Below are 144,179 nucleotides of genomic sequence, written 5' to 3'. Positions count from 1 at the left end.
AGCTGAAAGATAGGCCAATTCAGTATGGTAACATTTACTATCGTTAGATCTTTGAATGGAATAAAAAAAAGAATTAAATGGCAAGAAAGATAAAATTACCCAGTATGTTCACCACTTCAAGGGCCCGTAAAAAAATAAAATCACTAAAAAAATGTTTTTCGTTTGGCTTTTAGAAACTTGCTCTATCTATCAGGAAGCTACCCTGAAAATTTCATTTTATTATTCAGAAGGCTTCAATCGAAAAATTTTAATCTAAATGTGGTAAGTGCAAAAATTGAATTAACATGATGATCATTAAAACCAATAAATAGGTGTTTAATTACCAGAAATTTTTAAAATAACCCCGCTGTTGCTCAATGCAAGTGCGACATCACCGTAAAAAGTTGTCTTTTAAAAGTCTGAATGCCCTTTTATCATTTTTAATGGTTTCTTCTGCTACTATGAATTTCCGGGTTATTTCGTCCAAATTATGGCATTCTCTCAAGTAGCCGAGGTCTTTTTAATATTCCCATTGAAACAAATCAACGGGGTTTAGGTCGAGGGACCGTGGAGGCCAGGCTTTAAGGCAGGCGTCACCGGCGCATGCGCAGGCTGCAACGACCAATCCATCTTTCAGGGTATCTTTGCCCTTTAGCCTGGCCTGCACGGTCCCCGGACATAAACCCTATTGATTTTTTTCCGTGGGGATACTACAAAGACGAGAGACTGCCACAATTTGGACGAAATAACCCGGAAATTCATAGTAGCAGAAGAAACCATTAAAAATGATAAAAGGGCATTCAGACATTTAAAAGACAACTTTTTATGGTGATGTCGCACTTGCATTGAGCAACAGCGGGGTTATTTTAAAAATTTCTGGTAATTAAACACTTATTTATTGGTTTTAATGATCATCATGTTAATTCAATTTTTGCACTTACCACATTTAGATTAAAATTTTTCGATTGAAGCCTTCTGAATAATAAAATGAAATTTTCAGGGTAGCTTCCTGATAGATAGAGCAGGTTTTTAAAAGCCAAACGAAAAACATTTTTTATGTGATTTTATTTTTTTACGGGTCCTTGAAGTGGTGAACATACTGGGTAATTTTATCTTTCTTGCCATTTAATTCTTTTTTTTTATTCCATTCAAAGATCTAACGATAGTAAATGTTACCATACTGAATTGGCCTATCTTTCAGCTTATCACACAAAAAAAATCAAGCATCTTCCGCAATCATTGACGTCAGCATGAGTGAAAATATCATCGTACTCGGCGATAGGTGAAAAAATGAAAAAAATGTCATAACTCCGAAAATACGAAAAATCGCATAACATACATGGGGGTGATTCGGATAGCCCTCTAGGTCCTCTACCTCTCAGCTTACGTTCATCACTACTTTTTGGTACACCCTGTATATTATATCATTAGACACTGTATATATTCATTTTAAACTATGTTGTTCCTACTTTCAACAGTTTCTTGCTATTTCTATAATAGACTAGCAGTCCGCCCCGCCTTCGCCCGTGGTACATATAATAAAAAAAGAATTATCGAAATCGGTTCAGCCGTTCTCGAGTTATGCGCTTACAAACACATTTTGCGATTCATTTTTATATTATAGACTAGCGGTCCGCCCCGGCTTCGCCCGTGCTACATATGAAAAATAGATGTTGGCCGATTCTCAGACTTACCCGATATGCACAGAAAATTTCATGAGAATCGGTCCACCCGTTTCGGAGGAGTATGCAGACTAACATTGTGACACGAGAATTTTATATATAAGAGATTATCTTGTAAATTTTATTTACTTTTGACTTTTAAATCAATACATAATATTATAAAGCTGAAGAGTTTGTTTGAACGCACTAATCTCAGGAACTACTGGTCCGATTTGTAAATTTCTTTCGGTGTTAGATAGCCCATTTATCGAGGAAAGCCATAGACTATATATCATCACGCTAAGACCAACAGGAGTGGAGCAATGCTGGTAAAACCGCGGAGCACAGCTAAAATGATAAAATGGTCTAGCCGTAAAAAAAAAAAAATTTTTACAGCATTTTGATTGCTATAAAACTAAAATTTTAATTTAAGTTTAAAAGCTCTGTTTTTAAGGTGCAATTTTTTTTCATATTCTTCAGTACAATCGTAATGGAATCAGCTCATGTTATGCAAGCAAAACCTGGGTGTAAAACTAGTACATCTAAGTACATTTGATTTCATATATCCGTCCAAAAACCTGCTCATCATACTAAATTTTTAATGTAAACAAATATATTCCAAATTTTCAATTCTATTCCCTTGTAATACGATTGCTTTTACAATGTTTGTAAAGAAATAATTTAAACAGTTCTAACACTTGGACATTTTATGGGCCATTTTACAAGTTTTTGTGGTGAATTAACGGAATAGGTACTTGAAAATGGCTAAGCGTGTGTTGGGAATAGATTACTTAGGTTCTGTATATATTTGTATGAACTGAAATAAATTGTTTAGACACTCAGTTTGTATTTACAAGCTTTTGTGGTGAATTAACGGAATACTTGAAAATGGCTAATTAGTGTTGGGTATTTATTACTCGGGTTCTGTATACTTTGAAATAAATCATTTAAACACGCAATTTGTATTGGTATTACAGTAACTAGTAGATACCTATATTTAATTTACCGTTAATATACCTAAGTATTAAGTAGTAATTAAACATTGCAATTATGTGTTTGGTATGCAGCATACTGTTAATTATAGTTGTTACTTGTTTTATAAATAAATTGAATACAGTTAATTTTACATGTCTGTGCAGTTAATAGTTGTTCCTTGCTTAACAATTTTGATGCTCTTTTTCTTTGTTGCATGCTCTATTATTCAACTGCATTAGAAGAGAAATATTATTTAGGAAATTATGTTTGTTTATCGATATATTTTCGTTTGAGCGGTGTCGTTAGATTCATTTTTATTGTAAGTAATAATGGTTAAAAAAATATAAAATCTATACTAATATTATAAAGCTGAAGAGTTTGTTTGTATGAACGCGCTAATCTCGGGATCTACTGGTACGATTTGAAAAATTATTTCAGTGTTAGATAGCCCATTTATCGGGGAAGGCTATAGGCTGTATTATATCATCTCACTCAGGTCAACAGGAGCGGAGCCCTGCGGGTAAAAACGCGGAGCACAGCTAGTAATAAATAAAATTTTGAACTTCATAAAGTTTTGTCGGTCCGTTAATATTTTCACACAGTTTTAGTATTTTCTTTCATTTACTTATGTAAACAAAAGTGAAACGAAATTGTTTCATCACTTCGATCATAAGATGACGCTCTACTAAATTACTTTTATACTTCGCTCACGGAACCCCAAAATTCAGCGATACGGCTTTTATTAACCGGGTTTATTGTTAATAAATTTTCTTATTATTGCCCCCAAAAAGTTGTAGGTAAACAAGGTGACAATTTCGTCAGCAATACGGTTCGTTTTATGAAGATATGATTAAAGGTCTAAGTGATATTTGAAAAGTATATTTTGTGAGTACGCCAGAAGTGCTGAACTGATTTTAATGGATTTTAGAATAAAGTAGATTAGAAAATGAGACTTTTAACAAATCTCTGTGTGTCGTAAAATAATTATTATAGGCTCTATAATGTAATAATTAACTATGTGTTCAGTGTTTTTATAGGTATGAAATTTTGTAAATATTTTTGGTTGGTACCTACTCATAAACGTCAAAACAGCTCAAAATGCAGCACATATCAAAATATCTGATAGAGCAGGCTCCAAGGAGATGTTCGTTTGCATAAATAGCGGACCTAAATCTGACTTCTGATATATATTGTATAGATCCCAGACATCCTATAGACAGATGTTGCCAACCAGTTTTGTGGTCCCCTTCCCCGCACCCCGGTTATTAAATATGGCATACAAAGAAAAAAATAAACATATCCAAAACATGCCGCATGGGGTATCAAATGAAAGAGCTTATTGAGTAGATCACGAATATATAGCATACTATAACATTTCTTACACTTTCTCAAAGATTTTTTAGAAAATTTACGAAAATGGTCCATTTTTGAGTTAACTTTAAACCACTATAGATTGAAAACTCATGAATATATTTTTTAAATTATTATTTTAAATAATTAACAATAGTCCATTGTTTACGATTCAATAGTTCGTACAGTGAAATAGTTGCATGGGGGATTGGGGGGATCATCCAAAGATGGCGAGTATATTTTCAAGTTTATGCCAAATCTAATCACACAGAGGCTGATTCAAGAATTTTCTGCCATATTTTTCATTCAGTCAAACACAAAGACAGTGCAGAGATAATTATTCTAAGCCCTGACACCGATATTTTTGTATTAGGCCTTTATTTCTGGCATAAACTTGAAAATATACTCGCCATCTTTGAATGCTCCCCCCACTCCCCCATGCAACTATTTCACTGTACGAACTATTGAATCGTAAACAATGGACTATTGTTAATTATTTAGAATAATAATTTAAAAAATATATTCATGAGTTTTCAATCTTTAGTGGTTTAAAGTTAATTCAAAAATGGAGCATTTTCGTAAATTTTCTAAAAAATCTTAGAGAAAGTGTAAGAAATGTTATAGTATGCTATATATTCGTGATCTACTCAATAAGCTCTTTCATTTGATACCCCACGCGGCATGTTTTGGAAATGTTTATTTTTTTCTTTGTATGCCATATTTAATTACCGGGGTGCGGGGAGGGGGACCACAAAACTGGTTGGCAACATCTGTCTATAGGATGTCTGGGATCTATACAATATATATCAGAAGTCAGATTTAGGTCCGCTATTTATGCAAACGAACATCTCCTTGGAGCCCGCTCTATGAATGAATTCACAAATATAGATAATACTCATCCATACTAATCTAATATTATAAAGGTGAAGAGTTTGTTTGTTTGATTGAACGCGCTAATCTCAGGAACTACAGTTCCGATTTGAAAAATTCTTTCGGTGTTAGATAGCCCATTTATCGAGGAAGGAAGGCTATGGCATTCTCTCAAGTAGCCGAGGTCTTTTTAATATTCCCATTGAAACAAATCAACGGGGTTTAGGTCGAGGGACCGTGGAGGCCAGGCTTTAAGGCAGGCGTCACCGGCGCATGCGCAGGCTGCAACGACCAATCCATCTTTCAGGGTATCTTTGCCCTTTAGCCTGGCCTGCACGGTCCCCGGACATAAACCCTATTGATTTTTTTCCGTGGGGATACTACAAAGACGAGAGACTGCCACAATTTGGACGAAATAACCCGGAAATTCATAGTAGCAGAAGAAACCATTAAAAATGATAAAAGGGCATTCAGACATTTAAAAGACAACTTTTTATGGTGATGTCGCACTTGCATTGAGCAACAGCGGGGTTATTTTAAAAATTTCTGGTAATTAAACACTTATTTATTGGTTTTAATGATCATCATGTTAATTCAATTTTTGCACTTACCACATTTAGATTAAAATTTTTCGATTGAAGCCTTCTGAATAATAAAATGAAATTTTCAGGGTAGCTTCCTGATAGATAGAGCAGGTTTTTAAAAGCCAAACGAAAAACATTTTTTATGTGATTTTATTTTTTTACGGGTCCTTGAAGTGGTGAACATACTGGGTAATTTTATCTTTCTTGCCATTTAATTCTTTTTTTTTATTCCATTCAAAGATCTAACGATAGTAAATGTTACCATACTGAATTGGCCTATCTTTCAGCTTATCACACAAAAAAAATCAAGCATCTTCCGCAATCATTGACGTCAGCATGAGTGAAAATATCATCGTACTCGGCGATAGGTGAAAAATTGAAAAAAAACGTCATAACTCCGAAAATACGAAAAATCGCATAACATACATGGGGGTGATTCGGATAGCCCTCTAGGTCCTCTACCTCTCAGCTTCCGTTCATCACTACTTTTTGGTACACCCTGTATAACCCACATATAACCTCTTACCCCCTACCTATATCATACATTTTTAACTTTTAACATAGCCAAATCGTTTCATTTTTAATTTATTATGTTTTAAAATAAAGGACAATTCTCACATAGCGCCGAATTTCACTGGACATGAACACTCACCATAAAACTAAATATTATGAGATTCTTATGAATGACGGTTTCATCATCATTATCAGTTAAAAAATCCATACTAATATTATAAATGCGAAAGTAACTCTGTCTGTCTGTCTGTTACTCAATCACGCCTAAACTACTGAACCAATTTACATGAAATTTGGTATGGAGATATTTTGATACCCGAGAAAGGACATAGGCTACCTTTTATTGCGAAATATGTACCACGGGCGAAGCCGGGGCGGACCTCTAGTAAAATATAAGTAGCCAAATATTGTTATCCATCTTTCGAGAAAAAAGCATTTTTGAAGTGAAACTTCTTTAGGCGCGTTGAAAGTAAAATTTCAATGTCTTGGCAATACCGTCACGTCATGGAGTAAGGCGACGATTTTTGTATCTTTGAATCTCGCCAAAGTAGTTTCACTTCTGACACATGTGCTCGGAACACACGTTTTTTTCAATCGGTCTTATAGTTTACCATTTAAAAACAAGAAATCAAAATTGTAATACTTGTCTTTTAAACAAATTAAAATAAATGCCAAGTGTGTTCCCTGCCTTATACGATAAAATATTGACGCTTCCTACTTCCAAATCGACATAACATATATGTAACATCACTTAACCTCATTTACGATAGATTATTATCGATATCTGGCGCATCACTAGCACATTACGGCGGTTATTGTCGATAAAGAATTAGTGCCAAATGTTACAGAAATCGTTGCCAAGACTATTTTTTTATAAAGAAAAAAATATAGGAAATAATTGTGGAGATGAAAATCAGATTCATTCTGTTCTGTAGTATAGAGGTTAGTAATTATGTATGCATCATGAGGTGTAGGTTAGATTTATTTTTCGTATTTAGTTTATGTTATTTATTGTATTGACAAAATAATATAAATTCTTTTTTCTTAAATGTGCGGAATTTTCATGAATCGTTTGCCGCTGTATGTCGCCATGTGTGTTCAGATCTTTCAAACTACGCAGCGGATTTTGATGCGGTTTTTTTAACAGATAGAGTGCAGTGGTAGCAGAGGAAAGTTTTAATATATAAAATAGATATTTGTAAAGTTAAAGATAACAGGTACAAAGCCGCAGACAGTAATCTAGTTAGAAATATGCCATTTTATATATTTTTGGTATTAACAAAATAAATTCATTTTTAAAAGAAAATGAACGTTTACAAGACGTATATATATAACTAGAGGTCCGCCCCGGCTTCGCCCGTGGTACATATTTCGCAATAAAAGGTAGCCTATGTCCTTTCTCGGGTATCAAAATATATCCATACCAAATTTCATGCAAATTGGTTCAGTAGTCTATGCGTGATTGAGTAACAGACAGACAGACAGAGTTACTTTCGCCTTTATAATATTAGTATGGATTAAAATATTCGATATTAACCTACCAAAATTAATTGTCAAAAATTCAAAGCACAGATTATACAATAATAAAGAAAACGAGAAGACAATTCAAATTTGATCGGATTACAAATGATGGACCAATTCGCGTATTTGATTTTGTATTTGTAAAGCCGAAGTCATTATTGAAAAATTAAATGCTTCGTTACTTTTTGTAATACTAGTCGCATTTCCCGGTTTCTCCCGGATTTACTTTTAAGTATTTCACTTCTTTATAACAGTGTGTAGAATTTTTCCCGCGGCTTCAACCGCGTTTGATTAAAATTACCAAATTAGGTAGGTATAATAATTATACTAAAACCTGCATCGAGATCTACGTGATCAGAATGAAAATCGGGGTAGTAGTTTTCGAGTTAATCGCGAACAGACAGACAGATATGGCGGACTTTGTTTTATAAAATGGACAAAATTATAATAATCTTAATCAAATTTAATTTATTTAAGTAAGGTAAAGTATGAGAAATTAAAATAATCTATGTTTTTCTAAAAATACGGTCTTAATCTTAATAAAAGTGAGGCCAAATAGCTTTATCGCGTGTTATTTTATCCCTATTTTAGTGTGCTTAAATAGCTAAACAATATAATATAGGATTGTAGAAAACAAGCAGCATTATTTGCGTAACTTATATTATTATATAATCCACAGATAAAATAATAATTTAAACAATCAGAGCAGATAAAGACTGACATCTTCATTTTGAATTCTATTTCTACGTTATATTGTATCCAGTTTACTTGTCACAGATATACAATTACTGGAAGTGAATTAATTAATATAAGTAATCTATAGTTTATATAATAACTAGCTTTCCGCCCGCGGCTTCACCCGCTTTGTCTAAAACCTAATATGTAAATTATAAAACCTTTCTGTAGAATCACTCTATAAAAAACCGCATCAAATCTGTTGCGTAGTTTTAAAGCTTTAAGCATACTAGAGTCATAGAGACGGAGAAAGCGACTTTGTTTTATACTATGTAGTGATAACTAATTAATAATCTATACAAGTTTTACATGCTAAGTTAAAATATTCTGTGCGTTTGTCTCTCTAAACTCAAGAATGGCTGGACCGATTTGGTAAATTTTCGCGGTCTCGCGGTTTTACCCGCTCACAAACCCATGAAAAAGTTTATTTCCCTGTTTCAACCCTTTAGGGATTGATTAAAAAGAAAAATAATCTTTTTTACTCTTGGTTTTGAATTATATTTTTTTTAATTTTCATTTAATCGTTTCTCCGAAGGTGTAACAGAGACTTACCTACGCATTTATTATACTAGCAAATTTTTCAATACTATAGATGTAAAATCATAAATTTTAATAAAAACTAGTGCCGTATCTAGTGCGATATATCTGTGTTTTCCTTATTTATGATATTATGTTAATTCCGTTTGTTATACAAATGTATTTCTCCGCAAAAACCTCTTATTTACTTTGATTTAATATTTCGCGGTATTGATGTATGAAAACAAGGCTTAATTGATGTTCTATTTATCGACTTTAAAAAAGAGGGAATAAACGATTTGTTTATTCGTTTAATTACAATGTTGTTCTATAGGTTTTTACGATTTCTATGCTTACCTATGTGAAAAAAATAAGTATCAACAATTTGAAAAAAAATGGCTTAAAGAATTTTAATACTTTTTCAATGTACCTACAGCGTATTGTACAATCGAAATAATATATGTATTTAAAATACCTATTCGTATATGATAAATACCAATTAACATAATAACCGCCATTTATCCTAGCCTCGTAACGCCCAGATACCTATTAAAAGGCATGCAGCTCGATAGTGGTACCGGCCCAAGCTGTTATCCAACTTTATGACATAAACGCCCACGGTACCTTTTTAAAGGTATCTGACAGTATCTGATTTGAAAACGCCGTAACATTTTAAATTACGCGCCAAATCTAATTACTGTTTTTTATCCGGCTACTGGAAAGTATGTTTTTGTCTATGGTTAAGCAATAGTGCCAATAGAAAAATAAAATATATGTAATTTCCGGCGAAAAGTCTGGCCATCTTGACTGACTAGAGGACGTGGTAAGTTCAATCCATGATTATTGATGCAATCTTAGGTTTTTAACTGAGAGTATCTTACTCTGCTTGTTGACAAATAAGTAAATATTATAATTACATTTAGATTTACGCGAAAATAAAGAATATGCGTGTAAAATAACCTCGTAAAATCTGGATACCTTTTAGAAGGTATAAGAGTATTAACATATTATTGGATTTTAAAAGGTATAAGGGAATAAACCACTAATCAATTTGATTTGCCTTTGAAACTTATGATTTAGACCGTTTTCTCCTTCATAATATAAAGTAAATTATTTAGTCTGTTACAGTATATTTTAGTACCTATCCTTTTCAGGTAACCCAATGAGAGATGAGCAAATCGAAGAAGCTTTAGAAGTATTAAATCAGTCAGATATAGAAGAGTATGAACTATTTGGAGATGAGGATTACAACATATAAACCAAAACCAAGAAAGCTCTTCCAGTTCTGAAGAATCTGAAAATAATATTTTTTTATTAAAAACCAACTCTTATTTGCGAAATTATTTAAAATTTCTATAGAAATATATCAATTTACCTACTATCTTTCTGATTTTAAAAGGTATATGGGTTGCTATTTGTATAGTGTTTTTGGGTCCAATTTAGAAACTTGCTAATTTTTGCTTCTGTCATCTGTTGGAAGTGGATTTCTTCTGATAGAAATCCTAAAACACGTGATAAACTAGCCTTTAAAAATAATAAGTACAGAAAATAATGATCATATTGTTCAAAAATTGATATTTTTTTCTCAGATTGTTAGTGTGAGATATCTTTTTGGTCATTAAAATTTTGGAAGACATGTATTAATCCAAATATTTATGTTCATTGTTTTTTGTAATATAAAATAAACCCTATATTGTCTACCGCTAATCAATAATTTAAAAAATACGAATTTTGCGAAATCGGGTTTTGTAATACATTAAAGCCCATATGCCTAAATAAAGAATAACGAATTTGGGGTTATTTAGTGTCTCAAAACCTTCCACTGACATACATTTACATGCAGAAAAAATCCCACGCTCATACGGAAATAATAAGGCACTTTTTTTAGATTTCATCACCTCCGGGTCCGCACCATGTGAACCTTTTAAAAGGTACTTGGGCTGCAAGCCAATGTTTGGTAAAAATAGCCTGGGCGTTACGAGGCTAGATCCTAGACCACCTGCCAATTTCATCCGCATCGCTTCATCCGTTTTCACACACCCGAGTGACAAACACACAAAAACTAACCAACATCACAGTGCGTTCACCCACGCCGGGTACCCATCAATCATTCCATTATCACGCACTACGCTTACCGTTGTATACATTATAATTATATTAGAGAGATTAGCATATGTGTGGGATGTAGAGGGATTGAGTAGTTTTGATACTTGGTAAGTTAGCTTTTTATTCATAAAAGTATAAGGTCATAGAATAGATAATAGTAGCTAAACGCTACAGAACGGACACTCCGCCTCCCGCCAAAATTAAACACTTACCTCACCCCGCACGATCGCTATAAATAGCAAGGACGATATGAACGAGAGATTAGATATTGTGCTGTTTACGGATGTATTTCATCAGAAAAACGCGATTTTTTTACGCTAGTCACAAATATGCCAACCATAAAGCGTCAACACACATATTTGCAGTCTCTACAGTGTGACTGTCAAAACGATAATTTTGTATGGAGTGTCCAGGGTGTGATAAGGTATATGTTATAGGTTCTGCATGTATTGAGCATTTTTATTCTGATCTATCTACCGTTCTACTATTAGTTAGTTCCGGGTGTTTCTAGGCACTAGAAAAGTATGCTATTGAATAGTTCCATGCATAATATATTTTTGGTTTGTACATAATATACAGATCGAATCGAATGGCCTCTTGTAGCATCATAGAATGAAGGATTTAAAGTATGTGTGTGCAGTGCATTGAGATAATATTAATATGGAGACGACACCGCCTACATCACTTATGTTCCACTCAACATACGTCATGTGACGTATGTTGAGCGGTATTTTTTAATGGTTTTAAAGTGAAACGCATCAAACATGCCTTCGTGTGTGTTACGATATTGCACAAATAATACAAATAATACGGAAAAGTGCAAAGGAATAACTTTCATCGTTAAGTACCTAACTAAATAATAATTTTTAAAACTTAGTTAGAGCAAAAAAATGGCGCACAGATTTTGTTCGTGGTGTCTCCTCCATACGTAGTAATATTATCTCAATGGTGCAGTGTCACACAAAAACAGCTTGGTTATTTTTCAACAACTTTAGTATGTATACAGATTTGTGAAAAGCATTTGGTAGAAGGGGAAGAGATAAATAAAAAACATGTACTTCAAAATACATCTTTATTTTTTACACATAACAAGCTCGTAGCCTTGTTTCGCCCATGTTACTGCCTGAAGATGAGTAAACTAAAAAAATTGTAACAAATGAAATCAGTGGAATAGTTTTTGAGTTACTTCAGAACAAGCAAACAGTTAAATTAATTATTTGTTTTTTTATTTTACTATTTAACAACATATCCAACAGTAAAAGAAGAAACTTTAAAATCTATACATATCAAAACTGTACATTGAATTTGTCATGTACCTATGACGTATGCCCGCGCTAATCTCAAAATGTACTGCATGGATTTACTTCAAATTTGATCCATAGATAGACCTGAAAAAGGGCATAGAATATCGTTTTATTCCGGAAATCCTACGGGACGGGAACTATGTGTCTCTATTTGACTATTTCTATACTAGAAAGCTAGTATATAAATAACTAGCTTTCCGCCCGCGGCTTCGCCCGCGTTTTCAGAGAAAAACCCGTTCCCGTAGGATTTCCGGGATAAAACCTATCCTATGTCCTTTCTCGGGTATCAAAATATAAAATATATCTATACCAAATTTCATGCAAATTGGTTCAATAGTTCAGGCGTGATGAATGGCTGAATGAGTAACAGACAGACAGACAGAGTTACTTTCGCATTTATAATATTAATTAGTATGGATAAAATATCAAGTACATTCCATTCGCGCTATACCCGAAATCAATAATATGACAGCCGGCGGGTAGATGACCAATAAATATGAGTTACGAATAGAAAAATGTATGCATTTATATACTTACTAACTTACCGACTTACTGGGGAAATGTATGTTTTAGATTTCGAAATTTTACCGACGTCAAATAAATGATGAAGTTATTATAATACTTAAACCACTTTTTTGGTGCACCTTTTATAAAACTTAAAAAAAAAAACAAGGATTAAATCGTTTCTGTGAGAATATCGTCTATCATTGTAGGTATATAGTCAAATTTAAAATTAAATATTTGTTTCTATTTTATTATTTACTAGCTGCGCTCTACGGTTTCACCCGCGTGGCTCTGCTCCTGTTGGTCTTAGCGTGATGATATATAGAAAGAATTTGTCAAATCGGACCAGTAGTTCCTGAGATTAGCGCGTTTAATCAAACAAACAAACAAACTCTTCAGCTTTATAATATTAGTATAGATATACTCGTGTTCCTTCCTTCTAAATAAATCTTTTTATTTATATAGGGCCCCAATAATTATTTCCGGTCGTGTTGTCATCATCAAATTCTAATTCTTGTGTAAGTGAAATAGGTAGTATGTTTTAATGAAAACAAATAACAAAATGGTTGTTAATCATCTCAATAGATGGCGCGCGGTGTGTCCCTTCAGACACATAAAACTGAAAGAATAGAATAAATTCGATTGCTCTGGCGGGTCACGAGTGGCTGAGTTGGTCAGGCATCCGCCCCGGAATGGCGCGAAAGGATGCGGGTTCGAGTCCCGCCTCGTGATCGAATTTTTTCTATTCTTTATAAATTTATATTAACAAATAACAATTAAACTAAAATTTCATCATTTTTATGTTGACTCTATAATACATAATTATATTCTTATACGGTACACCCTATAAGGCACAAAAAGAAAAACCAAACTTGATAATAATTCTTATCCGAATACAACAGGGTTCTTTCAATTCCATAACTTAGCCAAAGACTGATGGGTTCGCTTATCTCGGTAAAGTTAATCAATATTAACATTGATATACAGGATGTCCCATCGTTGGTATACTAAGCTCAAAGGAGGTTATAGTTTTGCAATTTTGCATACGCTGAGTACGTAAAAAATACTTAAAAAATTTCAGACGCATTTTTTTTTCAAATAAAAAAAGCTACCCGCCTAACTTTGCCACCCGCACGTGATCTATCTTTTATGTTTTCATAGACAAAATGCTCACATTAGAGAAGCGTTATAATATGCCGGCTGCCGAAGTTAGAGAAGAAAACATAGATTTTAAGGAAAAATTTAGGAAAAATTTTTTACCGTACTATCTAATTATGTTGTTTAAGTATTTTTTACGTGATCAGTGTATGCAAAACTACAAATCCCTTCGCGCTTAGTATACCAATAGTGGGACACCCTGTATAACGAGGTACTGTATGTTTGAATATAAACTCTATAGTGAACAATTTTTGAATATATTTAGTCAAATTGTGTAGGAAATACTAGATATTTGTATGTTACGAATTTACAAAAGATCGTTTTATGTGTACGTTAGAAAGTAATAAAACGATTTTGGTAAAATTTGACAGTGTTGTAATTGATATAAGTAACACATAAGCTCATCCATCCACGTTTTCTCGTGGTTTTGCCCGCAAGTATCTATTTATCCTAATAGTATTTTCTTTACACCTCCTCTAAATATATACTTTAACACTTTAATTTCTATAACTTTCGATTTATTGAAAACTATTTACACCTACCTACATGTTTAATTCTATCTTCCAGTATTAGAAGTCAAACAAAACCGCACGTGAAACTAGTGCTCAAATATATTATAAATAATGAATAGAATCGTGCGTCACTCAGCGCCTAAATTGTGTGAGCAAAGTGAGCCCTCATTGTAGATAATGAGACGACCCGTTTACTTGTTACACGGATGTAGAGTACTGGATGTGGCTTTATTATTTTCTTTTATTAAAGATAAGGAATTTAGTTGAACGACTTTTATTAACAACTTTTATTTAACAATCTATTAAAAAATACAATTTATTCACTGATATAACCGATGACCATGATGTTTTGATTTTCGAACTTATTATTATTTATTTATACATTTCTAATTTGTCTGTGCCTTATATATAATAAGCAATTGAAGATAGACATAAATTAGTGTCGCGTAATAACATGAAATTGAATAGAATTCAGTTTTTCATCACTATAGTTTACTGTACCTATACCACCGTATATTATGTAGTATGTATCTACTATGTACTACTACGAGGCTTGGTTAAAAAATAAAACGCTATTTTATCGTAGTTAGAATATGTTAAGCCCGGATAAAATGAGACCAAATATCTAACAGTAATTATAATTTATGCACCATCTAGTTCTATACATCATCGTAAAAGCCGCTTTCAGTACGTTTTTACTTAGCAAGTGAAGGTATCTGGGCTTTTTAAAATTTCATCAACCTTTATCGATGTACGTGTATTACGAATTTAGATACTGTTATGACATGCCTTTTTTCCTAATTATATTGTTTGTATACTACGCTTGTTATGGATGGTGGAATAATCTTAATATATATAAATCTCGTGTCACAATGTTTGTCCTCAATGGACTACTAAACCACTTAACCGATTATAATAAAATTCGCACACCATGTGCAGTTCGATCCAACTTGAGAGATAGGATAGTTTAAACATGTAGGTACCACGGGCGAAGCCGGGGCGGACCGCTAGTTGGAATTATATGTATGTATTATGGTGTCTAGTTTTAATCCATACTAATATTATAAATGCGAAAGTAACTCTGTCTGTCTGTCTGTTACTAATTAACGCATTAACTACTGAACCAATTTGCATGAAATTTGGTATAGAGATATTTTGATACCCGAGAAAGGACATAGGATAGGTTTTATCCCGGAAATCCTACGGGAACGGGTTTTTCTTTGAAAACGCGGGCGAAGCCGCGGGCGGAAAGCTTGTGTTTTTATATATAGTGTTATAATAAAGAGGTAGAGTTGCTAAGTTTTTAGTAGTTTGTTGTAGAACAACTATGAACTATGGAGTTTCTTGCCGGTTCTTCTTCATAGATACTTCTTTCCGAATCGGTGGTTAATGTTAAAAATATATTAAGACGATTCAAAAGTGCTTCTACAAGAAATCTAGTTGCATAAAATGTTTGAGTTTTTATGTTTGTAAATGGTAATCTTCAGAAGGAGTTATCCGATCATGAAAATTTTTTAACTAAAAGAAAGCTACACTATTCAGGAGATAAATAGACTAATTTTATTGTTGTATTTTGGTATAGCAAAAGAACCTTGTGTAATAAGGTACGAAAACACGTTTTTTTATGTTTGAGACTGTATGTATGTATTTTTAGATATAAACTACGATAACATGGCGCGCCCCTCCAAATTACTGTTTCAATGTGTGTAGTGACATCCTTACGAAGGAGTTTGTATGTAGTTGTACGTATTCGTCTTTAGTAGGTACTTTACGTCCAGATTTGTTGGTCAACTAATCATAAGTTGCCGAGCGCCCAAGAGAACGCACGTGTCGTTTTCATAGAATACGTCAGTGCAGCGCCATTACTAATAATAATGAGCGATTAGAGCGTGACTAGTCGAGCAACAAATCCGTGGATTGTTGCTCGACTAGTCACGCTCGATGTTTGACGGCCGTCTCATTACGCACACATGCGTTGTGAATCTTGGTGGTGCATTGTAAATACTTTCACAAATACTTTCAAACGTTTTGAATTTTGGAGGGGCGCGCCATGTTATCGTAGTTTATCTCTACTACGGTTTTATTTTTGGCTCATCCAACAGTGTAGACCTTGATGGATAATTCTTTGAAAGGTGTTGATAGATCCGTCTTAACTATGCGTTCGACACAGGGATGGTGTTAAAAAGATAAAAAAATAAAAATGGCGGAGTGTTTACCACATTTGTCTTTACTTTTTTTTTCAAATAATTTGTGAAAGTGATTTTAATCAACACATTTATCTCGAATCTTTTTCCATATAATTTATGTTTATAAGTAAACTAGCTAACCGCCCGCGGCTTCGCCCGCTTTGTCTAATACCTAATAAATTATATACTAAAAACTTCCTCTTGAATCACTCTATCTATTAAAAAAAACCGCATCAAAATCCGTTGCGTAGTTTTAAAGATTTAAGCATACAAAGGGACATAGGGACAGAGAAAGCGACTTTGTTTTATACTATGTAGTGAAGTACAGGTTAATTATAACAAAAAAAAACAATTAGGGTTATTATTTCACACGTCTTTTATAGAACGTCATAATTGTTGTTTATCCAAAATAAACAAAGTCTAGTATGTTTGAAAATCTATTGTTTTCAAAGCCATTAGGCATTGTGAAGGCTCTGGAGGTGTCCAAAAGCTACCGAGAGTAAACAACAGGCGTCAAACCGATCTTATAGAGTATAGTGAGTATAGAGTGTACAGTAGAGTTAAGAATGTATAGAGAACGCATAGAAATAATGTATGTTTTAGTCCATTCCTTTATTCTCATCATCAAAACTTAATTCTGTTAAATCTTTTTCCTCTTTAATCATTTTAAAGCGAGAAATTCATTTACAGAGGCCACTGCAATACAATATTTTTAATATTTAATACAAAATATAATTATTAGTTATAAACTTGATTTCTTCTTCTGTTTGAGTTCTTTTTTACATTTTATATTATCGTTAAATCGAAAATATACCTTTTTATATAAAAGCCCTAGTCTAGACATTCCTAACTCTATATCTTAAAAGGTAAATGTGTTTACTCTACCCCGGTGGTCGCTAAGGGCATAATATTTACATTTTTGGACCTCGCCGGCACGATGAAAGTTCCGGGTTCGATGCCTATGTACAAGAAATTTAATATAGCAGAGAAAAGAGTTTGTACTTTCTATACTAATACTAGTTGTCCCGCTAAACGTTCTGCCTTACTCTTATTATTACGGTTGAATAAATTACGACAAAATAGCAGAAATTTTTTTGCTGAAGTATCATTACCTATTTTTTGCGATTCCAGATTCTTCTCTTATATATAAAAATGAATCGCAAAATGTGTTGGTAAGCGCATAACTCGAGAACGGCTGAACCGATTTCGATAATTCTTTTTTTATTATATTCCTTGAAGTACGAGGATGGTTCTTATGTAGAGAAAACGTAAACATGTACCACGGGCGAAGCCGGGGCGGACCGCTAGTGTCTAATAATAATTTATATGGATAGTATTTTAAGTATATACATACATTTTTTTTTCTCTGTTCCCGGGTGAAGCCAGGATAAACAGCTAGTTCAATATATGTTTATTTGTTAATAAATAGTTTAGCAGGAAGATCGTTCAGAACAAAAATAAAGAAGCGGTCAAGCGTAAGTCGGCAAAATTAAAGATGGCGCCGCCAGTAATGTATAGGGCAGTGTGCGTGATTTCTCAGAGCCCTAATAAGGCGCTAGGGCTTCGCCCCGATCGGTAAGTACCTGTCAAAACACATGTACATGGTAATATGATAATCGGTTATACAGCATGTTCACTTTTCTTATGATGAGACAAAAAATTCAATTTTTTTTTTTACAGTAGTTTTTTTTTTATTTACTAAATCTGTCTTGAAGGTAGTCTGTAGAGTTGGGAAAATATAAGAAAATGTCAGTCAGTTAAAGCTTTGCACGTAGATTTCAGCTGGTGAAATAATTTTGAGAATCGATTTAGTAGTTTCGGAACTTATTTTGGTACAAACAGGCAAAATCTTTATAGACTTCAACCTGCGGCTTTACTCGTGGTAATATTCGGATAAACAAGTCTTTGTTGCTGATGTTATATGTATGATGAAATACACAATACATAATAGAGTATAGACTATTTTAAAAATATTATAGGTACCTATAAAAAAACATTTCGAATTCTAAGAATGTATTGTAGAGCAAGAATTATATTTAGATAATTATAAAACACATATAGTACATATATTGTTAAAAGCTGGGAAAGAACAAATAAAAGTCAATTTTGTTGTTTATTTCGTTTTATTTAAATTAAATTTTCCTTATAATTTTTTTGTGTAATAAATAATAACTTATAAAACACCATGTATAAGACGCACTTCGTGTCCTGTGGGCTGTGCCAAACGTGTTGATGACGCATAACATGGAGATGGCTTGTTTATTAACTCAGACTCTAACTCAAACTCAAACTCAACTTGTTTAAAAAACACGTGATAATGAGTATGGGAATATTTTTTGTTGTATATATACTGGACCGATTTTGATGAAATTTGGCACAGATAATCTTTAGACCCTGAGAAAGAACATAGGCTACCTTTTATTAATATGTACCACGGGCGAAGTCAGGGCGGACCGCTATATGCAATAAAATAAATGCAAATTAAAGATTTTAGTCAATTAAATGTAATAAAGTTCGTAGCATAGTAATATAGTATAGCTTCGTAAGCAAATCTTTTAGTTATATTGCATAAATACAATACATAAATCAAATATGTTTTTACATGTTCCGAAAGTCGAAAGAAATCAGAAAAAAATGAATATTCTACCTTCGAATGTTATAGACTCTATAATATAGAGCCACATCAGGTTTTTTGCATCATTATTACATATTTTGAACTAGCTGTAGACTAGGCCGCCTCCTTGGTACAGTTGTTGACGCGTGAGCGTAGAACCGAGGGGTCCTGGGTTCGATTCCCGGTGGAGACGAAGAAAAAAAAATATGTCTCGGTCTGGCAGGACACAGAAGGCTGATCACCTACTTATCCCTAAAGAAAATCGATCAGTGAAACAGATGTATGAATAATGCATCTGCCCCTTACCCCACTACGGGGACACGGGACTTCACTTTTGTAGACCAGGAGGAATTTCAAACAGATCCAATAGAAGAAACTACTTAACTTTTCAAAACCTCTTCTTAAAATATGTCTAGTTAAAGCAGAGCTTAGTGAAAACTCCTGAATAAACTTTTTTTTTATGTAAAAATATATTTTAAAAATAATAAAAGCCATTTCCTTACTTTACAAGCACCAAGATCGCGTGTTAACCAAGTTATGGCTTCTTAAACTTGGAGATGTCTTAACCATCGTTTATTAGAAACGGGTAAAAACCTATTTCTATTCAAGTTTTTTTATAAAGTCTTACGTTTTTTTTTGGAAAATCTTGCATAGATACCCACGCTTGGTATAGTGACCTGATCTGGGTTCGATTCCCAGTGGAGACAAAAAATTGTCTCGGTCTGGCAGGACACAGAAGGCTGATCACCTACTTGTCCCTAAAGAACCGAGCTGAAACAGATGTATATACATATGTATTAAAATGTTCTAATTGTATGTATGTTTATCCGATTTCACATACCTCTGGACCTTATAAGATAATGTAATTCGAACAAAACATCAAGCATTTAGTATTCAGACATTAAAAGGGCTAAGATTCAAATATAAGGTTAAAAATATCACAAGGCCGCTCGTCTAGAAATTTCGATCAATAACTAGTATCTAGAAATATCGCACTGAAGGATAAAAGGGTTCTTAAAACAAATAGACAAAAATGTATTGTCTAGGTATAACATAGACTCTATATAATATTGTGTTAGATATAAATTAAAACTCACATATTTTCTTTATGCTCACTTCTAAACGCCATTTTTGGTTTTAGTCAGCAGTTTTAGTAACTTTTTTACCTACCTACGCTAAGTTTTGTAAAATAGACTTGGCAAACAGGCAAAGTTTTTTTTGTTTTACAAAAAATAATATAGGGAAGTACATATTATTAACTGTTACCATGACAACCATTATATAATAACAAACTCCTTCTTATTTTTTTTAAGATGTTAAAGATAAATTTAACACCTCAACCACAGCTAAAAAGGATAGGTATGCAATCTAAAAATTCAAGAAACATTACGTGGAAAATATTATGCTGCGAGCATTTTTAAACATATTTCTTATTGCTGTCATGATCAATTTATTCCACAAGTTTAACAATATTTATACATCTTGCAACACTTTATTAAAATCCTCAATCATTATTTAAAAATCAATGACAACATACCCCCATATCTTGTTTAATTAAATTAATCAATTAAAATCTAAAGTACTGATAATCTTTATAAAAACCCCAATTAAATTGGAAGATTTTAATCGCAATTTTTAATAATCAATTCCTTTTTCGCGATAATTTATCAAGTAGCGATTACATCAATGTTTCTAAACGTTGTGATGCAAAACAAAATGGCGGGTGAAACATTCAAAATGGCCGCCCAAGAATCCCGCGTAGAGTAAGCGCCGTATAGAGAATGCGATTTTATCTTTTGATATAAGCGACGGCACTTCGCCTTAAGTTTATTATGTTATAATAAAGCGTCGTTTTAAATTAATTTATGTTCTTGTAATTGTTTAAGTAAACCCGTGCGTAACTTAAAAGGGAGTTTGCGCAGCCAATTATAATAATTTAGTGTCCTAGCTGATTTTTTCTTTCATAAATATTGTTGAGTCGATGACTCAAATGTGTGGGTGGTTGATGCATAAGATATTAATTTTAAAGTATTTTTAAGTATAAATTACCATCATTTCGTAGCCTAATTAAAATTCTTAAATTGATTTTTTTTAAGTACATAATAATTATTAAATGATATCCACAACATTCAAACTACGCACAAATATATTGTGTGATTAGCCTTTTTTGAACTCCGATCTCTACATATTTTTAATCTACATTTCAAACGTTTAATTGGCGCCAAATTCGACAGCGCGTACATTAACAATGTCAAAATCTTTTTCCTGAGCGCACTTTACAAAAAAAAAACTATGCGAGATAAAAACCTACCTGGGACAAATTTCTTTAACATTTCTGAACGGATGCTGTGACAACAATATTTTACGGCCATTTTAATTTTACATTCGCTCGTCTTGCGTTTTATTCTTAAAAATTAAGGTGCATTTTCGTTCGCGCCAAAATCGTTTGTAAGTTTGACAGCTCACAGTGTTAACATTGCAAAAAATTATGTTTTTATTTTGCGTTTAATTGCAAGGAATTGTTCTTTACGTGTTTTTATTCGGGGTGAATTTAATTTTCGAATTATGTATACAGGGTTTTCGACTGTATTACAATAGAAATAGAGATTTTATTTGTGTATTCGTTAGCGTCGAAAATTGGTAATAGCTTTTTGTTTATTTAACAGTATAATTGTTGAGTTTTAGTGTTTATTTATTGGTGTTGCTAATTATTTGACGTTGTTTGGCCGATTTTATAACGTAAGTAAAATTTAATGAGGGAATATTCGGTTTGTTTAAGATTTTTGTTGAGTTAACTGTGATGCGAATTTTATGGACGTTGTTACGACTGAATAAGTCGTATTTATTAGTGTTTAATTTATTTAATAGTCTACCAGATCGTTAATGGTTAACGATTGATTGTGATAAATATAAGACAACGTAATTTCGTTTTTATTGCACAATTTTCTGATTATACACATCTAAAGATAACATTTAGACACGTTCATTGTTAAATCTCATTTTTTCATAAAATACAGATGAATTAGAATTAGAATATTTAACGTTCAGTATTCATTTTGAAGTTGGTTTTTGGGAATTATGTAAATAAAACTCCATGAATTCCATCAATTTCAATACTTATGTAATATTAGCTAGCGATCCGCCCCAGTTTAGTACTTCAAGGAACATAATAAAAAAAGAATTAACGAAATCGGTTCAGCTGTTCTCGAGATTTGCGCTTACCAACACATTTAGCGATTAATTTTTATATTATACTAGCGGTCCGCCCCTGCTTCGCCCGTGGTACATATTTACGTTTTCTCTACGTAAGAACCATCCTCGTACTTCAAGGAATATAATAAAAAAATAATTAACGAAATCGGTTCAGCCGTTCTCAAGTTGCGCTTACCAACACATTTTGGGATTCATTTTTATATTATAGACTAGCTGCACTTCGCGGTTTCACCCGCGTGGCTCCGCTCCTGTTGGTCTTAGCGAGATGATAATATCAAAGTATTACCATTATTTCCTACAGTAAGGAATCGCCTTTGATGTCGCGCGATGCCGCCGCCAGCGTAGGTAATGACGCTACCACACGAAAATACGCTAGGGTTGCAAAAAATGGGAAATAAAACAATTGTGATTATTAATATTATGATGAAATCTTTATTTATATGTACATTCAAAATAATTGCGATTATTAAATCTGATGTAATTATTTGTTCATAAATATATAATTACAGATATTGCACTGCTAAATATTATTTACGTGGACACTTTATTTTTGGATGTTCTTAATTGTATATTATAACTAGGGATGTAACGATACATGATTTTGCCGATACGATACCGATACCGATATTTGTAGTAATGTATCGGCGATACCGATACCGATACCGATATCGATGGCTTGGTAGAAAAATAAATAGTGAATTATGCATAAAAAGTTACCAACATTTAACAGAGACAACTGTTAATCGTATTCTTTTAAATAAAAATGCCAAAATCAAAAAACAACAAAACCATTTATTTTAGTATTATTATTTTACGAAGTCAGTTAAACTTTAAGTAATACACATACAATCAGTACCTAATAAAAGTTTACTATAATTGGTAGAGTTTTTTCAGAAAACAAAGTGCGCACGCGCGGGCGGCCTCCCGCATCGTTCATTGGGCGCGGATTTTTGAATTATTTGATATCAAAAAAATTGGTTGTTTGTAAAGTAGGTTTACGATCGAGATGTTTACGTGATAACATAATGCAGTGGCAGCGCTCGAGATGAAACGGGAGATCGGTCCGTCTCTCTCTCGTTATACCTGCGATCGCGCTCGTGAGGTTTTGGTGTGACACAAGTTTATGAACATGTCACCCGACTAAAACGATTTTAAAAACGTTATCACGTTAAAAATTAAAAAAATTCAAAATTATTTATTCCTTTCCTTTACATAAACAAATTTGTGATTGGAACACTCCTAGTAAGCAAATAAAATGCTTGTGTCAGGAGGTTCCGCTCTTCCTTAACACTATTACAGAAACAAAAATAAAACAATATGAATGAATACAATGCAAAAACATAAAAGAAAAGAAAGAATTTAATAAAAAAATATCGGTATCGGTTGATTTATTATCGGCGATACCGATATATCGGCTTGCCGATATATCGGCCGATATATCGGTATCGGTATCGGTATCGTTACATCCCTAATTATAACATTTAACTAAGTAATGCATTCGCATTGGGATGTACAATCTGATTAGAAAATAATGAGTACAACATATATACATAGATTTGATTTTAATTCAACAGATACAATTAATACAATCTTTCTGAAATATTGTTTCCTTCTGGGATTTCAATGTAGATTTACATCCGTAAACCGAACAGTTTGTGCGCGCCATAATAGAATATGTAAGTACCTATGTATAATAAAATTATTACACAAAAAATACGACTGCGTCATCCTTTCGCGCTAGGTAAAGCAAACTAAGCGTGTTTGCTTTACGCGGCCCGCGTCGCCCGACCCCCGCCAGTTCCCCTCCGTTTCTCTGCACAAGTACATTCGTCGCACTACTGTAGGAAATAATGGTAATACTGTGATAATATTATATAGCCTTCCTCGATAAATGGACTATATCTAACACCGAAATAATTTTTCAAATCGGACCAGTAGTTTTCGAGATTAGCGCGTTCAAACAAACAAACTCTTCAGCTTTATAATATTATATAGATTATAATATTATAATAATTACGTATTCCTCTAATATTTCAGCAATAAGGTCAACGACCCGTGATACATTCGATCGAATATTTTCTAAAACGCAATTTCTAAGTAAAATGACGGCCGCGTGCCGCGCTGTCTGCCGCAGCTTCCGTTCATCTATTTTAGTACTAAACATCTGACATAATGACAAATATAATATACATACTAGCTTTCCGCCCGCGGCTTCGTCCGCGTTATCAAAGAAAAACACACTTAGTTCCCGTTCTCGTGGGATTTCCGGGATAAAACCTATCCTATGTGTTAATCCAGGTTACCCTCTATAGGTGTGCTAAATTTCATTGTAATTGGTTCATTAGTTTTTGCGTGAGAGAGTAACAAACATACACACACACATCCATCCTCACAAACTTCAACATTTATAATATTTAATAGTTATTATTATTATTTATTATTATTTATTTAATAGTTTAATAAGCGTGTGTTTTAGTTTTTGTAAACTGCATTATTATTTTTCAAAGAACGACAAAAAACAGTCCTTTCAATAATTTCCTGGAACTAAGATGTAATTAAATTATCATTTAAACGAAATATTAAAATGTATTTTGATGTAACTAATGCATCGCAGACGCAGCTTTATTGCACACGTTATAAATATAATAATAAGGGCCTGTTCACACGGAACATGCGAAATGAAAAAGTGATTACATTAAATAAAGTAAAAGAAAACAGTGCGCAATATTTTTAGGGTTCCGTAGCCAAAATGGCAAAAACGGAACCCTTATAGTTTCGTCATGTCCGTCTGTCCGTCTGTCCGTCTGTCCGTCTGTCACAGCCGATTTACTCGGAAACTATAAGTACTACAGTGATGAAATTTGATGGGAATATGTGTTGTATGAACCGCTACAAAAATATGACACTAAATAGTAAAAAAAAGAATTGGGGGTGGGGCCCCCCATACATGTAACTGAGGGATGAAATTTTTTTTTTCGATGTACATACCCGTGTGGGGTATCAATGGAAAGGTCTTTTAAAATGATATAAAGTTTTCTAAAAAACATTTTTCTTAAAGTGAACGGTTTTTGAGATATCAGCTCTCAAAGTCGTAAAAAGTATGTCCCCCCCCCTCTATTTTTATAACTACGGGGTATAAAATTCTAAAAAAAATAGAGGTGATGCATGCTAATTAACTCTTTCAACGATTTTTGGTTTGATCAAAGTATCTCTTATAGTTTTTGAGATAGGTTGATTTAACTGTAATTTATTATATTTGCTGCTACGGAACCCTTTGTGCGCGAGCCCGACTCGCACTTGGCCGGTTTTTTTAAGTATACAATCACTACATAGTATAAAACAAAGTCGCTTTCCCTGTCCCTATGTCCCTATGTCCCTTTGTACGCTTAAATCTTTGAAACTACGCAACGGATTTTGATGCGGTTTTTTTTAATAGATAGAGTGATTCAAGAGGAAGGTTTATATGTATAAAAACATCCATTAAATAGTGGAGAAGTACTGTTATTTTTGAGGTTTCTAATGTGATGTCGTAAAAAATCACATCTTTTCCGCTTACATTGCAAACGCAGGCTGAACCCTACGAGTTTTATCAAAATAATATACTAAGTATTATACACATTGAAAAGGTCTACAGAAAAGTCCGCGATGGTATATGTCTATCTCTTATGGATAACCCACAATAACTTTTTTTTGTCATTTACTTTTTACGACAAATAATGGCTAATTTTCGATGCGATTTTAACCAATACAGCATTAATCCTTAACCAATTAAATACCTTGAATACATTGTTCATTTAATATAGATCTATATGGCCCTTTACACCGTATGATTTAAGTGAATATTTTCGAAGATATTACAGATTTAAAAATTGCGGGACGTAGCGTTTGCGGCGGCACCGGCCGGCCGCCCGGCTATCTATTTTATACCCGTGTGATTTTATATACAACGTTCACAGTTTTTCTGTAGTGTATTTAGTATCAGCATTGCACCCGTGCGAAGCCGGGGCGGGTCGCTAGTATAGTATATTTATGAAATGAAATCTGCATCTATTTTATTAACTACTTCCATCAACACATTCCCAAAATTATTTCAGTACCTATATTCATAAGATTTTATAGATATCTAGATTCTTTTTCGTATGCATGGTTTCAGGACAATTTTCACACACGATCTGATCCCATACTAAGCTTTCGCTTGTGTTATGGAAACCAGATGGCTGATAAACATACATATATAATTTTCAATAAATACATATATAGATAATTATCACCCAGACACAGAGCAAACATCTATGTTCATCACACAAATATTTGCCCCGGGTAGGAATCGAACCCACGACCTCTGGCTTGGAAGGCAGGGCCACTACCAACCAAGCCAACTGGTCAGTCAACAATTTCAGAAACAATAGTGTAAAATTTTACGTTACGTTACGCACTTTTTATCACTAACAGATTTGTTGAAAGCAAAAGCGATTTTATATAAGAAATTTGATGTATCTGACGTCAAATGGTTTGTACACAAAGCATTTCACATCTGTATGACAAATTAATTATTTAAATCCAGTAAATGAACCTTGACTTTTTCGTTTTACATAATATTACTATAATAATACCTATCTATGGTTTTACCAAGGATCGAACCCATTGACTCCGTTCAAAGATCGAATCCAGGACCACTGTTGTTAAAATCATTTCAATTTATCTCGTGCCTTTTATACCTACGAATCTATGTTGATAATACTGTGATTTCAAAGACTAAAATTGTTACTTTGTAATATTATATTGGTGGTGGTAAGGTGAAATAAATAAAATAAAATAAATAAATAAATAAAATAAATAAATCAAGTGCGGTGTGAAGACGCCTTCAACTAAATCATATGGACGGATGTCCTGTCCCTTTCACACACGATTAAACATGAAAAGACTCATTATTGAATACAATAAAATAATCAGAAACGGGTTTTTCTTAGAATTATCCTTTGGTTTGATAATTTATAGCGTTTATGTGAACTAATATTGTACAGAGGATTTTTGTTGAACTTCACTATCACTACATAGTATAAAACAAAGTCGCTTTCCCTGTCCCTATGTCCCTATGTATGCTTAAATCTTTAAAACTAACGCAACGGATTTTGATGCGGTATTTTTTAATAGACAGAGTGATTCAAGAGGAAGGTTTTAGTATATATAATTTATTATGTTTTAGACAAAGCGGGCGAAGCCGCGGGCGGAAAGCTAGTTGTACCAAAAAGTTCTGAAATTACTGGACCGATTTTTAACACTGGCAATACCGTCACGTCACGGCAAAGTATCACTTCTGATGCTTCTGACACGTGTGCTCGGCACACACACTCTTTTTCTGGTTTGTGACGTAGATCGAAAATAACATTACATAGGACAGTAGCTGGTAGATACTCGTACCTACATTACTAGACGACAATAAGTTTAAAATTATATTTATAATCAACTATTATTTATTAAAACCATCACTCACACAAAAAAAATGCCATAAGATCTTTCTAGAAGGTCAACACATTAATGTTGGCAGCGCTGACAACACTCTCGACTAAAACCTTACAAACAATGTATATTTTTTTCGTCCGATCGAATTTTAACGATGTTCACTTTTATTGTTATAACTCCTGTTTTTGTGGATATTTTTTCTCTGCCATTGTATTGTTTTTCGATTAAGCCTTCATTTTTATTATTCGCGCAGTTATAGTTTGAGAAATTGTGTCGATGTCTTCATAAATCGTAGTTTATTTATTTATTGTTCTTAACTAGTGATGTATTATTGGTTTGCTTATGAAATAAGGTGTAAATATAATTTTTTCTATACTATCATATACTTTTTTATATTTCCAATTATTGCTCTATGTATGTACCTTTCAAACAGTAATTATTATAACCTAACTAGCTTAATGCCCGCAGCTTCGCCAACTTTGTCTAAAACTTAATAAATACATATATGTATAAGTATAATAAATCTATACTAATATTATAAAGAGGAAAGGTTTGTATGTATGTATGTATGTATGTATGTATGGTTTTCACGCATAAACTACTGGACCGATTTTGATGAAATTTGGCACAGACAATCTTTAGACCCTGAGAAAGAACATAGGCTACCTTTTATTGCGACTATATACCACGGGCGAAGCCGGGGCGGACCGCTAGTATATACTAAAAACCTTCCTCTCGAATCACTCTACCTATTAAAAAAACTGCATCAAAATCCGTTGTGTATTTTTAAACATGTGTTAAACATACATACAGACAAGGATTTTATTTATACTATGTAGTAATATACAAACAAATCAACAAACAGTACTCTTATTTACGTTAAAATAAATATAGATAATATTATAAATCTTACATACGAAGTTGGAACAACTCACTAAGTAGCTATGTTAAAATACAGGCTATACCCGTCAATTTTATCAACACCCATACATCTTCCTAATCAAAAACAAGGAACAGCATGACAATCAATATCTTCTTCTTATATATAAAATTCTCGTGTCACAATGTTAGTCTGCATACTCCTCCGAAACGGGTGGACCGATTCTCATGAAATTTTCTGTGCATATCGGGTAAGTCTGAGAATCGGCCAACATCTATTTTTCATATGTACCACGGGCGAAGCCGGGGCGGACCGCTAGTATATGTATAAAACAACATAACTTCATCACACCGGTCCTTCCGAATTACAAGATACGGTTGTAGTCATGCGACTTATAGTCGCGGGAAATCGCACGTTTACGTTAAATTACATCTAGTAACCGATATTTTTTTTTTAATTAGTATTGTTAAATTATTTCAGATATCTTAAGAGCTACTTCACAAATGAACAATTCTAATTTATGCAAAATAATTGTATCTCGACAATGGTTTATGAATAAAATAAAATTGAACATCTATAAATCTAAACAAAAAAATGTTTTAAATACGATTTAATTGGAACCTGGGTCAAATGTATATAAAATGTGTTTAAAAAGCTCCAGCATCCAATTAAAAAAAATATAACCATAATTAATAGATTAGTCTGTTAAAATTTATGTGCAAAGTTAGAACTTAGAACCTACTTTACTCTATAAATAGCTGTGCCCTGCGGTTTTGCCCACAGTGTTCCACTCCTGTCAGTTGGTCTTAGCGTGATGATATGTATCCTCTTCCTCGATAAATGGGCTATCTAACATCGAAATAATTTTTCAAATCGGACCAGTAGTTCCTGAGATTAGCATGTTCAAACAAACAAACAAACTCTTCAGCTTTATGATATTAGTATAGATTGTTACCAAATGTGTTATTAGTTATAATTGTAATTTTACATAATATTTCCCATATTATTTATAAATAAAAAGAAAACTAAACAAAGTCGGGCGACAAGCAAATATATATTGTTATCACAAAAAAGGAACTGTAATAGGCATGCTCTGCCGCTGAATTACTTACAAGGGTAAACACGTGGAGATACGTCTTGTGATTTTAAAGGGTTGTGCAAACTTGCGACTTTTTTGTCACAAAAATAATTTTATTTGGTAAACGCTGATTGAATTCCATCTTGCACTATACATAGTGCAAGATGGAATTCCGGTCTTATATGAATAATAAGACGATTTATATTTGTGTATCATTTTAAAATGCAATTGATGTTTTTTTATAATTAGCCTAAATATTTGCATTGGGTACTATGTCTAGATAATAATGTTACTAATTCAACAATTATTAAATTATTTGCCTCCATGTATAGTTTTACGAATGTTACAAATTTTAGCAAGTAAATCTATAAGAAAACTATTTTCTATCTGATAATATATTTCTCTGTTTGTTACAGATAAACTACATACATAGCTGGAGTGCCACTTCACACTTGTCGTTGATGAATTTATTTAAAACTTGGTCAATTCGACGAAGAACTGATTAACAGAGACCTCACGATATACCTCCTCTAACCTCTTTAAATCAGCGCAAAACATAATACGCCAAAACTGCCATTTAACACCTTACCCCAACACTTGCGACTTTTAGTCGCCGTCGCAGTCGCAAAGTCGCAAGTCCACTCAACCCCGTCACATCCTTATCTCGTGTACCCATGTCAATGTTACTTTGACAACACACTGACCGACATACGAATGGATTTATCTAATTTCTATATGTGCTTCTATTTTGAATTGACGCGGGTGCTATGTGTTTGCTTGGAAGATTGGAGATAACGTAAACTTGGTAATAATAGAAATAAATGTATTTCTAGAAGACATAATATTTGCGTTCAATGAAACAAGAGAATGTGTATGAAGAAAAAAAATATGAAAATAATATTATATTTTCATATTTTTTTTTCTACCCTTGAAAGTGTAGAAAAAATCGATCGCAGCTTTCGCCTTCTTTTTCCTGTCCTTTAATTTCACATTTATAAAGCACTAGAGGTCCGCCCCGGCTTCGCCCGTGGTACATATTTCGCAATAAAAGGTTGCCTATGTCCTTTCTTGGGTATTAAAATATCTCCATACCAAATTTCATGTTCAGTAGTTTAGGCGTGATTGAGTAACAGACAGACAGACAGAGTTACTTTCGCATTTATAATATTAGTATGGATTTGAACGAGAAGAACTAAATATCAAAATAGAATACGGTACTTAAGTCATTAAGGGCCGATTTTTCAATCCTTGGTTAAAATTTATCCGTCCAATAAAGTATTACACGAACATTTTAAAATGTCACCTGTAAACTGTCAAATACGGACAATTAGAATACATTTTTGAAATGGTAGTTTTATACGTTATTCGATGAATAAGTTTTAACTAAGGATTGAAAAATCAGCCCTAAGAAATATAGTGAATACTGTCGAAAGAAATGTAGTACTACCTAGCTTGCTGATGAAAGTTTCAGAGATGACAAGCATAGGGTCAACTCATCTAATTCTGTGACAAAACAGAATATGAAAAAAAAAACAGGTTAAACTTTATAAATTTTATTTTTATTTTTAATAGGAACATTAATCAATCTTCTATTTATCAAATGGAGCAAGTGTAATCTTAACACATATGAATTAACTCAGCGTAAAATGAGCTTAATCAAACCGCGATGACTTGTCTAATTCTGTGACAATCACTATAATTCGGTGATAGTACTTCTCTAATTCTGTTATAACCGAATTAAGTGAGTATAATTATTATTTTTTAACACAAAAGTAAAAAAAAATACAATTAATAAAAAATATAAACATATTGAAAGTAATAATTATGTATTTATTTATCAATGAGAAATTATCAAAAGAGGGGAACCATAAAAAATTAATATTGGACTTTATGTTTGTGTGAACAGTGTACCTGACTCATTTTTGACTGCAGAATATTTTGAATTGCGGTTGTCAGCGTTGTTTCATTATATTTTCTATTTTTATTTTTGTCTTCCTCCATGCTGTCTAAAATAAAAAAAAAATAACTCACTTAATTATGTGATAAAAAAAATAACGGACTTTTTTAAAATGATTGAAAGCGATCCTACTTTTAAACCTGAGTTAAAATAAATATTTTCTGACTTAAACGACTAACGTATACTTACGTACTAAAAACAATTATTTATATACGAATTGAAAATAATAAAAAATTGCTTGGTTAATTCGGTGACACTGTTTTGAGTTGCAATCTTGAAAATCGTTAACTTTTTGAACCCAGGAAATAAGGTATTATGCAAAAACAAATGAAAAATTACTAAAACCTTTATCGGTATCAACAAGAATATGTTTTTAACAATTAATTGTCAAAGTATCATGAACTTACACTCACCTTTTCTATTTAAAATTAATTAAATAATGACAGCACAATTGCACGCTACCGGTGAAACGTCAAACATGGCGGGCGCAGTGACAAATCCCGTGATTGTTACTATCTCACCCGCACGATTTTAACAAAAATTTGTACACGAAAAGAAGCTTTATTACCATACCATAGGGTTAATTTTAATGTATTGGATTTTACTCCTATAACGCTGTAAAAGAGTCCAAACGTTGTATCTCCGAATTATGTGAGTCACATAATTAGGTGAGTTTACCCTACTCATAGATTTATTGATTTAGAACTAAGATATAATAGAGAAGTAATGAGAGGAAAATTAATTTAAACTTACATTCCTGGTTAAATTAGTTGACAGATATACAGATATGTAGTTACTAGTTAGTAGGTACTACATATTATAACAATTTCATTGGGGGATTTTTATGTATTATTTGTACTAACGATACTATTTTAAGGCTATCGACTTATCACTAACTAGCTTTCCACCCGCGGCATCGCCCGCGCAGTCAAAGGAAAACCCGCATAGTTCACGTTCCCGTGGGATTTCCGGGATAAAACCTATCCTATGTCCTTTCTCGGGTATCAAAATATCTCTATACCAAATTTCATGCAAATTGGTTCAGTAGTTAAGGCGTGATTGAGTAACAGACAGACAGACAGAGTTACTTTCGCATTTATAATATTAATAGTATGGATTATTACATAACCGATTTTAAACACGTTCCCTAATAATATATTATTTCTGAGAGACAAAAGCTCTATTTTGTCAGTTTTTATTTTAGTTCATCCACTCAGATATAAAATCTACAATCGAACAAAACAAACAAACAAACAATTTGCAATTAAATTAGTCTGTAATGAAATTTTAAAACCTTTTACAACAATTCGAGTTATTTCCAGGTGCTCTATGGTATTCCAAATACTTCAATACCTTCGGAATTATTCAACGGAAGTTGAATGGGAATTAAATATAATTAGTGTAATTTAAATTTATTTTAAGAGTATTTTTCGATTAAATTTTATGATATTAAATATTAATTATTATAACATCAAGATCTCTGGAATATCCATCTTCCAACAAAGGGAATTTTAGAAAAGGCATAAAGAGTATAGTTTCAACTTAAGTTTAATAGTAGTTTTGATAACATTAACGATTAGAAACATTTTATCATAGAAATGCAAATAAGTATGTAAAATAAAAGCGCATGATAAAAGATAAATAATTACTAGGCCCTTACTGTGCACTGGGAACGTGGGAATGAACTAATTTACTAAAAGAACAGGGAAATATGTGGAGTCTTTGTGGTTGTAAAAATATAGTACCAATTGATTAAAAATTTCGTTTTTAAGAAGTTGATTGAGATGAACTGTTAAAATGGAACTATTTTTGATTATCTGCACCAATTATGTAAAAATTTGTTATGGTCGAAACATGGCCTATTTTCAATTCAAATTCTGTCTAAGTATGGATAAAGAGATAAAACGAATATGCCCCTAATTACCTAATCTCATCCATATTATAATTAACCTACTTATTTTATATTCAACTTAGATAAACAACTATCTAGTTAATAACTTAACATGTAGTTACAGCTTGTATAAACCTACCTATTTGACTATCGTTTTAACGAGAACATATCCTATATACATCTTCATATAACATATCCTATATATATCTTCAATCATAACGTTTTTAAACTATATTTTACTCGTGCAATATAATGACTATTGTATTATCCAAATAAATTCACAGCTAACTTTCACAACCGCGACTCCACACCACTCTCTGTTCTCACAAATTTACAAAGGGCGTGGGCTGGGCGTTACAATTAAATATATATTACCGATTGCCTGCGTCAAATACTATCTGGTTTGGATCAAAGGGTTCTAGCTTAATTACGTTTTTATAAGAATCTTTTCCTTTCTTTTCAGTTTCAATTAAGACAAAAAGAACGCAATACTTTTTAGGTTATCTATGTACCTTTTTCATGTTTTTTTTGTTTTTTTTTTTATTTTTTCATGTTTCATAAATATAGTTTGTCAGTAATGGATTGAATTCGTATCCTATGTTATTATATAAATAGTGTTAATGACCACTGCACCATAATTATAATAAAAGTCAAACATGTTAACCTACTTCACTACATAGTATAAAACAAAGTCGCTTTCCTGTCTTTTTTAGGGTTCCGTAGCCAAAATGGCAAAAACGGAACCCTTATAGTTTCGTCATGTCCGTCTGTCCGTCTGTCCGTCTGTCCGTCTGTCACAGCCGATTTACTCGGAAACTATAAGTACTACAGTGATGAAATTTGATGGGAATATGTGTTGTATGAACCGCTACAAAAATATGACACTAAATAGTAAAAAAAAGAATTGGGGGTGGGGCCCCCCATACATGTAACTGAGGGATGAAATTTTTTTTTTCGATGTACATACCCGTGTGGGGTATCAATGGAAAGGTCTTTTAAAATGATATAAAGTTTTCTAAAAAACATTTTTCTTAAAGTGAACGGTTTTTGAGATATCAGCTCTCAAAGTCGTAAAAAGTATGTCCCCCCCCCTCTATTTTTATAACTACGGGGTATAAAATTCTAAAAAAAATAGAGGTGATGCATGCTAATTAACTCTTTCAACGATTTTTGGTTTGATCAAAGTATCTCTTATAGTTTTTGAGATAGGTTGATTTAACTGTAATTTATTATATTTGCTGCTACGGAACCCTTTGTGCGCGAGCCCGACTCGCACTTGGCCGGTTTTATTTAATAGATAGAGTGATTATTTAATTACTTCTACTCAATTAAATTATTTTTACAACATATTTGCATTCTTTACCATTCTCCCCGTTGTTGCCTGGCAGAGATGACTGCACAGTGATAAGCCCACTTTTATTGTAATATTGTAATATTTGTTTTCTTGCACAATCAAGTGTTAAATAAATAAATATCTCCTGTGGTTTTCACCTGCCCGTTATTTTAAAATAAAATAAGGCTCGAATACCACGATTTTAGCAATTAAAGAACAATTATTTAGGCATTCGGAGCTAAAATACTATATCACATAAGTTAGAGGTGAAAAGTGGCGTGATTCGAATAGTTCGCAATCCTTTTGCGAACGGCATGCGGTTCTCAAATGTTTAAGCTTTTGGAATTTTCTTATTTTCTTCATAATATATAATATTTCAACTATAATATTATATTAAAAATATTTGAAATTAAATTAAATGATTGATTTATTACTACTGTATATCAAGATCTTCATATTTAGCTAAAATTGTCGTCCACGAGTTGAAAAATTACTAAAAACTTGCACTTACGTACAATTTTTTAGTTATGTATTCATAAATGTTTCGTTATATTCCTGTAAATATGATTTAAAATAAATTACAGAAATCTCTTCGACGACATGAGTGATGAGACATCCGCCAACCCGCACTTGGCCAGCGTGGTGGATGATGGCCTGTACTCTCATAGGAGGCCCGTGTCCCAGCAGTGAGAACGTATATGGGCTGCTGATGATGATAGAAATCTATTCTTTGCGAAATTTACTTCTTAAAAACAAACAAAATAATTAAAAACTAAATTCAAATCGTATATAGATTCACCTGATCTAGAGTATGTTTTCTTGTAATATTTCTTACCGATTTACGGTTTGATATCCCAATTAAAAAAAAAGTGCGCGTGTACTAGTGTACACACGTAAGAAGTGAAACTTCTTTATGACCTAATTTTTCAAAAAATAATTTACTATATGCAACTTTACAGAAATACGTCGAATCACGCGTGGTACAAGAAAAAGATGGCGCGTAACGGAAAAATGTCACGCGTAACGAAAAAATGTTACGCTACATTTTTTTCCAACCCCGATAAAGAAGTTTCACTTCAATAAATTGATATTAAGCACATTGTTGGATAAAGAGTGTTAATGAGACTACACTTTGAGAACCATAGATCTAACATATTCAGACGCGGCCAATCAAGTTTTTCGGCAAATAACTTTCTTGGAGTTAATGTTTGTCGGTTTCTTATCTCTACATAAATCGCCATTTTGTCCCCTAAACAGATATGTGCAAAAAATTACGTTAATTTCGTGATAATTAAAGATAAGATTTTTGTTAATTAAGTGATTATTATTAGTATAAATAGCTTATGATAAAAAATTGAGAAATAATCCTTGTTATATTTTTTGGTCTTAAATAATATTTTTAAAGAGGAAGGTTCGCTTTTTTTGTTAAGCTTTAAAAACTACTCGATCAATTATTTAGTGACTAAAATAGTGAATTTTGAAGTGAAACTTCTTTATCGGGGTTGGACAAAAATTTAGTGTAACATTTTTGCGTTACGCCGTACGCGTGACATTTTTGCGTTACGCCGTACGCGTGACATTTTTGCGTTACGCCATACTCGTGACATTTTTAAGGTCATAAAGAAGTTTCACTTCTTACGTGTGTACCCTAGTACACGCATACATTTTTTTTTAATTATAAAAATAAGTACTGTATGTTTTTCGAAAATATAGACGTTTGTTACTCTATACCACGAAAAACGCTGAACAAAAATTAAAATTCTAATTATTTTCGATAAAATACTGACTCACCTTTTAAAAATTAAATATTATTAACACGAATTAAGAATCAAACCCTTTAGAACGTGAAAACAAGATTTTATACTGGTCACAAAAAACTGTTTTGTCTTATATAGTGTAAGAGCTGGTGGAGAAAAACATTTTAATTAAAATTACGACCGCATTTTCGCAAAGCCGATATCTAATAATTTATAATATTAAATATATAGGCTAAACTTAGCATAAGTATAAATTTTTAATTATGTTTATGGTGTACAATAAAGTATTTTCATCATCATTTTTGTTGTTTTTGTTCCCCAACGTTTTTCTGTATTGTCTAACTAACCAAATATATCATAGATACCTAACCGAATATATAAATTCAAGTGTGAAAATGTAACAAATAGACATGGATCGTATTATAATAATCAGCTTCTACTGACGCGTCACGCGACGTTTGGTTAAGTTTGTGGCCTGTAGTTTTTCAAGATGCTATTTCAGTGTTGAAATTCATTTTTATTATAGTTTATTACAGCTGATGAATATGCTTATACAAATTATTGTATAGCCTTTGTCGCTGTAATATTTAATAATTAATATTACCTATTATTTGTTATTTTTTAGTTGACCTTTTTAATGGATAAACAATGAAAGAATCTCATTTTATAGCGTACTAGCTTTCCGCCCGCGGCTTCGCCCGCGTTTTCAGAGAAAAACCCGTTCCCGTAGGATTTCCGAAAACCTATCCTATGTCCTTTCTCGGGTATCAAAATATATCTATACCAAATTTCATGCAAATTGGTTCAGTAGTTCAGGCGTGATTGAGTAACAGACAGACAGACAGAGTTACTTTCGCATTTATAATATTAGTATGGATTGTTTGTTATTTCTTTTATATATTCAGCTCTTAGACTACATAACTTTCTAACGGTGCGCGGGCGCATCGGTAACATATAATTTGTCCGTCAAATAGTCAAAGCGTCACTCACGTAACATTTCATTATCTTTCTTTTTTCTTTTCCTTTCTTTTTACCGTTTAATTCTGTTACCTTTGTATTGAACCAGTTCTTTACAATTTTAATTAATGGCCGCTTTAGAATACGTTTAGAAATGTTTAATTGTTATGTTGCTAGATATCTTAGTTTAGTTTTGTTATGTTGTGTTTCTAAACGTTAGGTTGATGTTATAAAATTTACATAAACATAAATATATTGAAAAATATTTTTTACATAAACATAGAGCTATTATAAATGAGAGATATTAATTATTTTTTGACGCGTATGTAGATCATAAACTACTAAACTGATTTTGATTGCTGTTGAAAACTCCGCGGCTAAATTAATACAATCCATTACAAATTACAATATATTTTTGTTAAATTTATACAAAAACGACTGTATCTATTTATATGGGTTTTAATTTGAATTTGTCAATCCTATAACTATAGATTAGATACCTAAATATTATGACAAATTGTAACAAAAAGCAATTAGAAAAATCACAACACAGTTTGAAGATCATGGAATTGACTAGAAATTTAAAAAAACATGTGAAACATTCTCTCATAGAGAACAAAAAATATATGGAGTGTCGACATTATAAAAAATGCGAAAAAAATATGTTCCCGTCGCGTTAAACGTTCGGTATGTGGTTATGGGGATAACAGATTGACTCCTTGATTGTACAGTCGCGCACAGTTTTATAAAAAATATTTATTTATTTAGAAAAGTATAGTTAAATGTGAACAATTTTAGTAGCATAACAAAAATTATAAGTCAATTTTAACATAAGAGAAGTAGCTATAATAACGAAAAATTACGTATAATTTAAATCCTACTAATATTATAAATGTGAAAGTTTGTGAGGATGAATGCAATGAAATCTGGTAGGTAGTTGAAGACCCAGAATAAGACATAAGCTACTTTTTATCTCGGAAATCCCACAGGAAAGGATAGATGTACATAATATTATGTACTTATAAAGGAAATTAGCGATAAGACCGCCTGTTGTGCTCTTTTATTAACTAATGTATTTTGTCCTTATTTGTACTTTTCTCTGTGGTGCACAATAAAGTATTTTTGTTTGTTTGTTTGTTTGAAATTATAGTCCGGAATATGTGATTACCGTGATAATAACTATGTGAGTTATTATTATAGTAAATGAGAAGAAAATTCCAATAAAAAAATGGTTGTTTGTAAAGTAGGTTTACGATCGAGATGTTTACGTGATAACGTCTTATTGGTGGCAGCGCTCGAGATGAGACGGGAGATCGGTCCGTCTCTCTCTCGTTATACCTGCGATCGCGCTCGTAAGGTTTTGGTGTGACACAAGTTTCTGAACATGTCACCCGACTAAAACGATTTTAAAAACGTTATCACGTCAATAACATAAGCTAAATACTTTACATATGAATAGAGTGGGAGTTCAAAGCTTTCTAGTGAAAAGCTTCCTGTGTGACTCAGAATAATATATATTCCCACTTTTCTTCGCGACTGTACCAACAAAACATCTGTTAGGTTATCACTGTACCATGTCTCGGATGACAAAAAAATCTATTAAACACTTGAATATTGTTTGTAAATAGTTTTACAGCTGTATAGGTATTTGATGACATCCCCGGTAGCAATGTATTGATTTATGTTCACCGACTTGAAAATAAAAGGTTTTTGAGCCACTGTGCTTGTACATTAAGTAATTAAAAACATATGAAGAGTGGATGATGAATGAATTATGAATAAAGGTTATTTTGTAGAGACGTCTGGCAGAGATTACTGATTAGCGATAAGCCCATTTTTTCCAAACTAATTATTAACTAGTGGTCCGCCCCGGCTTCGCCCGTTGTACCTACATGTTTAAACTATCCTATATGTGCAGTTCGATTCAACTTGAGAAGTTGGATCGAACTGCTGTGTGCGAATTTTATTAAAATCGGTTAAGTGGTTTAGGAGTCCATTGAGGACAAACATTGTGACACGAGGTTTATATATATTAAGATTTAATTTTAAACTGTTATTAAATAGAGTGTAATACCTACTGCATTGTATTTTAATATAAAATATAACTTAAAGAAAATTATGTGTGCTTTTCAACGCATTTCCTCAAAAATTGTTAATATTAGCTGCGCTCCGCGGTTTCACCCACGTGGCTCCGCTCCTGTTGGTTTTAGCGTGATGATATAAAGCCTATAGCCTTCCTCGATTAATGGGCTATCTAACACCGAAAGAATTTTCAAATCGGACCAGTAGTTCCTTAGCGCGTTCAAACAAACAAACTCTTCAGCTTTATATAATATTAGTATAGTTTTGCACTAGCCAAATTAAAAGCAAGGCTATTACTACTATTTTTGTATACTTATTCTAAAAACAATAACAAAGAAATCGAATCCTAAACAACGAAAGCTGTAAAGTCGAAACAAGTATCGATTTTAGTAATACGAATATTAAATCGATATATTTATTCGCACATCGAGACGTATCGAGTGACCGTCTCGCCGAATTTTAAATTCCCTTCTTTATAACCTTTTGGGGATTAATATCATGTAATTCATCGGATATTAGGGTGACAATACGTTTATGAAACTTAAAGTTAATCACAAATAAAAATTATAAACTGAATTACAGTACATGCAATCTATGATATCACCTCTCTATACGTACATGTGAACAGGTAAATCATACAAGTAATAGACTACAATACACCTTCGCCTATACAAAAAATATACACTGTCGCAATTATTTCTAGAAATGCGTATGAATTTTTTAAAGTAACTATGGATTCAAGCAGGTTTTTAAATAAATATGTTTTGTTATAGCTTTAGTATATCTAGTTCACGTTTTGCATCATAAGGATACCTACAGTTCGACACCAATCGAATTAGTTTCAAACAACCTTTTTCGTGTTCATTTAATATAAACATAAATCTTATAAAGTCCATTGTATCAACCTTTTGAAATTGGTCCAGTAGATATGCGTCCAGCCCCCCTAGTCAAGTGGCTTTCTGTTAGCGTAGCGTTCAATAGAATAGACTACGAATGTATGAGATTGACGTAACCTGTAGATACGTTACGTATCGTAGTGGTATCGTATATATCCGTTAATACGTTACGTATCTACAGGTTACGTCAATCTCATACATTCGTAGTCTATTCTATTGAACGCTACGCTAACAGAAAGCCACTTGACTAGGGGGGCAGGTTACGTCAATCTCATACATTCGTAGTCTATTCTATTGAACGCTACGCTAACAGAAAGCCACTTGACTAGGGGGGCAGGTTACGTCAATCTCATACATTCGTAGTCTATTCTATTGAACGCTACGCTAACAGAAAGCCACTTGACTAGGGGGGCAGGTCCACAATACGTTCAATAAAACTCTTTATCTTTATATTATTAGTATAGATATTGCATCATAAATGAATATCACTCTAAAATTGTATTATTTTCAGCTTAAAATCCAAACGTGTACACACCCTACACCCATTTAAGATTACAGATAACACGGTCTCCAGCAAAAATGTGCATATTTCATACGCAAGTAAACTGCGAGATGCTATCTAACGCTTGTTTATTTAACATGCCTTATAATTAAGGCTTAACGGTCATTGAACAAGGGCTTACTTCAGTATTGACTGACCGGTTGGCTTGGTTGGTAGTGGCCCTGCCTTCCAAGCCAGAGGTCGTGGGTTCGATTCCCACCCGGGGCAAATATTTGTGTGATGAACATAGATGTTTGCTCTGTGTCTGGGTGTTAATTATCTATATAAGTATTTATTTAAAATGATATAAGTATGTATGTTTATCAGCCATCTGGTTTCCATAACACAAGCGAAAAGCTTAGTATGGGATCAGATCGTACCATGTGTGAAAATTGTCCTAAAATATTTATTTATTTATTATATAGTCCTTTCTATCCCAGTTCCTCCTGGTTGTTAAAAATATCTATATAAAAATATGTATTGCTCGTTTTTCAGTGTTGTAATATCAAACCTCTACGAAACAGCTTCATCGACTTATTTATCCAACAGTGAAAGAAGAAAAGAGCAACTATGCAGTTTCTTGTCGGTTCTTTTCCATAGATACTGCTTTCCGAATCGGTGGTAAATGTTAAAATATGTTATGACAATTCAAAAGTGCTTCTAAAAGAAGTCTAATTGAATAAATAAATGTTTGTGTTTGGAATGTTATGTTTTTCTAAATTATGTAGGTATGTATAGTACATTTTTGTTTTTAAAATATAAATAATTTTAAAATATAATAATTTTGTGTAATAAAAGGTAAAAAAAGATACTCAATTTATTTTTTATTTTTTAAAAATATAGAAAGTAGTAAATTACTTATCCTAAATGTAACACTAAATTGTCATCAAACCAACGTAACTAAAAGGTGCAGTAGCATTCTTTTGTCAATCGACACTAATTTTTTAATTTACTAGCTGTGCCCTGCGATTTCACCTGCAGTCAATTACCATAAAGCAGTTGATTAATCATTATGTTATTCTGGTACATCTTCTCTTATATATAAAAATGAATCGCAAAATGTGTTGGTAAGCGCATAACTCGAGAACGGCTGAACCGATTTCGATAATTATTTTTTTATTATATTCCTTGAAGTACGAGGATGGTTTTTATGTAGAGAAAACGTAAACATGTACCACGGGCGAAGCCGGGGCGGACCGCTAGTACGCTATAATATTGCCCAATCTCGTCTAATGCAAAATACATACAATAAAAACCATGAAAATATTATTATTTTTTATTTACCTATTTATTTTCCAATGTACGATGGCCCTTATTTGAAAATTGATGAAATACATATCAGCAACAAATTATGATATTTGATACACTTTTTATTTTGGTATTTTTATCGCCGTCTCAAAGGGAATACAATTTATGGATAATTTTAAGTGGGTAATTGAATAATAATAAAATACATTCATTTTTAGTATACTTTGTACGTGCGGTTTTGTCTGTGTTCATAGAGTTTTTAAAAAAATAAAGTTAATATTCCACTTAACTAATGTATGTATTATAAAACAAAAATAATTCGTTGTCTCTGTCTGTCTATCCACGAAAAACTCAAAAACTACTGCACCAATTTCCATTCTGTTTTCATCAATGGATAGTTTGATTCTCTAAGATGGTTTTACTATAGGTATCATTTTTTAAATTTTAGACGGGCAAAGCAACGGGCGGAAAGTTAGTACCTACATATAATAAATATAAAGACAAAAAAATTAGTCTTTCTGTATGGTAAGCTATCACAATATTATCTATTGTTATGATAAAACTTTAAAAAAAAAGTGGATTCGAATCAATTTATTATGAATTTTTTCTTTTAGTTAAGAAACACTGTATTGTTTGTTTTTCAAAGATAAATAAATAAATATTCATAGATACTAAACTTCTTTCATTTATTTCATTTCCTAGTAAAAAAAATGTGTCAAACATGATTTTACAATTTATTTCTATTTCAATTGTTATCTATACCTGCTTTATTTTTATTATGAAGTGAACAAATGAAGTCAACTGTTAGCACCTTGTAACAACGGTCAAGAGTGTGCCGCTTTTCGTTGTAAAATTCCGTATATGTATTTTAAACGTATCGTAATTCTTATTCTATAACTAGTAAATGACTTAAAAGATTTAAATATGTACATTTTTTTTTGTTGTAGTGAGGCTAGATGATAAAATTCCAGTTAATTCTATTCAATTTTTATAAATACGGGTAGGTACGTAGGGTTTTATCTAGGTGTTCCTAGTTATAATTAATGTTTATTTAAATTTAATAAAAAGCTCATCTATTTGCCTTCACAACTTAAAACTACATATTACAAAGGAACTAAATATCTAAACGTGTAACATTAATTAATATAATATCTTCCATTACGTTAAATTCCCTCTTTTAATTATTTATCCATATTGATCACATTTAGCACTCGAAGAGCCGGCAGGATACTCTGAAAACAAAAACAATTGAAATAATAAATAAATACATATTCGAAATTTAATAATAAGATAAAATACATGTGCTTTCCTGTCATGTTAATATGCATGCTTTGTTAATTTTGCAATATAAAAATTAAAAACTGATTAAATTGATTGATTGATTAAATTGAATATTAAACAAAAACTATATTTTAAATATTTTACTGAACCCCAATTTCAAGGCATCCTCAACAAAGTCACCCAATATTGTCACATGAAGCACTCTTCATTTAATGTCAATTATTAAGTCCTTGACTATGCCTCTCCATGCATTATGCTCGCCCATCTGCCTATTTTTTCATCCAAACTAAAATTCGCACAAAGGAATCTCGTTATTATCCCTTGAGGCGTTAAATTCTTATCGAAAAATCACAAAAGATGTCGCGTGTATTGTATTTTGACAAGCGGGTTGCCGCCAAAATTTCGCGACGCCATCTTAGATTTGTTAACTTTTTTTTTCTTTCCGCACGGCCAAGGAGTTCTTATGGATTAATGATCGTAACTTTTTTTGTTTGAAAAAGTTTATATTCAAGCTTTGGTAACGGGATACGTCAATTATTTATTTAAGTCCTTTATTAAAATGGATTTGTGCAAAATATCATGTTTCGCGGTGTGCCAACGTCGAATTATTTTAATAGTTTCGTAACGTAATATTTTATTGCTGTATTATTTATTTTAATGCCTTTTGTCTGAGATGTGGAAAAAATTACCGTAAATTATACTAGTATTACAAATTTTTTATAGCTTTGAATGAAGAATATTTTTGTCTAAGCAATGCTTGGATTACCTAAACTTTTAAGGCCATATTTTTAGTGTCATCTGTTACATTTAAAGTCATTTTTTACTCTATGGAGCTTGTCAGGAGGACATAACATACCTACTAAGTACTACCTACTACATTATAATAAGATTATAATATGTTCTTTAATATTATTTACTACGTATACAGTAATAATTATTGGAGTCCGGATAAATGAGCTTAAAATTAGTGAGGGCGTGTACAATTATAGAAACCCATTATTACACAAATATGTTACAACTTAACAACAAAAAATGAATAAATAAAATAAGACTACAGTAATAATACCATTATTTTATCGCACTTATTTTTAAATTAGACTACATGTAGCAATTTCAATGTGAAAAAGGTTTTATTTAATTTCGTAACACAATGATCGTATTCCTGAGATTCGAATGGACAAATAAACGAACACATAAAACAAAAAGTCAGATATCGTCCACCATTAACACCTGAATCGGACAATTGATAGGCTCTTTACGTACGTGGCGTTTTTATTATAATTATGGTTAAAAATTAATTTAAAAATATCGATTATTGGTTTACATAGGTACATAGATACATTATACATTTCGAGTAAACATCTTAAAGGAAGTAAAAAAGCTAGTTCCTTCTAAGCTAGTACGGTCTAAAAGTTGAGCTGGATAGTGCTGATTCACCGTATGGCATATAGATAATTAATAATACCGAAAAATTATAAAAATAGTAACTCCCAAGGTGATATGCCAATTTTTATCATACACGTAATATAGACTAATCTAACAACAAAAGGGATTCTTACGTTCAGTGTTATTTATTGTTTTATGCAGTAATTATTTAGTCTAAGACACTGTTTTTAAAATTACCAGCGGTTTACAAAGGTATTTCATTTTATTTATTCTATTGTTCCAACTGACTGTCTTAAATACTCTTTAAACAGGTTACGAAACTGGCGATATTATACTTGTTTAATGAATAGAAACGAAAAAGCTATTGCCATAAATAATAATAACTTTGCATTCGAACCTACATTATGTCTAGATTATTTCCATTTGTATTCTGAATCTGTTAATGAGCCAGGACCTAAGCAAACGTATACATAATATTTAAATGGGTGATTATACAAAAATGGGGTAACTCGATGTCATCAGCCAATTTAAACAAAGTCTTATTATATTTTATTCAAATAACAATCTATCGTAAAACAATGAAGCGTCCTTTATTTGGTCACTCAATTTCACTTCTTTATTTAAAATACAAATGAATAAAAATAATAAATTAATACCTCAAACGTCAGTACTTTGGCATGTCACAACTCCGAAAACCAACAATCAAGTGACTATCGTTTAAACATTATCATCGATTTAAGAAAACTTTCTAATTCACTACAATCTTTGATGTACATAGTAGAGGAAAGTCACCAAATATGGAATAGTATCCTAATATGGAATTCCTTTATTTCTCTAAGACTATAAGTATGAATCGCAACATTCGACCATCTTCTGTTTCATTTGGTGAACTAATTATCGCACTAACACCATCGAGTTAGTTGCGTGAATGGTTTACGTATGGCAGGCGTGTTTTGTTTTGTTGCCATGCAGAAATTTTTTAAGGTAAGTCATAAATGAGTATTTACCAGCTATAATGTTTGTTTACATAAGTGTTATACTATTTAGTATATCGGTATTATGTTTATTTCACCATTTTGTGATCTTTTGTCTTTAAAATATTGTGAATTGAAAAAATATTTAGAAGAGTTTGAACGAGTATAAAAATCCAAATATGGACAATCGTCGGTGTCTAATTATGGAATACTATAAACTTGCTCTTATTTTTTTTAACTGTATATAATGTTTGTTTTTAGAATGTCCGGTTCACAATCAACTTAACAAAAAATCTGGGATGAAGAAAAAACTGCACAATCTATAAAATTCGTCCGGGAAAAGAAAATGGGGTATTTGAAAGCGGCACAGGATTTCCAAGTCCCTAGGACAACTTTATTTCATCATTATATTTATATTTCTTCTTTCAAAGTTATCAACTTTATTAAGAGAAACAAACAATCGAAGAAAAATAAGGATGATAGTGAAGAAAAAAGACTCTGAGGAACTAGACATTATCCAGTTTGATGAAGGTAGTGGACATGATGGACCAAGTGCCTTCTGACTCTGCAGATGCAGAATGTAACATACATGCATCAGCAGAGGCAGGAGGTTCTGTTCAAGACTTTTTCCCATGGATGAAAGTGGAGAAAGTTGAATTAAATGCTTGATGTATGGGCTATGAACACATTATGATGAGCTGGTCCAGATGGATCTGGATTTGTGACTTTTGCAAGTAATTACGTAACTTCTTTCATTTATCACAATATGTTACATTCATTTAATTGATCTCAAAGATATTCATTACATTTTTGTTATTGTTATGTTGATTTATGCTCATATTCCATATATGGGTACCTATTCCATATTTGGTTACTCATTTGGGATTTTGTTTTTTGTGTAAGATTTTAATTTGATTACTGATATATTTCGTTAAAGGCTGTTAATTACTACTTATAGATGTATGACTGACCAGAAAAAACAATAAACTGATTTAATTTTTGTAAAGTTTTATTTATATATCCCAAAAACAAAATGGTATTCCATATTTGGTTACTTTCCTCTATTATATACTACAACTTTCATAACGCAATGTTTTCCATTTTATTTAAAAAATAAAATTAAACTTTGTCATCGTTTTCACTAGTCAGTCCGTTGTGTGTTTTTTAAATTCGAAATTCTCGCTAAATATCACCAAGTCGAGGTCAAATCCCTGTCTAAGTATTAATGTTGGTAATGAAGTTACTTGTGCACCGCATATTTTGACGGCCGTCATAACTGTACCAGCGCTAGGGTTGTGTTTGTCCTCTAAAATCTTGCTGCGCCAGTCAACATTTTACACATTTTTTTCACATTAGGCAAAAAAACCTAATTTGTGATTATAACATCATATTAAGTCCCTTTTTATCAATCCGCTGGCATCAGTCCTTTGTCAGATATCGCGCCAGAGGACTGACGCGGCCCCACAGTACTGATGATTCTATCATTTTTGAGAACTTTTATCTTGATTGCTATTGGTATAAGCATTTCTATATTATATTTCAGTTAAAAACATCATGCGCCACGCTAAAAGAAACTGAATTTGACTAGGGAAGAAACATTTAAAAAAGAGTAGCAAAGAAAAGAGCTATTGAAACAAACTACTAATAATTTTATTAAAAAGATCTTATTTTCTTTTAATTATTGATTTTGATGCTTTCAGGGCATAGCTTTTTATATTTATCAGATAAATACGTATACGTATAATACTGTGAAGTAAAATTACCTCAAAATAACATAAAAGTTAATTAATATATGTACTTAATAAGTAATAACATTATAAAAATGTCAAGGGGCTCTTATGAAAACTCAGATGAGACTTTCATTCGAGCCTTTGGTTTTTAATTTTATAATAATTAGTACTTTTAACATAAATATTGGTAGATTTTTAGGGCTCCGAACCTCAAAAGGAAAAAACAGAACCCTTATAGGATCACTTTGTTGTCCGTTTGTCTGTTAAGACGTTTTTTTGGAACGCGTGGAGGTATCAATCTGAAATTTATATTGGATACTCAAGATTAAGAACCCTTGGGGCTGTAAAAAAATCAAACTTATAACGCAACGCAATCAAAAGATACCTACATCCGTTAATACTGCAAATTTCCACAAAATTCAATATTCGCAAGGGAATAAAAAAACACACAGGATGCTTGCCGTGTATACAGTCTACTATAGTTTACTTCTACTCGGTAAATAGCAACGTCTTATAACACAGATAAAGGAAAAATTGCTAAAAGTGTAAATTTTAAGTTACAAACATAATAAAAAATAGGTTTGTTAGGAGTCCAACTCGCACTTGGCCGTTTTTTTGTTTCTATTATTTGTGAATTACTTAAAATATCAAGTAAAACTAATTCAAAGTAGTAAAAGTTAAGTAAGAGAGTAAGAATATTCACGTTGTGTTAAATGTCAGAAGGCTGTTTTGAAAATTGAGACATTGTTTTTCCCAGTATCACATATTATTAATTATCATTTTTAAACATGTTAAGTACGTAAAAGACATGTGCCATTATTAAAACTGAGAGATTTGTAGTAATTTTCATTGAATTTCTTTAAGAATATTACAAGTTATAGTTTTTTATCAGTACCATGTTAGCCTCGTCAGTCCCCTGGAGGCCAAATCCAGAAAATTTAAAATATCTCACAATCTATTTAAAAACGTGGCTGGCCCGATTTGAAACAATATATTCATTAGATTAGCTATCATATACACCCTAATTTGTAACAATCTGATATAAAAAATATAGTAAACAAAATATCCTCAAAAGTTACCCCATTTTTGTATAATGACCCAAATATATATATATTGACGCGAGTCAAACGCTCGTGCCTAAACAGCCTAAACCGGTACATTCTTTATATTGATAAGAGCGTACAGTAATGCGATGTTAAATTTTATCTGGATTTGAGAATAATTATTGTCACTTTTACGAAAATTTATGGCACTCGCGTGTGGTCAGGTACTTTATTTAATTATCTTGGTCCAATTCATTTTATGCCCCTAGTGGGGTATGGGACAAACGTTATTACTAGCTGCTCCGCGCGGTTACACCCCTGTGGCTCCACTCCTGTTGGTCATAGCGCAATGATACATATCCTATAGCCTTCCTCGATAAATGAGCTATCTAACACCGAAAGAATTTTTAAAATCGGACCGTTCCCGAGATTAGCGCGTTCAAACAAACAAACTCTTCAGCTTTATAATATTAGTATAGATTAAAAATCTATTTAAAACTGCAAATCGAAATTTTAACGTTTTTCTATTAACAAATATCTAATGCTTATTTTTTTGCTCTATCATTGTAGATTTTTTACTACTTATTGCATTTCGTTATTCTCTTCCTTCCATTTCTTTTACAGCGCATCTGTTCCATTATAAACAAAAACAATTTTATTATACTACCAAGGAACCAATAATTAATTACTTAAACAACTACAATTAAAACATTTGTTCATCTGCTAAAGTAAAACCCCAAGCAAAATCGGGGTGTAAAAGCTAGTTTATTCTATGTAAAACTGCATTAATATTGTATCTGCCGCTCCACTGTCTTGTGTTTTCTTTATATCTAGGGTAAATTACCGCGTAAATTGGTTCCGTATAATCTGCTACAATAGTGGAGGAATTTAAATAAAATTATTATTAAGAAATATAGAGCAAAATTTATGCTTACTTTTTACGTGAAGTATAGACTACAGGCCCAGGTTGAAAAATTTATGGGTCATTTGAACCACCAGGTGGCCTATCTAGAACGATATAAGAGCATAAAATAATAAGATTCAGCACTATGCTGTCACTTGTGACTTTCACTTTATGACACAGATGCCGTACAAAAATGGTGGTCCACAAAGTCACAATTTAGTTTTATTTTCCGACAATTGCCGGGATAAATTTAGTCATTTGATTTTGTGTGGCATCTGTGTCATACTATTTCAACACTGCTTTTAATCCATTATTCCGCAACGCCGTACAAAAATCAGAGACAAGGGGAAACAATCTCTACCTGTTCTTTCGAATTCTCATCTGCACTCATGTGGACAGCTTACAAGTGACAGCATAGTGCTGAATCTTATTATTTTATGCTCTTATATCGTTCTAGATAGGTCACCTGGTGGTTCAAATGACCCATAAATTTTTCAACATGGGCCTGTAGTCTAGTAGCTTCAAGTTGAAATTGTTCTTACTAAAGAAATCATGTCTTAAATTCAAATCAAAAACTATTTCTAACAATAAACATGAACACAAAAAAGAGGGTTTGTGCCGAGACGTGTCGAAGTGAAGCTTCTTTGGCACGATTCAAAAATACCAAAATCGTCGGCTTACACCATGACGTAACGATATTGCCATGACGCGATCTTGAAATTTTGCTCTCAACGCGCCTAAAGAAGTTTCACTTCAAAAATTTCAAACCAAATAATAACATAGACCGTACATTACCGCATCTACCACGGTGAATGCTCTGACGAACTGTTCGGAACAATACCTACCAGCTGCTGAATTTCACCATAGAACTGCTCGCCACAAGTTGAAATATCACCCTCAACATCTGGACACTTGGCGCTCTTCCACCGTGCGATTTAGAAGGAACTTTCTTCCACGCACCACTCCTCTGTGGAACGAACTCCCGAGCTCAGCATTTCCGGACAGATACGACTTAGGGTACTTCAAAAAGAGAGCGTACTCTTCCCTAAAAGGCCGGCAACACACCTGCAACCGTACAGGTCTTGTGTGTGATTATGGGCGGCGCCTATCATCGCATTAATCTGGTGACGCGCCAGCTCGTTTGCCCGCTAATACATAAAAAAAAAAACATTGTTGTTCCGAGTCACAGTATATAAACAATACTTTGTCTTATAATCCGATACGATGAAAATTGCATATAAATTACACTGGCGATTTTAACAAAGAAACTGTATTTGAAAGCTAATGCTTCCACAATTACACACATCAAGAAATAGAAAATTACACTTTGTTTCTCTGAATGTATTTTTATCAGTAAATTGGTTGCTCATACACAGAGTTTAAATCTCATCAAACAATTATTAAGAAAATGTATTAATTTAAAATATATTAATACCTATACCTTTTAATCTATACTAATATTATAAAGCTGTAGAGTTTGTTTAAAAGCGCTAATCTCAGGAACTACTGGTCCGTTTTGAAAAATTATTTCCGTGTTAAATAGCCTATTTATTAAGCTATTTATCGAGGAAGGAGCGGAGCAATGCGGGCAAAACCGCAGGGCACAGCTAGTTTTAAATATTGAAACAATAACTTACAGACACTTGTGTAGAGACACAAATGTCTATGATCGGCCGTCATTTGTAGATGATTTCATAATCGCCGTGATGGCGGCAAACATCGACAATCATTTGATGGGCCAACGCTGCCCATTGTGAAGAGCCTTATAAAAAAGTGAACGTTCGTACAACGATCCAGACATAGTCAGACTTTACTTAGACTTCCTAGAACACTGCTTGGTTTAAGTAGAAGGTAACCCTCCAATGCTGTATTTTTTTTATTCATATTCATTTAAGGGGGTAAATGATTCGTAGCAAAGTTTAAACCTTTCGTATTACTAATATTACAGTTTGTCTGTATGCACGATAGAGATTATTTTCACTAACCTACCAATTAATAGGTAACTATTACTTTGAAAAGTTTTTTTATTCGGGTATGTATAAAATAATTAATTTTATTGTGTTTTTTTACAGAACCACGATACAACGAGCACGGGATTCTACATCTTCATTTATTATATAAAAAATTTTCAATATGTACCTACATAGTATTATGTCGTATTTATTATTTATTTACATGGAAATGTTATGGATATCTCGATAGTTATATTTTAGTTATAATATTGGCCTCCTCTTGCCATTTTGTTTTTTGCTACTATGCCCAAATTGTAATTCAAATAAGAACATTGTAATATTAATAAATAAAAATTAATAAGTGAACAATAGTTTTATTTTATTCATTCCTAAAGATTAAATCTTCGGATGCTCTACTAATATTATAAAGCTGAAAACTTAGTTTCATCTCACTCATTCATGAGTCAGGAACTACTGGTCTGATTTGAAAAATTATTTCGGGGTTAGATAGCCCTTTTATCGAGGAAGGCTATAGACTATATCATCACGCTAAGACCAACAGGAGCGGAGCCACGCGGGTTAAACCGCGAGGCACAGCTAGTTTTGTGTAATAAGTGAAGTTATTCGGTGTAGACATAAGACAACAGAGCAACTTTTAAAAAGTAAAAAATAAATTAAAAATAACTAACGTAATCACAAGAAACGTTTGATTACCAAATTCCCAATTACACCAGCATTTTAGGGTTATTTTGGACCGTTCAGCGAAAATTATTACCACCTTGCATGTTGCGATTCAATAAGCCACTTTTTAATGTAGGTGGTGGGATTTTTTCACCAAAGGTGTGGTTTGTAATAAATAACAATTTCGCCTTGTTGATGAAATATAGGAACAATTATTGATGTAAGATTATCATCGTTTAAATAAATAATGAATAATCATAACAATAATGGTGAAGAGTTTGTTTGGTTGGTTGAACTCGCTAACCTCAGGAACTATGGGTACGATTTGAAAAATTATTTATTAGATAGTCTATTTATGGAGGAAGCTCTGTATATTCATCCATCCATCCATCGCGCCAAATAAAATAGTAGCAAAGCTATACGGGTAAAGCCACGGGGCACAGCTAGTATGGTTAAAAACAAAATCGCTTCCCGTCTGTCGGTTCCTTAAATTCAATTATTTTTTTAAATATTATTATAGACATAACATGTACATGCACGACAATGCATTTGCCCGGAACTCCGAAATGGAATAGAACTAACAATGAATCCATACTAATATTATAAATGCGAAAGTACCTAACTCTGTCTGTCTGTCTGTTACTCAATCACGCCTAAACTAGGTACTGAACCAATTTGCATGAAATTTGGTATGGAGATATTTTGATACCCGAGAAAGGACATAGGCTACCTTTTATTGCGAAATATGTACCACGGGCGAAGCCGGGGTGGACCGCTAGTACGATATAAGTAGGTACGATCAATCTCATAAAAGGTTAAAAATAATCCTCTTAAACAACTCTCACAAAAACGGCAGCTTTACAAGAAATAATTAAAATCGGGAAGCTCTTCACCTGTTCTAAGCATTGCTAACAAAATTCTCAAAGTGCGTCTAATTACGTAAATGTCAAATGTTTGAAGCGGGTCCTGTGTGGACGTACCATTTGTTCTCGACACGAAGCTATGTCATATATTTTCCTAGCTTTCCGACCGCGGCTTCGCCCGCTTTGTCGAAAATCTAATAAATGATATACTAAAACCTTCCTCTTGAATCAATCTATCTAATAAAAAAACCGCATCAAAATCGGTTGCATAGTTTTAAAGATTTAAGCATACAAAGGGACATGAGGACAGAGTAAGCGACTTTGTTTTATACTATGCAGTGATAAACTGTATTATTAATATTAAAACTTAAATACTCCACTTCTGCAAATGTTTATGGTTTTAATAAATAAAATAAATTCTTTAAAGCTGTATATATGTATATTTTTGTCGTTTGGTATATTTATATAGAACTAGTGGTCCGCCCCGGCTTCGCCCGTGGTACATATTTCGCAATAAAAGGTAGCCTATGTCCTTTCTCAGGTATCAAAATATCTCCATACCAAATGTCATGCAAATTGGTTCAGTAGTTTAGGCGTGATTGAGTAACAGACAGACAGACAGAGTTACTTTCGCATTTATAATATTAGTATGGATTTAGTGTTAGAACATAAAAGTAAGAAAACAATATCAATAGCTGACATGCAGCCTTACTTCCTTGTATGATATGCACCTTGGAACTCTATTATTCACAAAAGATAGAAGAGCTACTTTGAAAGACACAATGACAAATTGATTTAAAATTATGTATTGATTGCTATGTATAGGCATAATTTTGCACTCAGCAAGCGATCGCTCATTGTACTGCATTCATTGCGATTCATTCGCGAATGCTAAGTGTTAATTTTGGGGAACAACAACACGCGTTACATGGTTATACATAGATATTATATTTCAGTCAAAATTTCCCTTTTAACCTCTGTTATCTGTTCTTAAGGAATTGATTTTCCAATCCATACTAATATTATAAATGCGAAAGTAACTCTGTCTGTCTGTTACTCAATCACGCCTAAACTACTGAACCAATTTGCATGAAATTTTGTACGGAGATATTTTGATACCCGAGAAAGGACATAGGCTACCTTTTATTGCGAAATATGTACCACGGGCGAAGCCGGGGCGGACCTCTAGTAGACAATATATGAGAAATCACAGTGAGAAATGAATATGAGAAATGAATTTCATTTATTTATTTCGAGTTACCATGGTAACGCGAAAGGTGTAATCACCACTGCCCGCCATATTCGACGATCAGTCAGGAAGAAACCGAGATACGGTTGCCATGGCAACGCTCCCTAATACGCCGTCAGCTCGCTGTTGAATATCATTTTCTAATATGTTTCAACTGCGGGTAGTTTTAATTTTTACTTCCTTTTTTTGTTTCATTAAGGGCCGATTTTTCAATGCTTTGATAAAACTTATTCGTCGAATAATGTATAAAACTACCATTTTAAAAACGTATTCTAATTGCCCGTATTTGACAGTTTACATGACATTTTAATATTATCGTGTAATACTTTATTGGACGGATAAGTTTTATCCAAGCATTGAAAAATCGGCCCTAATATCATTGAGATAATATTAATAATGGAGCAGACACCACGAACAAAATCTGTGCGCCAAGATGGCGGCGCGGGGCGCGCGAATGACGGCTAGACAGTCATAGATTATGCGATGTCACTGACTCACCGCTATAGAGGCGACACTTTGTTTCTTTCTGTTTATTTTATTGGGTGCCACTCCTTACATGCACGTTGACTTGAAATTTTCTTTGTACTTACTTAATATTTATTTTAGATATAAACTGACTTTACTACGCGGGGCTAACAATATCTGGCATATAATATAGGATGAGAAGGTTCAATATGGGCTATGGGAAGTTTCATTCCTTACAAATTGAGCCTTTTTTAGAAAAAAAATAAAAGCCGTGTAAAAATTGTGTTTATTTATATTTAGTTCATCATCCTCAGAACATGTTCCCGGCTCAGAAATTGCTTGTATTGTTCCAGTACTATTGTAGCACACCTTCGGCTAAAATAAATATAATAATAATAATGTTAGTGATGGCTAAAATAATATTTTATTTGTTATACAAATCCGTAAAATTTTATTATTATTACTAACATCAATACAAGGAACAGCAGACTTCTTTAGAATACGCCTTCCCGCTTTTGTGGTATATTTATCCTCATCGCGAAAATGCAATGAACAGACGCTAGTTCTATCGGATGGTAACCAGGTTTCTTCACTGCGGTTGTTTTGGACAAATTTTACCCATTTTTCCCTTTCTTCACGACCCAGACATGGAAACCTTGAATAGAAAAAATATTAATCTCTGAACTAGCGGTCCGCCCCGGCTTCGCCCGTGGTACATATTTCGCAATAAAATGTTTTTTCTCAGGGTCTAAAGATTGTCTGTGCCAAATTTCATCAAAATCGGTCCAATAGTTTATGAGCCTATTTATTACAATCAAACAAACAAACAAAGTTTTCCTCTTTATAATATTAGTGCAGATAAATAAATAATAATTCAATTATACGTTCAAGTCAGTAGCTTATACAATATCAATTAAAATTGATTAAAATCAATTAACAAAAAAAAATTGGTGATTAAGTAATTGACTTTCATATTTCATGATTTCACCTTTTTTCAATTAACAACCAGTCTATGCTTTTCTAAATATGTAAAATTATTATTTTATACTATAAAAATATACGCCAGCAAATATTACTAACAACACTTATTTCATGCCCAATGTCATATCTTAAATTTTTAATCTATGACAAATGACGCAAAATGTCGCCCGCCAAAAATTTTGTTCTAACTAAGTTTTAAAAATTATTATCTAGTTACTTACTGATTGAAAAGTTATTCCTTTGCACTTTTCCATATTATTTGTATTATTTGGGCAATATCGTAACACACACGTAGGCATATTTGATGCGTTTCACTTTAAAACAAATAAAAAATGAGCGTGACGTTCGCGCCAATGAGCGAGCAAGCGACTGAGTGCAGTTACGCCACATGACGTATGTTGAGTGGAACATAAGTGGTGTAGGTGGTATCGACTCCATATTAATATTATCTCAATGCCTAATATGTATTAAAAAGAAAGTGTATGGTATAGTATTAGTCTATTGGTTGATGTTAAATTTAACATGATATTTTAAATAGGAGAGAAGATTTTTTGTGTGTTTGTTCGTTAGGATTTAACTCGAAACTTAGAGCTCTTTAAGTTTCGAGAACATTCGTCAAAGCGTCAATAAGGACTAGTAATTTATAAAAAATTCGTGATATGTACATAGAAACATTAAAAGTATTTCGTAAAAGAAGTCATATTTTTCTAAATCCGGTTGGCTTGGTTGGTAGTGGCCCTGCCTTCCAAGCCAGAGGTCGTGGGTTCGATTCCCACCCGGGGCAAATATTTGTGTGATGAACATAGATGTTTGCTCTGTGTCTGGGTGTTAATTATCTATATAAGTATTTATTTAAAGTTATATATGTATGTATATCAGCCATCTGGTTTCCATAACACAAGCGAAAGCTTAGTATGGGATCAGATCGTGCCGTGTTTGAAAATTGTCCTGAAATATTATTAAAAAATTAAATTTGTTTTCTCATATAAATTACCTTTTAGTTACAAGACCCACACATTCCTCTTCTATAGGATATAAGCTGGATATAGTTAATTAGCCATAATTCAAACTTCGCAGTTTCCAAATCAGATATTTTTGGAGCTAAAATGATCTAAGTAATAGATGCTTAGGGATCTTCACACAGGAAACGCCTTTCCATATATTTCTATTTAATATAACAGAAGTAACATTGTTAATAACAACCATGGAACATTTTTGTCACATATTTAAATTACAGATCCGATTTTCATGACCTTGTAAATATTGTAGAATTCAGTGTTTATAATATGTGAATGTCAAACTTAATTATTTATATTATTTAATGGCGAATAGAATTATAACATATATACACATATTAATAAAATAACTATTACAGGTATTTGTCTGGTGCTCGTTAGAGCTGTTAAGATACGTCATATACTGCAGAAAGAAAACAGTAGACAATAAAGAAACATGGTATCACAAAGGGCAGGTAATCTTGTGTATGTATGTTATAATATATTAATCAAAACTATGAGCAACTAATCAAGTACCTACATAAAAATAAATCTATATTTTTTTGCTGTGTGGTGTATGATATATCTTTCTACACGTGCAGCCTATGGGCTAGTCATACTCAACATTCATACAGCTCGCTCCGTGTACAATACAATAATGCGTTCCGGGTGTTAATGGGGCTGCCCCGTTATTACAGCGCATCAGGGATGTTTGCAGAAGCTCGTATAGACTGTTTTTACACTACAATGCGAAAGAGATGCACATCCCTGGTGCGCCGTGTGCGGGACAGCCCCAATGTAATCATGCGCTGTATAGCGAGTCGGCTCGACTGCTGGTTTGTAAACCACTGCTGCAAACTGTCTGCTTCATTGATAGTACTGTAGCAGTGGAGTGCATTCCTAGTAGTCATATTGATTTTTATTAAATTGTATTATTCTTACTAACATAATTTTTAAGTTATCAATTGTTACTAACAAAATGAGTCCTGATGCTTGAATTAATAAATAAATTATTATTATATTATTATTATTATAGCCAATCATCATATATTCATACCAAATACCTATCCATATAAACTAAATTACCAATTGAAAACGCGGCGATCAAAACGCACGCTGTGTGAAGACACTCTTACAGTCCAGACTGGTCATTAGGAATATTAGGTCTAGCCAGACGCTGCTCTAAGCTCTATTTTAAGCTAATAGTTTTAGTTTAATTGAATATTAAATAAATTCCTCTATTAAGCATATTTTCTAGCACATATGAAATTTTAACTGGTTATTATTTTATGAAAATGCTCATCGTATATTAGTTATAGCAAGCAATGATATAGTTTGTAACTTTCTATATGACAATAGCCTTACAAAATAAAATAATTACAAGTAATTAGGAAGAAGAAAATAGTGAAAAAATATTCATAAATTTGAAAAGAATATTATAAAGAAAGACTAGCACTTTTATTTAAAAGAATCAATTAAAAATTAAAAGAAAGTTGTAAAATAAGGCAATCTCTTTTATTTTAAAAGAATGAATCTATCAACTTTTCAAAAAAACTCCAATCTTCCAGCCAAGAAAACTTCCAAAAGAACCAAATCAAAAAGTCCCATAGTCACAAAAATGTTAATTCCTTATGATTTCTCTCCATAGAAATTAAAGAGCACACACACAGAGACACGCACACATGGAAAGGAATAAATAAATCCTTCACGACCAAAATCAATATGCGCAGAATAGGGGAGAACGGAGGAGACGGGTTTGCTCCACTTGGTTCTTATTTTGAGACAGAGTTTTTAGTAGATTTTTCTTCACGGAACTTGTTAAATAAAACTTGTAATATGAAGTGTGAATATGTTTTCTATACACACACAATGTATGTAAAATTTGCGTTGGATCTACGAATACATAAAAGTGGATTTCTTATTGTGTTTTGTTTTACGTGATTGTCAATAAACTATATTATGTACAATTCTAATAGAGTTAAGTATACTGTCCAGTTATAAATTCAGAACACGAAATACATGCATTTTTTCTTGATTATATATATTATGTAGTTATTATTATTTATTTCGACGCTTCAAACCCTTTGCGAAAATTTATCGTTCACTTTATCTCTACATTTTTCCCTATGCATGCTATGCACGTAAGAAACAGAACTAAATGTTTGTATTATATTGTAAATCACAATCCTTCGTAATATTATTAAATACCTTTCAGATTAATACTTGCAAATACTTCAATAGCATTATCGACATCTTTATTTCGTTAGAAAAATCCTACCACGTTCAGCAATGATGATGGAGTAAGTGCAGATAAATTTCTAATAGTGAATAGAATAAATTTCTTATCTTTTGATTGAAGTTAGATGCTGTATTACATTTCGAATTATTATTAGTGTATATTTTGTATCTTTTAATTGATGTTAGGAGCTGTATCACAAGTTAAGTTATCATTTCTTAATAATTATCCAGGACTACATTGATGGTATAATATAATATAATAAAAGGAAGAATTTTGTCGGTACCAAGCGGAACACACCAATATTTGAAGATACCTCCGTGTCATTTAGCAGCCTTAATTAAAGCCTACTTAACGACTCTCATAATATTACATTTATTATTAAATTCTTAGACATATTTCATTCATTTGCATTTCTAAGATATCCGATTATTCATTACGAAAATTAATAATACTTTTAATACGTAGTACTTTTACCCTACACACCTATGAACCTATGTAATAAAAAAATGCCTACGTTTAATATTTAGACGTTTTTACTTTTTAGTATCCCATAAAACGTAAACAGTTCGATATATTTTTAGCACGCTTGTATAACCTAACCTACCTAATACCTAGAAAAAAGTGAAGTCCCGGGTCCCCGTAGTGGGGTAGGGGGCAGATGCATTATTCATACATCAGTTTCACTGATCGATTTTTCTTTAGGGACAAGTAGGTGATCAGCCTTCTGTGTCCTGCCAGACCGAGACATTTTTTTTTCGTCTCCACCGGGAATCGAACCCAGGGCCCTCGGTTCTACGCTCACGCGTCAACCACTGTACCAAGGAGGCGGTCATTAAGTTTGATAATATGTATTAAGTTTGAATCCTATAAATATAATTATGTGTTTACCTATACCTCAGATTTATACAAACAAGCAGTCTTGCTAATTGCAAAAATAGTTTTTTGGATAATATTCTATCATTATATTTATTTTCATAATTGATTTAAGTTTCCACTTCTAAGCACTTATGTTAAGTTAAATAACATACAAATTACACTATCATCTAATAAAAACATAATACAATTTTTGCAAAAACTATCCTTATCACTTTTGAATAAGGTACAAATTAGTTTAAAATCATTCAAAGATACCCCCAAATTCAATTTCTATTAAAATGTACTCTATACTCTACAAAATAGAGTACATTTTGTTTATTAAACTATAAAAGAGGGTCACTTGTAAATAATTTAATAGCAATAAGTTGTTATTATTGCATTAACTATTTAATGGACTCACACTTAACCGTTCTATAAGTCCCATGTCCCCTTGTGGGGTATGGGACAAATTTATCTTACTAATATTAGAAATGCGAAAGTTTGTGAGGATGTGTGTGTGTGTGTGTGTGTGTGTTTGTTACTCTTTCACGCAAATACTACTGAACCGATTACAATGAAATTTAGCATACATATAGAGGATAACTTGGATTAACACATATGATAGGTTTTATCCCGGAAATCCCACGGGAACGGGAACTATGCGGGTTTTTCTTAGAAAACGCGGGCGCAACCGCGGGCGGAAAGCTAGTTTAACATATTTTGTTTCATTGATCGATTTCCTTAACAAGCGAATAGGTAACTAGCCTATTATTATAAGCACATAAATTGATAGAAAATGAATGCTTTATTTCAGCAAAAACACAATAAAATTAGATTTTAACAATTCAGGAAAAATTGATAATAGACACTTAAAGTTCTCTTTTTTATTTACACAAAATATATAGATACTGCGACATCTTTTTCAACATTAACATCAAATCTATACTAATATTATAAAGCTGAAGAGTTTGTTTGTTTGTTTAAACGCGCTAAACTCGGGAACTACTGGTCCGATTCGAAAAATTATTTCGGTGTAAAATAGTCCATTTATCGAGGAAGGCTATAGGCTATAATCATCTCGCTAAGACCAACAGGAGCGGAGCAATGCGGGTAAAACCGCGGAGCACAGCTAGTTAACAAAATTAAACTTTGTAAAATATCATTCGATTAATTATCATCCTGCATCAAAAAAAAAAACATTTTTTAAACTATATTTTTTAATTTTCAGAATGAGGCTTGAAGAATGAAGATGGTTCAGGCATCCAGCACGCTGGCCAAGTGCGGGCAGATGTCACATGTCGAACACTTGTGAACTTTATTACACACACAGAAGACATAGATATACAGAAATATCATAAAATAAGAAAAATAACATTTACAAATGTCGGTCTTATCGCTAGGTAGCGATCTCTTCCAGACTACCATGTGTTGTGTAAGGGGAGATATTTCAACCCAGGTTAAAGGCCAAGACCAAAGAATAAGGCGTTAGGAAAAATTAAATCAAAATAAAATATAATATCATTGGTGGTTTAAAATTGTATGGAATACAAGCTGTTTCCCGCGGTTTCACCCGCATTGCTCCGCTCCTGTTGGTGCGTGATGATATATAGCCTATTACCTTCCTCGATAAATGGGCTATCTAACACCGAAAGAATTTTTCAAATCGGACCAGTAGTTCCCGAGATTAGCGCGCTCAAACAAACAATCAAACAAACAAACTCTTCAGCTTTATAATCTTCTTATCTTATATATAAAAATGAATCGCAAAATGTGTTGGTAAGCGCATAACTTGACGCATAACTGAACCGATTTCGATAATTCTGTTTTTATTATATTCCTTGAAGTACGAGAATGGTTCTTATGTACCGAAAACGTAAACATGTACCACGGGCGAAGCCGGGGCGGACCGCTAGTATTAGTATATATTTAAATACATTGTGTTCGCACCTGACCGCTGCGTAGAACGGATCAATATGCCTCCTACCGACATTCTACTTGACATATTTTTCACAATAAAGCCTGGTGTATACCGGGCCTGTAATATGAAACAAAAGAAATATAGAAAAAAATTATGTTATGATTTTATTGTGTTAGAAGTAAACTGTAAAGTAAATGTTGTATTCGTAATCCATACTAATATTATAAATGCGAAAGTAACTCTGTCTGTCTGTCTGTTACTCAATCACGCCTAAACTACTGAACCAATTTTCATGAAATTTGGTATGGAGATATTTTGATACCCGAGAAAGGACATAGGCTACTTTTTATCCCGGGAAAATGACGCAATCCCGGAAATCTCACGGGAACGGGAACTATGCGGGATTTTCTTTGACTGCGTGGGCGAAGCCGCTTGCGGAAAACTAGTCTTAAATACGTTAAATTACATTACAAGAGACAACTTACAAAAGCACATTCCATGGCATTGTATTATGTTCTCACTTTATTACAATGAATCGATTCAATTGATATCGATGTTATTTAATACATAGAGCTTTATGTAACGAGAAATTAACCAAATAAATTAACCTTGTTTATGCTTACTTTTAAATCCACCCAAAAAATGAAACTGACATAAACAAACCTATTTTGATTGTATTTTCTTGTTTGATTTTTTAGCTTGCGTGTTTAAGCGAGTAATATTCCTAGATCCGTCGATCCGTGACCATGCTTCCTGTAAAATATTCGTCAAGACAATTATATAAATTATATAATATTATAAATGTCACAAATAAATCGGATCCTATTTTGAAATTAAATTAAAAATAAAAATAGCCGTATTTTGACTCAGTATACCCCAACCCTAATCCATATCATCTGAGTGCTTACAATTTACTTGTATTCCGATATTCTGAGTCTCACGGCGGCCTTTCATCTCATTGATGCGAAAAAGTTAATATCTCAGTAATTTGTATGGCGATGAATTTTTTTTATCCGACTCTTAATGGAAAAAAGGTATGGAAATTAAGAGGCTTTTCCAAGATGCTGAATATACACTTATCTTATATGGATAGATTATCGTTTGATATGATTTTACTCAAAAACTTCGTGATCGATTAATCTATACGAATATTATAAAGAGGAAAGGTTTGTATGTATGTATGTATGGTCTTCACGATTCACGCATATACTACTGGACCGTTTTTGATGAAATTTAAACCCTGAGAACCTTACCTACCTTTTATTGCGAAATATGTACCACGGGTGAAGCCGCGGCGGACCGCTAGTTACCTATTAATATTCTTTTAGGCATTTGACTAAGTTCTAAGGTAAGTTAACTTTACAGCAATGTCAACACGGGTGAAGCCTGGGCAAGCAACTAGTAGTAATATTCCATAGTTACACTACTCCTGAATTATGTACTACATAATTATTGCAAGAAATAGAAAGAAAACTTAGATTTTTTTTTTTCATTATTTTTGTTAATGATTTATTTTCAACTCATAGACTCATGTAATACTCAAAAAATGTCAAAATATAAAACACATTCGTCGTGTAAGAATGTGTAATATTTGTCAAACCATTAGTGCATTTTAGCGCCAAACATTGACGCATGCTGTATGCACTATGCACCCTATTAAACATAGGTTAGTTTGATGTAGAGACATAAGTTGAATGATTTCATTTTTTTATAGGTGTGTTTTAAATGAGGTTCGGGAATATTCAACTCTGAAAAGCTGGTGTAGATAGATTAATTCGTTTTCAATAAATTTTTGTTTTTAAAACATGGCAGTTTTTATTCACAAGATAATAAATCTCTACATAGTATAAAACAAAGTCGCTTTCTCTGTCCCTATGTCCCGATGTCCCTTTGTATGCTTAAATCTTTAAAACTACGCAACGGATTTTGATGCGGTTTTTTTTAACAGATAAAGTGATTCAATAGGAAGGTTTTAGTATAGGTACATATATTTTTTTAGGTTTTAGACAAAGCGGGCGAAGCCACAGGCGGTAAGCTAGTAAATAATAAATAATTATTGAAAAAGATTTAAAATAATACAGTGTACTGTAAAATACTGTGTGCTTTCCATTATTTTACACAAACTTTTCAGAATCATTCACCAAAAAAAATAAGGAACGGATGAACTTATCTTAATAATTATTGTATGTCTTTCAATTATTTTTCGAATGAGTACATCTTAAAAAACATTATATTTGTTACCATAAGTAAAAATTAAAAAAAAACAAACTGGGTGGATCGAACAACTTATTTTATATAATCTATCGTTTACCTCCAACCGCATTACTCTGTGCTCATCCAATTGATATATATTACCAAACGAAGCGCTAAAGAGACGGACAGGTATACTTGTGTCAGTAACTACCGCTTATTGTAAGGTATCTTCACACGTACATAAAACGCGGCGTTTTTTTTTATAATTTTTAAATCGCTTTTATTAGCTTCACTATATGTTTGTATGTAGCCGACTCCTTTTGATATGACAATACAAATATAACAAACTGAAAATCATTCCGTTTGGTCAATCTTAAGTTATATTATTAATTATAATGTAGATTACAGATAAATTACTCTTTTATATAGACATAGGATACAATTTGCTTGTTTTTACTTCAAGATTACCTTTCTACTTTTATCCAATAGCGATCAATTGGCGATTTGTGCTGGACAATTAAATATGTAAAACGTCTGTTAATATTTGTACTTAGGTACCACATTACTTGCAAATAAATAATTTGAATTGGAATTTGAAAGGAAAAAAATGCTAGGAGAATATAATTTAAGGAATAGCGATTTGTATTAAATATATTATAAGGAATAGCAATTTCAATAAGGAATAGAAAAAAAACACTTACCTTCTCTCCCTAATTTTATTTAATTCATAAATTAACTGATATTTTGACTATGAAACAAAATACTATTTATTTATTTCACACGTTACGCGTGTGAAGATACTCTTATAGTGTTATTCAAAACCAACAAACAGACATACCGTTGTGCACCTTGTTAGTTAGTTCGACTAATAGCTTTTGAAATATCTTAATAGTTTCACGTTGTACCTGTTTCCCATGTCCCCTTGTGGGGTATGGTACATATGCCTTTAATATATTTTATCACTGATAATTATTGAGAAATCACGCTAAAGTATTATAAACCGATTTATAAACTGACTTCAAAAAAAGAATGAGGTTCTCAATTTTAGTGTATACTTAATATTATAAAGTTGAAGAGTTTGTTTGTTTGAACGCGCTAATCTCAGAAACTACTGGTCTGATTTGAAAAATTCTTACTGTAATAGATAGCCCATTTATCGAGGAAGGCATCACGCTTTTATCATCACGCTTTTATATATACGCACACGGTTATATATCATCACGCTAAGACGAACAGGAGCGAAGCACTGCGGGTAAAACCGCGGGGCACAGCTAGTTTTTTATATTTGTTTCCTCAAAACTTTAGTCTGGGTTTTATTTTATTTTAATTTCAAGCTCGTGCCTTCCAGGGTGTCTAAAATTTGGTTTTCTGACGATTTAAAGGCGGTTTTTATTTTTTTCTTCTAAAATAAATAAATATTTCAGGACAATTTTCACACACGGCACGATCTGATCCCATACTAAGCTTTCGCTTGTGTTATGGAAACCAGATGGCTGATAAACATCTTATATATAAATCTTATATATAAAATTCTCGTGTCACAATGTTAGTCTGCATACTCCTCCGAAACGGGTGGACCGATTCTCATGAAATTTTCTGTGCATATCGGGTAAGTCTGAGAATCGGCCAACATCTATTTTTCATATGTACCACGGGCGAAGCCGGGGCGGGCCGCTAGTACATATATAATTTTAAATAAATACTTATGTAGATAATTAACACCCAGACACAGAGCAAACGTTATGTTCATCACACAAATATTTGCCCCGGGTGGGAATCGAACCCACGACCTATGCCTTGGAAGGCAGGGCCACTACCAACCAAGCCAACCAGCCAGTCAATAATTATATCCTTACTAGACGACCAGTTGAACTTTTTATGAATCGTGAAATATAAGCTTATTTAAATAAAAAAAGTCAAGTGCATTCAAGATAAATAAATAGAAAATAAAGGTTTAAATCATATTTTAGATATGTGATACGCAAAGCTATGACTACAGAATGAAGTCTAATCCCATGTTTTGCTGACCTTATGGAAATTTTAATATATGTAATGAGTAGTATGAGTATGATTTTGGTTACTATTTTATGTGTCTCAACGCGATATTAGTAAATTAAGAAAAAAACATTTATTTGATTATAATGCCGAAAAGCTGTGCGTTGATACACACTTTGCCTCCTTTACGTTTTATAAAATACTAGCGGTCTGCCCCGGCTTCGCCCGTGATATGATTCCCGAGCAGAATAAAAAGAAGAATGCTATTTTTACGTGTTTTTCCTCTCCATAAGAACCTTCCTTGTGCCTTAAGAAGATGTTAAAAAATTGTTGAATTGGTTTGGTCTCGAGTTTTACACTTACCAAGACATTTGGCGATTATTTTTATTTTTATAGATATTAGATAAATAGATTACCACATAGCGTACACATGAGTAACATACGAGTAAAACCGCGGCTTCAACCTGTATCATATCAAACAAAACACAACTATACAATACACATAAAAATAAAAGAATTTCTCCCAACGTGTAAAATGTTTTAATCTCCCGATCTGAACTTGTTAGCGAAGCCAAAAAAACAGAGATCGGGATCTATTCAATTCAAATCGAATTCACACCACAGATAAAATAAATAACGAGTAACGTATAAATAAAATATTGTCACCCTATAACTCAAGTATTGAATGCGCGGACGCAGAAATACAGAATTCGAACATAGTATAAGAGAACAAGTAAGTTATTTACGGATAACGCACACATACGAGATCACACACAGATCGGTCCATGAGAAGGAACCGAGCGGCGTTGTGTGCGTGCGCCAAGCTTCCGTACGTGAAGGAGGCGTGGCAAGCGCTCCGCGTACATACAAACGGTGCGATGTACGTACGCAAGCTTGACGCACGCACACAACGCCGCTCGGTTCCTTCTCATGGACCGTTCTCGTTAAGCGCGCCATTGCTGTGAGCGATCAGTGTTTGTTTATACAATTATGTATTTAAAATATCTACGTGACATGTGACAACCTTACGCCTTGAATAAGAAAAAGAATAAAATAAATTTTTGCGAGTAAAGGTACCGTGTGTTCCTAAACGCCGGGAGACGGCCTACTTGTTACCTTTTTACTATGTATTGAATGCGCAAGCGCAGCGAAATACAGAATTCAAATCAGTCTTCTGTCGACGCTTGTCGAATGCACTTCACATTTACATATTCCCGTTCTGTATGTAAAATGTTTACATTTATCTTGCGGTTTTCCTTTTTTCGGATCAAAAATTTATGCCTAACAACGTCGTGTATTGAAGGGTTATTGCACTTGTGATGTTATGATATTATTTTATGTATACATTATTTTAGTACCTACCCTAAATACTTAAATAAGTAATAAAATTGATAAAAGAAAATAACAAAAAGCTTCTTCAAAGAAAAACTTCAATCAAAATAAAGTAATGGATGCGATTTTTTTAACAGATAGAGTGATTCTCGTTCAAGGTTTACTTAATAAATTAAATTAAGTTATATAAAGCGGACGAAGCCGCGGGCGGCAAGCTAGTAAACTTATAAAATAAAATTCGACTGACCGGCTTGGTTGGTAGTGGCCCTGCCTTCCAAGGTCGTGGGTTCGATTCCCACCTAGGGCAAATATTTGTGTCATGAACATAGATGTTTGCGCTGTGCCTGGGTGTTAATTATCTATATTTAAGCATTTATTTAAAATTATATAATATGTATGTTTATCAGCCATCTGGTTTCCATAACACAAGCGAAAGCTTAGTATGGGATCAGATCGTGCCGTGTGTGAAAATGGTCCTGAAATATTTTTATTTATAAAAAATAACATACCAAAGTCAAAATGACATCCTAAATTCCTAACGTAACCTTGCTAAAAGTCGTCACGGTCGATTGTCTCTAAGATAAATCTGGATTTAGACTAATTGAATAGAAATTATAGTCACTATTTTGAATTACCTAGTATGTATGTATGTATATGTATTACTTAGTAAACCACTTTTATATTATTGCCTTCAAAACTAAAACGCTGTGGTTGTCCCTTAAAGATGAGTATGGTCTGAAATAAAAAAATAGCTGATCTTAATTTGGCATAGGTATATAACAGTTTAATGTAACATATTCATTATGAATGATATATTATGTTATTTTATTCTTAAAATAAATAAATGACGATGAAATGTAACTAATTAGATATTATCAACGCACAGCCTATACAATAGAAGTTATAAGAGCAAAGTCGATACAAGAAAATAGCTATTTGGTTATTTAGATAAATAATTATGCATAGAGAAATGATGAACAAAAGCTCGAAAGCTCAAAAAGCTCAAAAGCTCAAAGCTCAAAAAAACTCAAAAGCTCAAAAGTTCAAAAAGCTCAAATGTTCAAAAGCTCAAAAGCTCAAAAAGCTCAAAAATCTCAAAGGCTCATAAGTTCAAAAAGCTCTAAAGAGTTTTCTCTAACAATCAAAACATATGTAAATCATTTTCTCTGAGTACAAATAGACATAAAAATCCCGAACCAGACATCTTACTTCAACTTCATTTAACGAATAACGTTCAAAAACTCAAATATTAACCAAATTAGCGCAGACTAAAAATAGAAAACCATATATTGTTGCCAGACACAAATAAGTGAGCTATTTTCATACCTACGGTTGCCAGCTTGTAATTCAGAAGCCTCTGTATTAAATGTAAGGATGGAAGGAAACGTGGAATTTATTAAAATCACTAGCACAGGGACGGAGTGGGGTGGATAACTTAGTAAACCCTTTTGGAGTCCTGATAGAAGTTGGGAAACATTAAGAAGATTATTCAATACCATGAAACTTCGGAATAACTATCCAATTGTACTATTGTTGAACATTGGAACTTTCAATAAAGCTCATATTTTCTAAAAAGGAAGTTAATTATTACCATAATTTTGGCATGATGTTCAACTACCTGAATGCACCAATAATTTATTACAATTTACTTCGTCAATTGATTAAGATTTATAGAAGTTTGCGAACCTTTTATAAAATACAAATAATTAATAAAATTGAGAACTTTTAACTCGGATGACGATAATGTAATAATTATACACCATCTTATATATAAAAATGAATCGCAAAATGTGTTGGTAAGCGCATAACTCGAGAACGGCTGAACCGATTTCGATAATTCTTTTTTTATTATATTTCTTGAAGTACGAGGATGGTTCTTACGTAGAGAAAACGTAAATATGTACCACGGGCGAAGCCGGGGCGGACTGCTAGTCTTTATATATAAAAATGAATCGCAACATGTGTTGGTAAGCGCATAACTCGAGAACGGCTGAACCGATTTCGATAATTCTTTTTTTATTATATTCCTTGAAGTACGAGGATGGTTCTTATGTAGAGAAAACGTAAACATGTACCACGGGCGAAGCCGGGGCGGACCGCTAGTTTCTTATAAAATTAATAGCGTTATATTGCCGATATTTTTAAATTTGATTAATTATATTATTTACCTTAAATTCTAATTAAATTTATAAATTCTTGCTGCCTTTTGTCTAGTCAAAAGCACATCCGAACGACGTGTAGTTAAATAAATTAATAATTGAACCCAAAACCCAATCCGTCCCTGGATTTATATATTCAAGAGAGCGCTTTCAAAGTTAACATAATTCTGACACAGATGCACTGATGTGATCCTCAGCCAATGATGGTTTATTTTAAATGCTAGCTTTTAGAGTTCCTCTGTAAGCTAAGGAATTGCAAATTTTTACGTACATATATTGATTGTAGTTAGAATGAAGGTGAATTTCTTACTCCGCTATCTATACTAAATACTAATATTATAAAGCTAAAGAGTTTGTTTGTTTGTTTGAACGCGTTAATCTCAGGATTTACTGGTCCGATTTGAAAAATTATTTCGGTGTTAGATAGCCGATTTGTCGAGGAAGGCTATAGGCTATATATAATCACGCTTAGACCAACAGGAGCGGAGCAATGCGGGTAAAACCGCGGGGCACGGCTAGTAAGTTATATAAAGTGTATTTGGCAAATGTAAAGTTTTCCTTGGCTAGGTTAGTTTATTAAAATATCTCAAACAGATTTAGAAATAAACAGACACTGGATTAAAAAACTTTACTTTATTACCTGTTTATTTTCGTATTTATTTTGATATTCTATAGCTAAGTACTTACTAGAACTAGAAAGTGCATTCATGCATAATTATGATCAAGATCGTCTATCTAAAAATATTTATTATCTTTAAGACGTTAATTCAAGGGATAAAGACAATAGATCATAATATTACTTAAGTATTTTTTTTCAAAAATAACAAAGAATCTATGTAAGTAATAGCGCGATGGACTCATTAACTTAGATACTTGCAGAATTAACATTTTATACTTGAAACAGAATTTACAATTACAATTACAATACTATTATAAAGGCGAAAGTTTGTATGGATGTATGGATGTATGGATATATGGATGTATGTATGTATGTATGGATGTTTGTTACTCTTTCACGTAAAAACTACTGAACCGATTACAATAAAATTTAGCACACATATAGAGGGTAACTTGGATTAACACATAGGATAGGTTTTATCCCGGAAATCCCACGGGAACGGGAACTATGCGGGTTTTCCTTTGAAAACGCGGGCGAAGCCGCGGGCGGAAATCTAGTTTACAATAAAATACTTAGGATTAAGATCTCTACAATTTTTATAACTGTTTATAAAATAGAAATTACAATTTCAAAAGATCAAAAACAATATTTAAAGTAAATGTCAATTCTTGTCAATTCTTTTTAATATTTTATTTGAAGTAGAGGAAAGAATCCACTCACTTTAAAATGTGATCACCAAAAGTATTTTAGCGAAATTTTAATTACCTTTAACATAAACTAATTCAACCAAAAAAATAACTTGCTCTGCCGCCATTTTTTATCGACAAAAAAATATCGATACGCGACCATCACTAATGAGAGATCGATAGCTAAAGTCGGCCCGTCTGTTACCACGGCTACGCCAGTGTCTGCTATAAAGAAAGAGGTACACTGAGTGTTTATGGTCATATTTAATTCAATGAATATAAAATATTTTGCTAGCTAGAACATGCGGCGTCACTCGCTTGGTACTCGAAGATCATACGCCTACGTTCCTGAAAGAGAAACACAAAATAGGTTAATATGCTCACAATCACAGTTAAAATCATTATATTTTACTTTAAAGCGAACGCCTCTACATTTTTTTTTTCGAAGAAAAATATTCAAAGAGCCTATGTTAAAATAACATATAAATAACAATTGAACATAACATATCACTATTTATCAGTTATAGTAATAAAAGAAAAGATTTTTTTGCTTTGTTTGTTGTCATTTCACTCAATAACTCTATCAATTGCACGACTCATAATGCGAAGCATTAGAGAGTGCTTTACGATCGAAAAATTGGATTTGTCTTGGTTCCGCAACTATTTCATTAATTACACGATTGGTAATCCACGTAATATGCTAAATCTACACATCATTTTACAGATAATTTAATGGAGATTAATACTATCATTGGTAAAAATTAATTCAAGAAAATTGAACCGGAAAGAAATGTAGAAATAGAAAAAATAAAATTCCCGTCAATCAATACTTTTTTTCGTTTGACACACGATAACTTATGTAAAACTTAATTAATTTAAACGCATTTATTTTTATTAGCTGTAGATCTACTATGCGGAGATTGGTGATATTTTTTTCAACAATTACCATACTTTTCCACATGTATACTGTGGTCCAGTACACCACAAGCCTAACCACTGTCTGCCTCAGAAACATTTCAAAGCTAGATTATCTTCTCACACGTCATAATACACCTGAATTAATGCCTGTTGTTATTTACCTGTGCCATGTATCACTGATAAGGGACAGTTAAGTGAAATCATATATTGTCGAGCTTTTATTTCAGTTTTATATGCGTTTTGACCGCTTTTTAATTTTTTATATCCTACTAATATTATAAATGCGAAAGTTTGTGAGGATGTGTGTGTGTTTGTTACCCTTTCACGCAAATACTACTGAACCAATTACCATTTTTAGCATACATAGAGGGTTACTTGGATTAACACAAAGGATAGGTTTTATCCCGGAAATCCCACGGGAACGGGAACTATGCGGGTTTTTCTTTGAAAACGCGAAGCCGCGGGCGGAAAGCTAGTATTATAAATGCGAAAGTTTGTGAGGATGGTTCGATAGATGTTTGTTACTCTTTCACGCAAATACGATAATGAAATTTGGTATGTTGATTTTAATAATTATTTTTTTATTTGAAAGTTTGGTCCTTTTTTGAAGTCGGTTGAAAACAATCAAAGCATAATAACATTTACCTATACCACACCCCGGACACTCCATACAAAATTATCGTTTTGACAGTCACACTGTAGAGACTGCAAATGTGTGTGTTAACGCTTTATGATTGGCACATTTTTGACTAGCGTAAAAAAAATCGCGTTTTTCTGATGAAATACATCCGTAAACAGCACAATAATTAACCATTTTCTACGAAAAACGATAATAACAAATCCAAAATAATAAAATTACTTTAAGTCAATTTGATTAATGTTGTCAATCTTCGTTGCGTATCGTCCCTGTAGAAAAATATGGACCATTTTATGTCTGATCGTGCGGGGTGAGGTAAGTGTTTAATTTTGGCGGGAGGCGGAGAGTGTCCGTTCTGTAGCGTTTAGCTACTATTATGTATTCTGTGCCTATACTACGTATGTACTAATATAAATTCTGTGCCTATACTCTTATTTACAATTCTATAAAATTATGTAATAGAAATACTTATTACATTCCTTTTTTGTACATGCTTATTTCAGTGATGATTCGCTATAATAATAACAAAGAGGTCTTTTACACAGCTCGCACAAAAAACCTAAAATCTTTACTGGAATCTAAACCTGTCGACACTAGATGGTATCTATAACTATCATTACAAGATATACTTTGTTTGTCTGTTAAGATTTGATTACATTGATATATGTGTGCTGGATGTGTCTCTATTTTAATCACTACATAGTATAAAACAAAGTCGCTTTCCCTGTCCCTATGTCCCTATATCCCTTTGTACGTTTAAATCTTTGAAACTACGCAATGGATTTTGATGCGGTTTTTTGTAATAGATAGAGTGATTCAAGAGGAAGGTTTATATGTATAATAACATCCATTAAATAGTGGAGAAGTACTGTTATTTTTGAGGTTTCTAATGTGATGTCGTAAATAATTACATTTTTTCCGCTTATATTGCAAACGCAGGCGGAACCCTACGAGTTTTATCAAAATAATGTACTAAGTATTGTACACATTCAAAAGGTCTACAGAAAAGTCCGCGATGGTATATGTCTATCTCATATGGATAACCCACAATAACTTTTTTTTTACATTTACTTTTTACGACAAATAATGGATAATTTCCGAAGCGATTTTAACCAATACAGCATTAATCCTTAACCAATTAAATACCTTGAATACATTGTTCATTTAATATAGATATATATGGCCCTTTACACTGTATGATATTTTCGAAGATATTACAGATTTAAAAATTGCGGGACGTAGCGTTTGCGGCGCGCGGTACCGGCCGGCCGCCATTGCACCCGTGCGAAGCCGGGGCGGGTCGCTAGTCTATACTATAATACTAGCGGTCCGCCCCGGCTTCGCCCGTGGTACCTAGTACCTACATGTTTAAACTATCCTATCTCTCAAGTTGGATCGAACTGCACATGGTGTGCGAATTTTATCATAATCGGTTAAGTGGTATAGGAGTCCATTGAGGACAAACATTGTGACACGATATTTATATATGTATATTAAAATTATTTTATTTTAAATTATTATTACACATAAATACAATAAAAAAGTTAAAGAGTTTGTTTGTTTGTTTGCTTGAACACGTTAATCTCAGTGACCATGGGTCCATATAATATCATCGTCATATCGAGGAAGGCTATAATAGTCTATTCATCATCACGCTAAGACCAATAGGAGCGGAACAATGCGGGTAAAACCGCGGGACACAGCTACTTGAATAAAAGGCAGTAGTGCCTTTTATTCGGAATTAATTGAAACTATAACTAGATACATATTTTATAATGAACACGAATTTAATCTCTTATATATAAAAATGAATCGCAAAATGTGTTGGTAAGCGCATAACTCGAGAACGGCTAAACCGATTTCGATAATTCTTTTTTTATTATATTCTTTGAAGTATGAGGATGGTTTTTATGTAGAGAAAACGTAAATATGTACCACGGGCGAAGCCGGGGCGGACCGCTAGTTGAAAATATATTTTTGTGTTGGCTAGTCCATTTTTCTAGGAAGCTATAGGTATTTATAACATCACACTACGTCCAATATGACCAGTGAAAAATATTGCAATTTTATTTTATATTTGCATTTTAATCTCCAGTATTGCCTTTCAAACATTTTATTCCTTTTTGTAATATTTAGTTCGTATTATAAAGCTTTTCTTTATAATGTTATCTATAAAAGAGCTCTCTCTAGTTTCTATATATTCAGGCAATGATTCGTATGTCTGTCCGCGAGTGCTTCAAAAATGCTGAGTCATTCACGATCAACTTATCAAAGCCATAGATTGATGAAGACATACACTTCCTCGCTTTAGTAAATACACTCCTTTGCTTGCTCTGCCACAAAAAAATCTGAAAAGAATTACATGATGTAAATTCAAACAAATAAATTAGTGTGGTTTTTAAATTAATCATAGGATTATAGTCCTTTTATCCAGATTTTCATAGGAAACAGTGCTATCAAAATCCTTACAGTAATTGAAAATATATATTTTAAAACAGGTACCATAGCAGAATACGCCGTGAGCGACTCGTTTACGAGTAAAATTCTTCTTTTAATATTATGATATCATTGTAAAATTTGTAATGGTACATAAAATTGTTAAAAAATATGGTCAACTTGTAACAAACAATAATACATATAACATCATAATATTACTTTATTCACAGAAACATGATACATTAGTCACACAAATAAAATTAAATGATATTTGTGGCGCGTCTAACAACACATAGCTCTATACAAAAATCGTTCAAAAAGCAATATAACAATAGCAATTATTGTACTCCATCGATCTGAATCAGATATCGATTAACCACACGGCTGACACACATCGGCTTTTGTTCAAACATAATGAAATATCTTTGTATTATATGAATGTAACCGCTTAAGCGCGCTTGCACCAACTTCACGCAGGTTAAAAAGGGTTGAAAAAAAACTTAATTTTTAAAAGACAGTTTTCTTTCTTTTCAACAATAATGGAGTGTTTCGATTGAGTAGGTATTTTTTCTATCTACAACATAAAGGGGACTTTCCCTCCATATGTTATTTGACAATAATTATAACCTGCATAGTGCGTTGCACTTTTAGTAGCGTTAGTTACTATTAAGTATTCTTAATAGTAATTTTTACGCAAAAATATCCATGTCAGGATGAAACTAACCTTTAAGCTTACACATTTCCCGTACAAAACTACCCCACGGCGAGCAATTACATCACAAATGATTTATCCACATTTAATAATAGGTAATTTAAGTAAGCGTTCAAATTGAGATGTCGTTTAACTTGCGATGGTGGACATAAGTTATGTTAATGTGGTAAATATTTCACACTAATAGATGTTGTGCTTGATAATACTGGTTTGTGTGTTTCCATTGTCACACGGGATTTGTTTCTCTTACGATACGAAGTTTACAAGAAGGAAAAGCTGTAGACAAAGAAGTGTGTAAGATACCTACTGTTAAAAAATAATAAAAAGCTCTTTATTAACATGTATATACCTATATTAAACCTTACCAAATTACTTTAAATTATTTGTCTGTTAAGATATTACTATCAGCACAATCTTCAACTACAGAACTGAATTTCAGTCCCAAAATTGTATTTTTAATCTTGAAATACAAATTTAAAGTCCCTAAGCAGCTAAAGATATTACAAAATTGTATGAGAGAATCCTGTAAATGTACTCGCTCGAGGAACATTTAATTCAAATTCAAAGTTTTCAGCAACATATATGAATACTAGCGGCCCGCCCCGGCTTCGCCCGTGGTACATATGAAAAATAGATGTTGGCCGATTCTCAGACTTACCCGATATGCACAGAAAATTTCATGAGAATCGGTCCACCCGTTTCGGATGAGTATGCAGATTGCAGACTAACATTGTGACACGAGAATTTTATATATAAGAGATTACTAATATTTGTTTATCGCAACGTCTATAATATATTATGTAAAATAAAATAAATATACCAAAAACAATGGAAACAGCCTCTATCTATTCGCGGGGCGTGTAATTTTTTCAACTGTCACCGAGTTTACAGGCACGCTATAATTTTGGACCGGCCAAGGATGCCTAGCGATCTCTGTATGATAAGACGATACTAGTATACTTATATTATACTAGCTGCGTACCGCGGTTTCACGTATTATTGACTTTATCCTTCTATCCTAATGTAAAAAGTAGCTTTACACCTGTAACATCAGCTGGTAGACAATGGCAAATAGTTCAGTCGAAATAAATAAAAAAAATACATCAGCTATCTGTCAGTGAAAATCACATCAAAATCAATCCAGCCATTCCAGAGATTACCCGTAACCCGGTAAATTATCGCACATCTATAATTATTTACTTAAAAACGCTTATTTTAATATTACAAACAGACACTCCAACTTTATTATTGGTATAGATTATATCTACAGGGTGTCCCACTCTTGGTATACTAAGCTCAAAGGAAGTTATAGTTTTGCATACGCTGAGTACGTAAAAAATACTTATAAAATTCCAGACGCAATTTTTTTTTCAAATAGACGACTTCTTAAAACTCTATGTGTACACTGTACACCCATAACAAGCAACCCGCCCAGTTTTGCTACCAGCAGGTGACCTATCGTTTAAGATTATGTTTTCATAGACAAAATGCTCACATTAGCGAAGCAGTATATGCCGGCTGCGCGAAGCTAAAGAAGAAAACATGGATTTTCAGGAAAAATTGAAGTATTTTTTACGTGATCAGTGTATGCAATACTACAAGTCCCTTCGCGCTTAGTATACCGAAAGTGGGACACCCTGTATATATTATTAAATTATCTATGATATATAAATTTATTGACTATCATTGTTATTGTAACTAATATGGTAGTTAGATGGCAAAGATGACGATTGACGTGCCATTGCCTAAAGTAGGTAGAAAACTCTCAATTTTGAAATAAAAGTGTAATTTTGAATGTATTTTTATTATTACAAATTATTGTGTATCTACTATTATTATCTTTTTCTGTTTGGGGTAAAAAAATGTTTGTGCAAATCCATGTTGCTATTTTTTACTAAAACTACTGGTCCGATTTTGATGTTGTTTCAATTATTGTTTTACGTTCATGATGGGATTTTAATTATAATAATCACTCTATTGACTCATAAAAACTTAAAACAAACACAAATGTGTTTCTGTTAATCTTTAATCTTAAAAATTGTCATTTAACTCGCTCTATAGTTTATTAATGTCACAATTTAGCGCCAAGAAACCGCCATCTTAATTTTAATGTCACTGTCACAACAAAAACCTACATACGTTTCACACTAAAATAAATTTTAATTTTAATTTTCCACATGCTCTTTTAGCACAGTCGGTTAAAACTTAATATCCTAGTTTGCTCCATTTAAAAACAAGTGATTTAAATTTCAAAGGACTACACTAATGAGGGCTTTGATGCATATATTCCAATGATGAAATGGGGTAATTTATTGAGTTCAGGGAAGTTCACTTAATGATGGTATTATTTAACGAGTTTTCCCTAAATATGGGGAGATTTTATATAGTTGAATCTTTTGTGAACAGATTATTCAGGTTAATTAATTGTGGTATATGGTGAAAATGTGGTGTTATGGTGAATTCATACATTTTAAAAATGTCGCCTACAACTTCGTTCACATTGTACCTACAATTTTATTATTTTTGCTGGGATATGCATTATATTTGACCGCCTCCTTGGTACAGTGGTTGACGCGTGAGCGTAGCTCGGTGCTACGGGTGCTGGGTTCTATTCCCGGTGGAGACGAAGAAAAAAAAGTGTGTCGGTCTGGTAGGACACAGAAGGCTGATCACCTACTTGTCCCTAAAGAAAATCGATCAGTGAAACCGATGTATAATGCATCTGCCCCTTACCCCACTTGGGGACATGGGACTTCACTTTTTTTTTATTTAGGGTATTGCTTTGCATTTAGATAAAGTTTTTATGTTAACATTACAGACATTCGACACTCCAATATTATTTTCACTACCAAGTACCAACACTCTCTTAAAAATATTATTATTAAATAAATTAAATCAATAAAATAACTCTCCATATTTATTAACTCCATTATTTTACAAGAAACTCAACAAAAAACTGGATCAATTTGCATTGAAATAGACGTTTCCAATATAAACAATAACCAAAATAAATTTTACCAATAGTTTACGTCAGCTGTCGATTCATCGTCTATTTTAAACCCATTTAGTAGGTTTGCGCAAACAAACAGACGGATTGCATTAGCTGATGAGTTTCTTTGATCAGTGGAAAATTATTTCGTTTTAGGGATACGCGTGTATTTTTTATAAATGTTATAAATAGTTTAAGAATTAGGTACTACAAGATTTTTTTGAAAAATTGAATTTGCGTGCGAATTTTTATTTTCGATATTTATAAAAAAAATTCACTCGCTTTTTATATTTTTATCTTAGATCGAAAGAAGTTCTTCTTATATTTTCGTTTACATTTTCTTCTTGTATTATCAGCTACCTATCTGTCAGCGAAAGTTCGCGAAATTAGCTCATCCGTTTCGAGGGGTCATCTGGATGAAATAAACAAAAATAAATTATTATAATGCATATTATAAAATATTAAAACGGTACATATAATTTTATATTATGCAATATGCATCAACGGGTCAGACAGTTTTAAATTTATTTTTTCGTATGTTTTTTGTTTTTTAAACAATTGTACAGAACTGAAATGCGAAAATATATATGTATAATTGACGTTGATTTCATAAAAAAGACAGACATCTGTTCAATTTTGTAAAAGCATACCACGCCTTCTTCCGATAGACTTTCGTGTGTAGAGTTATGAAGGTTTAAACAGGGCTTACATTTCATTAATATCTAAAAAGATAGCCGATATTTTACGGGATTTTTATCAATAAACTTTGACCTTTTAACACGTCACGTTTTATAATTATTGCTACAAGTTATAAAAACTTCATGCGCTTAATTGTTGTATTGATTAATAATAATGGAAAAAACCTCTTTCAAAATTTTGTTTATGAAGTTGGTATTTACATAACCCACACCAGACTATAACTATTTTAATTTACCCACCTAATATAAAATTTAAACCGACGATAGAATTTTAATTGTATGCATCTTGTGTATAATTTGTTTACGTTAAAATATAATGTTTTAAAAAGAAATATATTCCAAAACTTGTCTAGTCTATGTGTTACAAACTCTGTTATCAATCGCTGACGCGTCAAAATGGCCGGTTCCGGCCGCGGGCGAAATGGCCGCTTCCGGCGAATCGCACTTCATTCAAAAAATAGTTTCTGATTTGATTTCGAACTAAAAAATATTGTTAGAATTCTGAAAATGTTGAATAATAAAATAAAATGTGAAACTTTGTACTATGTTTATTTTGATAAATTTCCGAAACAGGTGGGCCAATATTGACAATACTTCATTGTTATATAGCTTTTCAATATAAAGAATATAATCTTGCTCTTATTAGAATAAAGCACTAGGTACCTACTAAATATTTTCTTTTACCGCGAACAAAATCCGTAATAGGTACTTATGATGAAATACTTCAGCTGGTTTTATATAAATTAGAATTCAAACTGAACTGCGTTCTACAATAAAAAAAAGCACTGACTCAATTGTAACTGGCCAATTGGCCATTAATAAAATAAAAAGAAAAACTCCATAAAGCCGCGCCGTGAATGGCCGGCTTTAACCATCAATAAAACAGTACAAAGACAACAAAAGTAGAGTGTTAAGATGGACGGCATTATGCGTTTGAATGAAACATGTAATTGCGTGTTTTGATCGCTGACACGTAATGGATGGGTTTATGCAACAAATAAAAAAGGTGTAATGAGCACCAGAGATAAGTAATGAGATTATATTGAAAACTCAATTATGGCTGATAAATTGATGTATGGAAATCCGACAAAAAAGTTCAGTAACATTTTCAATTACATACCATTGTATTATTTAATTATCACTTATAATACCAGCTTCAAAATTATCGGGTATTTTCCGATAGGTTCGTTGCAAACAAATGAAGGAGTCAAGTTTTTAGTCAAGGTTAAAAAATCACGAGCGCGAAGCGCGAGTGATTATTCCTGAAAAACTTGACGACTTTATTTGTTTGCAGGGAACCTTGAGGAAAATGCCAGATAATTTTGAAGCTCGTGTGGTATTCGGGAGATTATTTTTCCGTCCCAAATGTCGGCCAATAATTTCACAATTGAATTGAACGTGTCAGTTTGACATCAACGACCAGAGAAAATTTTCAAAAAATTATCAGTATAATACCATGTAGAGTGGTTAACACTCTATCTATTAAAAATAACCGCATCAATATCCCTTGCGTAGTTTTAAAGATAAGTACATAGGGACATACAGACAGCGGGAAGCGACTTGTTTTATACTACGTAGTGATCAATGCAATCTTAATTCAAGTTTAATTAATCATAATATACCACAATAACTATAATTAATCAAAAATTGTACCAAAATTATATTTTTTACAATGCGCATTCGACCAAAAAGGTTATGACTTATGAATGCAAAAGGTCATAAAATGATTGATCTTTCATGAGAAATAATGTTGGACTGATTTCATTTGTGAGTGACGGTTTTGGTTTTGACCGTGATGTCTTATCCAACTTTACAATAAAGCGGGTTATGCTGTTCATGTGTAAGTACGTTTTAAAGTTTTTCAAATCGGACACGTGGTTCCCGAGATTAGCGCGTTCAAATAAACTCTGCAGCTTTTATTATTATATACCTAAATGCGAAAGTAACTAAGTATGTCTGTCTGTCTCTTCTTCACGCCTCAACCACTGAACCGATTTAGATGAAATTTGGTACAGAGATAGCTGAGAAAGGACATAGGTTATTTTTTATCGCCGAAATTCTACGGGAACGGTAACTATGCGGGTTTTTCTTTGACTACACGGGCGAAGCCGTGTCTGGAAAGCTTGTATTATAATTTATTAGCAAAGATGAAAGAAGTAAAGATTATACAATTTTAAAATCATTGTTGAGAGCTATTGGATTTATTTTAATTGAGAGAATGGCTGTATGTCACAATAAAAATGAAATGATGGATGGTAGCATCAGCTTTTTTTACGTTTTATCAGCTTTATCTGTATGTTTGTATATAACCAACATATTTAAACTGAATTTAAACCCACTTTAAACGGACCACAGATCACGATCTCTATGAAACGGACAGATTTAATTCAAACTTTGTACCTACACTTGTCATAGATCACTGACAATACAATGTGTTTAATTTCATGAGGTTAAGCGTGTTTTAGTTTTTTTAACTCTATCAATGAGTATTATTTTAAATCTATTGTTCCGGTTAATTAAACGAAGAATATTAAAAGATATAGTCTAAAAGCCAAAAGGTTACATGCTTATGATATTACATAGGAGAAAATGTTGCACTTTCATTAATAATAATTAGCTTTGTATTCTATTAGAAGCGTAATATTATGTTTGTATTTTCTTCTTCTTCTTCTTCTTATCAGCCGTGGGACGTCCACTGCTGGATAAAGGCCTCCCTCAAGGATTTCCAGTACGACCGGTCACCGGCGGCCTGCATCCAGCGGCTCCCTGCCACTCGGACCAGGTCGTCTGTCCATCTTGTGCGAGGTCGTCCCACGCTTCGTCTTCCCGTACGTGGCCTCCATTCCAGAACCTTTCTGCCCCAACGGCCATCGATTCTACGGGCTATGTGCCTCGCCCATTGCCACTTCAACGTGCTAATCCGGCGAGCTATGTCGGTGACTCCGGTTCTCCTACGGATCTCCTCATTTCTGATTCGATCTCGTAGGGAAACTCCGAGCATAGCCCTTTCCATAGCACGTTGGGCGACGCTGAGCTTGTTCACTGGGCCCAGGGTTAGAGGCCACGTCTCTGTTCCGTAAGTCATCACTGGTAACTCACACTGCTCGAAGACTTTAGTCTTCAGGCACTGAGGGATTTTGGACGAAAAGATGTTCTTTAACTTTATGTATTTTACTACAATCAATTTGAGAAGCATAACATACACATACCTACATAATATGATACATCAAACACACACATGCGGAAAAATCGGAGGTTTAATTACAAGTGTAGTATTTCTTATTTTTACTTTACATCAAAGTAAAGTCTATTTCTGAAACTAGAAGCTATTTCTACACTTTTAATTGTTTGTTACAACTTACATTATCACTTAAAATTGTAAAACAAAGTCTTCAACCGCATATGTCTGTTAGCGATAACATATAAATATTGATGCACCAATTTTGTAACTGTTTTCACCAATTAATAGCGTGGTTCTCAAGGAAGGTTTTTTTCACATTTTGTTAAGTTCCAGACAAGGACGAAGTCGCGAGGAGAAGCTAGTGTCACTGTCTATACCTACATATAACAAAGAAAATAGACAATATAATATGTACCTATTAATTAAATTTAAATAAAAATGTAAACTGCACAATTATAAATCCATAATACCTACTTCATTTAACCCGCAAATAATTAACCTGAACAAACAAAAATCAACTTTCCCGCTATAATCTGACATTAGCCGTAAGATGGCGGACGGGAATAGACTCTAAGGAATAGACAAACAACATCATAGAAACTAAACCCTTTTGATGTGACCGAATCAAATTACAAAAGTTTAACATCCTTTGCGTTTGAATGAATTTAATTCAATTATTTATGGCTGCGTTCATTAAAATAGATGTTCATTAGTATTAAGAGTTTTATGCTCGTAAATAATAGAAATGATTGATATTAAATTATTCTGATAAAAGTTATTTGTGTGCGTGTGACGCACGTTGTTACGTTTATAAATCTGAAATAGTGTTTAAATTAGATTATATTCAGTACATCATATTAATATAATTATTAGAGATGTACGAAATACTTTAATTATTTAAATAAAAATGCAAATACTTTTATGCTTTACTATTTCAAATTCTAAAATGTTATTGTGTTTTGATATTTAAAGTATCAAATGCATTTCAAAATAGGTATTTTCGAATACAAAATAGGTAAAAACCTTTCAAAAACCTTTTGTTAAATTCATGTTTCTTAATTTCTTCTTGCAACTTTTAATAATACTATAGGTACTCAAACTGTTCAAACATTATTTCAAAAAAGAGAGAGAAAAGAGCAAGTTCTACAGATTATATTTACTGGCTTTAACTGCTCGTTTTTTATAATTACCGAACCATTTCTAAATAGTTAATATACAAAAGGTTACCTAAAAATTCAATATACTAAGGGCCGATTTTTCAATGCTTGGATAAAACTTATCCGTCCAATAAAGTATTACACGATAATATTAAAATGTCACGTAAACTCAAATGCGGGCAATTAGAATACGTTTTTAAACTGGTAGTTTTAAGTATACATTATTCGACGAATAAGTTTTAACCAAGGATTGAAAAATCAGCCCTTAATAGCTAGTAGGTATTGTAACGTTAAAAAATCGAATAAATAAGTATTTATATTACAGTCGCTTTTACAATCGACGGTACAACCAATTTATTATACTATTTTAAATACAAGGAAAAAAGAAAGCGGACACTCATACCCAATAAATCTATTAAACATCTCTCTATTGACTATCAGTGTCATATTTCACCATCTAATTGCTACTGAAACTTAGAATATCACCAAAATAGTTGCAGCCGATTAAGCGTAGAAACCCATAACCAACTTACAAGACCTTTAAGAGCCAAGCAAATATACGATAATAGAGATCTTGTATACTGGTCATGATATTTTTGGAAAGTACATTCATAAATTACACCGGTCTCCCTTCATTTAAATCATTTTAACGCTAAAACCGACATTTGTGATATTTTAATATTATTTTAACTCCACGTAACGACTACGACTCAATATCGTTATGTATTAATGTCGTTTTGAAACATCCGATTCTTTGCAAATTATCTACGAGTTTATAATTAAAATTTCTATATCTAAATATTTATTAACTTTTAAATATTATAACGTGGCTACGATTGCTTGATAAAGATCACTGCAGCATTGAAATGAATGTTTATTGAATATTTTCTGACTGTTTTTTTTTCACAATCTGAAAGGTAATACAAATTTTAACAGATTGTAAAAATGGATCGGTTTAATTCTATAAAGAGTGCAGCAAAATAATATGCAGTGGACTAATATGTGGTGAAAGTGAACTTTTTTTATACACTTATCATACCTACTGATAATTTTAAAAATATTAGTCGGTATCGGATATCTTTCGATAACTGTACGTCGTTTAATTACTATATAATTAATAATACACTAGCTTACCGCCCGCGGCTTCGCCCGCTTTGTCTAAAACCCAATAAATTATATACAGTTAAAACCTTCCTCTTGAATCACTCTATCTATAAAAAAACCGCATCAAAATCCGTTGCGTAGCTTTAAAGATTTAAGCATACAATAGGGACATAGGGACAGAGAAAGCGACTTTGTTTTATACTATGCTATGTAGTGATTCTGAATAATAATATTATGTATTATTTTATCGTGTTGTGTAAAGGCGCTTCTAGCAGTTGTCAATTTTGGCGCCTAAACCGCATACAGACAGATGTCACGAGCCAACCTCATGACATAAACAGATCTAAAATTGAACGTTTAGAAATATATAATCACAATATTCATAAATGAGACATAAACAAATCTAATGCCGGGTCCAGACTGGTGAAACGTAACATGCAATGTAACATTCTGCCTTTCATTGCATGTTCGCTGCTGGTGTGGACGCATAGCGCGCTCATAACGCGCATTCACTACGAACATCCCGCGTTCGTCTGTTTCCGCCATTCTGCCGCGAACACGGCCCTTCGATACACGTTTTTTTCGTGCCCGTCAAACCGGTAGATCACACGAAGCATGGAGTCCGAAGACCACGTTCTTGCTATGACGATTATCAGTACTTCATTATTAATAATACATCAACTCATGAAAACACGCCGAAGACCCTTTCTTTTGCTCATTCCACGCAGTCTCGTCCTCCATGTTCGTTGCGTTCTCAAACGACCGTCCACATTGGCTGCTCCGCGCACACAACGCGCCCCTTTGTGTTCGTCGAAAAACCGACAAATTTCGGATCGCTCCGCGCGCGGCTTGTAATGCTCGTAAGTCGTAGCATGCGCGTGTAATGCACAATTCGCGCGCGCAAGACGTCCAAACTATGAGAAATTGTTACAAAGTGTGTTACCTTTCATGATACATTGCAGCAATTTGGACGGTGAATTCTTTCATTGCATGTTACATTGCATGTTACGTTTCACCAGTCTGGACCCGGCATAAAGTTAAGTCCGTGGTTAAGTCAGCTATGTATTTCCACTTGATTTCCACAGTGTATTTCATTCTTGTAGTGTACAGGTTAAGTCCAGTGGCTATTTTTTTTTTTTTTTGTAAATAAGTAATTATTTAAAACTAGATTTCCGCCCGCGGCTTCGCCCGCGTTTTCAAAGGAAAACCCGCATAGTTCCCGTTCCCGTGGGATTTCCGGGATAAAACATATCCTATGTGTTAATCCAAGTTACCCTCTATATGTGTGCTAAATTTCATTGTAATCGGTTCAGTAGTTTTTACGTGAAAGAGTAACAAACATCCATACATCCATACATCCATACATCTATACATCCTTACAAACTTTCGCCTTTATAATAGTATTAAGAAGATTAAGATTAAGATATAAAGTAGATACATATAAGATAGACGCTTAATTAATCCTATCCTACTAAGTACTAATATTATAAATGCGAAAGTTTTGTTTGCGAAATGTGTGTATGTGTGTGTGTGTGTTTGTTACTCTTTCACGCAAATATTACTGAACCGATTACAATGAAATTTAGCACACATATAGAGGGTAACTTGGATTAACACATAGGATATGTTTTATCCCGGAAATCCCACGGGAACGGGAACTATGCGGGATTTTCTCTGAAAACGCGGGCGAAGCCGCGGGCGGAAAGCTAATAGCTAATAATTAAAATATTGTAACACTTCCCAAAATCAACTACCTATTTAAATATTTTCTATACTTTAGAAAAATGTTATAAGATAGGTATTTATTGTATTACAATATCATAGTTATGTAGCTTAATTAAATTAAAAAAAAAACATTTAGAAGAACACATTCTAATTGCAAAACTAAACGTTCGTTATCAATTACCTTTTATCAGAATTTCTTTTGTATTTCCACGCTGTATGAGATCCGACACAGTTCATTACAATGCTTCTTAGAATACCGCCCAGTATGTTATCAGCCTTATTTTTTAGGGTTCTGTATTTCATAAAATATAGTAGCTTTCTGCCCGCGACTTCGCCCGCTTAGTCTAAGTAAAACCTTCCTCGAGACTCTATCTATTAAAAAATAAAGGATGATTTTGTTCGTTGCGTAGTTTTAAAGATTTAAGCATACAATATAGGGACATAGACAAGGACTACAGGGATATTATAAGGACAGAGAGGGCGACTTCCTTTTATAAGTACCTACTACAGGTAAATTAGCTTGGAGAAATTTTTGCATATGTAGTGGTGTGCGCTCAGATCTTAGAGCGCGTTTCCACTATATCGTTCTGGCCTATACAAAAATGTTTCGATATCCTAATATTACTATTTAATTTTATACTTATTCCTAGCAACACTTTTGTTTTCAATAAAAATAAGTTTTTATTTGAAAGAAAATGGTTTTGACTTTATAAAAAAAAATATATCATTCAATTTTACGTCCTTGAGCAAACGACAAGGCGACTACCGTGAAACAATAAAATATCGTGTCCATAATAATTTGTTTCATAATTAATATTTGACCATAATAATTACGAAACAAAACAAATAAATAAATCGTCACTTGATAGTGGAAAGTGGAAACACGCACAAAACCAGAATAAACCAGTTTACGCTGTCCGCAGGTGCCACGTGCAGTCGTTTGGTACCGTTAGAACATAAAGCACATTTCATTCAAAAATTATAATTATTATGTACGTAGTTTAATTGATAAATTTTGTATTTGTTGATTGTTGTTATTATTTGTTATTATTGTTATAATATTTGTTGAAGTGAATTACATGTCCCGCAGCCGGAGGCCCCAAATGAAAACTCAGATGTACTTAAAAACTACATTTAATAGCTAAAATGAGACTTTTACACCCATGTCTGCACGATGCAGACCGGAGTTAAAGAATGAATTTATACAGTTTAATAATTATAAAGACGTAAGCTTGGATGCTAACTAAGGGAAATCGCATCCACATTCTATTCCCGTGCGAACGGCGTATTCAGCAGTTTTGTATGAAGGCAGGGCCATAACTAGTGTTTAATTTGTGTGTAAGTGTTGTAACTTTATATTGTTAATTCAATATGGCTCCAGTGTTAAAACATGGTCGAGGCAAGCCTTTGACTTCTCAAACTAAAGAATTAAACTTTAAATGTCGTTTCTTTTTCAGGTTAGTAAATTTTTCATTTTAGTAACATTGTTAATGTAAAAGTTATATGTATGTTAAATGTGCAAATATTAAAATAAAGTCTCATCTTTTTCAGAGGAGAAACACATATAGTTTAATTTAAAATCCCTTATATATATGTATAAAATAAAAACTAAAAATAAAATGTTGTTTTATTTTATTTGCTGACCATACACTACTACAAACGCAAAAATTTCTCCAAGCTAATTTACCTGTATGTACCTAGTGACAGTGAAAATAGATACTTGTATTCCAAACAAATTTAAACTATGTACTTTTATACAGTTTTCATCACGACCACCTAATACAATAAATATTAAAAATACCAGGTGGTATTTTTAATATTTATTATATTAGGTATATAATATAATTAATATTAAAACCTATACAAGCAACATTACCGTTTTTTTTCAAAGAAATTTTAAATTGTTTTCTATAGACTGATAAGTACTTTGAGATGAAATAATACACCGACATGCAATACAAATTCCTACACCGCTAAAACATGATGCAACTTCACTACATAATATAAAACAAAGTCGCTTTATCTGTCCCTATGTATGCTTAAATCTTCAAAACTACGCAACGGATTTTGAAGCAGTTTTCTTAATGATAGAGTGATTTAAGAGGAAGATTTTAGTTAATAATTTATTAGGTTTTAGACATAGCGGGCGAAGCTGCGGGCAGAAAGCTAGTCAATTATAAAACTTAGCAATAACATATAAGAGAATCTTGTACAATCAATAAAAAAATACAATTTAACATCTTAAAAATTACATAAACATGTTTTTTAACACTAATCAAAGGATTATTAAATTAGGAAAATCCCACACACGGACCCCCACGGCGCTAAGCTTTATATTATCTGTGGATAAGCGGCACAAATTGATTACGTCACAATCACTTGATAATTACTCGGCGCGGGTTAATAGTTGTACTGTTGTGCACAGTTTATATTGCGTTAAAATGCCTTGATTGGAAGTACAGTCGAGGTGAAAAGTGTAAAGAATATTTATTTGGCCATTTACACGACTGTTAATGATTTTAAATTAAACTTTATTAATTATTAAACCAATAGTCCTAATTCTTTGTAAAAAAAGGTATGCTTAAAACAAAGAAAATATAAAGTATGACATTATTACCTACATCTCGGAAATTCTCGTATCACAGTGTTTGTAAACATCATCCTCTAAAACGGCTTGAACAATTTGATATTAAAAAAAAACTATATTTAGTAGATCTAAGAATAGTATATCAACTTTTTTATTTATTTACCTTCAATAAAAAACTTGAGCGATGTAAAGGGACATCCGGATGGAACGAAGTGTTAAGTTAGACAGACCACGCGCACGCCGCGCCGCGGCCGCACGGCTTACAACGAATTTTTTCCGTCTAGCCCCCTTTCACAAGTCACAACGCGCAATAAGGAACTTCGTTCCAACAAGAATGTCCTTGCAGTACAACGTTTGCTGGATCGAATATATTATTATATTATTAACTATATTAATTAATAATAAATAAAATAATTATTAATTATCAATTTCTCCACTCGACTGTACATGCGTGTGATTCACTCATGTCTTGAGTTCGAATGATGTAGGTCTATCGATTTAAATTTAACAGATCGCCAATTTATCACATTTCAAAATTGATAATGACGTCTGAGATATTTGCGAATTTGCACACGTACCGTGTTGGAAAATTTGACGGCTCACTATTAAAAAACTAGATTTTTTTTTTAATTTACTAACAAATAACAGACTATGAAAAGGTCTGGATAATAGTTTGGTTTTGCACAACCTTCTATTGTAAGATGTGATTGTTTAAGAAATATGAAATCGTTAATTAAAATGCTTAAAAATGTAGGTATTTTGAAAATAAATATACCAAGAAATGTAGGTAGCAGGTATCTCTGAGAATAATGTCTGATAAATATTACCCATTACCCCAGATACATGATAATACGTAGACAGAGAAACCAAGATAATATAATACCTAAAGTAATACTTAGTGTAATTGCTATACACTTTTTTGTTGCCTCTTTTATTCTATAACTAACGATTTAAATAAAATAGTTATATGCACACCATAAATCGAAATTCATTTAAAAATAACAGAAGCAACATTCTTCCTGGCGTAAGATAGCTAAATGTAAAAGATAGTGGATAGTGCTTTAAGCGTTCTATTCCAAACAACCCGGAAGGATAGCTAAAACTTTAAATGAAGAATTTTAGTACAATTTTCTCAATATTAAAGTGTACAAACTTTTACATTTTTATTTGTAACAGGTGTAACAATAACTTTTATAAACTCTTGCTACTATTAATTATTTATTTAACTTGTCCAAAAGTCCCAGAAATTAAAAGATAATATATTTTCAAAGACTTTCAATCAAAGCGGTTTCTAACACATGCAAATAAAAAAAAAACATATGTTCTCCAGTAATAGTTTCCCAATCTTTACATTAATGCTTCTACCGTTTACAGAAAAATAAAATTATGCATCAAAAACAAAATATACATTTAGTAATCTGCTATTACGTAAAATCAAATACATTCGCCGTTCGAGTATTGATTCATTCAACCACCATTCAACATAAATTAAGATTCTGCAATATCATATTTTTTACAAAAAATCGTTGTGGTATTCAAGCAGAACAAAACCCTTGGCACGTCATTCTGTCAACGTCAAAATTTAAACTTAACACGTCAGACGTCATTTATAAACAGTGTGGCTTGTAATCTTGTATTATTCGTGAATTTATTGTTTTGCTAAATTCTGATAAAAGTATTGTAAATTTCTATTCCAAAAATGGTCCACAAGAAGATAACCATGGAAGGATCATTATTCGTAAGTAAACATGCGAGGTGCATCAATAATACATGAAATAAAATGTATCAATGTTCCTATTACATATTTCGTGTAGTTTAGTAAATGTTACAAATATTTCATAAAATTACCATAGGTGATACTTATCTTATTGATATATTGTAAGTTCTAATGGCAAGTTGTGTATTTAGAATCAATACAGACACCTCATTTTAATAGCAATTCACAACAAATACTTTATTACAACTGTTTTCAAATACTGTTTTAAATGCACATTTTGGTCATAATTTACGTCCTATAGTTATCGGATCCTCTTATTATTCTATATCTCTAATCCTAAATAAATATATATAAGGTAAAGGTGACTGACTGACATAATGATCTATCAACGCACACCCCAAACTGGACGTATCGGGCTGAAATTGAGCATTCAGGTAGATGTTAGGACGTAAGAAAAACGTAGTAGACGTAAGTCTGCTAAGAAATGATGATCAATTAAACCCCCAAGGTAATGGAATAGGGGTTGAAAGTTTGTACCATTAAAATTTATCTTTTCCATGCAGGCGAAGCTGCGGGAAACAGCTAGTATTACTATAAAACATAACTATTTTCACATTAAATTAATAAATTCAATGTAATTACAATTTATCAATGCTGTACCTATTTATTTGTGTCAATAAAGTTATTTCTATTTCTATTTCTATAATTACTTTGCAGGAACCTACCCTATACATTGTGAAGGGTATGTGTATACTAGACAATGACGGTAACAGAATCCTGGCCAAGTATTACGATAGCGACATCTTGCCAACTACCAAGGAACAGAAGGCTTTTGAAAAGAATCTTTTCAATAAAACACACAGGTATATCCTACTAATATTATAAATGCGAAAGTTTGTGAGGATGCATGTATGGATGTTTGTTACTAGAATAAGACATAGGCTACTTTTTATCCCAGAAATCCCACAGGAACGGGAATAATGCAGGTTTTTCTTTGAAAACACGAGTGGAAAGCTAGTAATGGGATAATTTATTTATTTATTCACACTTCATTGTACATGTACATGTAAGAGAAATTTAAAATAAATGAATACATAAAATTGAAAAGTGTACAATTGCTTAAAAGCAATCTCTTTCAGGCAACCATAAAAATAAAGATAATTTTGAAATAATTTAACTACCATTAAGTCTTATTATTAATTTAACAACATTATATTTTGATAGATTAATGCCCGATTTCACCAGTAACCCTTAAACAGTCTCCTAAGTAAGGGTTCCTTATTTTAAGGGACCCTTCAAATCACTACCTAACCTAAATTCTGTTTCACCATCATAAGGGTCACCTAAATAAGAGACCCCTAGTTAAGTGACGTTTAGTGTGGGGATGCTACGCAATGTTAGTCGAAAAGTGTATCGACTATAGGATTCTATTGATATTTAGTTGAAAAATCACTTAATTTCACTCAGTTTATGTGTAAATATTGAGTTCTTTACCTTAAAAATATATAAAAACACAAAAAAAAACAACTTTTTATATTTTGTCTAAAATCACACTTCACAGTGACATTTTAATGACAATGTCATCGCGTCTGTTTTCATTTTGTTGCCGGCTGCATTCGTTGTTTGATTCGTGTTATTTTTTTGGTGTTTGTAATTATATTATAAAGAATAATGGCAGAAAAGAGAAAACGTGTACAAAATTTATCTGTCATCATATTTTTTTAATCCTTTGATCTTTCATGGTAAATTCGCGTTCGCCTTAACAAACTTCGGTTATTTTATAATTCTATATCTTCAATTGCTTCTTAATATTTGTATCCTCGTCGCTATCCATTTTTAATACGTTAAATTTATCCTAAATATCTGTCACTTAAACTTAACTTTTTTGATTTTTGAATAAATATTTTTTTTGAATAAATTTTTTGAACTTAACTTAGGGGATCGAATATTCACCCCCTAAATTTTAAGGGCTACCTAACGATTTATGTGACACTTATCTGTCGGTGAAAGCAAATTGACTTAGGTGACACTTAAATTTTACGGGTCGTTGGTGAAAACGGGCATTACTTGTTTTTTCAGGGCAAATGCAGAAATTATAATGTTGGATGGTCTGACCTGCGTTTACAAGAATAACGTTGATCTGTTCTTCTACGTCATGGGGAGCTCACATGAGAATGAGGTAAATACCTACATTTATTTATAATTTTTCATATTGACGTGACAACGTCTTATAATTCGATAGAGCCGGCTGCACGCACGAAAAAACATGACTCATGCGGCGTTACCTCGCCCTGAGGCGTTCCATGTAAGGCTTGAAGTGTAAGCGAGAGCGCGGAACGAGCGACAAAGAAGCACAATCGGACGTTGTCACGTTCAACTATCGTCAGTAAACCGACTTTACAGACAGACAATTTTTTTTTACTAAATAAATCAATCATAACTTATCTGTACTAAATTTTTTCTATATACATACCTTCTCCTGGCAATAACAAACATGTACAAGAAAGATTTATTCAATTTGGAGCAGTCATTTAGAAGTTGCACACATGCACATACAAACATTTCAACTATTTACAAATAGTTTTATTTTTTACGAATTAAAAATTAAATTATTTTATTTACGAATTTCAGCTAATCCTCCAATCAGTACTGAACGCGCTGTACGAGTCAGTCAGTATATTGCTGAGAAGAAACGTCGAGAAACGGACGATACTTGACAATTTGGATGCTGTCATGCTGGCGTTCGATGAGATTTGTGATGGCGGGTAGGTCCTAATAAATGCGAAAGTTTGTGAAGATGGATGTTTGTTGTTTTTTCACATAAGCACACACATAGAACACCTATCTATACTAATATTATAAAGCTGAAGAGTTTGTGTGTTTGTTTGAACGCGCTAATCTCAGGAACAACTTGTCCGATTTGGAAAATTCTTTCCTTGTTAGATAGCCCATTTATCGAGGAAGGCTATAGGCTATATATCATTACGCTGAGACTAACGGGAGCGGAGCAATGCGGTTGATCCGCGAAGCGCAGCTAGTAAAATATAAGTATACAACACAAAACAATACAATACAAAAACTATTTTCAAACTACGGTGACCACATTTCAGTGTAATCCTGGACTCGGATCCCACATCGATAGTGTCTAGAGCGGCTCTCCGCACTGAAGACGTGCCGCTCGGCGAACAAACAGTTGCGCAGGTAATGGACAATTTTAACAAAATCTTCTGGTAGGGTGACCACACGTATACCACCTTTCGGGACTGATGGGACAATGTTATTACGTACATTTAGAGTGACGTAGAGGGTGGGAGATGTAAAGAATAGGGTGACCATTATTCGTGTAGAATAGGGATAAAGTGAGAATTAAATTACCTTGATAGAAAAGGCAAAAATTTAAATTACTGGTAAAATTTATGCTGATCAACCTATTCTTTGTGTCTTTTAGGGTGACAATAAAATAAAGATAGAAAATTAGAGTACAAGAACTTATGTCACTTGAATATTTTGTGCCATCCAAAAAAATTAAGTATTTTTGTTGTGTTTCAAAAAATCTTAGTGAAAAAGCCATGCTTAGTTTAATAAGTATTTTACTGATAAAATAATTTTTCTCAGTTGTATTATATTACTTCTCAAGTTCATTCTAGACAGTAGACACTTACAATAAAAATAACTCTTTTAGTATTAAAACACTGTTATATATTATTATTGTAACTATTTCAGATCATCAAATATTACTGAATGACGTTTTAATAATTAGTATTATAAACCAGGTAAATTATTTAATTAACCCAAGTTCCATATGAAAAAATATATAAAAATATTTTATGTTATCATTTTTAAACGTAATAGAGCAAGATCCCAGGGCCGCCAGACCTCACCTATTTTCTGACGTATGTACGATGGTAGCACATACTAACACTACCCAATCGTCCACATTTCATCCGTCAGAAAGGTGAGGTCTGGCGGCCCTGGGATCTTGTACTATAAGTAACTAACAAAGAAATTGCTAGTTTTTTCCGCCATTTGAGCTAGGATTAAAATATAATTTTCGTAGGACAATCATATTCCAACATTAGGCTAATACAATCAGTTGCAATTAAACATACTCCTGTATTTTTTTCCTTTTTCATTGATATATTCATTATTGAAAAATGAATTAAGAATTAAAATTGAAAATGTATTATTAATATACTTACATTTATAATTCCTAAGCGATTTGTTAATTGGGACAAAATTTGCATGTCCCAAAAAACATGAAACGTGTGGCTTCTTCACTGAGGTTTAATAAAACTTTTTGCACCACTTCATTTTATGTTAGAAACACATTTCGTCTATTTTATGTCTTTGTCTTTTACAATAATTACGTTTGTGCTATGTGAAATTTTTAATGTTCGTCACTAAAACGCATTTACATTTTAAAGTTTTTTTTTAACTTACACATTATAAACCATTTCATAACTTTAAAATCTAGTTACATGGAAAATAACAAAATATAACAAAAATTATTCCTAGTTAGAAATATCTACGTAAATGTTATGAAAAAATATATGTTTTATTACCTAGTATTTAATATTTGTATATATAATATATTACTTTTTCGTCCGTTAGATTGATTTTTTAGTATCTGTCAAGTCATCTCTAATCTATATTTTATCTGTGTCACTGTATGTGTCATTTAACTTTTTTTTTCACTCTGTGGCTTTGGTCTAATATTTGTTATTCTAATTTCGTGTAAATAACAATATTTTAATTTATCTGTGATTCTATTAAAAAATTATTTAAAATTATTAATTATTTCAGGTTCTACTCAATTTAATGAATAACAATTATTAGCTTCAAGAAATGGCAACACGAAATTGTTTTAGTTTTTTTTTCTATTAACATTTGATTTTATGTTCTATGATTAAATAGTTTTATTTTTTATACATTTTTTGTTATTATTTTTACACCCTTTTTGGTCATGCACTTATAACCATCATTTAAATAGATTTTTGTGGTTAAAATAATAATTAAATCAGCATCTTTACCATTATAACTACTTCTATCTTAAAAATAACATTGGATAAATTAGTTTTTATAAATATTTATTAACTTTTTCTATTTAACTTGTATAAAAAGTAGTTTTCAGTTTCTTCACCAATTTTTGTGGGAATATTTGTTTTATTTATTTTTCATTGTAAATTAATGTAATGTTATTTATTCATATATTTTACATAACCTTACATAAGTTAATTTTTAATAAAATAATATAGTTTTTGGGTATTCCTCTTTGAGGGTAATATTAATCAAATTCATGCATATTTATTACTGTTTTGTTAATCATGGGGTAAATACTTTGACTGACCGGTTGGCTTGGTTCGTAGTGGCCCTGCCTTCCAAGCCAGAGGTTGTGGGTTCGATTCCCATCCGGGGCAAATATTTGTGTGATAAACATAGATGTTTGCTCTGTGCCTGGGTGTTAATTATCTATATAAGTATTTATTTAAAATTATATATGTATGTTTATCAGCCATCTGGTTTCCATAACACAAGCGAAAGCTTAGTAGTTAGTATGGGATCAGATCGTGCCGTGTGTGGTCCTGAAATATTTATTATTATATATTAGATACAAGTATGTATAAATTGTATAAAAAATAATAATTAACAACCCTTTATTAATAAATGCATTATTATTTTCTCTATTACAGGTCCTACAATCGGCAAAGGAGCAACTAAAGTGGTCGCTTTTGAAATAAAACAATTTTTATTTAACATTTATTTAATATACTTACAAATATTATAAATTATATACAAATAATGAAATAAACTATTGATTACATAACAGCCTTAAAATATCACCAATACCTATGGTCCAAGAAAAAACTTGAGCGATGTCAAGGGACATCCGGATGGAACGAAGTGTTAAGTTAGAGAGAGACAGACAGAGAACCACGCGCACGCCGCACAACTCTAGCAAAAAGTGTCGTGACAACTTTTTGTAAGACAGTGCGCGCACGAGCAACTTTGTCTCCGCAACTATTTTGTCTCTTCACCCATGGGCTAGTATGAAAGTGCGCGCACGTAGCGACGCAACTCCCCATACAAATTGATGGGAGAGACAAAATAGTTGCGGAGACAAAGTTGCTCGTGCGCGCTAGCTCTAAGAATTTTTTCCGTCTAGCCCCCTTTCACAACGCGCGATAAGGAACTTCGTTCCAAAAATATAATTATCCAAGTACATGCCTATATTATATTATGATTTATTATATGAAAACAAGCAACATTTTTATTGTTATAAAAATACACGAAACAAGAAAAATCTGTATGTGAGTATATCTATTAGATAAACGAGATTTTTACTATATGCGTGTGCAAGTTCATTATAATATGTAACCTGAAAAATTAAATTCGTGTGTGTTGTTTTAATTTAAAATCTGTTTGGCTGTTAATAGCATATAACATCTATCCAACATATTACATGGAGGAAATATTTGCAATTTTGTTAACTGACTCGACTGATTTTAAAAATTATGTGTTACTATTAGAAAACTAAACTTTATAGAGTATCATAAACTATAAAATTTATCCCGTGTAAACCTGTTCGAAGTCCAGACAGGTACTCCGGACTAGTATTATAAAAAAATTGTATTCATCAAATTATACCTCAATAACGGTTGAACTGATTTTAATTATTAAACTGCCAAATGAATGGCTCTAATATATCTCTATTGAACCTGTTTTTTTCTTTCTATTCATGAAGTGGAATTACGGTTGGCCGAGTGTTTAGGTATAGCCACGGTACGGGAGTTCGAATCCCGCCTCCCAATCGTTATACAACTTAAAAATAAAATCGGTGTAAGTATAATTTTTTTATTTTTTTGTTACGTCATAGCTTCTAGCTAAAATAAGTTTTTTACAGTACAGATTTGCGGGTATTCACACCAAACTCATCTGCTGTGGGTGTTGTATTTAATTTGGAAATAGCTTTAAAAGCTGGATTATTCTTATCCCTTAGTAGTTTGAAGAGAACATTCTCTGATGTACCTACGAAACAGCCGATTGATTGTAACCGCTGAAAAAAAACAAATTAGTTTTTAATATATTATTTATTTTATATGAGCCGTGTGGTTTCATCTGAACACCAACCCACGGGCATAGGCAAGTATTTCTGTAGCTTATGTGATATTCTCTTCAATGAGCTACTTAACTGCAAAGTATCATCAAAATCGGTTCAGTGGTTTTTGAGAGAAGTAACAAATATACACCTGTATGTGGTGGTTAAGTATGTAAAATTAAATATAATTAAAAGCTAGAAAGTTTAAAGAGATCATTAAGCAATTGTCTGTATCAAATATTTTAAGGAGATGTAAATCTATAATAATAAATCTGTAGAAGGGTCAATTCTGTACATTGAAAATATTGAAAAAATAAATAGCAGGAGGTGTTACTGGATCGATACCAAACCCAAATATGTGATTAAAAAAATTTTTTGTCTGTCTGTATATTCAGACATCACGTGAAAACTAACGGTTCGATTTCGATGAAACTTGGTATAATTATACCTTATTATCCTGGGCGTAAAATAGGATACTTTTTTTCCTGGAAAAATATGTAGAAAAAAAATAAATCTTAATTTTTCAGTTTTATCCATAGATGTTCGAAAATATTGAAATAAATAGCAATAATAATAGTGTTACTGGATCGATACTAAACCCAAATATGAGATTAAAATTTTTTTTATAAGATGTCATTGTCAGAGTTACTCAAAGTGGAGAAATAAACCATCCGCGCGGACGGAGTCGCGGGCGGAAGCTAATCTATATTAAATTCATTGAAATATACACAAGTAAAATCATGAGTAATAAGCAAGTACTAGGAACTTCATATAATACATAAATATTACGTGAATAGAAATTAAAAGTTATAAACACAAAATGATATTACCTGCAAAGCCAACTGCCTATCCATAAGAGACCTTGAAGATACTCCATCAGCTAAGACATGCACTGCTAAATTTTCATTGAGTAAATCTATAACTGTTTGCTCTATGCATACATGCGCCTGAAAAATATATTAATCTTTACTAATATTATAAAGCTGAAGAGTTTGTTTCTTTGTTTGAATATGCTAATCTCAGGAACTACTGGTCCGATTTGAAAAATTCTTTCAATGTTAGATAGCCCATTTATCAAAGAAGGCTATATATTATCATCCATGCTAAGACAAACAGGAGCGGTGCAATGCGGGTAAAACTGCGGAGCACAGCTAGTGTCTTATAATAAGTCTGTAATAAAAACAATCAGAAACATATGAATCTTTGTCAATTTTTCATGTATGTTTGTATCAAGTTAGTACCAAACTTCATCAAATTGTGTTGGTATTACCACAAAACAATTTAAATACAACTTAAAACCAGGGATCTGTCACTTTAATAGTTGTCTATGTGAAAAATGACAAAACCAAATTAAAGATAACCCGCGCTTAAGTTAAACCCTGTCTAAAGTTTTTTGTGGTAAGACAGTAAGTATTTGTTTAAATATGTAACCTACTCCTTAAGCCTCAATTTGAGCCACTTTAAATTAACAGATTGAATTCAAACTTTGTTTACTTATCAAGGATTGTTTATTTATTTATTTATTTCTTTCTAAAAGGTACCTTACAGCTAAACATAAATTAAATAGAACATTATACAATACTATACGCCAATTACAAGGTACACCAATAACAATACGATACAGTGTGTGAGCAAAAAAGAAAACATAAAAGATACAGTACTAATAATAAACAAATCCTATATTACAATTAAGTATAAAGGTGACATTATGCATGTGTGAGTGAAAGTGAAGTGTATGTGTGTGTGTGTGTGTGTGTGCATGTGTGTGTGTTATTAGTGATTTTCATTACAATTTTGGTCAATAAGCTGTAGTATTACTTTTTTAAACTTCGTGCGAGATAATTGAAAGGGATCAGCCGAGGAGAATTTATTATTATAATTATTCGGAAGTCTCAGAAAGGTTGAATGTTTGAGATAATTAGTAGAGGCTGCTGGCACACTAAAGAGAGGCGTATGACGAGTACGTTGTGATGGCACACGATACTGTAAGTATTCTAAAGCAACAGGAAAATCAAAGTTATTATTGACAATATCATACAATAGCATAAGGTCGATTACGTCTCTACGATCCTCTAAGGTATTTATTTTATAGTGAGAACAAGCTTGTGAATAGGTCAAGTCATATTGTTTATTTTTATAGTTCATTTTATTAACAAATACCTTTTGAATCTTTTCCAATTTTATTATATGGCATTTATAGCTAGGTCGCCAGATGACGCTAGCGAACTCAAGAATACTGCGTACATAAGCATAGTACAGAACTTTCAAACATGCCAAATCATTAAAGGGTTCAGCTTGTCTCAAAACAAATCCTAAATTTTTATAGGCTTTTTGAGAAATAAATTCAATGTGCATGCGGTAACTAAGTTTGTCGTCGAGGATCACACCTAGGTCCCTTACTGACGTAACGGATGGAATAATTTCGTTGCTAATTTTATAGTCAAAACGTATAATTTTAGTAGCCTTATTTCGAGAAAAAGTTATTTTTTGGCATTTATTTATGTTTACTGATATTTTATTTAATTTATAATAATCGGTAAGCCTATTGAGATCGTCCTGAAGTAAGAGGCAATCCTGAGGGGTCGTGATTTTTCTAAAAATTTTCTTGTCATCAGCATAAAGCAGAAATTTTGAATTTTTAAAACAAGTATCAATATCAAATAAATAAATATTATACAATAAGGGACCGAGGTGCGATCCTTGGGGGACTCCGGAAGTAACATCAACAAAGTCAGATCTAACTATAGCCTCCCAAGATAACAGACTGACTACGATTTCGAATATACGACTCCAACCACCTGAGGAGATTCCCTCTGATGCCAACCGCGTAAAGCTTGCGAATTAATATATTGTAACTGACTCTGTCGAAAGCCTTCTCAAAATCTGTATAAAGCACGTCGACCTGCGCTCTTTCATTCATGCTACTATTCACAAATTGTGTTAATTCTAATAAATTCGTAGTGACATTACGCGACTTAACAAAGCCATGTTGGTTGGAAGGGATGCAATTAATCGTTGAGCTATATAAGTGTTTATGTACAACTTTCTCTAACATTTTCGCGAATATATTAAGTAAAGATATACCTCTATAATTCGTTATTTCATTTTTAGATCCTTTTTTGTGTATGGGTATGATTAAAGCTTCCTTCCAGCATTTAGGGAAGACTCCTTCGTTTAAAGAACGCTGGAAGAGTAATCGTAAGGGTATTACTAAACCAGACTGACAGTTTTTGACAAAGATTGCAGGTAAACCATCGGACCCAGCACCCTTCCGACTATCAAGCTCTCTGAATAATGCTTTTAGATCCTTATCGGTAAGAAAGATTGAACATAAACAGTCGGCTACATTTGACTCCTTAATAGGATTTACAAGATCAGCAGAATCGTCTGATCGAAAAACAGATTGAAAGAAATCGCTAAATGCCGAGCACATATCTTTACCCTTACTTAACATATGTCCACGATAAGACATACAACATGGATAGCTAGAATTCCTACGTTTATTATTGATATACGTCCAAAATTCCTTAGGAGAAGATTTAATAGAATTTTGACATCGTAAAAGATAATTTGAGTGAACTTCTACTTTTAATTCTTTTATTCTAGCTCTGAGTAGTGAAAAGGTTGAATAATCGCTAGGATTCTTATATTTTTTCCATTTACAGTGAAATTTATATTTTTCTTTTATGATATTTATCAAAGCCGGAGTGTACCATTTTGGATAACGCCGACGCGAAGAAATACGAACAGAAGGCACATATTTATCTATTAATGACCTTATAATACCATAAAAATTATTGGTAGCATCATCAACTGATCCAGAGTTTAAAATTTCATCCCACTTAAATTTACTTAATTCTAAGTTGATAGCATCGTAATCCGCTTTAAAAAACTTTTTTACTTTACCAAACTGTGGTCGTAATGGCTTATTATTAATGTCGTAAATTGTAATTAATAGAGGTGTATGAAATCTATCCATATTGACTAAGAAATTAGAAGTAATGTCCTGACAGTTGATACTTAAATTAGAGAAAACTAGATCCAAAATTTCACAAAAGTTTGGTGTATGGTTAAACTGACCCATACCCATTAAATTAGTTATATTTAAAAAACCCAAACTGGCTTCTAAAAGATCCGAATTGCAATAATTGTTAATGCTGTAGTTAAATTTATCCACCCAAGAAATAAAGGGTAAATTAAAATCACCAATGATTAAATAATTATTATTGGGATAATTGTCATGAATCGAAAGCAACGCAGAACTGAAAGACCTTAAGAGATTAGGCAGATCTGAAGAAGGAGGCAGGTAAGCTGCAATAATGTGGAAATCCACCTTATCTTCGAACATATCACCCGACATTGACAGCCAAACACTTTCTACATTACCACATTGAACATTTTGAGTGATGAGAGCATTGTAAATTTTTTTAATGCAGATTAATACGCCACCGCCTTTCCTATTGTGTTTCCTATCGCATCTAAAAACCTCGTAACGCGAATCGCAAATCTCCAATCGAAATTCGAACTGTTAACAATACAAAAAATTTAAAAACATACTTTATTAAGATAAATTCATGAGTTTATCTTAATAAAGCATATTTGTTTTTACTATATTTATTGAGCCATTAAAGACATTCATGATTATAACAACAGATATTTTTACCTCAATTCCAAACAAAACAATAGCACTCAAATCAGGCACATCTTTCTTCAATTTCTCCTGCAATTCAGGTGTGTACATAGAAAACTTTGTCTTTTCATACACTAAAGCTGCGTCTTCAACGTTTATGTCTTTGGTTGTGTGTCCGAGGCCTTTGGGGTACTGTTCTGATATATAAACTGGTATTTTGAAGTGTTTCGCTGCTTCCATCTGGAAATAATGGTAGTACTGTGCAATAGTATGTAGAAATTTATTTTAATGTTTATGTTATAACTAGATAACTCTCTTACAAGTATAATATTGTGTATGTAATAAGACTAATCTCTAGAATTGCATACACAAAACTTTAGATTTAAATGGATTCTATCTTTATTATATTCTAGTATCATCTTCTTTTCACAATTTAAAAGTACATAGTTTTAATTCCAATATATTATAAAAAATTTCGCCCAGGGAGAGTAAAATCTAAAACCGCCGGCTTTTAAAAAGTAAAAAGCAATAAACATTTTAAATGGGGATTTACAAAATCATTTTGTATGTTTCTATATCACCAAAATAATCAAATAGTCGTCACATATTACGTAACATTGATAAAAATAATACATACCATTTTATTCGCAACCTTTACGACTTCGCCAAAGTGTTTTACGTGAGGTCGAAAAGTTTCTTGAATATCACATAACAGGAAAGCAGTCTTTTGGGCTTCGAGGGCTCCCAATTTAAAGATGTTACGAGCCATTTCAAAGCTGTTTATTACCAATTTTATTTGGAAAAATATTATAGAAATCAACACGGCCTCGGCAGTCGGCACTCGCGTTTTGATAAATAATTTTGACAGCTGACAAGTGACAACTATTATCTCTTGACAATTCAAATTTCAATACTTAATTTGGCGGCAAGCAGCTGTGAGGCGTGAGCTGATTTGAGTCGCTGTTCTGTGGTGTGTAGTGTGTAAAAATATGTAAATACGTGTTAAGTACTATATACAAATATTTTTTCCTAGCAATAATTCAACTACCTAGGTCTTAGACTTAGAGCATTAAACCAACTATGACCATTAAACCGCTATGACCGGCGCTCTCAAACCTTTGGCGAGAGGGGAACACCTGCCAATGGCCACTCCGGTTGGTTTAATACTCTAAGGTCAGACCTAGGTAGGTATGTAAATACTTTTGAAATGAAATCGGCGGGAATTTGTAAGGCGGTTAAGTTTTTTATTTTTAAAAACAATTATTATTTTAAAATTTTCTACAAGTACATTATTGACTTACTATTTTAAATAATATGACACTATGTTAATGATATAACTATCTTGTTCACTGTTCAAGCTACTAAATTAATAAATTACCAGTAGGTACCTACGCATATTTAAAATGCGGAAGTAACCTAGTCCTATTTCAAGAACTCAAGAATAATTAATTCCTTAAGGTCTTATATCTCATTATAGTTACATAAATAAAGGTCAAATAATTATATGTACTGCTAAAACACGCGTGACGACCTCCATGGTCTAGTGGTGTCTATTAGTTTAACTCCAAGGTCTACAGTTCGATCCGAAGATTTTTAGAAAGGCCGATCAGACATTAAGCCCTAGGTATTTGAAAATTAAAAAGAATATTTCGAGTAGGTAAATGAAGTAGGTATACTTACTTGTTAACCGCAGGTCGCAACTTCATTCGTTAATTCGAACATTAATTTTAATTACTTAATTTACTTATCATTATCAAAGACCAAGTACATGAACTGCACCTTTCGTATTATTTTTTTTTTGTTTATAATTATTAACTCTGGCTACTATCTCTTCTCCACGCCTAAAACCCACTTACTTTATACATAGAGCCGCGGGGAGAATATACATAATATTATAGAGATTTGATAAAACTTGCCATAGCTCAAGATTTACCAAGACTGTAAGTACCTATATATCTTTGAACTATCTTATAAAACAGAAACTTCAACTTCATCATCAACCAGCCCTAATCCGATAAAATAAAGACAAAAAAATGTTGTGTGGTTTTATGAAACCACGGTAAAAGCTATGGTAAAAGTGAAACTTAGGCACAAAATTATCGTATTTGTACGATAATTATCGTACGGTTCGACCGTCACGCGACATGCGCTACACAGACCAAAAAGTTTGAGATGTTGAAATAAAAGTTTCACTTTAAAAATACATTCCAATCAACCAACTGCCATAGGAAAAGCATTTATGGCAACACAACATTTTAATTATAATAATAACAACAGATCAAAACAATACGTTTGAGAATGAAAATGCGATGCGATTCATGCGTGAATCGTGATGGCTGACCGCTGATGCGAAAATTTCTTCAGTATTGCTCTAACTCCTGACGGGAGAGTACGTCTCGTTGTGTTTTAAATATAATCGTAATAATAACTTCGATTGCTTGTGATTATTGTAATTATTATCAGAGATAACGGAATGAATAGGCATTTTGGTTGAGAGTCGTTAAATTACGAACTTTTGATAGCAAGGATTTAAAAAAGTAATAATGAAAATGGTGAGTTTTTTTATTATTTTGGTAAGTATAGATTACTTTTTAATAAGTTTATGTTTATTTTTAGTAATAAAATAACCATTTCTTTATGGCGTTATAAGAAGGAAATATTTTTCATAGTTATTCTTTATGGATAAAAAATCGCAGTTTTAACTAAATTTTGATCTACCTATATTTCGTTCCATTTTCAAATAATGCATTTTTAATAGAACGTCGTATATAATAGTAGCACAATCAAATATACAGTTATCCCTTTTATTTTAAGCAGTTATCTATTTAATTAATACAGTATACAAATTATTGACTGAAAATCAATAATCGTCCTTGTGAAAAATATTTTTATTTTCTTCTTGTAATCTTATCATAATCACTAGCTACATATAAAAGCTTAGTACCTACCTATAAAGCATTAACTACGAATACGTAGTATATTATTATTAGTGATTATTAGTCTGTGACTACGAGAAGTTTAATTTTAATAATGACCGAAGAAAATATTTTACACATAATTAACATAATAAGAGACTTAGGTTAAGAAAAAGATACTATCTACCTGACTACCTACCTACACGAGTAAGAAATTTTCAATACCTACCTACTTAGATCCTTTGATAATTAATATTCTATCGAATTTAATTTGCGTAATTATAATTGAGATAAAATGAAATGTAAATAGTTATCCCTTATTGAAATTTTTTACAAAATTTTAATCATTCAGTATTACAATGTCATAAAGATAAAATAATAGCATTGATAACAGATAAATAATTTGATAACATCAAAAGTAGGTCTAATTAAAATATTATTTTCTCACGACTTTAAATTTAAATCAAATCAAAACATTTGTACAATTATTGTTTGCTAGAACGCGCTAATCTCAGGAACCACGCGTCCGATTTGATAAATTATTTCGGTGTTAGATAGCCCATTTATCGAGGAAAGCTTTAGGCTATAATATAATATCATCTCACTGACCAACAGGAGCGGAGCACTGCGGGTAAAACCGCGGAGCACAACTAACTTATGAAATTATTAATGCGCCAAAACTTAAATCCACAAATCCGGTGTTGCCAGATACTGATAAAGTTTCAAATGTTTACATCATACTTTCATAATATTTATGATTCCAATGATACCTGTTTTAAAACATTTTTGTTTTATCTATAAACTTCTTTATTTAATGGTACCTACCTACCGATAACCATAGAATCTAGATATGGTTCTGTGCCTATAACAGATAGTTAAATGGTAAAAAAAAGATTTGAAAAGAAAATACCTAACTATGTACAGTTTACTTGAAACGAATTATTTATTTTTATCGCTATTAATTTATAACGCAAATTAAAACAATTTTGAAACACGCCTAAACCTCTAATTTATAAACTGCTAAAACGCGTGTGAAACCGTGGAGCGCAGCTAGTTTTATATAAAAAACCTTCCTTTTGAATCGTTCTAGTTTTCACATCAAAATTCCGTAGTTTTAAAGATAAATACTTACCTACATAGGGAGAGAAAGACTTGGCGTTGGCATACCTATTATATTAAAATTTTGTTCAATTGTATACGTAATACGTATGAAATATTCTTCAAAAGAAAGCCGCTTTTAAAGATCGGCTACTAGAAAACAATTTTTGATCACACACGTGTATTCAAATCGTACGGATAATCACTACATAGTACATACCTAGTAATTTTCTCTGTCCCTATATCCCTATACGTAGTTATGCGCTTAAATGTTTAAAACTACGCAACGGATTTTGATGCGGCTTTTTTTAGTAGATAAAGTGATTCAAGAGGAAGGTTTTAGTACATATTTTATTAGGTTTTAGACAAAGCGGGCGAATAGATAATATAAGTAATGTCCTTAATTTCCAAATAAACGCTACTGAAATTTGAAAATCTTACAAAAGGGCATGAATCATATAATTTGAATAAAATATTTAATCATTATATCGATAGCACAGATAAAAAATTATTATCCTATCATAATATTAGGTACGAAGATTATGTTTAATATTTCCAACTTATCTCCTATTACCAAGGTATATTTGAACAGATAGATAAAACCAATAAACCGACACGTGCTGTTTTGACCAATAAATAGCTTTTATATTTAACTAGCTGTGCTCCGCGGTTTTACCCGCATTGCTCCGCTCTTATTGGTCTACTTTTACCTTACCTTATGGCCTTCCTCGATAAATGGGCTATTTATCACCGAAAGAATTTCTCAAATCGGATCAGTAGGCATTAGTTCGTGAGATTAGCGCGTTCAAACAAACAAACTCTTCAGCTTTATAATATTATTACATATAAGTACAGATATAGTTAGAAACGTAGAAATTTGGACTTTGCTTTGCAGTGTAGAGTAAGTGCGCCAATTATGGACCACCATAAGGTTTTTTTGTAATAAAACTCAGAATTATAAAGATTAATCAGCCCTATATATTTTAAAAGGTTCGGTAGTTATTTAGGAACAAAATCAAATATTAGAATTCTTAAGGAACATTAAAATCTTAGAAATAATCAACATTTTCTAAAATATGTCATTTTTGTTCATTAGAAAAAAGTGTACAAAATATGGACCATATGGTTTTAAATATGGACCATAGTGAATTTGGTACAAAATTATTGAAAAAAAGATGTCAAGATGGCTTGGTAGTTTTTCTTCCTCTGTTGCTGACAGTTTTTTCTTAAATGCGGTATAGGCTGAAACACTTTTTGCGAAAAATATGATTTAGATGATGTAGGGGGACTAACTATTGAATCATTCATAGTCAGTGTTGACACTCCTGGTTGTGCATTTGCTTCATGATGTCCATCAACGGGTCTGGGGTGATGGTTCAATTACAGATTAAGGTGTGGGAGATGCAACAGCCTTTGTCTCAGGTAAGCAGTTATCGGGTTCAGGTACAACAGCCCTTTGCTGAGGTATCGGGTTATCAACTGGTGTCGTTATATCGCGCGCTGGGTTATTAGAAGGCCCCTCTACTGCTGGAAGGTCTTCGTCAATAAAGCCATGATCTTCGAAGACGTAACGGGATATATCCCTGTGGCACGAAAACCGCATAATGCAAACGCGCGCTTGCTTGCTTTTAAACACGTGCTTTAATTTCATTAGCCATTGCCTCTTTATCCCATGTTTGTCTGTGTGTTTGTCTGTATTTGTAGATGTTATCCTTAAACAATCAAATTAAAATAAATTAAAATAAAACGATTTGACTTTTACTAATATGGACCACTAGTCCATATTTAAAACATGCCGGTGGTCCATATTATAATACACATACATTTTTACGGTAATATTGTTGCTAAGAAAAATATTTAAACTATTAAATATATCAACTTATTATGAATGATTGTAAAGCAACTCACCTTTCCCCTGGTATAATTCACTTTTCCAAACAGTAATAGTTTATGAAGTTATGAGCTTACGAAGTTAGGTAAAAAATTACATCGCGCGATGACAAAAACGAAAAATGGCTGCCGTTAATGCGTGCGCGCTCTCTGCCCAACGGCAAACGACTGGCGAGGCTCTGGTGGGGTGGAATTCAGTTTTCGGAGACCGATACCTACCTACGACTGATGGTTTTCGAGAAATGAAGGTAGTCCATATTACGGAACCAGTCTATAATTGGCGCACTTACTCTACGTTTTATGGATTTTTAGAAATTCATTTCTTGAATACAGTAAAATTGATAAATTGCAGAAGTGGGCATAGCGACTCATGATTAAGAAAATTAGCATTAATTGAAATATTTACATGAAACACATGTCATTTTACGTCACATTGATAAAGATAAGGTGTTATCAATGAAGTAAGTAGACCAGTTGAATACATATTTAGACACGCTAATTATACATAGGTTATAATTTGTTATTTATTCCATTTGTTTCAAACCTTTCCAAAGATTATCGTAATATCTTCTTAAAATACGTAAGTTCAACCTCAATAATAGTGTAATTATCTATACCAATATTATAAAGCTGAAGAGTTTGTTTGAACGCGCTAATCTCAGGAATTACTGGTCCGATTTGAAAAATTCTTTCGGTGTTAGATAGCCCGTATAAAGGGGAAGGCTATAGGCTATAAATCATCACGTTAAGACCAACAGGAGCGGAGTAATGCGGGTGAAACCGCGGAGCACAGCTAATAGTTAATATGTAGTTTAGAGAAAAGTAACAAACTTTTGATTATAAAAAATACTACTATAGAAAGACGATAAAAACAAAAGCTGCTCGACCTCAGAAACGAAACGAAAAACCTACCCAAATTTATTTTTATAGTATCTGTATATTTTTTAGTCTTTGTTAAAAAATTACTGATTTAGGTATCTATTATTATTTAGAGAGCGAATTCTCGTTCGTTTTTTATTTTCTTACATTTTTTTTTCCGTTTCAGTGTGTGGTAAGTAAGGAAAATTTTAATTGTTTATATTTTGTTTCAGAACAAAATGGCGGGTTTTCCTTTATAGTACAACGTATTTTAACAAAAAATTAAGAAAAAATGGACACAAAGATGGAAGACACAGCTACAGAGATGAGGAAAAGGAGTTCGGTATGACTGAATTATTATATTACTAGTGGTCCGCCCCGGCTTCGCCCGTGGTACATATTTAGTATCCTATGTCCTTCTCCTGGCTCTAAACTACCTCCCTGCTAATTTTCAGCTAAATCGGTTCAGCCGTTCTTGAGTTATAAGTGGAGTAACTAACACGACTTTCTTTTATATACATAACTAGCGGTCCGCCTCGGCTTCGCCCGTGGTACATGTTTACGTTTTCTCTACATAAGAACCATCCTCGTACTTCAAGGAATATAATAAAAAAAGAATTATCGAAATCGGTTCAGCCGTTCTCGAGTTATGCGCTTACCAACACATTTTGCGATTCATTTTTATATATAAGAATATTATATAGTTTTAATTATTAATACTTATAATTACTGAATTAATTTTGATAGGATTTAAGATAAGTAAGTTGGTTATAATTTTGTAAAGAAATTAATTGTAGAGTCGTCTACGTAATGGACAAACTGAAATATTATTCAAAATGAAAACTTTTCATACATGTTCCTAAGCTTTTACAAAAAAAAATATTAATAGCCATTTTTATATCGCTTCTACTGAGCCAAAAACTGATAACTAAAGGCCCCAGGGGCCTTAGACAAAGTATCAATTAAAAAACGATAACGAAGTTAGAAAAGGAAAAATGTATGGGATTGACATTAGATAGATCACGTGAATCGTGATCTAACGCGGCGTATGTCAATCCCATACATTTTTGTCTTTTCTAACTTCGTTATCGTTTTTTAATTGTTACTTTGTCTAAGGCCCCTGATTGGCCAAAAACTGGATAGTAAAAAGTAAAAACTACATAAAATAATCTACTCAAAGATGCGATAATAAAATACCTATATATACCTATTAAATAAATATTAAACGCAGACAAAGTCATACTAACAAACTAGTAGGTACATAACAAATTGTTTTCATATCTCACCTCTCTCATAATGTAACAAACGTGCTTACAAACAAAGCCATGACACGTACAAATGTCATTATTTATAAACCATTACATTGTTCTACTAGATTATGTACCTACAATGATCTAGTAATTCTATGATAAAAAATATACCGGCCGAATCGATAACCTCCTCCTTTTTTTGAAGTCGGTTAAAAATCATATAAGATTTATAAGTATGCAAAATAAAATAAAAATGGCGCCAAGAATAATCCGCCATTTGCAATTTTTGAAATATTCTTTTTTACATGGCATGGTTCGAATTTAATCGAGTAGGTATTAAAGTAATATTAGGTATTTACAAGATATACCTAATGTTATGATAACATTAGATTTTTGTTTATTTGTTTGTTACAATTTCACATAGGTACTTAGTAATTATAACTATAAATAGCTACACCTAACTATATAGATTTTATCATAATATCGTTCGAATATAGTTGCTAAATTGTGGTTGAATATATCTTACTAGCTGTTCTCCGGTTAAGGTAATCTCTTAATTACTAAGACCTAATAGTCCGGGATACATCGCCCATTTTTGCAAGTGATTACTATCAAGCTAATTTTTCGTGAGTAGCTTTATTTTGATGAGATGCCCAATAATTTCATGTACAAAACTCTCGATTGTGGTAGCTACCAGAGGAAACAAGGATAAAATATTTAGATTTGATGGTTCTCAAATATTAATTACTAACTGAATGTTTTTTTTTGTTCAATCTCAAGATAATTATCTAAATTATTCAAAAAAATATTTGTCCTACAAAATCTATGGTTTGATCAAAGAGTCCCCCTTTCCAATGTGTATCGATAACGAAGTCATCATAAATGATTACTAACCAGCTGATTTTTTTATTTTCACTTATTTAATACTTATATAATTCAACAGACATATTGTCCTACAATAAATATTTGAGAACCGTCAAATCAAAAATTTTTATCCTTGTTACCTCTGTAAGCTACCACAATCGAGAGTTTCGTACATGAAATTATTGGGCATCTCATCAAAATAAAGCTAAGTCACGAAAAATTAGCTTGATAGTAATCACTTGCAAAAATGGGCGATGTATCCCGGACTATAACTTCTTAATGACTACTAATCAGTATTAATGAAGTAATTAAATAGTTATTTAATTACTTAATTAGTTTCTTTCTTAAATAGCTTCATCTGTATGTTTGTCACCGGCTTCTTTAGAGTCGTTTTGAATTCAAACTTTGTAGGAATTGTAGGCCTGCACACTTCAATCACATCACATCAAGGTTCGGTGACTTATAAAATAACTAGCATTCCGCCTGCGGCTTCGCCCGCGTTTTCAAAAAAAAACCCGCATAGTTCCCGTTCCCGTGGGATTTCCGGGATAAAACCTAGCCTATGTCACTCAGAAATGATGTAGCTTTCCAACAGTGAAAGAATTTTTCAAATCTGCGAAGTAGTTTCGGAGCCTATTCAATTCATACAAACAAACAAACAAAAAATCAAACCTTTCCTCTTTATAATATTTGTATAGATGTATAGATGTATAGATTAAAATTTATGTGTATTAAACCGTGTTTTTTAGTTTTTTTTAAATACATTCATGTTAAAGGTGTATACTATGTTTGTAAGTACATATAGGTATCTTTGTCACTTTGTGTGTTTTTAAGTTTTTGTCAAAATAGAAGATTTTAAAAGGTGATTAAATAATTTAAATTTTTACCTTGTATCTCGCAATAGGGGGTTTTAATTTAATCTTTATATCATTAACATTTTATTATTCTGAAGCATTTCGATAAATTATCTGATAAAATACTATACACTGATAATTGAATATTATCATTAATTGAAGAATAAGATCTTTGTTTTCATTTTAAGTGATGCCAACGTCCATACCACGTTGAATACACCGGTTCTCGTCCGATCACCGAAGTTAAGCAACGTCGGGCGCGGTCAGTACTTGGATGGGTGACCGCCTGGGAACACCGCGTGATGTTGGCTTTTTGTTTCGATGTGAATTTTATTACAATTTTTATTGACTCGTTTCGATATTTATAACATGCATATAATATTATTTATAAGCTTCAAAGGCTTATTAGACCACCCAATTTTTAGGGACCCTAACCCTAACTAAGAGTGGTGTAATAAGACTTAGGGAGTTAGTGTCCCGATTTAGGGCGATCGGGTCTGCCCGATCTGCCTAGCTCCCTAAGCGCCCTGCAGATTGGGTGATGTAATAACGTTTAGGGCGGTTAGGGTGCTCAGTTGTCGCGCGACTAGTGCGTGGAGTGGCTGCTTTTGTATGTAAGGTGTCACCAAACTTCCCTACTACAGGTTTATATAACTTAAAAGGGAAGTTCCCAATGTTTGTGATCACACCGCCATGTTAACAAATAAATAAATTGTTTAAATCAATTGTTTATTTCATTGTTTTAAAACTCAACAAGTGTTCAAATTGTCCGTATTTATGCAAAATGGAACCACTCGACAAATTTCGTTTTTTACTTTTATTGAAGAATACTCATTCAAAAGTGGTCTAAATTCTTATACAAACAAGAACCACATGATTTTTACGTTGGAAACAAGGTATACTAAAAGCAGAAAGGAACCACCAGCAACAACGAATAATACCATATTAAGCAAAACCGAACCACAGCACCACGGGACTGCTTTGTTCAAACAAATAAACGATATTACTATCATGTCATTTTATACAAAACAGATCCACACCGACTTGGTACCATTATACATTACACATATTTCTATTAATAACAATTATTTTTAATACACAAAATGGAACCAGGTTTCTGTGGTATGGTTATGCGTAAAATAAATAAATAATTTAATTGTAATTTTTTATTGCAAAATAAAACCACAAGCATTCGGTTCTATTATGCATAAATAAATATTGTAAAACATTCTGAAACCCATCATCGCTATATGGAACCAAATGCCTTGACTTGTTACAATGCTTCTCATCTTTAAACAACTTATTTCATTACTTAAATAGCTCAAAGTGCAAAACTCCAATTTTTTAAGTAAAACGTCGAACATCTGTCAATATAGGTGACATTCAGCGAAGTAGTTCGAATACGTGACGGTGTTTTTTTCCTCCGCGAAGTAAGTTCTATTGTTTTTGTTAATTACCTTTAAAATTAAATGTGAAAATGTTAAGTAATAAATAAAGAAGCAAGCAATGGGTAAGAAAAGCATTGGAGACGAACACCGAAGATAATAATGAAGATACAACGGGTAAGTAGTTTTATTTAATGCATTTAAGTACTTATTGAATCTGAGATGCAGGTACGCTTTATCCACTTTTGATTCATTCCCGTTTGTGGTGTGATTTTAAGAAGATAGTTCATTAAGTAAGTACAAGAGGAATCCTCTGTGGATTTACGTATTTTAACGACAATGTCGTTGTTCACACTTCACGAAGGCGAGTCGAATTAAGAGTCATTTTGTTACGATTCATCTGTCATTGTGAGATGAAACTACTAAAGTCTAAACCCTGTTTTAAAAATAACTGTCGATGATCTAGGTACCTACCTACTATTTTGGTAAAATACGTTTAGATGTATTTCTCATGCCGCTGTAACAACAAATACTAAAAAACAAAATAAAAAAAATACGTGTGGCACTCGGGGACTGCAGCGGTAAAGCTATTGCATAGCATGCCTTCAAGCCACACCTCCGAGCCCGTCGGAGTGAGGTTTTTTCGTTACGGAATTTCTCGATTCGGTCCCCGCGCTCAAGGCCCGCGATAGAAGCTATGCAATAGCTTAATAAATATTTAAGAAGCTCCCATACAATAAGCCGTGATTTTTTTGCCGTTTTTATAGATAATGGTACGGAACTCTTCGTTGCGCGAGTCCGACTCGCACTTAGCCAATTTTTTGTACATGGCGCATGTACATACAACATACTTAGTCGTATAGTAGGGACACGGCTTTATAAGAACTAATAATATTTTGCTGTCGCCATATACCTACCTACGTATAAAAGCCACGCGGCTTTATTGTTTTGATTTAAAGCTTTTTTATTTTTATTACAGAAGATAACGAAGAACCTTATACGTCGCTGCTTCTGGAGAAGCTTTCTTCACCTTCTAGCGATATTCAGTCCATATTACATCTCATTCCACAAGATGCACAGTTTTTATAACGGTCTCATTAGTGATGATGCAATATAAGACCACATAGATGGACTAGACACGGTGGATTTCGAAATCCAATTTGATGATAACGTCGAATAAACGTCCTATATAAGTATTATTTTATATATTTTATTAATTAAAGCTTTAATTACGATATTATAAATACATAGTTTTATTTATATCATTAAATCCCTGGGATGTGGTTCCTTTTTGTATAAGAGAAAACCTATCAATTGATAAATGTTAAAAGGAACCACATGCACATTTTCTTAATTATCTAGAAAGTTTAAGAATATTCAGAGCAAATTTATATACACATACTTAAATAATGTATCAATGAATTTAAATAAAATAAATTTTAATTTTACTTCATCTGACAGAGCTGCAAATGTTTTTGTAAATCCTTTGATATCTCAGAAGTGCGTTTTTGCTGGGTGGTTCCTTTTTGCTTAAATACGGACAATTGTTCTGCACCTACTCTAATTAATTCATTAAAACTCCCAGTTCAAGCACGCTTAGTATTTGCATATTTGAAAGCTTTTCACGTAACCGCAAATACTCTTTCACCCAGATCTTTCTCTTCTTTTTTTAATATTTGTTATTGCGTCAACGGTTGCCACTGCTACAGCAACTTTTTGAAGTTTCGATACTGACGGCGGCATAATGTATAATGCAACAATACGTTTATCTCTCTAGACATTCGCGTATAAACTGAGTTAGGGCCCAATTCGCAGAGAAGTGTAATAAGCGCCACACTAACTAGGGAACACGCCCACCCTAGATACAGGGCCCTTCATATCGGGTAGTGTAATAAGCCTTTAATAAGGGTATCACTTGTAGGTATATTTGAATGTACCTCCTTAGATTTTGACCTACTTTAAAGTTTAAACGGCAAACTTATCAAGGATCGGTGACCAATAATTTAATTTATTATTTTTTTACGTTTATCTTTTACTACCTCACCGCCCGCGGCTTCGCCCACTTTGTCTAAAACCGAATAAATTATATACTAAAACCTTCCTCTTGAATCACTCTTATCTATAAAAAAACCGCATTAAAATCCGTTGCGCGTAGTTTTAAAGATTTAAGCACACAAAGGGACATAGGGACAGAGAAAGCGAATTTGTTTTATACTATGTAGTGATATATGGTATAGATTTTAACCACAGATCACAGAAACTAAAGGATTCTAATACATTTAAGCAATTACACTGGAAAGTGGAAAGTCTCAAAATCGGCTCAGTGGTTTTCGTGTGAAAGTATAACGTATACGTAGTAGGTATATTATTATTAGTCTGTGGTATAACAAATATAGGTAGGTAAGTTTGCAACAAACCCTCGGACAAAATCAAGTAGGTATTTCTATAGTTCATGTGTTATTCTGATACTTACCTACTTCATGTGTTATTACTTACTTCTGTAAAATTTCATCTAAATCCTTCTAGTTAGTAGGTTGGAGAAAAAATATTTAGGCTTTAGTTTCATGTTGTTGCCAAAACTTAAGTTAATATGAGTCACATTTTAATTGGGAGATAAAAATTCAGTGTTTTTGAATAATAATGAGAAATTATTATAAATTTTAATTTTTTAGATGAAATACCTTTATTTGTGTCTATAGGTATCTTGAACTCTGATTAAAAAAACAAATCCTTGAGACATTTGTTGAATGGAAAATTTTCAATGGAAAACTTTTAACGATTGTTTATTTAACCCTTGGCATGCCTGGTAGGGTCTGTCAGACCCACACCAACGCGCGAACCGTTGTAGTTCGTTTAAATTTGAATTTCGCGCCTCACCGTTTTTTTAGCTGGCCGTTACTAACCGCGGAATGCCCTCCGCCCGCTTCCTCAGCCCGAGGCGAGCTACGAGCGTATAAGGACGTGCTTAAAGTGCGTGCGGGTCCCACAGACCCCACCAGGCATACGGCGTGACTTTATTTTGTAAGTATTTATTTTCCTTTTTTCTTATAAATATTGGAATTTGGCATTAAATAATATTAGTTTGTACATTACATTATTCTATTTTATTGTTTTTTTTCAGTTTAATCATGAATAAACAACTAACATACGAGGATATAGCTAGTTTATTATTCTAAGAGTTGGATGAGGAAGACTTAGTTGCATTTGATTGAGGAGGAAGAAAATGATGCAGGCTCCACCTCTTCGGATACTGAAATGGAGGTGCCTCTGTCCATCCATTAGTACATTTCTGAGACATGTAGTTGTCACATTTATCTTGACCACTCGATTTTTCCATGCGCAAGGTGTTACCAAACCAAAGCTTTACAAAGTGTAAATGCAAGTGATGAAGACTAATTATTTTGTTATTTAGATTAAGTATATGATAGTGCCTTACACTGGATTAAAGTCTGATTATGATCTCATTACTTTTGATGCTAATTATATTATGTTAACAAAGTTATAGTCACGAAATGTTGCTTAAAAATGTGAGTTACAGTTTAATTTCAAATATTTTAATAAAGTTGATTAATTTCTAATGTGATTATTTTTACTATCTCTTTTTTGCCCTTTAAGCATGCGTCTTGAATCATTAAATCACCTTACATAATAAAATTTATAGAAAAAATACCATTTTAAGATCGGGGTCTGAGAGACCCACCAGGCATAGAGTGTAACTTATGCCCACCAGGCATGCCAAGGGTTAAAGACGACTTTATTTTCTAGTTTTTCTTGTTTTATTTTCTATCTAATAATACAAACTAGTATGTGCGAAGGGAACGTAGTGTTCCGGTAAGTTTTAATAATTAAAACAGGCTTAATTACGATCAACAAAAAAATTAAACTAGCGGTCAATGACCTTGGGATACAGCAGCTATTCTTGTTAAGATCCGTGTAAGTATTCTTGAGAGAAAATAATAAAACATTAAAACGTGATGATTTTTTGGTCTTGAAAATATCTTCATTATTTATCTAATCAAAAATATCTGGAGGCTGCTTCTTTGTTCTATAAATAACTGGGGGCCCGCTCCGGCTTCGCACGGGTAGGTACCTATAAAATATTATACAGGTAGCCGGGCGGCCTGCCGGTACCGCCGCAAACGTCCCGCAATTTTTAAATCTGTAATATCTTCGAAAATATTCACTTAAATCATACGGTGTAAAGCGCCATATAGATCTATATTAAATGAACAATATATTCAAGGTATTTAATTGGTTAAGGATTAATGCTGTATTGGTTAAAATCGCTTCGAAAATTAGCCATTATTTGTCGTAAAAAGTAAATGACAAAAAAAAGTTATTGTGGGTTATCCATAAGAGATATAGGTCTACTGGTTAGGGAGCCAGGTGCAAATTTGGTTAACTATTTCCTCTCAAGAGATAATTCGTCAGACGCATGAGAGTATAGTATTATAAAGCCTCGTGAACGTCAGCTGGCGCTCGGTTGGGGGGGTGAGCGGTTGTAGCCTCCCACGCACATAGGAAAAAAAATACATTCATTCATTCATTTCCTCTCAGCTAAAAATTTGTCAAATTGTAGCTAACCCAATATCTCAACGAAAAAAAATAGTCAGCTGGTTACAACATGGTGTATTATACGTCAGCTGGTGTCTCGAACATGAAAGTTAAATTTAAAGAAAAATTTATTTTCCGTTATTTCCTCTCAAACAAAAATTTACCTGATGATAGCTTATATGTAACTGCTGGCTGTATCTTGGTGGAAAAACCGTCAGCTGATACGGGAGGCTACAACCGCTCTTCCCCCCAACCGAGCTCCAGCTGACGTTCACGAGGCTTCATAATACTATACTTTGATGCATTTTACTAATTACCGCTTGAGAGGAACTTGGTCATAAAATCTGCTGCTGGCTCCCGGACCATACCAGAATCTGATGGCATATTTATATTTAAGAAATAAAAGATTTTTATGTGGCAACTTATTTGACAGCTATCAAATTGGATGTCAAATTATTTGTCTTTTTTGCAGTTGATGAATAATTTTTAGGATTTTGTCTAAAAAATCTTCGAAAATGTCGAAAAAGCCGCTGCGATCACAAGCAAGAGGTGTTGTTTATAATGTGTATAGAAAAACATTCGATGAAGAAGGGTCAAACAAATCACAATTTTCAATTTTGAAGATTTTATTGGTAAATTGGACTTACCCGTTTTGATACTATAAATAAAAAAATATTATATGTAGGTAACTATAATATTGTTTGTTGATTAGAATATAATTTTATGAAAACTTATTACAGGAGTTTCCAATACGGCTATTCGTCAAGTCCAAGCTGTCCAAGTCAATTTTATAATGTGTGTCTGTTAATACTTACGAAAATAAATATAATTTTATTTTATTTTATAAAAAATTATAAGCAGTTTTGATCTACATTATCATTATATCGATATTTTCACATGGCATACTGGTAATGAATATATACAAATATAGGTATGTGTAAATAATAATATGTATTTATACCTGTATAAAAGTAATATGTATAATTGTATATTATTCATGTAAGTATGTACCTACATAATATTGAGTGGATATCTCATTATTAAGTACAGTATTGTCCACTTATGTAATGTGAGTAATGATATTGAGGACAAAATAAAAAATAAGCTGTATCAAGATCGTTCAGTCCATTTTCCCTAGGGTTGCACACTCAAAATTTTGATTTCCCTAATTGCCATCAGATTCTGGTTTACCTATAGACATATACTATCGCGGACTTTTCTGTAGACCTTTTCAATGTGTATAATACTTAGTACATTATTTTGATAAAACTCGTAGGGTTCAGCCTGCGTTTGCAATGTAAGCGGAAAAAATGTAATTATTTACGACATCACATTAGAAACCTCAAAAATAACAGTACTTCTCCACTTTTTAATGGATGTTATTATACCTCTTGAATCACTCTATCTATTAAAAAAAACCGCATCCAAATCCGTTGCGTAGTTTCAAAGATTTAAGCGTACAAAGGGACATAGGGACAGAGAAAGCGACTTTGTTTTATACTATGTAGTGATGATGAAGTATCTTATTTTATTTATAAGTGCTTAGTTGAATACCTGTAGGAAACACAACTGATAAATATAGGTAACTAAATTTTTTATAATGCTACCAAATTAAAAACTTGATTTGTGACTCGCGAATTTTCTCCGAAATTTAACTTTCTCATAACTTAACCTATAGTTAAATTGCCTACTTATTCTCCATAAATGGGTAGAAAGTATGTGTTAAAAATGGACAGTTATAATGACTCATACAATTTCTATTGATATCCTTATAAAATAAACTAGCTGGATCCCGCGGCTTCACTCACGTGGAGAAAGACCCTATGTGCTTTTCTAGACTATGATTTAGCTCCGTACAAAATTTAATACCTACATTTGCTCAGCAGTTTTTGCGTGAGAGATTAACAGACATTCTTACAATACCTACTAGCTGTGTCGCGTGGCCAGTGGCCACCCGAGGATGACCCCGCGTGCAAAATTCAGTATTTGTTATTCTGATGTATCACAATATAATATTATATTCCTGAAAAGTTTCATCTAAATCCGTCCAGTAGTTTTTACGTGAAAGAGTAACAAACATCCATCTTTCTTTCTTTCTTTCTTTCATCTACCCATACTATAGTACGTTATAGTATATTATTATTAGTCTGTGCCCATACCATCAAACTCTCGCGTTTAAAATATTTTATATTAGTAGTTAAACATCAGCTGTGTTTGAAAACATACTTAAATTGTGTATTCTTATCACCATTCAAAAATCCTATTATTTGACAGAATCCTATCATGTATGTATGTTTATTTATACAAAGAAATGTCAATACTATACACAATTGTATTGTTTAAACAAATGGTTTATAAAACAATTGTAATTGCCAAAGTAACAACAGTAAGCCAATTAAAATCGATAAATTTTATAGCCGTTGTAAACTATCGTTCAATTTCATGGAAATTATTGATTCCAATTTATAAGTTAACTCGTGTGGTACATGGGTAAAAATTGGTATAAACTATAAGGTGATCTAGACTATAATCTATCTCAGTACAAAATTTCAGCTATACTAATTATTTTAATATTATAAAGCTGAAGAGTTAGTTGTTTGTTTGAACGCGCTAATCTCAGGAACTACCAGCCCCCCTAGACAAGTGCCTTTCTATTAGCGTAACGTTCAATAGAATAGATTATGAATGTATGAGATTGACGTAATCAATCGTCGTCGTCGTCGTAATCAAACGTCAATCTCATACATTCATAATCTATTCTATTGAACTTTACGCTAATAGAAAGCTTCTTGTCTAGGGGGGCAGGAACTATCTACTTATTGAAAAAATCTTTCGCTGTTAGATAGCCCGGTTATCGTGAAAGGCTATCGGATTCAAATCGGACCAGTAATTCCGGAGATTAGCGCGTTCAAACAAACTCTTCAGCTTTATAATATTAGTATATATAGTAAAGATTATGTATCTGAGCAATATAGGCACAGAAATATAGGTATCTATTGGATCTGTTGTTTTTCTGAGTAAGAGTAAATATTATTTTTTTCATTACAGAAAACTGAAAATGTAGCAGTGGAATTGACAGATGTACAGAAGAAAAACGGGGAAATAAATGGACAGGTAAATCATTATTATGTTAATTGTTATAACTTATCAGGTTTGCCGGTTCGTCGAAATTCGATTGTTTCACTCTAAGACATAGGTTACACGCTCAGTCTGGTTCAGTCCATCAGTCTGCTCAGAATGACGGGAGAATTATCGTCTAACCGGTTGACTGACAACCTGATGGTTCAGAATACCCGTGTTTTTCATCCATCATTCTGGCATCAGTCTAAGCCGGATCAAACTGATGGACTGAACTGACGCCAGACTGAGCGTGTAACCTATGAATAACAGTGCATTTACATCAAACGAGCGAATGTTCATTCTAAACCCACTTTGTCAAATTTATTTAGTTTTGACAGGCGTAGAGCATTCTTTCGTTGTTCTTAGTGCGTTTGAAAAGATTATATGCAATGTTCTAATACTGAACAACACTGAATAAGTTTTCGTTTACACTAAAAGATCATGAAAGGATGCTCTAGCTCTAGCTCTATGTTCATTAATTGATGTAAACACACCACACACTATTTATTATAATCTTCAATAATTCTATAAGTAGGTACCAAATTGGTATACTATAGTCCTTTCCACTTAAGATGATTTCTGTGACACATCGATTTTTGACACGTATAGAGATGTCGGTTACTGAAATCGTATCAATTGTTTCCGATAATCGATAATATTCTATATGGAAATGAAATCGATTTGAATAAAGTACCAAAATTAGTTTTTTCGGCATTTCGCCAACAATTAACTAAGGAAACTTAGCAAACAATAGCAACAAAAAGTCAACAATAACAATTAGTAACAATAACAGAATACCACGTAAAGTATCAATATAAAAAATGCAACTTGTATATAAGGCTGACGATCTCGTACAGACGATTGACTCGATTGACAAACGATCACAAGATGGGCGCCGATTATATGATTTTCCAACTCTATGATTTTTCAACGATCCATTTCATGTACACGAATTGCGTAGGTATTATATTTTTGTGTAATTTTATTTTATTTTTCATTATATTAAACTAAACAATACTGTTTTTTATTTATAAGCTTACGATGTTTCATTTTTATATTTTTGGTAATAATGCCGCCATAAAATAAAAATATTATGCACTAAAATTATTTTGACTTTTTAAACATAAAATACGTAATTCGGAACACGATGAAGTGTCACAGGAATCATCCTAGGTGAAAAGGACTATAGTAAGTAGTAAGTCAGTTGTAGATTTAATGTATTAGATGCTTGTTTATTAGTTATTAATTATTATTTAATTGTCTCATTATTTAATTGGAAGGCAGACGTAACGTTCGTTATGGTCCCTCTTCACAATGGGCAGCGTTGGGCGATTAGAGGCAATCACGATAGTGTACCTAGAGCCTAAATGTCTAATCGACCATCATTGTAGATGATTTTATAATCGCCGTAATGGCAGCAAACATCGACAATCATTTGTTGGGCCAACGCTGCCCATTGTGAAAAGTGCCCATGAGAGGCGCTAGAGTGAGTCGAACTTCGACAATCGATCCCAGTAATAACAAACTCGCGTCGAATTTATTCTCATTTTAAATAAATTCCGTTACAGAGTGAACGAACGAACGAATGAAAATAAAAAAAAATCATTCATTCATTCACAAATCTTGTTCCTTTACAGATAGTCCACGAGTTTCTGGAGTACAATCCAAGTGGATGGTTTGAAGTGACCCTGGACAGAATGGGCAGCTCCACGGATGACTTTATCAAGAAAAATAGCTCTGCTGTTCGGACTATCTCGTTATTTATTTTAAATGGACTTGTTTTGGGATTCTTCTTTGGCTGTTTATATTATTGGTTGAATATAAGTAAGTAGATTGAGTTTTTGTAAGATGTAGTTTTTTGTAAAATGTTAATTTAATGTATTTTTCTAGTAGTAAATAATTATGTTGTTACCAGGACAAACAAAATTATTTTGATTCATACTTAAAATACTTGGTATAAATCGTTTTTGATAAAAAGCGTAAAGAATTTCACTCGAATAATACACCTCGATTAATACTTAAAGAAATCATTAACGATTGTACTGATAATAGTCTCTGTTATATTTTTAAATCTTATCTTCATTACTGAAATAAAAGCGTGTATTCACATGTGTAATTTCTTATTTAAGTTATAATATAATTCGTTCACTCACTCACTCACTTACTAACTAACTAACTCACTAATTACAGGCAAAGAGCCGTTAGAACTGTGCTACGGTTTCGGCAGTCTCATAGCGTTCCTGAGCATCATATATTTCTTCATAATATACTTCATGGTGGTGAAGCGGTTCTTTGGGGAATGGTTTGAGAGAACGGTTTGGGACCCCACTGAGCGAGTGCTGACGGAATTTTGGAAGCATGTGTGAGTGGAAATATTAAATTAAAATATTTAGTATGTAAAAAAAAGATATTTAATAAAAAAAAATTGCTACCAAATTTTAAAAAGTACTTCTGAAGTTGATTTTGAAGTGAAACTTGTTTAGGCAAGTTTTTTTTTTTTTTTTTTTTTTTTTTTTTTTTTTTTTAAATATATATACTGCTTCATGGCAATCTGTTGATCACAACAATAAGCCACTAATTTGTGTGATATTTATATCTGTTAGGGTTTTTTTTTTGCTTAGAAGGACACATCTCAAATGGATGTATCATTCCATCCTTACAAATCTGCCCTGTAGTGTTGGCACACTATGTCTTTTTAGCCTTCTGTATTGAAGGCCTTGATCTCCGCTTAATTTGAAGGCTAGCTCATTTTTATGATTTGAAAGTCTTTTCTGGTAGGCGTCACTAAATTTAGTTATCTCCTGTTTGACAGTAGGTAGCTTTAAGTCTAAGTATATGATCCTATTACTGATGTATGATGGGATGTTAAATATAGTCCTTAAAGTTTTTGTTTGGAAGCGCTCCAGTATCTCTATATTACTATTACTAGCTGTACCCCATAGTTGGATGCCATAGGTCCATATGGGTTTCAAGATGGCTTTATATACTGCTAATTTGCTTTCTGTCCTCATTTGTGAATGGCGTCCAATTAACCAGTAAAGACTACGAAGTTTCAAGTCCAGTTGCTTCCGTTTTGTCCAAATATGTTTTCGCCATGTTAGCCTTCTATCCAAGTGCATGCCTAAGTATTTAGCATTATCCTCTTGAGGAATGTAATGCTTTCTGCAAGTTTTTTTGTTGCCATATTTACATGGAAACTGTTTCCTACGTATGGATTATAAAATTTTAAGGTCTACAAGCAAACATTTTTTTTACATACAGTCAAAGTCAAGTAAGTCAGTTTAGATTTTTTTTTGAAGTGATAACTTCTTTAGCGGCGTTGAACACTTTTTCTGTAATGGGTATAAAATCTTAAGCTCGCGCCAGGTCACGTGACCTGATCGAAAAAGCGTAAGACAGATACCATTCCAAAATATCAAACATGCTCAACGTTAATAATCAAGTTTTCACTTGTCTTTTTTTATTAATTCAACTTATTTATATTTCCAGGTGGTTCCGTTTGGTCGTTTTCGTGGTTGTCATCGGAGCGATTGCCGTGTTCCTTTACTTCGACACTAGAGATTCCCCGGAAAGACTTATATCCCTATTGGGTCTTGCTTTCTTGCTTCTTATGGGTAAGTATCCTTACTAATCTTAAGTATGCTTGTTCATATGTATTTGTTCATATCTTTCACGTCGCAACGGATTTATTTTATGATATGAATTACATACCTATATTATGTCTGAAGATAGGATGCTTGCGATGAAACATCTCATAACCATGGAAATTTCTTTTAACTCCGCCTGTGAAAATCTAGTATGTTCTACACGAGTGTCAATAATCAATTATTGTCTACACTTTTAGAAATTGTAGTTAGTTAAGTGTTATTGTCTCAATGTAATGTTACTTTTCTTTCGGCAAACGTGTTTTCATTCATTCATTCATTTATTCATTCATAAATAAACCTATTTCCAGGCTTCCTGTTCTCAGCCCATCCAGGACGAATTAACTACCGCAGTGTGATTGTCGGCCTGTTAATACAGTTTATATTTGGAGTGCTGTTCATTAGATGGGATACAGGCAGAGCCGCGTTACAATGTTTCTCTGATAAGGTAATATATGATGATAATAAGTTTAAAACGCGTCTGTCATTTTAACGCATAGTGTCATTGTTTGTTCATTCATTTATTCATTCATTGGTAAAGTTCTATCACACCCCGGACACTCCATACAAAATTATCGTTTTGACACTGTAGAGACTGCAAATGTGAGTGTTAACGCTTTATGGTTTGCACATTTGTGACTAGCGTAAAAAAAAATTCGCGTTTTTCTGATGAAATACATCCGTAAACAGCACAATATCTAACCATTTTCTACGAAAAACATCAAAAATCCAAAATAATAAAATTACTTTAAGTCAATTTGATTAATGTTGTCAATCTTCGTTGCGTATCGTCCCTGTAGAAAAATGCGGACCATTTTTAGTCTGATCGTGCGGGGTGAGGTAAGTGTTTAATTTTGGCGGGAGGCGGAGAGTGTCCGTTCTGTAGCGTTTAGCTACTATTATGTATTCTGTGGTTCTATAATATTCATAAATTTAGATTTTTCGTTCAATCATTCATTCACTCTTGAGGAATGTTTGATTGATTATTATTAAAGGTGCATATGATTTTTTTATAGTTTGTTCTTAATACACGATAAACAGTATTACTACAGGAATTTAGGAAAAGCATGATCAATTCACTATTGAAAGTCCCATCAAAATCTGTCCACTGTTTTGGATATCAATCAAGCTCAAAAAAGACAAGTAGTTGTTTATATTTTTTATCATGTAAGCAAGAAGCTTATATCTAATACACTTGAGATTTCAGTATGAACATTAACTTGTAACAAGAAAATATGACGTTGAATGACGCCTGTATGTTTTTTATCCCTTTCACACCCACTTGCCAAGATAGGTGTGAAAGGGATAAAAAACATACGGGCGTCATTCAAGGCCATATTTTCTTGTTACAAGTTAATGTTCATACTGAAATCTCCAGTGTATTAGATATAAGCTTCTTGCATGTAAGTAATACAGAAACAGTTTTATTGTAATTAGAATTATAATTTTTCCAGGTGGCAACATTCTTATCGTACGGTGTAGATGGCGCTGCCTTCGTGTTTGGAGACTTACTTGTTAGAACTGAACAAGTCTTCGCTTTTAGTGTAAGTGAAACTTTAATTACTAAATTAATTTATTGGTTTAGACGGGAATGTAATTTTTTTTTAAATGTTTATGAATAATGCTTGAGAAATGATTTAATTATGAAACCATATATTATATGTCGCAGTCATCGTTGAATTAGCTATTTGATTGAATGACTAGCGCGTTCATTGAATGGCTAAAGGACAGCTCTTCCAATTTTTTAATGTAACATTCAAAGGCCGGTGCCAATTCAATCAGATGACGGTGAATCACATAATTTTGCATATATTTTAAAAAGGAGCCTATGCCATTTTCTAGCCTAACTATCCTCAGACGCAAGAATAGACGAATAAGAAGAAGACGCAAACAAACAGACAAACATTCACTCACTCGTAAATAGTAGTGCGGATTTACAGATCCTACTAATATTATAAATGCGAAAGTTTGTAAGTATGGATGTACCTATGGATGTTTGTTACTCTTTCACGCAAATACTACTGAACCGATTACAATGAAATTTAGAACACATATAGAAGGTAGCTTGGATTAACACATAACACACACATTGGATTAACATATAGGTTTTATCCCGGAAATCCCACGGGAACGGGAACTATGCGGGTTTTCCTTTGAAAACGCGGGCGAAGCCGCGGGCGGAAATCTAGTTGACTAATATAACGAAATCCTTTTTCAGACGCTACCAGTAATATTCTTCTTCAGCATGCTCGTAGAAGTGCTATTCTTCTGGGGCGCTCTACAATGGTTCTGTTTGAAACTCGGCCATTTGTTACGAGCGGCTACTAATACCACTGTTTGTGAAAGTGTGATTGCTGTGGGGAATATATTCTTGGGGATGGTGAGTTTATCATTAAAATCAAAATTAATTGATCATCATAAGTATCAATATGTTTAATTTCATTTTCAACAACATTTTCCTCTAAAACGTCTTTTGCACGCCTCATAAGCGAAGCGTTGAGGTGGGTACTACTGTCACTTCGCGCAAAACATCTGATTTTTCAAACTTAAAATGTCTTTATGTATCATACATTGCACTTGTAAGATAATACATACACACACATATTAAGAAAAAACACTATTTTTAACATTCATGATATTTTTGATGTCATTTTTGTTATTTAAACTAGTTAAAAAACAGTTTAAAAAAGTTCTGTCTTGGACTCCGTGTGTCTGTATGTGCGGAGGATTTTCTTGTTAACACGATAGCGACCGAAATACTTTACTAATCGAGTCTTTTTTTTCTCTTACGCTTGAGTATGCTCAGGAATAGAACCCTTTCATTTTTCAGGGTCTGATTCGATGTGGTTTAATTGTTATTAAATAAACAAAAATAATAATTAATAAATAATTATTAAAAAAAAATTATGAGGCGTGCACTTTTGGATTTTCCAAACTATTTCATATATTCGTTGGTTTGATTTAACATTTTGCTTAGTTTATTTCTTTCTAATATTTTTCTATCGCCAGTATAATCATTATATTATCGTCAATATCATTATCATTATCAATGTTAACATTTTCATAATAATTATCATCAATACTATCTACATATTTAACAGGATCTCTAAAATTATTATCATGACCATCATCGCAACTACCGTTATCAATATTATTATAAACTTTTATTTAAACACAAAATGCGATCTTTATTTAAACATGAAAAATATCTTCAAATTTCACACAAAATCTTAAAGTTAGCAAAACTTGTACAAGCTTTATTGAAATTTTTTAAATAATGTAAAATTAATATTTAAAAATAAATTTAACAATACTGACAAAGTCGTCGTTTGGGTCGTCTCTAGTGTTTCGATCGTCGTGTTTGTGTTGAATCAATGCATTTAAAAAAAATAAACTATTTTTATTTTTTAATGATGACCTTATGGTGTCACATCTTACAGTGTACCTATTTATTTTCATTGATTCCTTAATAAAATCAAAGAATTTTAGTAACATGTTTCTTACTCAATAATTTAAAATAATTATTGACTAAAACTTTTCAGTCAGAATCGATTTTGCTGATAAAACCTTATCTTCCTTTGCTGACTCCATCGGAACTACACGTTGTACTGTCGTCTGGTTTTGCGACTGTTTCTGGTTAGTAAGTATTATATTTTGTATTATTTCTTAATAATTTTAAAGTAACATCAGAAAAAGCTAGAAATGTTTTATAAATTTCAAAATTATTTTGGCCAACAGATGAACACATATTTATATAAGATTTTACATGGTTTAGTTAAACCATGTAAAATCTTAATGTTTGTTTGATCAAAGCTTGAAAATGTTTTAGGTACATTTTGCGATTTTCCCAAAGCCTTTGACTGTGTAGAACATTTCACTGTATTGCGTTAACTCAATTATTATGGAATTAAAGGTTTACTTAAAAACTTTACACTTTAGTACCTTTGAATATGATACAGACCGTTGTTGTTAATGAATAAAGTTTTTGCGGCGCAATGATTAACATTGGTGGTCCACAGGGATCATGTTTAGGTCCCCTTATATTCCTGGTATATATTGATAACTAGCAGTCCGTCTACGTATATAGCCTATGGCAATCAAGGTTTACAAATTTATTCAATATAGAAATAATTTTTGAAATGGTTTCTGAGATTAATGTGTGACCAAACTTTTCAGCTTGATAATATAAGTGTAGATTTTCATTCAATTTATATTCGCAATTAGTATAAACATAGGTACCATTTCGTAGGTAGAATACAGGCCGTCCACATAGTCCTTCTTGATGTCTGCGCCCGCTGCTACCCAAAATTACTATTTAGAAATACTTACTATGTTATATATTAACTCTCCCTCCCCAGTTCATCACTTTTAGCCATATTTACCTCGCATTACTACTAAAAGGGAGTTAATACTTAAATCATAATTTTTCAGGCACAATACTAGCCGCATATATAGGTTTCGGTGCATCTCCCGCGCATCTTGTGACAGCAAGTGTAATGTCGGCACCTGCTGCTGTGTGCTATTCCAAACTATTGATGCCTGAAACTAGAAGATCGTTGACACGCGTCGATAATATACAGGAGGTTGAGAAGTATGTTTTTCGTTGTTATTTTGTTAAAAAAATATGGTTTCTCGATATAAATATTTATGGCAATTTAATTTGTAAGAATTTGTTATAGGTGGAATCGTAATTAATGAGTTATCTTTAATTTCACTAAATTCTAGAAGAAATTTAAAAATTGAACTTGCAAGAGTTAAAAATTTGCTACCATTTTGAACATTGATCGTAATTACTGTTTTAGTATTTCTTCGTTGCCCTTTGTCCATTTTTATTATCTACTAGCGGTCCGCCCCGGCTTCGCCCGTGGTACATATTTATGTTTTCTCTACATAAGAACCATCCTGGTACTTCAAGCAATATAATAAAAAAAGAATTATCGAAATCGGTCCACCCGTTCTCGAGTTATGCTCTTACCAACACATTTTGCGATTCATTTTTATATTATAAGAAGATTAATGACTTATTTCTTTCTTTATTATCATAATAGGTGTAATCTTTAATTTCTATTGTTTATCATTCTTGAAGTGAAACTTCTTTTGGCGCGTTGAGAGAGTGGAGAGAACTTTCAAGGTCGCGTTATGGCAATACCGTTACATCACCGTTTAGGTATTTTAGTATCTTTGAATCTTGCCAGAGAAGTTTCACTTCTAACACACTCTTTTTTTATATCAAGAATCTTGCTAACAAAGTTTCACTTCTGACACATGTGCTTAGCACTTTTTTTGTGTAGTAAAATTAATATTTGTATTATTTTCAGACAGGACCAATCAGCACTTTCCGCGGCTACACGCGGTGCGACAAACGGAATATCCCTAATTCTGAATATTATAGCGAATCTAGTGGCTTTTGTAGCTGCGATCGCGTTTCTGAACGGAGTTATTGGTTATTGTGGTGCTTTGCTCGGTTTACCAGATTTGAATCTGGAGTGGTTGTTGGGGAAAGTCTTTATACCATTGTGTTGGATGATGGGTGAGATTTGGATACTTTCAAACATAAATTTATAAAGAATAGAAAAAATTCGATCACTTTGCGGGACTCGAACCCGCATCCTTTCGCGCCAACCGGGGCGGATGCCTGACCAACTCAGCCACTCGTGACCCGCCAGAGTAATCGAATTTATTCTATTCTTTCAGTTTTATGTGTTTAATGGACACACCGCGCGACATCTATTGAGATGATTAACAATATAATACTTTTAAACAATAATTATGTTGAGAAAAACTGATCATGGTCGGGAATTGTGTGATAGATTTTTCTTTCGATTGAACATGTAGTTTTACCTTAGTTTTTCATAGCCGCCAAGACTGGTAGTCGCTTATAGATGGCATCACTTATTTTTATATTTATTTTTTTATATTTGAATAAAAATTAAAAGTTAAGAATTAATAAATATTTTTTTCATCATCTTAAATTATTACGGTGATAAATTCCACATACCTATTTAAAGATAACAATAAAATCATATCTTAACTCAAGTTTTTAGATATTAATTAATGGAATATGCCAAGATTTTGTTTATGTGTATAGTTGTTGGATTTAGTACTAATATTAAAATTTAATTATAGGAGTGCCCTGGGAGGAATGTGAATATGTCGGATCTTTGATTGGTCTGAAAACAGTCGTCAATGAATTTGTTGCATACCAGAGAATGGGAGAAATGAAGAAAGATGGATTGCTATCTGTAAGTATTTGTTCCATCATTATAAGCTCATCAGTTTCACCGGTCTTATCAGTTTTATCTTAGGTTTATAAGTTAAGGAAAAATTTTGAAGGTTAAATCTAATGGGGTCATTTTTGTAGTCATAAAATTGAATTAAGTTATTATTACCTATGTAAACAGTTAAATTATTTATATGTTTAACCATACTATTACATCTCAGTTAATTATAATTGATACGTTTACTAATTGTACACAGTTGTGCGTTGTTATCTTACGTTAGTCATTTTTATATATTAAAAAACTTTCAGCAAATACAAACTTAATCGCATTACTAATAATATATTAATAAAATAAAGGCCTATTTTTCATTTTTTATTTTATTTTTTAAAGTAACATTGTGGTTTTTTCTGGTAACAGAAGGGTTTTCCATACAAATTTGACCTGTCCCAAGTAGCACTTCGTTACAGAAAATATAAAATAACTACAATTTCCAATATACCAACCCACATCAATTAAAATATTACTATAAACAGAATATTGTAAATATTTCTAAGAGTAGATTTTAAAACCGATCAGTGCTAAAATTTATTTTATAAAAATTTTTTTAACTTTGTCCCACGTAGTGTTTAGAATCGTGTGCTCTACTATGTTACTAAATAAATAATTACTCAAAATAGAGGTGGCGCTGTTTTCGACTTTCTATTAGCTTGAGCAAGGTTTCTGCAGCCATTGTGGTCGTTCGTTAGGTCGGGGGGAGGGGTAAATTGAATTTCAGTCGATCGCATGGCGTTGAACGTGCCGCGTGTTTTTATTCCGCATCAACATTGTTACCTCCCTATTAACGTAAGTAAAACCGTTTTTTTCTATTATTTTACGTTCAATTTGTTGTTTAAGGGGTAATTATGCTCAATTTGAAATAAAAAAATAACTAAATGCATTATTCTATGATTTATGTCTTTTAGAATGTAAAATTTACAACTCTGTTATCATCATTCTGTTACTTAGCTCATGGTAACAGAGTTGAGTAAGCATGTATTCTTTAACTTTTGTTTGAAATTTTATATTTGTAATATGTTTTTTCTTAATAATCGGTTTCCTAAAGTAATTTTGAGTTGTTATATGTAAATAAATCATATATAATTAAATGTAACCTTGAAGATATTGTTACAGGATATTCTGCCGTTATTAACGCCTTTAAAATGCTTCTCACGCTAGCTGAGCAGCAAGCAAGTTAAGAGGAACATATCGCAGTTATTTACAGATTATATAAAATTGAAGTAACAATTACAAACAGTTAACAAGAGATACGAGACGTATTAAAAACAATGCAACAGAGAAAAACGAAAAAAGTCTAAAAATACGGACGGCAATCCAGTAAATCCAGTAAAAACTATTAAAAAACGCCATGAAAAAGTTAAAAATCGGAAGGAAAAGTATGCTATTGATAAAATATTTGACAAGAAGGCCGTTAAATTCTCTAGGCAGGAAATACAAATTATAAAAGAGTGTCTTGCTGTGGATCAAAGTTTCATATGAAAAAAATCAGCCCACATGTAAGAAAAATGTTTTAAAAACCAAAATCAATCTTTTCGAACGTGAAAACATATCAAGAGTATGCAATTTATTCACTTATAGTACAAAAAGAACAACTAAGTTACTATGTTACAACTCTGTTATTTTCGTGTCCCGAAGATTAAAGAACATATTTACGAAATTTAGGAAAAGCTATTCAATATAATATTACAATAGGTTAATTTGCCAGTTAATGAAGCGGTTATATGTTGTAATTAGCTGTTAATTTATAGATATTTCATGGATTTGTGTAGAATTTAAGGTTTGTTATTATTCATAAAGTAACAGAGTTGACTAAAACTTTAAATGAATTACTGTAAAACTTAAAAAAAGCTTGTACTTCTAATGGTGATTATAAGATATAAGACTGTAATTAATATAAAAGCCAAAATATGTGCAACTGGCTTATTTAATTTTATGATAAAAGGTAAAGTATAATGATAACAGAGTTGTATTTTTTCACCACCCTGACGCACTAAATCTGAAATAAATCTTAAATTATTAGCTAAACATCGCGGCCAACTTAAATAAACCCTACTTCAGTTGTTTTAACAGGCACAGGCATAAAGAAAAGTTCAATTTTAAAATATTTTCTTTTTCACATTTTTGAAATCTGCAGTTACGTTTACCTGCGCAAAATTTGACAATGACCCATTTATTTTTCAAGACTTCAGTATATAATTTTCTTACGGATACCAAAACAATCACAATTTTCAGCACTTCAAATTATACTTACACCTATAGTGAGTGAAGTAGTGCAAACTGAATTGTGTATGATATAATCGTGTAAATTGTAGTGTGTTCGTGTAATTATGAAAATTGAATTGTGTGTACATTTAAATAATTAGATTAATTAACTCTCTATTTTCATATGTGCACAGTGCATACCCAAATTTGCACACCCAATCGATGGGTAGAATGTATAAGCCACATAATGTAATTAAAACATCTATCATTTGTAACTACAATCTTGCAAATAAATATAATTTGTATTTATAAATAAATGATATTCCAGGCGCGATCTGAACTAATAGCGACATATGCTCTATGTGGCTTCACAAACCCGTCTTCAGCCGGCATCATGCTTGGAGCAATAGCGGCTATAGCACCGCAACAAAGAGAAACGCTATCCTCTGTGAGTATACTAGCTGTGCCCTGCGGTGTTGCTCTTAGCGTGATGATATATAGCCTTCCTCGATGGGCTATCTAACGGTGAAAGAATTTTTCAAATAGCACCAGTAGTTCCTGAGATTAGCGCGTTCAAACGAACTCTTCATAATCTTCTTCTTTATAATATTAGTATATATTCTACTGCCTTTGGCCGGTTGACTTGGTTGGTAGTGCCCCTGCCTTCCAAGCCACTGGTCGCGGGTTTGATTCCCATCCGGGGCAAATATTTGTGTGATGATGTGATTTATGTTTGCTCTGTGTCTCTGTGTTAATTATCTATATATGTATATATGTATTTAAAAATTATATATGTTTATCAGCCATTTAGTTTCCATAACACAAGCGAAATCTTAGTATGGGCTCACCCAGGAAACTCCATACAAAATTATCGTTTTGACACTCACACTAGCATTAGACATTTGTACAGAATCAGAATCAGAAATAGAATCATTTTGTGTCATAAAAATAAAGATAATACGTACATAAGTACATACAAATAACAAATATTTATTTAATTTTCAGTTGGCGGTTAGAGCGTTTTTCGCAGGCTGTGGTATTTGTTTCATGACTGCTTCAATCGCGGGTAAGTTTTTGTGTACCGATTTTGGTAGGAATTTGATAAATGATTTGATCAAGTACTTTTTCGACCTTTTTTGGACATAGCATTAATTATAATTATTATTTTATTATTTATTAATTATTATTTTTCTTACTAATGATAACCTTCGTGTTTCTATAATATTATGTATATAGGTAGGTATGTGTAAAATGTTCCGTATTTATTTATTAAATTTCCGAATCGATTTTAATGAAATTGAACATAGAAATAGATTACACTTTCGAGATAGTCATTTTTTGCGAACTCAAAACTCTTAAAAAAATGTAACTATGAAGAATTTATTTTACAAGACTATTTTTTTTTGTTTCAGCGCTACTTATGCCGGAAGGTTCATTTGGTTGACGACTACGTATAAACTAAGCCTAGTTAACATAATTAATATGTAGGTACTTAAAAATTAAATAATAAGAAATATAGGTGTAACTTGTTCTTTTTTATTTGTGAAATACTTAAAAATTAAAAAAAAAAAATATGCAGAAGTAGTTAATCAAAATAATACTTTTGTTTCTCTTCTATATAATTTTTCTAATAAAAAGAACAAGTTATACGAATTTATAACAAAGAGCTTACCATTGTACTTAAATTGTAATTTAATTTAAGTTATGTAGAATTTTACTTAATTTTTTTTTACTATTTCACCCAATTTATGAATTTGGATGATTTAATTTATGACAATATATTACTGGTACAAATTCATAATAATTTACAAAAAATGCTCGAAATTTTGACAAAAAATGTGTCCTTTTTTTCAAATTTTCTTATGACAGACGCACAAGCGTGAAACGTCAATTTGACATTTGTAGTTTTTTTTCTAAATATTCCTACCATTTCATTTAACAATAGCGAGTCGGTTCTGGTCGTGAGGGTTGCAGTTCAAACCTAACCTAACCTACTAGGTCGAATTTGAGACTTAAGTAAAACTCGCTATTGTTTTACTTGCCCATTACAGAAAGATTTAAGTGTTAAAATCTATTCAGTACAGTGCGACACAAAAGAGATGAAAATAAATGAGGGCGCCACCGTCGCTCATATAGCAACACTGATACTGCGACGCAAGCGATCTTGATACTATAGAATAAAAATCCAAAAATCTATATATATATAATCTAAAATAAATACCGCGATTTAAACCGTTATAATTGTTTCATTGTAGCAATAGTGTAAATTTAAGACAAAAATACATTAGTATTTTAATTGACCTACCTAGGTCAAATTTTACTTAAATGTATTTGGAATTAGTTATTTTATAAAAATCGGTCAAGTGCTTAGACTGCAGAGGCGCACATAGAATCAAACATACAAACAAACAAGCATACATGCAGCTCAAACACATTACCCTCTTTCTGGGTCCGTCGGGTAGAAAAAAACAAGGCGATTTGAAAACCACATATTTTTATTTTTTTTTGTAGATAAATTTTGTACATTAATATAATTCATCAAAATCTAAATATTCTACTCCTTCAAAGGACTGATCATCACTCTGTTTCGAAGTACTGGCAAGAGGGTACGGGGCATCTTCAGTATCTGTAAATATGATACAGTAAATATAATTTTTTTTCTTATGGTTTGATTGATTAATAGATAGATAGTTGTATGAAAACAGTTATCACTATACTATGTAGTAAAATCTAAACTAGGTACTTTATTTGAGGCTGGTTGGATTGGATATAACTTCTTGACTCAAATTGTGCTGGTCGCACTATAAAAACTAGTTTTTGTTTACATACAAATAACCTCAAATTAAATTGCGAAAACGTAATAATCGCCATACATACATACATTAAACACTCGTCACTAATGGAATATTCTATTTTACGTAGTACTAAGCAAAAATAAATGGAATCTCACCGGTATATTCTGCTGTACGTTTGTAAACGTTTTCCAAATCAGTCAATAAATTTCCAGCTTGAAATTCGGACAAACACCGAATAAAAACTTTATACACCACATCACGGACACCGCTACGTTTAACCTTTTTCATGATGTCTCCTTTTTTATTTAAATTTCTTGTTCTAAATAACAATTTTATCTCAATAATTCTCCACTTCACGAAAAAAACAACAAATTTTTATTCAACTTGACAGCTACATTGCCAATTCAGGGTTGCCAGGTAATGAAAAACGAATTAGTTCCAAAATAATAAATTTCATCTCTTTTATGTCGTACTATACGTTGGTTAAAACCTATATTGACTGAATGTCTGCTCTTTAAATCAGTCAACTAGGTTATTGACAAAGGGCGTCGGTTAATATCCTTATTGACTGATTTTATATGATGCAATCATATAAAATCAGTCAGATAATAAATAATAACCGTCAATAAGGATATTGACTGGTTCAGGGTTTTGACTGTAGCATAAACATTTGTATGTAAAATCATTTAATATGAATTAAAAATACTAACTACAAAGATTTAACGTTATACCATTAGAATAAGATTATCATTTATAATAAGAGTTGTTTATAGGTATAATTATTAAGTACTAAAATTGCATTTATTAAAGAAAAACTTAATTTTAAACATGTTGAATCACGCAGCACGCTCAAGTTATTCCCTTGTTATAAGAAAAAACTATCTATATAAGTTACCATACATTGTGATTTATTTAATTTATATAAATTACCCATATTTTGTGATTAATTTTAATAAAAAAATTATTGCTATCAATTGTTGTTTTTATTATTCATAATGTCCTACCCAGATATCCTACCTTAATTTCCATCCTTTTTCATTTGTCATATCCAAAACTAGCCCTTAATAATGGGGAAATATTTCTGACTGTCTCTACCGTTTTCAATCATTTAACTGATTTGATTACATTTAATACCTACAAAGATAAGCAAAAGCCGATGAAAAATTAGAGCAAAACCACAAAACTAATTTATTCACAAAGAAATAATAAAAGAGGTTCTGTAATTCTTAAAAAAAAGCTCTACTGACATCACACAATAAACAACCTAGACCAACAAAGAAGAAAACGACATTTCATTTTTCGAAATTAACAAGCAAAAATGTCACACTATGCCCTCTTATAAAATAAATATTAGAACAAAAAACCCCGGCGATCCGTATCAGTTATGATACCGTATCCAAATTGCCAAATATATGTGTCCGTATTTATTTATATTGCAACTAAAACATTGTGCTTCATAGTGGAAAAACATCGTGTGATGCGTAATCCCACTCTAACGAGCATCCCAGAAAAACGGGAGTCAGACGATGACGTCATAAAATGGGTGCCAAAGAAAAAACACGAAGTGCTGAAAGCCAAATACAAGTGCTTGAAGAAACTGTTCCAAATATACGACGCGAGCGTTATAGGTATCCTGGCTAAACTGTACATTATAGGGCGTGGAGTTGAGAGTCGTAATTTTTTTTGTGGTTAGCTATTGTCCTATGGAACCTAAATCTGAAATTTCACAGCGCGAAAACTTTTTGTTTTTGAGTCACGAATTTTTGAAAATCGGAAAATTTTACTCCATTTTATCTTTGAAACGCGAACTTACTGTTATGACAGTGTCAAATTGACCTACAGCGATTGTCAAACGCGTTTCATTTCAGGTAAAACATTTCTATCTAACAAAAAAAATATTATAATTTAAATTTTATTTATGAAATTTGTATATTTTTTAACAACAACATTAAAAATAATTATTATTAAGTATAGTTTTTGTAAAATAGATTAAATAAAATAAAATTATTAATATTCGCAATTTATAATTTAACAAAAATATTAATCGAAGTGTCTAGTCGTCCGCTAAACGGATGAATAAAATAAATTAGTCGTCCGATTACCGGATTGATGGAGTAATGTGTGAGTGTCATTTTAACACCTATTTATTATTGTTTTATCGTAAAGATAACGCTAATATAAGCATGTTTTATAGGAACAACTTTTCTCTAAAATAAAAAATGGCGGAGATATTCACCCTCAATTCGTTAGGTTAGGTTTAGGTTAGGTTAGCCTTTAGGTTAGGTTAGGTTAGGTTAGGTTTCTTAAAAATAAACTACACAGAAATAGGAGCCCCGCGAAGCGGGGCTCCGTCAACGCGCAAAAAAAAATCAAGTTAGGTTAGGTTAGCCGTTAGGTTAGGTTAGGTTAGGTTTCTTAAAAAAAAAAACTACACAGAAATAGGAGCCCCGCGAAGCGGGGCTCCGTCGACGCGCAAAAAAAAATCTAGTTTAGGTTAGGTTAGCTGTTAGGTTAGGTTAGGTTAGGTTTCTTTAAAAAAAAAACTACACAGAAATAGGAGCCCCGCGAAGCGGGGCTCCGTCGACGCGCAAAAAAAAATCAAATACCTACGTGTGCCCTCCTCCCCCCACAAAAAACCTATAATACGTGCGGCAGTTCTCTAAAGAAATCCCGATAACCTAACTATATAGATAAATAGATGTTATCGGACGATTAAATTATTTTATTCATCCGGTAATCGGACGACTAATTTATTTTATTCATCCGTTATTTGTACACATTTGTATTATAACACCTATTTATTATTGTTTTATCGGAAAGATTACGCTAATAAAAGCATGTTTTGTTGGGGCAACTTTTCTCTAAACTTGATAATTACCAAGATACAGGAATATTATGTATTCAATATTAAGCTGCGAAAGTCCGAGTCTAGCTAAAAAACGTTACGCTAAAATAAGCATTTCATTATCATAAGACTTGCCACAGAACCGAAGCTGTCAACCCCGAATTCCACGTGGTCTTGTCTGCCCTACCCCTAGAGTGTATGTAAAAAGCCGGAGGCGCGGAGGGAGAGCAGCCCTCGCCCGCCGTGACAAAGCTCGGGAGCCGTGCGGAGCGGAGCGGCTGAGGCTGGTCGCCGAAGGCGACCAATAAGCTGAAGCTGCGAAGTGGAGTACGGGCGACCGTGCTTTGTCACGCAAGGGCGGAAGGGCTGCACTTCCCGTAGCGCCGGAGCTAAGGCAGTGTCTGAGACAATATAAAAAAGACATGAGGAGATAGGGAAAGGGTTAGGTTAGGTTTTATCATCAATCTTTGAGGGCGAATATCTCGGCCATTTTTTATTTTGGAGAAAAAGTTTTTTTTATAAAACATGCTTATTTTAGCGTTTTGAATAAAAATTATGTATTTTATGATACCTAGGTATACAATTTTCACTTTAGATCAAAAATTTTCTAATTTACTTTGCGCCCCCTTTGCTTTAGGCGGACCAAAACTTAATTTGTAAATATCTCGAAAACTATTAATTTTCGCGCCCCCCCCTTTACAGGGGAAGTTCCTAGTACCCACCCCCCCTCTCTCCACCCCCCACTACCCCCAAATTCCACGCCCTATAATGTACAGTTTTACCGGTATCCTACCTGAGACCTATGTAGAACCTATACCTGAACCTAAAAGACGAAGGAAAAGATCGCGTAGAACCAAAACGGACGCTGGCGCGGGAACTACTGAAGTTTCCAACGGTGACGTCACTATTAAATCTGAAGATACATCCATTCCAACAACTGTTATAAGGGAACTACAGAGTCAAATATCTGAATCACATATAAGCAGGTCTATAAGCAAAGACGAATCTACACAAGATTCAAATGAAAACGTATCCGTACAAAGCGAGAGAGAATCTAGGGACTCGAGGGAGTCTAGACATTCAGAATTCCAAGCTCCCTATAGAAGCAAGCGGCACAAACCAACACGCTTTCAATGCTTCCTGCAACGGATATTCGGTTTGAAACCAGAGAGAAATTACCATTATAAGATCCAAAATCCTAGAACATATGCAGCGAGTGACGATGATATTGTTAATCGCTATGAAAAGAGACGTCGTCGAGGCTTGCGGTTAAGACGAGGGAGGAGACCAAAGAAAACACATTCTGAGATAGCTTTAAGGGAATCGAAGAGTCCAGTTATATTAAATTATGTTCAGAGTGTGCAGAGGAATTGTCTGATGGACACTACGCCACGACAGTGCCCTATTGTTGGATGTAGAATGATGTTTTATGGTAAGCTATGGTATAGATAATATTACAATACTATTATGGCGATCTTTTCTGTTAATTATTAGTCATTCACGAAGTCTTATGTTATTTTGTTGCGGACTCTCCATAGAAGAAAACGCATAGCGGTAGGTAGTAGGTAGTTAAGTATTTCATATTCGTCAACAATATATAAATTATAAATATTTCGATAAATATATGTATAATATTGCATGGTTCTTTCTTTGATGAATTTAAAAACTTACCTACAAGTTTGTCAACAAATACTAAAATTACCTAGCTTTCAGCCCGCGACTTCGCCCGCCCGTTTTTAAAGAAAATCCCCAATAGTTTCCTTTCCTGTGGGATTTCCGATAATTTTTTTGTGTTAAATGTTAATCGAAGTTGTGCCGAATTTCAAATATTTGCTCCTAGAATTTTTCTATTTTGACGATGTGAAACTAATACTATTTAATACATTATTTGATACAGGAATAATAAACTACAACGACCACCTAAACCTGTGCCACTTCCCTGAACGCCGGCACATCTGCCACTACTGCCATGAAGGCTTCGTGCTCGAACATGACAAGTTTCTGCATGAAAACGAACACTTGGGCATCTCGAAGCTGAACGCTAATGTTGTTTCTGTAGCTTCTAATGAACGGTATTTTACTCTTACATGGATGATTATTTTGATTCATGAATTTGTGCATATCCAATATGAGTAGAATTATGAATTTAACATTTTGTAATAGTCAACTTAGTTGTTGTAGATTTATTTTTGATGGCTTTTTGTTTTCTTCTTCCTTTAATGGAGACTAAAAATAGGTTCACACTAGCTGTGCACACTATTTGTGTGTGTGCGTATATTAAAATGCATTTATCTTAATAAATTATAGCATAATTGCTTCCGTGGGCTACTTGAGACCTACATAACAAAAAAAAATCATAAAAATCCGTTCAGTATTTTTGTTTGAAATGGTGATTAAACAGACATTCTTCTTAAGTTTTATAGTTTACAGACTTCGAACACCAAACTGCTCATGTACTTAAATATTATTTCAGGCCATCAACAAAAATAGCAAGCATCACCCAAACAGACCCAGAATTAAAAATCGACGTTCCAGAAGACAAGCTAAAGAAAATCGTTTCATTTTTCGACAAAATAACAGACCCTGAGCAAATTATCAACGGAATTAATAAAAAGCAATATGAGTCTAGTTTACACACTACTACTGATTCTGACGTGAAATCTGATAAACAGTCGTGTGTGTCGCAACGGAAGACGTCTGACGCGTCTGATGTGACGTCACAGTGCGTGTGTGACCCCGTCAGATGTCAAATGTGTGGAGAACAATTTAAGTACCGGTGAGTTACATACATACATAATAATTATAAACTTTTGTTTTAGCAATTCCTCAACAACTCTATATCTAATAGAGTTGTTGAGGAATTGCTGTCAGACTTCTGAACGTGTTGGCAGCACTGCGTGTTATTAGTTATAGAACTAATAGGAATGGTAAAGAAATTATGGACGTACCTAATTTGATGAATTTTCGGTTAGGTATTTTATATATTTTATTCAGTAATATTTGCAAAAGTTTCAGTCAGACAACAATAATTATCGAATCGCTGTAAGAGAATTTCCATTTTAATTTGTTTTTATTTATAAGTTACCTTAAAAACACCTAATTTGTTACCTAATCCGAGATTGAATTGGGATAAAAAATCGGTTAAGTAGTTAGTCTCCAAAATTTTCAATAACAAAATAATGTTCAACAGCTCTTTGTATTAAAAGTCTTATATTTCTTTACAGGCGTCAACTAAGCCTCCACATAGACGTAGATCATCGAAACAACGAGAAATTCACAAAATACCACAGCTGTGCCGGTATTATCAACAAAGTAGCCAAAAAAACATCTCTCTATCATTCCGAAACAGAGTCCTCTCAAAGCGATTCCTCTGGAAAGTCGTTGAGTGACGAACCATCTACTAACATAGTTTATTATACATCTATCGAGTCGATAAATAAGAAACCGTCGGTTGTCAATTCGTTGGTCCAAAAAGTGCGTAGTGGTTTTTGCTATAAGTGGGAGCCTGGTACTAAAATTATTCGTGTGTAGTGTTGTGTGAATAAAATTGTAAATGTTTTTTGTTGTTTTATTTTGAACTACCTTTGCGCGACGTCGCCTGCTTTGTCTGAAACCTCATAAGTTACATGTATTAAAACTTTGTTTTCTATTATGTAGTGATGCCTTCCGAAATAAATGGTTTATTCAACTGAACTACACAGATGTATTTTTTAAGTTGTAGAATGGTACAATTGTTTGCGCTTTAATTACTGGGTTCGATTCCCAAAAAATATGTATTTAAGGCAGCCAGATTTAAGAAATACATAGGTAAATATTATAATATTAGCCTTTGATAATTAGTTTTATAGCATTGAAATGCTTTATAAATCAAGATAAAATGAATTTTAAAAAATATGTTGAAAAAATCGATCACGAAGGATTCGAACCCACGTTTAACTGCCTATACAGTAAAACATCAGTATAAAAGAGCTATTCTTTACTCGAACTATCAATATATACTAAGGTAATATAATAAAATAAAACAACAAAATATCACAAACCACACATTTATTGTAGTTTAATTTCAACACAACTCCTTGGGCTGTGAGATCGCAAAAACAATTTCATTGGAAGCCATTGCATACGGGGATCCATCATTTTGGAAACTGCATCTTTTTTTATTTCTATTATTATTTATTATTCAAAGAATGATTATTGCAAACAATAATTAGCCAAGTTTTTATTTTACAATAAACTACATTAGTCGTCCGTGAATAGCTAGATTTAAAACCTTGCCATTCACGTAACGTTCGTTTGCCAGTTCATGAAAAATATAGGTATCATCATTTCATCTAATCTCAGGAACTACTGGTCCGATTTGTAAAATTCTTTCGGTGTTAGATAGCCCATTTATCGAGGAAGGTTATAGGCTATATATCATCACGCTAAGACCAACAGGAGCGGAGCAATTCGGGTAAAACCGCGGGCACAGCTAGTATGAAACACAATCCCAAAATAATGGACCCCCGTACAATAATTTAAACTTAACTAAGTCATTAACATATAAATCTAAAATAATCAAAATTCAAATATAATCCTAATATCTCAAAACTTTGTATAGAATAAAGTAAATACAACTTATATAAAGGTTATTATTATCACGTAAAACAATATAGACTCAATAAACAGGGTTTTTTTACACTCTAGTACAAAAAGATCTAAAAACTAACGTCAAATTAATCTTAGTAATAAAAAATACCCTATAATGGTCTTACCACAAAACAATTTAAACACAGTCTAACTTTAAACCAGGGATCTGTCACTTTAATAGTTGTCTATGTGAAATACGACAAAACCAGATTAAAGAGAACCCGCGCTTACAGTTAAACCCTGTCTAAAATTCTTTGTGGTAAGACAGTAAAACTCTATTTATACAGGCGATAAAAAAAAACGTCCCTCCAACACACGCATGTTTGTCCGCATCAAACACAAAACCGCCAAAACGACTGAAGCGATCTCACTAACTCTGTACACGTTTTACAAACCATCGTTTCATACATAGCACCAATTCCGTGATATTAACATTTCTCTTGGCCCGTCGTGTTTTTAAAAAATATAATAAGTATATAAAATTTAAAAAAATACAGTAATGTTGTCTTCTTTTTAATAAAAAAAAA

At 32.6% G+C, this 144,179-nt stretch overlaps 4 protein-coding genes, 2 long non-coding RNA genes and 1 other non-coding gene across 9 annotated transcripts; 5 read left to right on the top strand and 2 right to left on the bottom strand.

The window, feature by feature from the left end:
* The first annotated feature begins 9,229 nt into the window (after positions 1-9,229).
* On the top strand, positions 9,230-10,035 carry LOC149896489 (uncharacterized). The gene is made up of 2 exons (XR_016458320.1): positions 9,230-9,527; positions 9,859-10,035. It is a non-coding gene; the product is annotated as an uncharacterized LOC149896489 (long non-coding RNA).
* Positions 10,036-90,625: 80,590 nt separating this feature from the next.
* Positions 90,626-96,569, top strand: zetaCOP (COPI coat complex subunit zeta). 2 transcript variants are annotated; one of them, XM_090117546.1, is made up of 6 exons: positions 90,626-90,766; positions 91,463-91,608; positions 92,825-92,924; positions 93,377-93,510; positions 93,856-93,946; positions 96,436-96,569. In XM_090117546.1, exons 1-6 carry the CDS (start codon positions 90,728-90,730, stop codon positions 96,481-96,483), a joined length of 558 nt encoding a protein of 185 aa, XP_089973672.1. In that variant the 5' UTR covers positions 90,626-90,727; the 3' UTR covers positions 96,484-96,569. The 2 variants fall into 2 exon arrangements, with proteins under 2 accessions (XP_089973672.1, XP_089973673.1); XM_090117547.1 differs by lacking the exon at positions 96,436-96,569 and adding an exon at positions 95,549-95,673.
* A 1,023-nt stretch (positions 96,570-97,592) lies between these two features.
* Positions 97,593-103,335, bottom strand: LOC149896487 (isochorismatase domain-containing protein 1-like). The gene is made up of 4 exons (XM_090117544.1): positions 103,109-103,335; positions 102,505-102,711; positions 98,672-98,788; positions 97,593-97,799 (listed from the first exon to the last, which is right to left on the bottom strand). The coding sequence occupies exons 1-4, from the start codon at positions 103,238-103,240 to the stop codon at positions 97,641-97,643; spliced, it is 615 nt and encodes a 204-aa protein (XP_089973670.1). The 5' UTR covers positions 103,241-103,335; the 3' UTR covers positions 97,593-97,640.
* A 1,520-nt stretch (positions 103,336-104,855) lies between these two features.
* LOC149896485 (uncharacterized) lies at positions 104,856-134,863 on the top strand. Its single transcript, XM_090117587.1, has 16 exons — positions 104,856-105,023; positions 109,466-109,575; positions 121,188-121,253; positions 122,897-123,083; positions 123,450-123,621; positions 124,749-124,873; positions 125,215-125,351; positions 126,358-126,447; positions 127,122-127,283; positions 128,446-128,539; positions 129,335-129,494; positions 130,222-130,433; positions 131,030-131,145; positions 133,712-133,831; positions 134,389-134,449; positions 134,796-134,863. Exons 2-16 carry the CDS (start codon positions 109,525-109,527, stop codon positions 134,825-134,827), a joined length of 1,785 nt encoding a protein of 594 aa, XP_089973713.1. The 5' UTR covers positions 104,856-105,023; positions 109,466-109,524; the 3' UTR covers positions 134,828-134,863.
* LOC149896486 (5S ribosomal RNA) lies at positions 112,393-112,511 on the top strand. The gene has a single exon (XR_016458335.1). It is a non-coding gene; the product is annotated as a 5S ribosomal RNA (ribosomal RNA).
* Positions 134,864-135,462: 599 nt separating the features above from the next.
* On the bottom strand, positions 135,463-136,643 carry LOC149896484 (uncharacterized). Its single transcript, XR_016458314.1, has 2 exons — positions 136,334-136,643; positions 135,463-136,009 (listed from the first exon to the last, which is right to left on the bottom strand). It is a non-coding gene; the product is annotated as an uncharacterized LOC149896484 (long non-coding RNA).
* A 919-nt stretch (positions 136,644-137,562) lies between these two features.
* LOC149896483 (uncharacterized) lies at positions 137,563-142,554 on the top strand. 2 transcript variants are annotated; one of them, XM_090117555.1, is made up of 5 exons: positions 137,563-137,822; positions 139,800-140,455; positions 140,921-141,085; positions 141,496-141,799; positions 142,248-142,554. In XM_090117555.1, exons 1-5 carry the CDS (start codon positions 137,563-137,565, stop codon positions 142,552-142,554), a joined length of 1,692 nt encoding a protein of 563 aa, XP_089973681.1. The 2 variants fall into 2 exon arrangements, with proteins under 2 accessions (XP_089973681.1, XP_089973682.1); XM_090117556.1 differs by having other exon boundaries at positions 137,563-137,836; positions 139,832-140,455; positions 140,921-141,095; positions 141,497-141,799.
* Positions 142,555-144,179: the final 1,625 nt, after the last annotated feature.

Source organism: Colias eurytheme, chromosome 28 (assembly GCF_061535395.1).
Source record: "Colias eurytheme isolate Ceu_HAF_F1 chromosome 28, ilColEury1 Martin Lab GWU primary, whole genome shotgun sequence".
In the NCBI taxonomy this organism is placed as follows: domain Eukaryota; kingdom Metazoa; phylum Arthropoda; class Insecta; order Lepidoptera; family Pieridae; genus Colias; species Colias eurytheme.
This window is presented reverse-complemented; position numbering and strand designations above follow the sequence as displayed.

Coding starts and splice junctions, on each gene's coding strand:
- zetaCOP (XM_090117546.1), top strand. CDS start 90,728: ATGGTCCACAAGAAGATAACCATGGAAGGATCATTATTC. Junction 92,925..93,376: donor GGAGCTCACATGAGAATGAG/GTAAATACCTAC, acceptor TACGAATTTCAG/CTAATCCTCCAATCAGTACT. Junction 93,947..96,435: donor GCGAACAAACAGTTGCGCAG/GTAATGGACAAT, acceptor TCTCTATTACAG/GTCCTACAATCGGCAAAGGA.
- LOC149896487 (XM_090117544.1), bottom strand. CDS start 103,240: ATGGCTCGTAACATCTTTAAATTGGGAGCCCTCGAAGCCCAAAAGACT. Junction 98,789..102,504: donor TTGTTTTGTTTGGAATTGAG/GTAAAAATATCT, acceptor TATATTTTTCAG/GCGCATGTATGCATAGAGCA. Junction 97,800..98,671: donor ATAGGCAGTTGGCTTTGCAG/GTAATATCATTT, acceptor GTTTTTTTTCAG/CGGTTACAATCAATCGGCTG.
- LOC149896485 (XM_090117587.1), top strand. CDS start 109,525: ATGGACACAAAGATGGAAGACACAGCTACAGAGATGAGGAAAAGGAGT. Junction 123,084..123,449: donor ATATTATTGGTTGAATATAA/GTAAGTAGATTG, acceptor CACTAATTACAG/GCAAAGAGCCGTTAGAACTG. Junction 128,540..129,334: donor TGGTTTTGCGACTGTTTCTG/GTTAGTAAGTAT, acceptor ATAATTTTTCAG/GCACAATACTAGCCGCATAT.
- LOC149896483 (XM_090117555.1), top strand. CDS start 137,563: ATGATACCGTATCCAAATTGCCAAATATATGTGTCCGTATTTATTTAT. Junction 137,823..139,799: donor ATAGGTATCCTGGCTAAACT/GTACATTATAGG, acceptor TATAATGTACAG/TTTTACCGGTATCCTACCTG. Junction 140,456..140,920: donor ATGTAGAATGATGTTTTATG/GTAAGCTATGGT, acceptor TATTTGATACAG/GAATAATAAACTACAACGAC.